This window comes from Andrographis paniculata, unplaced genomic scaffold (genome assembly GCF_009805555.1).
Source record: "Andrographis paniculata isolate CXL003 unplaced genomic scaffold, ASM980555v1 Contig10END, whole genome shotgun sequence".
Classification (NCBI taxonomy): Eukaryota; Viridiplantae; Streptophyta; class Magnoliopsida; order Lamiales; family Acanthaceae; genus Andrographis; species Andrographis paniculata.
This window is the reverse complement of record NW_026137380.1, coordinates 1,007,244-1,144,167: the sequence shown is the minus strand read 5'-3', so window position 1 is coordinate 1,144,167 and position 136,924 is coordinate 1,007,244. Positions and strand designations below refer to the sequence as shown.

Genomic DNA, 136,924 nt, shown 5'->3' with positions numbered 1-136,924 from the left:
ATTAAGATTAAATGATAAAAATTAGAATTGGAATTGTATAGAACTTTTAGTTGTTTATATATCAAGACAAAATATATTATTAAAAGATAAAAACAAGAATTAGTTTCAATACTGTTATTACTAATCCAAGATCAACAATGTTATATTCTCTCAAAATCAAATCAACATCGAACACAATTGTATATAGATGTAATGTATATAGAGATCGAACACAATTGTATATAGATGTAATGTATATAGAGATCTCATGCGTGAGACCGCATAGAAAATCTTGTTATAGTGGATCTAATCGAGTTAGGATGATTTGGATCTCACGTTTACTTTTACATATTGATCTTTAAATATTCATTATTATATCAAAATATAATACACATTAAGGAAAAAGGACAAAAACACTTCTATTAGTGTCGTATAATACTAATATAATGATATTTGTAAAAAAAAAAAATTATATAAATAAAAAAAATATTTTTAATATTAAGTACGAAAAAATATATTATTTTACACATTATGATTACATATTTATTCTGAATGATCAAAAACCATATTATTTTCATTCACACAACATCCTTTTCTTTAAAATAAGTTCTATAATATTTACAGCAATAGAATGTATTTTGAAATTGATATATTTTAGGAGAATATTTTGATGATCAATGGAGATTTGAGAACATATGTTCTTTTAAATTGAGAGATATATAATGGTGAAATGTTTATAAAATAAATATTTTGTTAAAAAAATGTTATATTCCTGATTTAGTAAAAATAAAAATTGTTGAACTAACATTATTTTAATGTGAATATTTCAATGACAGAAATAAATATTAAATATGATATGTGTTTCTAGTTTATCAAACTTCTCAACAATCATAACCACCATAGTAAATTTACGTAAAACCGTGTACAATGTAGTAATAACATTTCAAGATTCTCAAAATCTCATTGTATGATTCATCTTCTTTTTTTTTTTTTTTCAAAAATTCCGATATATAATCCGTTCTTGTTGTTCGATACATCGGAGGCAATGTTGGACGTCCTGAGACGACGAACAAAATAAAACCAATCACCGGCGTATTTTTTTGGACAATGTATAATCTCTAGATTTCGAACATTACCTCTTTTGGCTTTTGGGGTAGTCTGATTGTTGTCGCCTCGCTAGAGATTTTAAAACCAAAACTTTTATACGAGGAATGAAACCTGCATTATCAGGGGCAGACATCGAAAGGGTTCAATTTCAATTTTCAATTCTCGAAGATGAAATAAATCCATGTATTATGAATTCAGCTGACAGATAAATATAAAGTGTCGTAGCATAAGCTGCACCTTAGGACAAAAAGCTCGAATGTTCCTTTAACGGTCAAAACATCAGCAGAATTAAGCGCGCCGGTGCCCTAACAAAGGATAAGATCATCAATTATGTTAAACGAAGCGATGGATCGATCATTTTTACATGTAACTTAAGCATTTACCGGGGGTAACTAGATCGAGAAGTTTCTAAGGAATTACCGGGGTGAATACATTTCAGAAGTGAACGTTTTGAAGAATTTTTGTTAAGCTTTATTCACGCTGGCTGTGAATTACTAAGAATGTTCGAAGGCCTGAAAGCGACATAAGAAAGGGCATTTATGAATTAATAGATCAAGAGACTGTAAAATTAGTAAGTGAAAACATATGGGAGGGAAAAAACAGGACGGGACCGAATCTTTTTTAGTAATCACAGTGTTTTCATCTCCAGACCCGATGCGAAGAACAACCTTTTCTTGACGACCATCTTGATATGCATGCTGCAAATGACGAATCCATAAGCAAATGCAAAAGCAATCGTAATAACAATGCAAAATAGTCGAGAAAATAAGATGTACGTTCGATACAAATCTATTACACAACCTTATTCTCAAACCAATCGAACAAACTTGCAATGTATGTTCAAAGAAGTTTGTGTATCGTACCTTGTAAAAACAACCAGCCCCAAAAGGACAAGTCCTCTTCCCAAAATCAAAGTATTTGCAATCGATCGTGCTGAAAGAAAATGACAACCGTATGAATGAGCACAAAATGTTTGGGGATAGGGAGAAAGAGATTTCAAATGTACCTCAACTTCTTCTTGTAATTGTTAATGATTTCGTGTTTCTCCTCTTTTGAAGAAAACCAAGTTGCACTAGGAATGACAAAGTAAGATCGCCTTCGACATACAGGACAAGCTCGTAGTGCAGAATTGATATTGAGGCCGGATGCTGGAGAACTGCTGCGCCAATTCCTGATGCACGATATGCAGAATGGATGATCGCACTCTGAAAGAATGCCGAATTTCCTTCCGGCTCTTGTGGGCTTCGAGAGTACACGATCAAGGCACACACAGCATTCTATTTCCTGACTCGTTCTTAGTGCTTCCATATGCTTTCTCCTTCCCTCACACACATTTGAATGCTCTTCTCTTTCTCGAGGCTGCAGGCATTGTTTCCCACAGATTGGACATTCCTCGCCACGAGCATTAGGATGATTTTCTTCAGCCACTGAAAAACCAGACATTGACTGGTTAGCTAAATCAAGATTGTCGAAATATTTTACAGGGAAGATGTCTGGTAGCAAATGTAATGTACCTGCACCATGAGCTGAAGTTTCAGCAACATCGATGTGCTCATATCGACACCGACTACCATAAGCGCAAACTCCACTTTGATAGAAAGTGCAAATCTGCAAAATTTTATGAAATTATGATCAATGTCGACATCGATCGAACAATCGGTGAAACTGGTAGTTTGACAGATACATTGAACGGCGGGTCCTTCCAATCATGCGAGAATTCGCAATGCTCCCCTTTCAGACATGCCCCATGGGCGGAGAACTTGCAAAGAACCCTGATGCAGATAAATATGACAAAAAGAGATAAGGAAGCTATATGGTTGAAAGAAATTCAATCGAAATTCAACATCTATATACAACAGACTAATCACATCCTATCTTTGACGGCGGATTGAAAGAAGAATTTGAGACTGGAATTATAGCAATGTTGCCCTAACTCCTTAGCATTTGAAGTTTGATTAGCCATAGCCTTCTATTCTTGAATTTAGGAACAATTAACATCTCGGTGTTTTCCTTCCTAATGGAGATGGAGAGTGACATAGCGTTTACAGATCAAAATAATTTTGAAATATACACGAAAGAACAGCAAAACCCCTAATCAATTCCTTAGAATGTCGAACTCCAATTTCTTCTTCTCATACGTTATCTACCTTCCGAAATTCAGCTCGATCAAAACATCATATAGCAAGAACAATAATGCAGCATTGACGGATAATGTAAAAAATTCCCAATTGCAATCGTAGGGCACCGATTTCCAATAGCAACGCAACGTAGAATAATGGAGCGAAAACATGAAGAAACAACAAAATTTAAACGAGGCGTACCGTTTAGGCATGGTGTCAGTGGGAAATTAGAAGAAAAATCATCCAAGTTATGGCGAGCAGCGGGAAAAAGCTTCAGAACCACCAAGAAAATGCAGAATTGGGAGCGTATTTAGGCCTTTTGGAGGTTGGAAAATACAAAGAAATCGCTTGACGAGGGTCCTCCACTTTCAAGGAACACCTCTAATTCGCATTTCTACCATACACGTGATTTTACAGCTGTAATTAGACCGCTGTTAAATTTAGCCATCTACTATTTTAATCTTTACCTTTTAACATAGTTAAAAAAATTCACCACAAAAATAAATAAATAAATAATAATAATTTAAAAATGATGACGTGTCACATTTCTCGGCCATGATTGGACGATGATGATCAAGAAAGTGGATAAGGGAAAAAAAATTCATTACATACAAAACAATCTCATCCACCGATTCGATAATCGCCTTCCAAATCCATCTCCGCCATGGCCACCACCGTCTTCTCTCCCTCCGCCGCCCTCCCCCCCACCAAACCACCGCCGCAATCCAAATCACAGGTTACTACTGTCTCCATCCCCTTCGAAAAACCGCGCCTCAATTTAGCGGCTGCGGCGGCGGCGGCGGCGATTGCTGCGACTGTGCTGACGGCGGCGCCGCCGCCTTCGCTAGCGGAGTACAAAGTCTACTACGGCACCGCCGCGAGCGCGGCGAATTACGGCGGGTACGGCGGAAATTCCGACAAGAAAGCCTCGGCGGAGTACGTGTACGACGTGCCGGAGGGGTGGAAGGAGAAGCTCGTGACGAAGATTCAGAAGGGGACGAACGGTACGGACAGCGAGTTCTACAATCCTAAGAAAAAGTCGGAGAAGGAATACCTAACTTTCCTCGACGGATTCCCCCGATTGGCGCCGAAGGATGTGGTTCTGAACAATCTGGCGCTTTCCGACGTGGACCTGCAGGACCTGATCGCCGGCGCCGACAAGGTCACCGCTGAGGAGAAGCCGGACGAGAAAGGACAGGTGTACTACGTGTACGAAATCGAAGGCGGCGGCGGCCACAGCCTCATCTCCGTCACGTGCACCAAGAACAAACTCTACGCGCATTTTGTGAACGCGCCGACGCCGGAATGGAATCGGGATCAAGAAACCCTCAATCACTTGCATCAATCTTTCAAAACAATTAATTAAGCTGTTATTATATTCTTATAATTTTAAAAGTTGTTTTTTTAATCTAGTTTCTGTAATTAGTACAATGTGAAGCCGTCGTCGTAGGAGACGTGCCATCCTCTCCGGCACGGCGGCGCGTGAAGGTCGTACTCTGCGCAGCAGCTCCACCGTTTGCGCCAGTTGGGTCGACCGGTGTTGGGCCGGTTTTCTTTCTCGTTCCATTTGTAGACGATGACACCTGATTTATCGCTCCACTCTCCGTCAATCCCTTGGTGAGGAGGTGAAAAGGCAAATAAGCCCTTTTCGCCATTGATGTGGCCATGGAAGGAGCAAGCAGTAGGCGAATTGTCCCTGTCGTCGTAAAGGGTGTGGCATCTCAAGCACCTCTTCTGGGCACTGCAAACCTGCAATTTTTTATGGTTTTTGTATCTCGATTTTGAGGTTGGATATGGTTTGAGTGGGAATAGTGTGGAAGGATGACCAAGAACGTTCATTTCCAAATTAAAATGCCTCTCAAACGAACGACAAGATTTTCAAAATATATCCAATTCACCGCCCGAATAGGACAGTTGTGTGAATCGCTGGAACCTGTCTGAAGACGAAGACCGAAGGGTCCCACTTCACATTTTTTGACGAAGTTATGGGCTGTATTCCACTAGAAACATTTTTCACTTAAAAAGAATGGATTCTTATTTGTATTTCTTAAAATCAGGAGCCTCTTATTTCAAGAATTTAGTGGATTTAGTAACGTAAGAGGACTGTCGCTTTGTCCGTCTCTCTGTTTCTGCGATCTCTCATAAAAAATAATTGAAATTCCAATGAAGGGACTCCCACAAAAGCGACAGATGTTTGTAGAAAAAGCAGTAATTGAACATTGATTTGTCCACCCTGTCCATCTTGCTTTGCTTTCTCCCTCTCGTTTCCTCTTCTTTCTTTCTCACTCTATCAGTTACCCACCACGCTCCTACGCCTCTCACTCCTCCACTCTGCAGCATTCACATTTTTCTACCTCGATTTCTCAAAATCAAACGAGGGAACTTCTCCCGCTGTGCTGATCTGGCTTCGATTCTTGCCTGGCTGATTCTGTGAGTTTAATTTCTTTGATTTGAACCCCTTTTCCCTTCTCCTCTCTTGCTTATAAATCTTGTGATGTTTGATTTGGCGAAGGTTGCTCTTTTGTGTTTGTCTGTGAGTTACTTTGATGGAGAATGAATGTGGTTTGAAATTATTGTGTAAAGATTGCTGTATCGAAGTTTGCTCTTGTGCGAAAATTGGGTTCTGAAAGTTGTGCCTTTGTCAGCTTTTCTTTATTGGATTCTCCTTTTGCTTCTCAGTGCTGTGAATGTGAATATGAATTTCGCGTGATTAATCGTTTCGTTTTAATGATCTGGAAAGAAGATTTCTTGATTTAGATTTACATTCTTGTCGGAAGAGCAGAATTGAGATAAACCCTAACCCCCTTTACTGTTTTCCTTTCCATTTGCTCTCTGCATTTGGATCTAGCAGAATAACTGAAGAGTCCTTTACATACATTATATGCATATACAAGAACTCTGTAGTTGAAGGGCTGAAATTCAGACTTGATTGAAGATTGAAGATACATACATACATATATATATATATATATTCCGTCGTGGTGTTTAGCTAATGATGCTTCGGATATCGATATCAGTCCGAGTAATCCTGCTATGTTGTGGATTGTTCTTAACTGCATCAGGTGAATCTTCTAAGAACTTAATGTCCTTTCATTACACCAGCATTGTTTTGGCTAGATTGCGGGTAAATCGGGCTGTGTTTTTGTTGTTGTCTAGGCGCAAACGTCGGGGTAAACATAGGGACTGATGTGTCGAACCTACCTTCAACAGGCGACATAGTCGCGATCCTCAGAGCAAAGAAAATCGATCATGTTCGTCTCTTCGACGCCGATTCGCATATGCTGAATGCTCTTTCCAACACCGGCATCGAAGTCATGGTCAGCGTCACGAACCAGGAAGTTTTAGGAATCGGCGAATTCCCGTCGAGAGCAGCCGCTTGGATCAACAAGAACGTCGCGGCCTACGTGCCCTCGACCAACATCACAGCCATTGCTGTCGGCAGCGAAGTTCTGTCGTCGCTCCCGCACGCCGCGCCAATTCTGCTCCCGGCGATGAACAATCTGTACAAGGCCTTAGTTGCGGCGGACCTCAATTACCGGGTTAAAGTCTCGACCCCGCATTCGATGGACATCGTTCCCCGCCCGTTCCCTCCTTCCACTGCAGCATTCAACGCGACATTGAATTCGACCATCGTACAGATCCTCCAGTTCTTGAAGAACACGAAATCCTTCTACATGCTGAATGCGTATCCGTATTACGAATACGTTAAGGGGAAAGGGATCTTCCCGCTCGAGTACGCTCTGTTTAAACCGCTCCCTGCAGTGAAGCAGATTGTTGATCCAAATACGCTGTTTCACTACAACAGTATGTTCGATGCTTTAGTCGATGCTACATACTATTCGATGGCGGCGCTGAACTTCTCTGCGATCCCTATCGTCGTGACCGAAACTGGCTGGCCGTCGTTCGGTGGAACGAACGAGCCGGATGCGACTCCCGAAAATGCCGAGACGTACAACAACAATTTGATCCGGCGGGTGTCGAACGATTCTGGTCCTCCTAGTCAGCCCACAATCCCGATCGGTGCGTACATTTACGAGCTATTTAATGAGGACAAGCGGCCGGGTCCTGTTTCGGAGAAGAATTGGGGTATCGTTTCAACGAACGGGAGCTCGGTGTACGACATAAGCCTGAGTGACTCGGGTAACCTTGATTCGAATGGCTCGACGGTTTTCTGTGTAGCGCGATCGGGTACAGACGACGGTGCGCTACGGGATGGGCTGAACTGGGCTTGCGGACACGGCCAGGCTGACTGCACGGCGATTCAGCAAGGGCAGGCTTGCTACCTCCCGAATACGCTACAGAACCACGCGTCGTATGCCTACAATGATTATTATCAGAAGATGCACGGATCCGGTGGGACCTGTGATTTCGGTGGCTCGGCTACATTAACCCCTGTCGATCCGAGTAAGCTTTTTTTTTTTTTTTTTTTTTTGGTTAGAGCCGGGAGGACGCTTTTCTTCTTTACTTGTGTAATAATTGTGTGTTCTTGATGTCGAATGCAGGCTATGGATCGTGTCGATTTGCGGGAAGGTGAGATATTCAACACTCGCAACTCATATTACCTGATTTGATCTGAGGTTTCTAACACAGAGGCTTAATGTGATGTTGTGCAGTTCGAATTCGAGCACAGGGCATCTGTTTCCGACTCCGGCGCAGGGGCCGGTGGGGCCGTCGTCGGAGGGCTGGAGGAGGAGGGCAACGATGGTTGAGCTTGGTACAATTGCGGCAACTGCTGCTGTTGGTGTGTTGTTGGTGGATGTGAATATGGGAATCATGATCGGTTTGTAGTGGATTTTTGATTTGTGATTATGGGGCAATCCTATGTTGTTCACAACATTGAACAGTATTTTTGGGTTTTGATCGAATTCTTGGATATGCCTAGGCAAAGGTGGTCTGTTTTATACACCAATGTCTGTCAGTCTGATCAAATTAAACTTCACATCTTAATGAGATTGAAAATGAAAAGTATAGATGAAGAAGAAAAACCAAAAATTATATATATATATCTAGAGAGAGAGAGAGAGAGAGAGAGATGAAAAGCCCTCATCAGTTCATGAAACCGTTCCATTGTATCTATCTACATGTGCAGAGAATGCAGAGATGAAGATATTTAAATACCACTCAAACACAAACCGAAACACATGAAATCAAACTCAAACCACAGATCCAATTAAACAAATCGATATCCACGTACGATCGATCGGAGAAGATATACATATATATCTAGTGATGATGATGCTGAGCGTCGTCTTCCCCACCCTGGTCGACGTCGGAGTTATTGGTGGACTCATCGTCGTCTTCCTCATCCAATTCTTCTTCTTCTTCTTCGTCGTCGTCTTTGTTCCCGAAGGAGAGAACAGTCTGCTGCTGCTGCTGGTGCCGGAGAAGGCCGTCGTAGGGGCGCTGGGCATGGCCGTGTCCGAAGGCCCTGACGTGGTCCTTGAGGGAGCGCTTGTGCTTGAAGTCGGAGCCGCAGAGACAGTACCAGATCTTGCCACAGTTCTTCTCGTGGGTCCGCCAGTCACCCTTGACGGCGAAGGGCTTGGCGCATTTCCGGCAGGCGAAGGGCTTGGCGCCATGCTTGCGCTTGTAGTGAGTCTGGAGCGTACGGAAGTCCTTGAGCGGCTTCGCCCGGGGGTGCTCGATGTTGTGCTTGCACCCCGCCGCGCAGCAGTAGCACGGCAGCCGGAGCATCGCCGTCGGCTGCGTCCCCCGAAGGGATTCCGGCCCTTTCCGGTACTGCGACCCGTGCCCCCACATGTGCATCTGCCCACATATATATATATATGTATGTATATATATATTGCTCTTCGTACCATCAAATTCAATGCAATTCAAACACATTATATATGTGTGTGTGTGTATTCAAGAATCATGGAAGTATGAAGTTTGTGTAAACATTTTAGGAAAAGTTACTAGTTGAAGGGTCATTTGCAATCTTTTGTTTAGACACACTACACTAACAATAAAGTAAACCCTTTTATTTAGAATATAGCTTTGACAAATTCCACTAATAATGTAAGATTTATATACTAAATACATAGTACAATGCATTATCTGTTTCTCATATAAAACTAGAAAGAACTTAAATACAAAAATAAATTGTTGTTTATTACCAAATAAGGCGTGAAGAATAACTGTTAAGGGGTTTTGAAGCTTCAAATCAACACTATCCATAAAATTCTTCAACTGGGAATTTCCAATTGACTGTAAATATTTCATTATTTTCAAACATTCCCCTAAAGTTATAAGTATACCAAAATATACATATATAGATAAATAATTTGGATGATGAAGAAGTAAAGAAAGAAAGGTACAGTCAGAAGACTAACAGCAAGACATGGGGAAGCACACAATCAGTGAACTAATGATTCAGTGATTAGATTGCATTGCTGCACATGGAAACATTCAATGCTCACACAAACAGTCTCTACACAGACACATAAATGAATCAATGAAAATATACATGAACATATATATAATTATGTATGTATCTGTGTGTGTATGTAATGAAGAATCATGGAGGAGATGTGTCAGGGCGACATTATATATCAGCCAATTGAGGCAGTGCATCAGCACTGCAGTGAATCTTTACATTTTGCAGTTGAATGAATGAGAGATATATGAACAACCATCATCTGAACACACACCTTAGCTATACACCATACTCAACTTTGTCGCCTTCTAATTTAATTTAATTCAATTTACTAACCCTCTAAAAATTATACTACTGTTTTGCACACACTTCAAAGGTTTCTGCACAGACTTAATGTTCAAACACGAAACAGTAGTGTAAGAATTCTTACCCACCCTACCCATCCAAAAAAAAAAAAAAAAAAAAAAGAAGATTGTTGGATCATCAGATCAAGAAATACATACACAGAAACAACAACAAATTTGGGTTTTTTTAAAAAAAATAATAAAAATGTGTAATCAGAAAAGGTAGGATTTTTATTGGAGGTGCAGTTTAATTACTGAATGTAGGGGGAAAAAGGAAAGGGGCAAACTTTGATAATTTCAACCTGAATTCAGAGGAGTGAGGGTAAAATCATAGGAAGTGATTGACACTAAACATGGATGAAGTGACTGTTGGATCTGAGAGGTTTTAATTTTTTCCAGACAAAAGTTGACTATCTGAACATTATTTTATACTGTATTGCTCCAAAAACCTCATCATCATGACTCGACTTGACTTCTGTAATGAGCAAATACAGTATAACTTCAATCCCAGTGCGAATTATGTGTTTGCCTAATTTCGACAAAACAACACAAGAAATATCCACTCACACACACACACACACCAGATTCCCCTAAAGAGGACTGACAGACATCATCTTCAATTGTAAAACTCGGGAAAGGAGACAAACTGGAAAGCTAAAACTAATTAATTAATTAAGTGAAAAATTAGAAAGGGGGAATTAGGGCTAGGTAGGTAGGTAGCAAGATGCTGCTCATCTCCAAGAAAGAGAAAGACATACACACAGATATATATATTATATATATATGTATGTATGTATGTATGTATGAATGTAGGTAATTGGTACCTGGAGGTTGTTGTATCTGTTGAAAGTCTTGGAGCAAAGATGGCATGAAAATTGAGTAGGACCAATGAGGATTTGAGGGGGGGTAGGGATCCAATACTGACCCATGTTGAACCTGTTCAGGGGCAGACCAGAGAGGATGTCCACTCCATCTTTATCCATGGCGGGGGACCTCTCGTCTCCCCCAATTGAATAGGAGGAGGAGGAGGAAGGGGGGAGGTCAGAATTAGGGCTGGGGAGCCCTATTTGGAGCGCTACAGTGACATTGTCGTCGTCGTCGTCATTAATATTGCTATATTCATTAATATTCTGGTCAATATCCCTCCTCCTCCTCCTCCTCACCACCATCCCCTTGGAATTCTCGTCGTCGTCGTCGTCGTTGCAGTGGTAATTATTATCTGAAGTAATAGATTTGGGGGTGCATGAGGTGGGATCGGATTGGGTGAGGAGAGGAAGGGCTTGGTTGGGAGGAGGGTTTGGGGAATTAGAAGAAGGGAGAGGGATGAAGTTGAACCATCCTGGAGCTGCTGTTGAGCAGTAAGGGTTAGGGTTTTTCATGGCTGATTGATTTGAGTAGTTGCAGTGGCAGTTGCAGGTAGGTTTGTTGGTGACGATGGATGGATTTAAGAAAGAATCAGTTAGTTCATCACTCACACACACATATGCAGACAGTCACTGTGCCTTAGCTTAGCTTAGCTTAGCTTAGGTTGAGATTAGCTGACACAGAGAGGGAGAGTTGGTGGTGGTGATAACTGATGAGATAGCAGCATCTGGTGCCCCCTCTACCACCCTCCCTCTCTCTATATATAACAGCAATCAGGATAGAGAGAGAGAGAGAGAGAAGAGTTATAAAGAGTGAGAAACAAAAGAATTTTTTAGACAAATACTAGTAGTGTGTATTGTTTGGGGCTTGGATTTTGAATTATGATTTGAATAGTAAAAATTTTGAATTTGAATAGTTGTAAGACTTGCTATAAATAAATATTGATGTGATGTTTTGAATGTAAAATTGATTTTTAGTATAATATAAAAAATAAAAAATATGTATTTGATTTGATATTTTTTTGGGGAAAAAATGGGATGAATAGTGGAAATCTAATCCAATCTCCCAAACAAACACACTAGTATTTTTTATTTTGTTTTTCTAAAACAATGATTTTTTTTTTCTAACACAATTTATAATATATAGATTTTTTCATTTTAGTTTGTCTATTTTATATTATATAAATATCATTACATTTATATTAATAATCTATCAATATTACTAATACTATTTCAATTTATAATATATTACCCAAATGTCATTACCTTTATATTATACAATATTAATACTAATAAGTAGCGTAGTTTAGTTTTTTTTACCTTTATTTATACTATATCCCAATATAATCCTAATATTTCAAAAACTCAATGCAAAAAATAAATGGATAGATATATATAGGACATAGAGAGTATATATAATATTTATGAAAATCGATCACTAGTTGATGGATAAAATTAACATATATACTTCCTTAGCCCCAAATTAAAAGAGATTTTTGGGGTTTTACAGTAGATTAAAAAATAATATTTCTTTCGTCCTTTATCAAATGGGTCGTTTAAGGTTTTTATAATAAATTGGGAAATAATAGTATTTGATTGATTAGTGAAAATGTATAAGAGATTTTGACATTTTGTTATTTGAAAAGTAATTGTATGTGTAATAGTATATTGGATAAAAATTAAAGGTATAATACTGATTATTTTTTATAAATTCAGAAAAAGATATTTGAAGTGAAACAAAGAATAGTATATAATAAAAATAGATAACATTAACAAAGATAGATGTTCGTAACGAATGACTTGATGACTCGTGATATGAGTTCAGACCCAGACATCCACCGGTAAAACCCCAAACAACATGAATCAGTCAAACAAATCAATATAAAATTTTATTTTTTATATTATAAACATAATTATTTATATATAATATAAAAATATATATATATTTAAAATTAAAATACTAAACATACACACCCTATTTTTTTTTTTTTTAAAAAAAATATATAATAATAGTATCTCGGTATGCTATCATTTATTCATTTTGATAGATTGTTGACCATTGTAATTATTATTATTTTTTTATTTACATAATTTTATAAATTGTACTAAATTGTGTTACAAATTAAAAATAGTAGCAAATATATTGAAATAACAAAATATAAAATCTGAAATAAGGCTTTCATTTGTCATTTGTGTAGTTTTTATCCTAATTTGGGTACATAATAGATGATTTTCCTAATATGGCTTTTGAGGTTATATATATTTGCTTAATTTTTATTTTTTTTAATCGTGCAATTTTACAATTCTTTTATAAAAATATAGTACCTTTTTATATAAAACATTAAATTTTCAAAATTAATTTTGAAAAAAAAAATAAAAGGAACACACCAAAAGAAATGTTTGTGCGTACCTTTTAGGAGAAAACTGGAACATTGATTATTCAAAATAAACAAGAGTTAATTAAGAGGGTGTTTGGCAAATTTTTTTAAGAACTTTTAGCTTATTGAACTAGCTATTTATCAGTTAAAAAACTAATTTAGGTGTTTGGTATATTAGTTTTTTAAAGAGCTTTTTGGATTCAAAAAAACTAATTTCTGAAAAGCTCATCTACCCAACATTTTGAAAGAACTTTTTATTTTAATTTTGGTTATTCCTTATTTACCCTTAAAACTTAATTATTTATTTTATACATATAAATATATTTTTATTATATAGTAGTATTTATTAATTATTTTTAATATATTTAATTTATTAAATTATATTTTTATTTTTGTAAATTTAAAATAATTACTATTATTAATTATTACATGTAAATTATTTTATTTATAATATATATAAATTTTTAAAACTAAATCAAATAAAAAAAACAAAGCTATTAATTTATTTATATATTAAAACAATAATTAACATAATAAAAATATATATACAAAAGATTTATTATTTTATATTTTACATAATTTCAATATTAGTAAAAATAATTTTTTCGGATCTAAATAATAAAAATAAAAATAAATATTTTATAATATTTTTATAATTTTCAATAATTTATAATAAAAATTCTCATAAATTTCAAACCAAAATGAACAAAATTAAAAAATAGTATATCAATATCAATGTCCTTAATAGTTATTTTATTTTATGTATAAACACCTGATGTCAAACATATAATTTAACATTAATTGAATCAGCTAGTCAAACCAGCTAATTGAATCAGCTAACAGTTAAAAGCTATCACCTAATTATCAAACTCACCCTAAATACTGTGTCAATTAATCTTTGTGCTACACCAATGTTTAGAAGTATTATTATTATTATTATTATTATTATTACTCTCTCCGTCCCGGAACTAAATATCAATTTGCTTTTTGCACGTAGTTTTATAAATATTAGTATTATATTGGGATATACTATGAATAAAATAGAAATGACTAAAATAACCTTATTAGTATGTATGATATAAAGGTAATGATATTTGTGTAATATATTGTAAGTTGTAAGGGTATTTGTAATGTTAGGTAGATAGTATAGTTACTGAAAAAAAGGAAATGAATACTTTGTTATGAGAAGGACTGAAATGGAAAAATGGATACTTTGTTACGAGAAGGAGGGAGTATTATAATAAGAGCATTCTTCTAGATACTATATAATAGTTATGTTATGATTTAAAATATAAAAATTCAAAATAAACCAGAGTTAATTAAATACTGTGTCGATTGATCTTTGTGCTACACCAATGTTTAGAATTATTATTATTATTATTATTATTATTATTATTATTATTGATTTGATAAACAAGTACCTTTCGTTACTGATAACAATTATTTAAATTATTCAACATAATTGATTCGGAAAGACACTTCAACTACGAGTTAGGTTTTTAGTAGATTTGGTGCTTCTTCTTCTTCTTCTTCTTCTTTCTTTCTTTCTTTCTTTTTTTTTTTTTTTTTTTTTTTAAATTTAAATGTCGGGAGTTTATATTTTTTATATAAATATATTTATATATTTTAAAGTAAAAGAATATATAAATATATATATAAGCATTATAATTATATATAGTAGTTACATATGAATGTGTATTGTCATTTTCGATGTACTACATACTGCATGTGCTAGTGATCAATAATGGTGATTATCAATTGTTTGTCAAAATTTTTAAAAGATAGTTTTAAGGATCACCCCCCCCCCCCCCCCTCAATAAAAAATTTAAGAATTATTAATATTTTGAAATAATTTAAATGAAGATATATGAATACAATACAATGTGTATATATATATATATATAGTCACCATTTAATGACATAATAACTATTCCAAATGGACCTTTAAAGTTATGTATTCTTAATTATTAGTATATATTTTTTTTCAATTTATTAAGGATATATATATATATATATAATAATGGTAATTTTAACATTATGATACAACATCTGAAACCAAAATTTAAAGGACATATATTAATCTGTGATATGGATTATTTATGAAATAATATATTTTTTTATTGAAAACGTACAAACGAACAAGGCCGTATAGTTCTCGCATTTAATGCGACCAATTTGAACTATACGGGCTTAAATTTCTTTACGATACGTGTTTTGTTGGTACTCTCGATATGGGCTAAAAAGCTTCTTATCTTTTACAAAATTATTTTTATTTTTTTACAATAATTACATAAAGTAAGATATTTTAATCTTTTATAAATACTTTACGTTAAATATCAAAAATTTAAATGAGCATCAACAACAATGGTTATTCTTAAAAACATTAAAATTTAAATGGATGTCGTGTAAGAAATGTCGTGGTGTTTCAAACCAAAAATATTCAAATAATAAATAACTTTATTTTTTATTCTTTTTTATTTTTTATTTTTTGGTTTAAGTTAGTGTTTGAAATGTAATATTTTATGGAGAAACATACTATTATATATATTTTTATAGATAATATAATAAAAAAATTATGATAAGATATATATATATATATATAGTCCATGTCAAAGTCTCCAGCATTTGCTTTGGATATTGCGTCGAATGTTGAATGAACATTAATTATTATTAATTTTTCGAAAATAATTATAGTAATTTAGTACTCCATGAATTAACGATTAATATACAATGGTCAAATAAATCAATTCCCAATATAATTAATTAATTAATGCAGACGAGTTTTCTTTAAAATCATACAATATATATTATCTAGAAAAAGATGCTCAGACGGAGGGACTATCTTATAATTTATAGTCTTTTTTGCTATTTTTGTTTATTTCAAAACAATTCATAAAATTACGCATACTTTTTCATTTTTCACTATTTTTTACCAATTATCAATATAATATCAATTTTCCTTAAATGTTGTGTCCAACCTAATTAAAACTATATTTATGGGATGGAGGGAGTAGCATTTTTGTTTTCAATTAATTAATTAATCTTCTATTCTTTGGTCTCGATGAATATTCCATTATTAAATTTCAATGTATATATAATGAAAATATGGTGCCATCGAACTACATTTATTTAATTTTATTTCATTACCACAGGGATAGATAAAAAAAATAAATAAATAAATAGATAGATGGTACAAAAAGTGACATTGAAATGTGGGACAAAGACAAGAGGGCCCTTCCATTCAATGCAAACAGTCATCATCTACTTTGGTACTGTCACATTTATTATTACTCCACTATTTTACTTTTATTTATTTATTTATTTTTATATTTCATAATAATAATAAAATAATAATAATAATAATAATAATAATGGTCTTGGTCCAGCCCTAATTACATAATAATTAAAAATATATACTACTTAAATTTAAAATATTTTAGAATTGATATATGCAGTATTAAATTAATTACTTTTATATAGATTATACTTCTTTCATCCAAAAACTATAGTTTATTGGTAGTGGGTAAAAAGTACGAGTAAAAAAACTTTTTTGCCCTTTGTGAGTGAGTGTATTAGTGTAAAAAATAGTGGCAATTGTGTAATAATAATGAAAAGTAAGAATAATTTTATAGTGATATGGTTATTTATGAAAATGAGACTATTGTTTTAGGATGGACAAAAATGGTAAATAGGATTACTGTATTAATACGGAAGGAGTAATATTTTCCAAATAAAAATAGAAGTGCGTTTAAAATATGTAATGTGTTTATTTTGTATTTTTAATGTTAAATGTGTTAATATAAAAAATAATATTTTATATTAAATTGTATTAAAAATAAAAAAATATAAATACATTATATTTTAGTTTATACTTTATATAATAATATTAATAAAGAAACGTATCGAAAAAATTTGTGCTGGGATGTTGGGTGAAGACATGAGTTGCAAATATTTTAGATCATTTTTTATATAATAAAAATTCAGTGAAAATTCTAAATTTAAGTTAAATAAAAAATTTAATGCACAGTATTTATAGTATTTGACATAAAATAAATAATTTGATAATACTATATTTAATTGAAGAATATGTATTAAATATTTCTCTCCCGTACAACTAAATAAATATTCTTTTTATTATAATAAACGTAATTTATAAACAAATACTAAAATATTTATAACTTTTTTTTTTAAAAAAAAAAATCCATTTTCTTTATATTTACAAAGACAAAACTTTTAAAATTAAATTACATACTTTCACTATATATTTCATTGAAGTAGGAGTAAAATATTTTAAATATAACATGATGGTGTATATGTCTTTAATTTTGTTTCAAATATATACATGTTTGCTATAATTTAAACAATAATAATTAGGTGTAATTTTTTAAAAAAAGACCTTGAAAATTGCATTAAAAAAAAATAAAAAAGAAAATTTTAAAATTTTAAAATAAAAATGAACAAGCATAGTTATAGATTAACACCTCGACACTGTCCTCTATTTATTTGTTTTTAACTAATGCCGTACATTTTACCTACATAGGATTCTGCTAATACTAATTACTACATTACTTTTTTTAAAAAAAAAAAAAAAAATCATATGTAAAAGTATAACCACTTCGAAAAGTAATTAACTGCGAATTTTTACGTAATAAAAAATGAATTATATTTAATACATATTATTTATTTTATTTATATATTATATTTTTAATAATATTATTTCACTTAAAATATTAAATGAAAAAAAATTAATGTATACCAAATTTATTAAATTATTATTAGCTTGGAAGGAAAAGAGTGTAAGTGGTTTGACTGGTAGACATGAGTCGATGTTTTCAAGAGTGCACGAGTGTGTCTTTTCCTAAGAAAACTTGTTCAAATTAATTTAATTAAATAATTAATTAAGATGTCCAAATTCCAAGTCTCCACGTTTCTTCTTCTTCTCCAAACACACATTATCCTGCTTTGAGTTTGACCACTAAACAATAAACAATATTTTAAAATAATTTTAAAATAAATTCTTAATATATATATAATGAATGAATGAATGGAACAAAAATGAAGAACCTAATAGTTACTGTTGGTGCCTAAATATATGGTAAAAAGGAACACATCAAACAGTAAGTTCCTATCAATCAATCAATCAATCTTGTCGAATCTTTTTGACAAGATGTTTTCTATGCATTCTCAGAACAAACATTTATTATATTTTTTTAAAAACTATATTTCCAGTGAATTAGGGTTTTGGTAAAAAAAAAACCCTAAAATAAATGTTAGAAAAAAAAAATTGAAAAAAAAGGTAACAGAAGCTCCACTGAATTAAAACAGTATATGTGATGATGATAATTCATGGGAGTGAATTTAAGCAAATGCAATTGGTGCAAGAAAGAGGTGGGAATTGAAATTATTTATATATATATATATATAATAAATTGAGATAAAAAAAATATACGTGGTCAAATAAATAAAATAAAATAGGTAGTGAGGTGACGAATGGCAATGGGAAAAGTAAGAAGAGAAATGATTAGAAGTCACTGTAGATAGAGAAATATGATGTCATATTGGTATGTGTATATTATGTATGTCTGCTACTTTTATTTAATTTGCTGCTCTAAGTCTCTGCTGCATGACAGTGATTTCTGCATCATTCTCATCCATATTATATCTCTCTTTTTTTAATTTTACACCCACTACCCTACCCTACCCCACCCCACCCCACCCCAGCTACATAATCTCATCTCTGTGTTTGCTGTATATATATATATATAAAAGAAGTGGTTTTGAAGAAGAAGAAGATGATTGGCCATAAAACAGACACTACGTATTGACATGGCCAATTTGTAATTTGGATGAACTGTAATTTACATAATATATATAGTTTTTGAACATTTAAATATTAAACAGAAAAAAAATTGTTAAATTATGTTATAAATTTGATAAATCACACTATCCTGGTTATAGCTAATCAACATTGTGTTAAATTAATTTTATTTGTATATTATCATATGTTATGTTGTACGGACTATTATTATGTGCTATTGATTTATTATTATTCGCTTATTAGTGCTAATCAAATGTTGATTAATATCCGGTATATTTTATATTATTAATAAAAATACGATTGTAGATTCCTATATCATTAAAAATAAAATAAAATGAATAATGCATGAACAAATTGTTTACATTCAACACATGAAAGATGTGATCTTCATAAAAATTCTCGAAAAAACTATCTTGATGCGTCGATCACAACTTCCCAAAATTTTTTCAAAGTATAATTCCTTTTCGTAACTTCTTATCCAATCCGATCCAAAAATTTTCACTATCAACCGATTCGAAAACAAATTTCTTTCTACGTGACTTAATTAGAGTTGCATTTTACGCAACAATTTCGACTGTTCCTAAGCATGCTTTTTAAGACAAAGAAGAAGATCAAATCTTAAATATTTCAACAAAGTTGGGCAATATGCATGTTGTCCTAAGTCCTCAGGTTTATGAGCTATACCTTTCACAAACAGTCCATTTTTAGAATTAATCCAAAACAACAAATGGAACAATAAGATACTCAAAACAAAAATCATCATCATCATCATCTCTTTAAATTTTTTCGACCTAAAAAAAAAAAAAAGAAAAGTAAAGTGGGAAGATGCCAGAACCCAATAATAGTCACGAACACACAGTGAATTTTTCATGTACAATGAATTGTGCCACTGATCAGCAAATATTGCTATTTCTGTCCCCTTTCCAGAAATGTAATGGTCCAGCTTCCATTCATTTCTAATAATATCTATCTAATGCCATTAATATCTGCAAGAAAACATACATACATATATACATATATATATATATATAAGTTTTTGTTTCTTACACTAATTAAAAACTATGAACAAGCAACCAGACAACATTGATTAATCCCAAACTTCCCCTACACATTCTTGAAAATTAGGGCAAATTATAGGCAAGATTCAATTCCAAAGGTTAGTTTTTGATAGAGTGAGAAAGTAAAGAATATCCATCAATGGGGAATTGGGATAGATAGATAGATAGATAGATAGATAGATAGAGAGAGAGGGAGAGAGAGAGAGAGAGAGAGACTGACATCATGTAGGAAACATGTGAGGGGTGTAAGAGAGAAGACAGAGGTGTTTTATCTGGACAGAAGATTCCATTACATTACATGACATACAGGCTACTTTGAGGATCGATAATCTGATCTGATCTGATCGGAGAAAAAAATGGGGGGGCAGTAACTGCAGCTAGAGTCGACAAATTATACAAACAGAACCTCCACTCCACTCCCCTATTAGCTTTTCAATTCAAAGGGTTTTTCATCATTGTGTGTTTGTTTTGTGGGGCTGATTAACAGACCACTCACTAGCCAAGGTGTGGCGTCGAAAACGACGCCTCCCGAGGCCATGTCGTCGTGGTAAAGCGACAGCCACCACCACCGGCGAATGAACTCCATCGGAAACATTATGGGATCATCCATAATTATACGTAAATAAATATGTTTTGATTGATTGAACAATGTCTTAGGGTTTTCTATATAAAATATCATATCTAATAATTTGAAACAAATATAGGGTATGTGTTGCACAAGTGTTGCATATATAGCAAAATAAAATTATGTTGAGTAAAGGTAATTAATTTATTGATTAAGCTGAAAGGTAAAATCTGTGACAAATTATACCAGTACGTATATAGTTTTTAATTTGATGAGGTGAAAAAATGACAAAAAAAAATTAAATAAGTAAATAAATTAATTAATTAACAGCCAAAAAAAAGAGGCAAGGTGGTATTCCCGTGAGGTGTCAGATATTTCTGAAAATGAAACACCTGCTGCAGTCTGCATATGCTGTAGAATTTCTCACTCACTCTTAAATTTATTAATGATTATTAATTATTTATTTATTTATTTTGTTGTTTAGATTATAAATGGGCCATTTTCTTTACATTTGGGCCTATTTATCCTATTGGGTCGTGAGGTTAGTATGATACCATAAATTACATGATGGTACATTTTCCATCAATAGTGGAAGATCCTATTGGATTGTGAGGTTAGTTATTAGTTGGTACGTTTTTTTAGCAATATTTTTTTAAATTTTATTATTTGGACTCTGCGTTTTTTTAAAAAATATATATATTTTTTTTCACAAAATATCTAATCAAATATTATTTTCATACCAAATTCAAACCAATTATTTTTTTTTTAAACTCAAAGAAATACACCCCATATTTCTTATTACAATTATTTTATATTCTCCTCATAAAATGAGTGAGGTGACCTTCATAATCTTTCATTCAATTCAAATTTTGACGTTTTCAACTGGCACACATATTTTACCTAGTGTGACTTGTCTTGTCGAATCCAATCAAAGTATTAGTTTTGATCAGAGTCTATCCGATGCGCACTTTCGAATAGAATTGCGGATTCTTATGTTATAAAGTAAATAAAAATAATATTTGATGAATATAATTTATTTCAGTAGAATGTATAACTTTCAGGTAGTGTAGCACTTTTGGGTTTGTTCTTTTTAATTTTTTCTCCACATATTTTTTCAAAAATATTATTCTGTATTATACACAATTATTATTTTTGTATTTTATGCATTATTCCCTATACTTCACATAAAAAATATTTTTTGAACTCATTTTCACAAAATAAATATTAAAAATATTATTATAATTTATAATATATTATACAAATAATTTTATTTTTATATTATACACTATTAATATAGATATTTTATATTTTTTTATTTATATTAAATATTGATATATTAATATTAAAATATTAAAAGTAAATAAATACTCCTGTTTAACTTCAGAGGACCGAAGAAATATTTTGTTTTTTCTTTTTAGTTTAATTTTTTATTATTTATAAAACTTTTTAAATATATTTAACTCGAACATATTTATTTAATCGGTTGGCTGCTTGAATTAGAAATTGTTTTCTAATATCCTGTGTTCAATTTTTATTGTCTAAAGATATTTGCATAATTGTTTAAATAATTATTTTTTTTTATAAATAGATAAATTTACTTTTTATGATAAGATAAATACTCATCAGTTTCGTTGGAACGGTGACATTTGTTTTTTGACGTAAATTTTTGAATAATAGTATTATATTGGATTATAGTAAAAAAAGTAATAATTTATGTTAGGTAAATAGTACAATTACTAAATTAGAAAATTTAGAAAATAGTAATCTTTTAGGACAAACAAAAATAAAAAATAGTAACATTTTAATGAATTGAAGAGGGTATTAAAAATTGAAATGAAAAATAAAAAAATAAAATTTATATTTTAAAAAATAAATAAGATAATAGATGTGGATATCTCGGATAGAAAAATATAATACTCCCTCTGTCCCACATAATTTGTTCTTATTTTTTATTTTCGTTCGTCGCACATAATTTGTCTATTCTTTTTTTTAGAAATATAATTATATACTTTAATTTTATTTTAAATTTTATAATTTTTTTAATTTTAATTATAGTATATAATTATCTTAATTTTAATTTATAATTATTATACAATAATTATTTTTACTAATATACTTCTTATTAAATTCCGTACATGGACGGAGGAACTATTAATTTGTGAAGAAAATACTATTTAGTAAATAAAAGAAAAAAATAAAAAAGAAAAAGGGATATTGCAGACACAGACAGACGGCGAGGTGAGAGAAGGGTTGAGGAAGGCCCCATGGATCTCCTCCTCCTCTGCCCTACTGCTGCTGTTGCTGCAACAAGTTTGGAGTTCCCGATGCATGCGGCCTGCCTGTCCCAGCCTTCTTTATGCACTTACCAATGGTGACCCCTTTTTGAACTAATTCGTTGAATAAAGAATGAAAGAAAGGCTTGTCGGACAGAGAATGAATAGCGTGGAGTATAGTATAGACTGTAGATATATAAATACATATACTATTATATACACAAGGAACAAGAAGATAGGCCCCGCCTCTCCTGCTCTTCTCTCTCTCTCTAGTCTTGTTGCTTTCCTACTTTTCGTATCCATTTAACGGGTTCAATTTCACATCCCAATATTTGAATTCTCGTCTGTCGTGGCAAATGGGCGGGCTAGCTCCTGAACGGAGGGAAAGTAGCAGCCGGCAAGATTGTGAAATTGGATTTGGGGCGCACGTTCGTCCTCGTCCATTGGTGGTGGTGGTTGTTTAAAGAGGCCAAACAATTCGGATCTGTAGCAGCTACAGGAACAGCTGTCAGGCAGAGATTGAGCAGACACTGTTGCTGCTTTGCTTCTGCCTGGGAACTGTTGATTTTAATATTACTAACTAGTATTATTTATTAGTCTGGGGCTTATGATGCGAATGGATGAATGAATGAATATAGAATGGCATTTTTGTTGTGTTGTGCAGCAGTGCAGAGCAGAGCAGAGCAGAACAGCAGAGGCCTATCTAATAATAATATTGTGTGTGGGGCAATGAATCCAAATTTATGGAGAATTGGGCAAATACGTTGTCAGAAGCCTAAAATGTCTCGAGGGATAGAGACACACGTGAATACAAAAATGGCGTGGTGGGGGACGCCATTTGGGACAGGGATTTAGGGGTGGCGTGTATCTCAAGCCCGCCATCAACGCTCAACCCATCCACAGCACCAGACACGACGTTATTTACCAGACTGACTGAGAAGGAGAAGGATTTGAATCTCTGCTCGTTCATACTTGGGGTTTTCGCTGCAACGAAGGTATTTCGATGTTCTGCTTTAAGGCTCTTTTGTGATTTACCAGTCTCAGTTTGAAATTTGGCAATCTATCTTTTCCACAGCTAATTTCGAAAAAAGAAAAAATGAATGGGGGTGAGCAGCAAGGGGTGCATTACGTAGACAATGGCTACAGTTACCCAGTTTCTGAGGGTTTCATGGGCTTTTTTGGTGGTGTCTCGGCGGTCCCTCCGCCGTATGTGGACATGGGGCCGATGCTTGATCAGGTATATTCTCGTGTTCGTGGTCATTTTCTCTGATATCAGACAATCGGTGGCAAGTTGTTTGTTGGTGCTCTATGTATGTATAGGAACTGTACCCACACCTAATTGCAAGAATAGTGAAACCATGAGAGAATGTAGGTTAGAGTTCATCTAAACCTATTCCAGCAGCATCTGTTGAGCTTGGGTCATGGATGTCCATGTTGATGCATTTGTTTTGTTTCAGCTGCATATTGTCCACATTTGAAATTGATGTTATTAGTGCAAGTGAAGTTCTGAGTGATTTGGTCAGCAAATTGAGGATTAGCAGCAGATACTACACCTTAGAACAGTGGCGAAACCTTTAGAGTGTTGTTAATGTCGATAAGATTGTATACATATAATACATGACGGATCACTTATTGATTTTTTATTGGTCATTTGTGAATGCTTATTTTGAATAGCATAAATGCTATATAGTGGTTGCAAGAGGACTTTAGTAAATATCTGTTGATTTTTAGAAAGTTTCTGGACATATGGCACATTTAACTTTAGCTATCTAGAAAATAGTTTTTTCAAGCCAATGTTTCTTAATTCTTCAGCAGGTATAGTTATGAGATACAATGTTTTATTTTAATTTTTTGTTTCAATTCCTCAAAGCCTTTATTTGTGTGTGTCTTGTGGTGATATGAAGCCATCCAAATTTTATCTCATGAGTTTTTGCTACCTAGGAATCTGCTTATTGGTCAATGCATATGTCTTCGTACAAATATGCTTCTTCTGGTTTGGAGAGCAGTTCTTGTTATGGTTTCTATGAGGACAATGATCATGATTCAAGGATGGATTTGAACAGGGGAGCATGGGAATACCCTGAGATGACAGCAACAGAAGAACATAATGCTCCAGATGTAGAATCTCAGCAAAATATAGTCTCCACTGCAAACTCTATTCCAGAGGCAGAGGAGGAAGGTTAGTATTTCTTTATCGTTTGTTGAGTATTCATTCTGGAATGGAGTACATTAAATTTGTTTCGTCTTAGGTTCTATGGGTTCTTATTGTGTATTGCCGACAATCATGTCCATTTCTAATGCCAGAATTTTATTGTAACATACTAACAGGATTACCAAACGATCAAGATGCTGAAAATCATCAGGTATGTGTTAGTTACCATTGTTTTTATGTTATGCATCGATATTGCCACAAAGATAAAATGATGTGAAAATGAGCTCTGTATGAGTGGGAAATGACATTTAAATTTGAGTTGTCACTTGCATATGGGTAAGACTTGTAAAATATGAATCGGTGCAATTGTGATTGAATGTGAAAATTTAAGTTAAGCAATCTAAGGATGAAACTTAATATAAATCAGCAACGTCAAACTTCATGGTGTCATGTTAAATCAGAGATGCATTTTCTATTTGTCCAGTCACAAGTTTGTAGTCATTTGCATTGATAACTGGTTGGGTTATAGTTTGTATTCCATTTCCATATATAAGCATTCTTGTTTTGTAATTGTAGATAGCGTGGCATGATGATGTTGATCCCGACACTATGACTTATGAGGTATGGGAAAATCTCTACATAGTATCATTTACCATTTCATATTTGAGATCTTATTGTCTAAATGAAGAGCACTCAGTTCGAGCATACTTCAACATGTATTGCAAATTAAATCTCGTTATTCATTCTAAAGATTTTTCAATAACTATAGCTCCAAATCTTACTATTGTGGATCATAATAGAATGCAGAGGTGATGTACTCTAATTGACATATGGTTGCTACTTTTATTGTTATGTTTTCCTATATTATCAAAAGTGGTTTCTTATACATTGCCTACTTGTATAGGAACTGCTTGATTTAGGTGAGGCAGTGGGAACCGAGAGTCGAGGACTTTCACAGGAGCTCATTAATCTACTTCCGACATCAAAACACAAATCTGGTGGGATTTTCTCAAGGAGAAAATATGAAGACAGGTAACTTGCAGTTGCAGATCCTCAGTAGTCATCGGTTTAATCTACACAACAAGTCTTATAGCTTGATAATTTATAAGGGTCGTGGTTTTTTCTGGAAACAATTAAACAGATGCGTCATCTGCCAAATGCGATACAAAAGAGGGGACCGGCAGATCACTTTGCCGTGCAAGCATGCATACCATATTGACTGCGGCTCCAAGTGGTTGAGCATCAACAAGGCAATCCTGCACCTATCTTACAAATAATTCTACTATCACAATCCTCCACTTGCTTTGTGTATCTGACAGATGATTTTCTGCCTTTTCAGACATGTCCAGTTTGCAATGCCGAGGTTTTTGCGGATGAATCAACGCATTGATAATACGAACAAATTGAAGTCATGCTATGAAGGGGTTGCTTTATTTACATTCCTCTCTCCCTCTCCATCTCTCTACTGCTCTTCGTTTTGTGTTACTGTAAGATATCTATTAGGTATAATGTGTGACATCTAATTTTAGTGTTCTCTAAATTCTTGGAAACTTCCTTCAATTGAATCTGTTCATTCTCCATATTCTTGTTTGTTTAAATTCCCAGCCCTATTGTTCTCTTTTTAATCTAATCTGGATTGTATAAATTGTTGATTTTGTTTATTAGTCTCTTTAGTTTGTGAGATTATCTATTATAGTATAGGAACTAAACGAAAAGGATTTGAGGCATAGAATGCATATGAACAAAGGCTTAGGCATCTTAAGCTCTGTTTTAGGTGTTTAAAATAACACAAAACAAATTAATTTTATTTCATTCGTATAATATGAAAGTACAGGAACATGGGTCACATGGAAATACATTAGACTCAGAGATACAATGGCTGCAAAGGAAGGATGTTCCTCTGTAATTTCTTTCCTTCTGCCAGATGCTTCATTTGACTGCACTTCCATGGGCATGTTTGGCAAGAATGGACATTTTACAGGACTCGAATGTAAAAAAGAACTTTATTTTTGAATGGAGCTTCAACGGAAAGAACAACACAAGACAAGTAGTGCAATTTGAAGTAAGACTTAATGGTGGTGTTTAGTTTATGATGTATGGTGAGATTGTGATTAAGGAAGTTTAAAACTCTAATACTTAGTTGGAGGAGATGGTGGTGACTCGTATTTGTATGTTGGGGATTCGTACTTATAGGGTGGAGGAGACTCGTACTTGTATGGAGGAGACTCGTACTTGTAGGGTGGTGAATCATATTTGTATGGAGGAGACTCGTACTTGTAGGGTGGAGACTCGTACTTGTATGGAGGAGACTCGTACTTGTAGGGAGGTGAATCATATTTGTATGGAGGAGACTCGTACTTGTAGGGTGGAGACTCGTACTTGTAGGGTGGTGAATCATATTTGTATGGAGGAGACTCGTATTTGTATGGAGGAGACTCGTACTTGTAGGGTGGTGACTCGTATTTGTAGGGTGGTGATTCATATTTGTATGGAGGGGACTCGTACTTGTACGGGGGAGATTCATATTTGTATGGGGGAGACTCGTACTTGTACGGGGGAGATTCATATTTGTACGGGGGAGATTCGTACTTGTACGGGGGAGATTCATATTTGTATGGGGGAGACTCGTACTTGTATGGGGGAGATTCATATTTGTATGGGGGAGACTCGTATTTGTATGGTGGTGACTCATACTTGTAAGGAGGAGACTCGTACTTGTAGGGTGGTGACTCATATTTGTAGGGTGGTGATTCGTATTTGTATGGTGGAGACTCATATTTGTATGGCGGAGACTCGTATTTGTATGGTGGTGACTCGTACTTGTAAGGAGGAGGAGGTGGAGATACATATTTGTATGGAGGTGGGGGAGGTGACTCGTACTTGTATGGCGGAGGTGGAGGTGATTCATACTTGTATGGTGGGGGAGGTGGTGACTCATACTTGTATGGCGGAGGTGGAGGTGATTCGTACTTGTATGGCGGAGGAGGTGGTGACTCATACTTGTACGGGGGAGGTGGAGGTGATTCATATTTGTATGGTGGGGGAGGTGGTGACTCGTATTTGTACGGTGGAGGTGGAGGTGATTCATATTTGTATGGTGGGGGAGGTGGTGACTCGTACTTATATGGTGGAGGTGGAGGTGACTCATACTTGTACGGCGGAGGTGGAGGTGATTCATACTTGTATGGTGGGGGAGGTGGTGACTCGTACTTGTATGGCGGAGGTGGAGGTGATTCGTACTTATATGGTGGTGGAGGAGGTGACTCATACTTGTATGGCGGAGGTGGTGGTGATTCGTACTTGTAGGGAGGAGGTGGAGGGGATTCATATTTGTAGGGTGGAGGAGGTGGTGATTTGTACTTGTAGGGCGGTGGGGGAGGCGATTCGTATTTGTACGGTGGCGGAGGTGGTGACTCGTACTTGTAGGGCGGTGGCGGAGGTGATTCATACTTATAAGGTGGTGGTGGAGGTGATTCATACTTGTAAGGTGGTGGAGGTGGTGACTCGTATTTATAAGGTGGTGGCGGAGGTGATTCGTACTTATAAGGTGGCGGAGGTGATTCATATTTATACGGCGGCGATTTATACTCATAAGGCGGAGTCGCCTCGTACTTGTACGACGGCGACTTATACGGCGGCGACTCGCATGGTGGCGACTTGTAGTCGTACTCCGGCGGCGACTTGTACTCTGGCGGCGACTTGTACTCGGGCGGTGAGTAGTAAGACCACGGATTCCAAGGGAAGGCCACACTGACCCTGGCGGTGGCTAGAGTGCTGAATAAAGCTAAAAGAACCCACCGGAGGGGTTCCATGGCTGCCGGAAAAAGGTATTTATTGCTTTCTTCTCTAAGTTATTTTCTGTAGTGTGTTAATCTTATGCATCACTATGCCTTTATATATAGGGTAATAAAAGTTGAATAATTCTTTTGGTTTGGTAATTGCTTATGTGGGATAACTCGTTTATTCACAATAGAATCAGTCAGTTTATTAGCAAGTAGTGGTTAATTGTTCATCATCGTCACCCATTTTTCATCAAGAACTTTTCTTCAGTTAATTAATTAATTGGATTAGATTGAAGATGCACTGTTTCATAGCCTTCCTTAAAACGACATCAGAACTAACTGAAAACGACATCATCATATCCCAGGTTTTTTTAAAATGCATTAGGAATGCGTGTTGAGCAAAGATGAAGATGATGTTAATTTACAAAGTCTAATTTCAGCAGCTGTATCCACTTTAATTACAACTTGGGGTCTTTTTGTTTAGCTTTGTAAGAATTTATAAAAACCACTAGTGTGTTCGATCGATCAATTCATTAATTTTGATTAAATTAGGGTTGATTTTTGGAGCAATTTGGGGGATTTGGTTTGGATTTTGATTTTGTTGTTAATTAATTAATTAATTAATTAAATTAGGGTTTATATATATATATATATAATATAGTGTACGTACGTAGGAAATGTACTGTCCAATCACGTACACCAAGTCACCAAATATCGATCAACAATATAATAACCATATTATTTCAGTTGGATATGGTCGTGTTTGAAGCTGTAATAGGAGTTCCCATTGCTGTCTTTTTGTGGGACTTTTTTTTTTTTTTTTTATTTATTTATTTTCTTGTAGTAATATTTTATGTTGGAAAATAGCAAACCCACATTTGAAATTGTAAAACTTTTAGGCAATATAATATAATAATATGTATAGACATGACAAGTAGAGATGCCCTCAAATTGAAAGTTTGAACTGATAATACAATCCGTGTTAAATAAAATTATATTGTAAATTTTTATTTTTTATTTTTTTATATGAAAGGATGAGAGCAAATCTATATTACTAATTTGGATGCTGATTTATTTCAATTAAGACAATATAACCATGCATACAAATGTATTTATGTAGTCTAAATTATTTGAAATTTGATCAATAGTTGGAGTCATATTAAAATAAAGGTTAATCTTTTGATGGGATTTCGTACATATATAAAATATTTGTAGCTTAGATATTATTTTATTTATTTTGACCATTTATTGTAGAAATAAAATAAATTAAAGATATATAAAATCTTAATTTAATTGAATTAGGTGAAACTAAAAATATAATGAAAGGGTATGTATACTCAAAATATGCCAAGATCATTTGAAAAATATAATTTAGTGTCCAATTTTTAAAATTACATATGATGCCGCCGCGCTATATTAAAGTATACAGTATTAATAAAATATGTTTGTACCACTCGTAAAATCAAATAGTCTTTATTTATATATATATCAAGGGTGTGTTTGTTTGGAGATTTGGATTTTAAATTGAGATTTCAACAGTAAAAATTTTGAATTGAAACAGTTGTATGATGTAATATAAATAGCCGTTGATGTGATGTTTTGAATGTAAAATTGATTTTTAGAATAATATATAAAATAAAAAATAAGTATTTGATGTGATATTTTCGGGGAGAAAATTTTGGATAAATAGTGAATTTTTTGGCAAAATCCCACCAACAACCACAACCTAAGTATAAGGGAAATATTTTTATTATAAATAAGTTTTTGGTAAACTAAAGTGGCAAATTATATCAGCTAAAAAATATTTAATATTTTTTTTTATTTATTCTAATTTAAAATATTATATTACTATATTTTTCATTCAATTTTTTACTTATTTTTAAACGAACACAATATTTTTATAATATAAACTAATAAAATAAAGCTTGTAGTAAAATTTGATGTGTAATATTACATATAACTTTTTTTAATCAATTGGAATAATTGTACAGATCTAATTATGTACATTACCTATGCGTTCAATTTTATTTTATTTTTTATAATATTATATTTATACTTTATCTAGGGTTTGTTTTACTATAGTTTGAAATTAACTTTAAGTATTAATTTGAATTTTTGTTTTTCAAATATTATTTGATATACTATTTTATAAAAAAAATAATGTATTTCTTATTTTAAACTTTATAGGATACTAATATAAATTTCAATTTATATATATATATATATATAAAAGATGGGTGTGGGGTTCACCCAATCAAATTTTTTTTCAAATTTTTTGATTATTTTTTATTTTTTAATAAAATAAATATGTATTAAATTCCATTAAATATATATAATTAATAAAATTATAATTAATATATTTTTAAATATAATAAAATAATTGATTTAATTTTATAATTAAAGTAAATTATAATTTTGTTTATTTATACCCCTAATTAAGGTTATTGAAAATATAATAACTTTGAAATGAAATTTTATTTATTTTTATAATTAAAATAATTATAATAATAATCAATAAAATTAAAACTATCATTAATTATATTTTGTAATCTTAATATATATAAAAACGCAAACAAATTTCATAATTCTATAGTTTTTCTTTATTTTTTAATTCTTAAAAAAGATTAAAATTAAAATTAATTTAATATTTTCTTAATTTTTATTTATACCTGCAAATAATGGATAATGAAATTTTTAAAATTTTTTATTATAATTGATATTAAATAATTATATTAATTGATATAGTTATAATTGATATAATTTATGAAATTATAATTAATCATGATAATTTAAAAATATACTTTAATTATATATATGAAAAATAGATCTCATATCAATTTATTATCTTTTTCTTTTTTTCTTTTTTAAAAAATAAATTTATATTAAATATTCATAATATATACCATATAATACATAGCAAATTTATAATTATCACAATCAATATATATAATTTGATAATATAATATAATATATATATATAATACTTCTTTTATTTTAAAATTAAATAATTAATTTTATTTCATAGTATTTGAACTACTCATTTATTTTAATTTTATTTTATCTATTTATCTATATAAAAGAAAAAATCTAACTTATACCATTTTTTTTTTCTCATTATTAGTTTTTTAATAAAAAAAAATTATACTATTAAATTAAATATTTATTATTAATATACCATAACAATATACTTAATAATAATAATAATAATAATAATAATAATAATAATAATAATAATAATACTATTAATGATAATTATAATACTAATTAATAATTTAAAAAATGAATTACTATTATTTATAAAATATTGGAAATTTTTAATAAATTTAAAACTAATGTAATATTCTAATCAAAATATATAATTAATGTTAATTATATTCATAATAAATAATTTTTAAATTTTTAAATTTTAATTAATTTTATAACTAATTTTTATAAAATAATTTTAATCATACAGATTAATTATAATTATATTTGTAATTAACACATATCTTTTTAAATAATAAAATTTTATTAAATATACTTAAATTTATTATGAGTAAAATTAATTATGACGTTTATGATTGGAAGTTACCAAATATTAAAGACGTCAATTACGATTAATTAACGTCGACATTAATGACGAATTTGATGACAACCCTCATTTCAATGTCTATAAAGGATTATATCTTCACCCCATTTCAATCATACATCAACTTCTCATCCTTTCATCCTCTCAATTTTATTCATTTTTTGGGTAATATTTTTTCGGCGAGTTTCCGATTAATATTTAAATAACGTTTTTATTTTCCTTCGCCACCCAATATAGTTGTTTTTTTTCCCTGCATTTTAATAATCGGAGTTCCAAAATATTTTGACGCCACCTAATCTGAAGATGATGGTCGTATTAACATATAATTTACTTATAATATTTATTTTATTTTTATTTTGTACCGTGTATAAATAATTTCATATAATTTTGTGTTTACAAATATTTTTGTATTATTTTTTTTTGGTAACTCATATATATTAGTTTATATTTAATAATAAAATTAAAATTTAAAATTGATTTATTTTTATTTGCAATATTAATTATATTTTTATGTTATGCAGATTATCCCCACATGACAAGATCAATTTCTTATTTTTTATAAAGTATTTTTCCTGTGGTTTTTCCTCATTTTTTCACAATGTTTATCTCTTTTTAGCTATTAAGTACAATTTTTTTCTCCAAAATATTGAGATTGTATCTAATCTAAAAATGATACAATAGTTTAAAATATAATTTATTTATAATATTTTATTTTGTTATTGTTTTGTCCTTCGTATAAATAATTTAATAGTATAACTTTTTTTTTTTGTATACTATAGATATTTTTCTATTATTTGCTTTTTAAATAATTTCTATATTAATTTTTATTTAATAATAACATTATAATAAAATTGATTTATTTTTATTTATAATATATGTATTATATTATTCAAAATTTTTCATTTAAATTAAAAAATTTCATTTATTTTAAATAAAAATATAAATATTGATAATTTAATGGAGTTTTTATAATTTTATTCAAATATATTTGTGTATATATAAATTTTCAATAAATTAATACTATTTTATTTTATTTTTCTTTATTTTTGATATTTTTATTAAAATAAATTTATATTAAATATCCATAATTAATATATCATCACTAACATATTTAACAAACTATAATTAACGCAATCAATAAATATTTTATAAATATAAAAGTTGATCAAATTATTAAGAATATGATACTATGATTTATATGTAAAATACTTATCTATTTAATTTAAAATTAAATAATAAATTTGAATTTAATAAATAAATTTGCTATTATATATATATTAATTACATAACTATTGATTACATCAATTCTAATTTTTAATTTTTAAGAGAAAATAATAGATGTTTTCTTTTAATAAAAATTTAACGGAAATATAAAAATATTTGATGAACAAAAAAATATATATATAAAAATACCGTGCATCGCACGGTTTCCCATTAGTAATAGAAAAAACAATTTAAATATGGTTTGATTGTATTTATAACATATCATTAAATGATGTATTGATTTAATCGGGTGCTTATTTTTGCCACCTCTATATTTAATCTTATTAAATTAAATTTGATAGTTTATAATATATAATGATGATTTTTTCTTAAACTTGGATGATTATGAAATTAAAAAAAAATAAAAATACAACATAGAGTATTATTCTTTTATTTTTTATTTTTTATTTTTTATTTTTATATATGCAAGCAATATAATCCATAATAAATGAAGTCTAATGAAAAATTAGAAAATCTAAGCCCAAATTATTAGTTGGGATAGGCATATGAAAGTCAAACCCAAGGAAAGAAATACTAAAAAAGAAGTTTAAGAAAATATGATTTTAACCCACATACTTAAGACATATTTGTTCCAACCCAAATAATGATGATGGGTTACATGATTAATAGCATTCTTAATGAAGGCTTATGGTAAAAATTATATAAAAAATATTTATGATGGAAGTCACAAAAAAGTAATAGAGATTTAATCAGACATATAATTAAATCAAGAGAAAGACAATGCTTTTTATTTTAAAAAGAGATTGATTTGTAAGGGAGAAGAATAGATAAGATTGTAAAAAATATCATCTTACATATACTTATTCATTCTTTTTGTTGATAAAATATATCTTATATATTTGCAAAAATTATTATTTCTATCCACCGACCGTATTACTAAAACTTTCTTTAGATTGAAAATTAGAAACTAGTTATTTGTTTGATTGTTAGATTTGTTTTATACTCCCTCCGCTCTGGGTGAGATGATCCATTTGGTTAAGGATACAATATTTTAGGTAGTATAAATTACTAAGTTATTAATAATAAATTATGATATTATTTTTAAATTTTTTTATACGAGTAATTTTGTTAGTATTTTAAATATTTTTAACATTATATCTCAATAAAATATATGTAATATGAATATCATTTTGTTGGACTGTGGGCCCAAGTACCACATTAGAAGATTTAGAAAATTTCACAACTTATAAGTTTCACATGAGCTCAAACTTCTGGAAAAATATAGTCATTAATTATTTATCCGTAAACGGGAGTTTCCAATAATTATTAATTTTAATGTAGATTTTTGTTTTCCTGAATAATAATTAAAATGACATAGTATCAATGGATGCATCAATTCACAATTAGTTTTTTAATTTTACTCTAATGTAATACTAATTACTCTCTCCTTGGATCCGACACGAAAGATTAAAAAATATATATATTTTATTAAAAAGGTGATGAAAGTAAAATGATAGTTGAAAGTATATTTGAAAAAGTTAGTTTGAAACTAAAAAAATGATGAGAGAAAGTAATAACATAGCCGCATTTGTTTTAAATAAATGTTGAAGAAAGAAAAATAGTTAAAACGTTGATTTATTAACTTTGTGAAAAATATGTAATGAGATAAATTCAGACCACGATTTAAATTTAGCAATGTTGTATATTATTTTAATATACAACCTGGCTGTGCTGCTACACTAATTAATGTTTATATATATATATATATAGTTCTAGGGCATTGGCACACAGACATTTAGTTTTATTTATTCAAGTAATCATACATGATGCATATATATGTATATCATTGATCATCGATCTCTTACCCTAAAATTCATTTACTGTTACAGACATATATATGTATATGTTGGGAAGTTGCATGCATGCATGCATGTTGATCTGCAATGAGATAGAGAGAGAGATCCATAGTTGAATTATTATTATTATTATTATTATTATTATTGGGACATTTGATTAATTAATTAGCAAGTATAATATAGTAGTGATGATGGGGTGGGAGGGGAGCTATGCATGTAGAATGGGTGTGGTGTCTTTATAATTGGTGAATATATATATATATATATATAATTAATTATTGGTATTGTAGTAATAATAATAATACTGTGGGTGTAATGGATGAAAGGGAGGATTGAAGGGTGGTTTGGATTATGCATTAATTAATTAATTGTAATTAGTTAAAGTAGGCGGGGGCGTCTGCGGGGAGGCGGGGGAGGAGGTCGACGGCGCCTTGGGGGAGGAGGTGGTGGACGGTGTTTTCGACGAGGAGGTGGAGGTGGAGGTGGGCGGCGTTTTGGGTGAGGAGGTGGTGGCGGCGGAGGGTGTGTTAGTGGTGGAGGCGGAGGAGGATGAATTGGATATTTTGGTGGTGGCGGAGGAGGATGAATTGGGTATTTTGGTGGTGGCGGAGGAGGATAAATTGGGTATGTTGGTGGGGGTGGTGGTGGAGGGGAAGGAGGTGGTGGTGGTGGTGGGCTTGGAGGTGGAGGAGAGGGACTTGGGGGTGGTGGAGTTGGCGGGGGAGGAGGTGGTGGTGGCGGTGGAGGACTAGGAGGTGGTGGGGATGGTGGAGGAGGAGGTGGCGGTGGCGGTGGGGGACTAGGAGGGGGTGGGGATGGTGGAGGAGGCGGGGGTGGAGGACTTGGAGGAGGTGGAGATGGTGGAGGAGGAGGTGGCGGTGGTGGTGGAGGACTTGGAGGTGGTGGGGATGGTGGAGGCGGTGGAGGCGGTGGCGGTGGAGGACTAGGAGGTGGTGGGGATGGTGGAGGAGGTGGAGGCGGTGGCGGTGGAGGGCTTGGAGGAGGTGGAGATGGTGGAGGAGGCGGTGGCGGTGGAGGTGGAGGTGGAGGACTTGGAGGTGGTGGCGATGGTGGAGGAGGCGGTGGGGGTGGTGGTGGAGGACTTGGAGGTGGTGGCGATGGTGGTGGAGGTGGTGGTGGAGGGCTTGGAGGTGGTGGGGATGGGGGGGGAGGAGGTGGTGGCGGTGGTGGTGGACTTGGAGGTGGTGGCGGTGGTGGTGGACTTGGAGGTGGTGGGGATGGTGGAGGAGGAGGAGGTGGTGGCGGTGGTGGACTTGGAGGTGGTGGAGATGGTGGGGGAGGAGGAGGTGGGGGTGGCGGCGGTGGTGGTGGACTTGGAGGTGGTGGGGATGGTGGGGGAGGAGGCGGCGGTGGTGGTGGACTTGGAGGTGGTGGGGATGGTGGGGGAGGAGGCGGCGGTGGTGGAGGTCTTGGAGGCGGTGGAGATGGCGGGGGAGGTGAAGGAGGCGGCGGCGGTGGATGCTTTGGAGGCGGTGGAGATGGCCGGGGAGGAGAAGGAGGCGGCGGCGGTGGATGCTTTGGAGGCGGTGGAGATGGCGGAGGGGGAGAAGGAGGAGGTGGCGGCGGATACCTTGGAGGCGGTGGTCGTGGAGGCGGCGGCGGAGGAGAACAAGAGAGTCCAGGAAGTCCCGGTATGCGCACACAAAGTCTTTGAGCCTCCGCAGGTGCAAATGCAAACACCAACCCAATAATCAAAATCCACTCTTTTACTCCCATATTATTTATATTTATTTATTTATTATTTGTATCCAATATAATATTCATAGGAATATATAATATGTCTATGGAGTATACACTTCTTCTATGAGAGATTTATTCACTTCACTTCACTTCACCCACCCCTTACCTCAAATTTAACAATTTTGCCCATCTATTTATACACTTACTTACATAGGTTAGTTACCTACTTAAATATATTACCAATCTTATTTGTCAAAATCACATATTTATTTTATAAAAGTACAACTATACTACTACTCCTTATTCTCATTACAATTATTTAATTCATTGGTTGAAATTACATGCAAATTAATGGTTCTTGCATGACACTTAAAATTATCACAATACTTGTATTGGAGTAAATTATTTGAGAGATAGATGTACATCCAAGTTCATGGATAAAATAAAATATATAAGCAAGAATGTAACATGTTTATTAATTTAATATAAATATCATCTACTTTGAATGTATTTTATTTATATTCTTATATAATTAAACATGTTTATTTATTTCAACAATGACTTAAGAGAAATTAAAATTAACTCTACATATATCAAATGAAAGTGAAGTAAAGATTTGTTTTATGCCTTAAAAGATAATGAAATGAAAATTTCTTTATAAAGTAAAGATCTATTGAATAGCAAAAGTAGAAAAGTTTTATTGACATGATAAATAAGAGTTATAAATTATCCAAGCATGCAAATAAAGTCGTATTTAATTAGTTTGGCCATGCCTACATATTGTTATGTACTTTATTTATTTATTTATTGGAAGTATGCAAAGAGTCAGAATGCAAATATTTAATCAAGTAATTATGGCAGATAGTTTACTAATTAGGAAGCAAAGTCCAGTTGCATAGTTGATGATTTTTATTTTTATTTTTATTTATTTTAATTTTGATTTTGGTTTTAAATAGTAATTTTTAAATATACTATTATTTTTTGAGGAAAAAAAAAAATTTATCTTCATAAAAAGTCATGATGATTAAATCATAGAAAAAAAAACAAAAAGAGTGACCGTGAAAAGAACAATCAAAGTGTATGTTTGTTTGATGTTTGAGATTATAATCCAAAGTTTTCATTAAAATGAAATGCTGTTTGATTAATATTTAGCTACGTTATGATATAATATATTTTATTAAAATAAATTTAAAATGAGTATTTAAGTATTTTAAAAACTATATTGTGATTAAATATATTCGAAATGAATATAATTTTGTAAGAATACAATTATAAAATTGCTTTTTACTCCCTCACATAACCTCATATTATTTTAGGACTATAAATAAACTACTTATAGAAACAATTTTATATTTTAAAAATTTTGCAGAAATAATTCTCCGATATCATAGTTACATGCATGACACTCTCATAGTCCGCCGAAGTTGATGTGTTCACACGCATTGTAGCTATGCTATTAGTGTCACGTGATCATTTAAAGTACTAAAATGATAAAAGATATCAAAAAAAAATATTAAAAAAATAATTATTTATAAATATAATATATGCATGCACAATTAAAATAATTCAATTTCGTAAAATAAAAATAGAGTGTGCCCTATTAAAAGTTCACAATCCTTAATGCATATTATTATTATTTTTTAAATAAAGTATTTCTTCTTATAAAATACTTCTTGTTCTCGTAATAATAGTCTTATCTACATTGCACATCCAAAATAAGTAATATTAATATTATATCGATAGTAACTTAAAAAAATATATGAATAATTTATTTATTTTTTGTTTTAGCGAGTGTATTTGTGTAAAAAATTAATGATATTTACGTAATAATAATAAAAAATAAAAGTAATTTTATGGTGGTATAATTATTTATAAATGAGATTATTTTTTTAAAACAAATAAAAATGATAAAATTGAGACGAAAGAAAGAAATAAAAACAATAAACATAAGTATTTTAATCACAATTTCATAAAAAGATGTTCGATAATTAGTTGTTAGATGATTTATAGCTGATTAATTAGTTCACCACAAGAAAAAATCATTTTTGTAACAAAATTTTTTTGTCTCTAAATCTACTTTTTCCGTTACTAATGACATTAGAGACGAAATTAGGAACGGAATTGCGTTAGCTACGTGAACTTTAGGGACGGAATTCCGTTACAAATATATTATTTCTTTTGTAGTGGTTAGTTTGACTAGTTAGATATATTATTTATTTATTTATTTATATTAAAATATTCGGTAAAATAATCTTTTTTTGCATTAATTGTTTATATATAAAATAATAGTTAAACATATTTTTAAATTTTATTTTTAAACTATTATTTTGTATTCTTTAATTTATTGTTTATAGAATTTTTTTAAAAAAATTGTTACTATTTAGTGGAAATTATAAGTGTATTATTAATATATTTTGTATTGGCGGGGAGGAAACGAAGATACTCTTTTGAGTTTTTTTGTTTAGTGTCTTAGTTTGAGTTTGAATTTGAGTTTAAATTTTTAATTTTATTTTTTTTATTTATATGAGGTACGAAGAATTATACTAGTAATATAAAAAATAATATATATATATTGTTGTATATTGGCTTTTTGTAAAAAAATAATATATATGAATTAATTAGTTAAAATAACTTTTCTGATTGAAAAGATTTGGAGCATTGAGTGGAGAGGCATACATTTCTTTAGATCTTATTTTCATGCAAATTGTGTTTCTTGACAGTTAAAATAATTAAGAGATGAGTATGAAATTATATGTAATATTATGATATATAGGAATGAGTTCACCATATGAAAGAAATTAATCAAGTATGATGGAGGGCAGCTAGACACAATTATTAATTTATTTTTTATTTAGAGAGATGATCGAGTAGTACAAAGTACATATATGATGGTCGATCAACTATGTAAATATTACAGATAGAGGTACGTAGAGGAATGCATGCATGCATGCATCAGATAATACATACATATATTTATATGATCAATTAAGAAGGTGAGAGCACCATCGATTAAAACTTTATTAAATGAGATGAATTATTGGGAAATTACTTGATTTTGTGTGTGTGTGTGTGTTTTTTGTCAATATTATGATTATTATTATTATATGTGGGGTTTAATTAAGCATATAATTATATAGAGTAGCAGTATTGATTTAATGTTGGTGATGAAATGGGGATATTGGCATTAATTAATTGATTATTTATTCCGGGCGGGGTCGGCGTCTACGCGGGGGTGGGGGCGGAGGCCGGCGGCGTATCCAGTGAGGAGGTGGTGGGGGTGGGGGTCGACGTCGTCTAGGTCTAGGCGAGGGTGGGGGAGGAGGTGATGGCGGAGGGGGTCGAGGTCGTCTAGGTCTAGGTCTAGGTGAGGGTGGTGGCGGTGGAGGGGGTCGAGGTCGTCTAGGTCTAGGTGAGGGTGGTGGAGGAGGCGGTGGTGTTGGAGGGGGTGGTGGTGGTGGTGGTGGAGGGGAAGGAGGTGGCGGAGGTGGAGGGGGTGGAGGTGGGGGTGAAGGGGAAGGTGATGGTGGCGGTGGAGATGGCGGCGGAGGTGGAGGAGGCGGGGGTGGTGGTGGTGGAGGTGGAGGGGGTCTTGGTGGTGGTGGAGATGGCGGCGGAGGTGGAGGGGGTGGTGGTGGTGGTGGTGGAGGTGGGGGCCTTGGTGGGGGTGGAGATGGAGGTGGAGGGGAAGGTGATGGCGGTGGTGGAGATGGCGGTGGAGGCGGAGGCGGAGGGGAAGGTGGTGGTGGAGATGGTGGTGGAGGAGGAGGTGGTGGTGGTGGTGGAGATGGAGGAGGAGGGGAAGGAGGAGGAGGAGGTGGTGGTGGCGGCGGTGGAGATGGAGGAGGAGGGGATGGAGGTGGAGGGGGAGGTGGTGGCGGAGGTGGGGGCCTTGGTGGTGGTGGAGATGGAGGTGGAGGGGAAGGCGGTGGTGGAGATGGCGGTGGAGGAGGAGGTGGTGGTGGTGGTGGGGATGGAGGAGGAGGAGAAGGAGGAGGAGGCGGTGGCGGTGGAGATGGAGGAGGAGGGGAAGGAGGTGGTGGGGGTCTTGGTGGGGGAGGGGATGGTGGAGGTGGCGGCGGTGGCGGTGGAGATGGAGGTGGAGGGGATGGGGGTGGGGGTCTTGGTGGGGGAGGAGATGGTGGAGGTGGCGGTGGAGGGGATGGGGGTGGGGGTCTTGGTGGAGGTGGAGGTGGAGGTGGAGGTGGTCGTGGCGGTGGTGGAGATGGAGGTGGAGGGGACGGGGGTGGGGGTCTTGGCGGCGGAGATGGTGGAGGAGGCCGAGGTGGTGGTGGTGGTGGTCGATGCCGTGGGCGTGGAGGCGGAGGAGGAGGTTGGCAAAATATACGATGAGTTGGTGGTAAGTGACTCCCCGGCCTATATGGTCTGCAACGGCTAGAATTGGCGCTCACATTTGACGCCAAAATCAGTGTCAATAATACTACAAATGATAGTCCCTTATTCATATCCATATTTTTGACTCTACTATCATTTACCCTTACCCACATTATTCTTTCATATCTATTTATACCCAAAATTCATCTTTATTTTTCACTATTTATTAAACTCTTAGTACAAATCACAAGTTAGGCAATTGCTTAATTAAAACTGTACATCCATAATTTAATTTTCCCAACTAAAAATGACTGTGCATCCATCAATTAATACCCCAAATTCACCTCATTCTATCTTCCTGTGGTTGAAATATGAACTATGCTACAATTACATACATATTCAATTACTTAAATAATTTTTGTCGGTAACTTAAAGATAATAAAATATTGAATTATACATTAAACATAATTTTATTTTTATTTTTTTTTAATGAGGTGGGAACCCGCATACATTAAACATAATTTTGATTTGGTGACTTGTGATATAACATACATTAGATGTGTCCATTCGTGTTTTCAAATTGTGCTCATGTCGCGTTAAGTCATTCGTGTAACGAAAACCGTCAATCTAAACTCGACCCGAACCCAAAATTGACCCGAAATTCTAGATCCGAACACGATACAGGTTTTTTCGCATCGGGTTTAGCTCAACCTAATTTAGTTTTAGGTCACTCAAAATTCGAACAACACCGTTACAAAACAAATCCAAAAACTTAAAAAATTTAAATTTACCTAAAAAATCTATTTTGAATACAATGTTTTATAATATACTATATTTAATATAATACTTCATTCGTCCAATTTCTATTGTCCTAAAGTATATTTGCACGATTTATTAGGTGATTGTTTTTTTTTAATATGAATTGACAAAGTTGCCCTTAATTGTATGGTAGATATTAAAAGTAATAAATAAATTGAGGGTAAAAATATAAAATTTGCGTTTAAAAAATGAAATAGGACAATAATTGTTGGATCGTTCCAAATAGAAAAGTAGGATATTAGTTTATGGACGGAGGGAGAATAAACATTATCAATTAAAATAATAAAAAAATTAATTTCAGATTAATCCAAAACTTAAAAACCGACCTGATCTTTATATTTCATATTATCAGGTCAATCCCAAATTCGACTCGATTACGGCACAAATTTTTTTGTATTTCGGGTTCGGATCGATCCGACCTTTTGCAAACTCGAAACACTCAGATCCAAACCTAAAATATTTTAGATCAAACTTTGAAATTGAATTTTATTTTGACACCTCTGAGATAAATTATGGTAACTAGTTTTTGGCAGCTTCCGTTGCCCGACTAACTGGGTCAGCATTTTTTTATAAACAAGACAATATATCTGACAATGTTTAATAATAGAATATATTATAATGTCAACATACAATAAGTTTATTATACAATACAATATAAAAAATAACATAGACGGCACATGCTCCTATATTATACTCCCTTCGTCCCAAACAAGGTCCAATATTTATTTTTGGCACGAGTTTTTAGACGGATAATATTAAGTAAGATAATTTAGAAATTAGGTGATGTGATGGAGAGAGAAATATATATTTTATTTTTTTATTTGGATGGTGCGAGGGAATAAAGTATGGGGTAGAGATTAAATATAATTAATTATTTTATATTTTAAAAATATTGCATTTGAGAGGTACCAAAAAAGGAAATGTTGAGTACATGTATTGTATACAAAATACATCCCATTTAAAAAAATGTATTTGACTTACTTAAATAGCCAAACTGACGTGACCCATTAGCATGATAACCGTCACCCATTTTGGCTGAGAATGTGTTTATTTGACAATTTTATTTTAATTTATTATTATTATTATTATTTTGAATAGTAATTTTTATAAAATGTGTTATATATATAATTAAAACATATTTCCCCAATCAATAGCGCTTTGGTCAGTGATACGTGATTAGATAGTGCAAATTAATAAGTTATCAATAACAAGTTATTATATTATTTTTTTATTTTTTTTATGAGTAGATATTTTAAATATTTTAGAATTATATCTAAAAATATATATATACAATATAGATATCATTTTGTATAGATAATAAAATTCATGTATAATACAAGTAAGTAAAGAATATATTTATTTATTTATAATAAACTTAAAACTATTTTTTATAAAAATTGATAATATAAAAAATAATATTTTATGTTAAATTTTGATTTTTACGAAAGAATAAAATATATATATTGAAAATCGTATTAAAAAAAAAAAAACAAATAAACCCAAAATAAAAGTTAATTTTTAAAAGGTGAAATAAATAAATAAATAATAAAAGAGTCTAACCCTTGTAGAGACATCATTTGAGGGTTGAGTAATAGATTCGATCCTAGACATGTGTTGGGTAAAATTGTGTGAGTATATATTATGTTAGACAGATAATAAAATTCAATATGTCAATTATTACAAACAAAAATACTTCTTATAAATTTTTTTTTCTTCAACCCAAAATAATAAAACCCTACCATTATAAAAAAATAAAATAGGACAATCTCGGTCTTCATCATATTTTATGTTAACTTTTATAATACGTAATATGCATGTCAACTTATTTTATTAATTGTAGTTTATTGATGCAGTTGAATTTTGGTCGGTAATTATTCTTCCAAGTTTGCTCCATTAATTTATTGTGTCCGTAGATTTTAAATGAACTGCTTAATGGTTGACTAAATTTCAGAATTATTATTATTATTGCTACGATCTAATTGAGATTAAATAGATACACGTAATACTCTGTAAACTATTCCAGCTTGAAAGCTTACTTTACACAAACCCTATATGACAAGCTAGATCAAAAATACATTTCCAGGTTCAAATTTCACATTGGAAGATACGAAGAAAAATTCACATTCTTGTAAATTATTGACTTGATCTAGTTCCAACGGTGGTATGAATGAAGTGAACTGGGTAGCATTAGACATTGTTGGTGGCGGTGGACTCTCCCTCGTGACATGCGAAGGTGTCTTGTGTCAAAAGTCTCATTGCGATTGGGTCGGTCCCAACAGTTGTGGTTGGTCAGATAGCAAGTCTCTTTGTATTTAGGCTGTGAAAAGTGGCAGAGAAGACCATAAATTGGTCCTTGGTTTGAGGAAAATTTGTTGTGGTGCAAACCCAAGTCCCACATTATATACAAGTACCACGTAAACTCCACTAGTATGAAGCATTTTGAAAGAAGTCCAAAAACAAATCCGTACGGGCTTAGCCTAAAACGGACAATATCATACTAGTGTTGAGTTAGCCTAATCCCAACAAAAAACTTTGAAGCCGAACCCAAACCTAAACCCGAACCAAATATGCAATCGAAATTCATTCTCATAACATAACAAAACGCACCTAATAAATCTACAAAGATCGAACATTCACCGAAGGTAAAATTAGATTGAATATACAGCCAACTATGCACAAACTACCGGCATTGCCGAGCAGACTTGCCTATATCCTCACGCACGTGCAATTTGCTCCAAGATTTGCAATCGGGGTACTTACAACGGTGAAAAAGGGGCAATCCTCGAATCGGCTGATCCACCAAGAAAAAAGACAGAACATTACTTATCATGGACTAGTTAGTGTCTACCGGAAATTATATGAAGTGCAAGAGAAATATATTTTGAAATAGGAAAAGAAGACGAGCTTACCTTTTTAGTTCACAGCCGCGGAGCTTCTACCTCCATTTGGCATTTTCGCCATGAATCTGTCGTGGAAATATGCATACTGCTGCCTGCCATAGAAGTCGTCTGGCTGTGCCGAGTATCAAAGTACTTTCAAAGTTGGATTGTCCCGATGTAGCTAATGAAACTTCGAGTCCAATAGTAATTTCGAGATAACTATATCCTTGGTATAGGCTGTAATAATCCTTTCAAAATAATGTGATATCCAAATATTCTTCAACCAACTTATATTCTTGATATCACAACGAAGCAGTGAACTTACCACCAAAATTATTTTCCGCCACTGCGCTAATAATGGAAGGGACCAACGCGTTTCATATGATTAGTATTCCGTAGCGCTTTCAATCAACCGCCTTGCAGTACGCCATGAATCTCCCTTATCAATAGTCTTGAGTCATTGGAAACAAGTTTGCTTCCATATATTATCTCCCGAAATAATTCATGCTTACAGGCCGGCTTGAATGGCTCCAGTTCTTCGTATGGTTCAGTGATCGCTTCTAGATTGTGTATTCTTTTCGCTGGCTGGACATGCTTCCACCAGAAATCAGACAATGCTATATTCAAAAGATTCCAGTACTCGACATTGCGGTATATCCTAAACAAACTACTTCCATTAACAGTCCACACATACATATCCATCCAATCTAGATCGAGTATTTCCATCATACCTTGAGCTTGTGGAATATAGTACACTGGCACTCGTTTCCAAGGAGTGGCTACGCTCATATCACCTTTAAAAAATGGACATTTTATTTCAAGAATCCCATGGTTCTCCAAGGAATAAAAAGGGGGGTTGATAATTCCGTCAGGCGAAGCAGCTAACCAACTATCTTCATGGTTCTCCTTCCTATACACCTGAAATTCAGGAAACGATACTGTGTTTCCAGTTATCAACTTGTATCTTTCAAGAGCTTCCTCTTCTTTAATGTTGCTCCAACAAGTAGCAAGATTTCCGGAAAATGGTTCAATTTTCCCGAGCTTTTCTAACCACAGTCTACATCGGCCATAAGGCCAAAAACCAACTGCCAAACTAAATGTACTCGCTGTCAGTTTATGCTTTCTCAAGTGTTGCCAATTCTTGAACCAATGCTGAAGCCCTTTAGATTGAAGAATAGGATGACTTTCACCGGGTAATACTGCAGCAGGAAAACCTTTTGGAGTGCTCCCGTACCTCCTCTTTCCACTGTAGGGTGGAAAGTTTAATGCGCTCTTAAACTTGTTCCTATACTTGCTAAAATTTAGATATTCAGGAGATGAAATTAAATTATAGAAGCTCTTCACTGCCAAAAATAGATGGCAAAAGTATATTAGCATTGAATACGATAACAGCATCACAAAGTTCCTCAAAAATATAAAACATAAATAAATATATAAAAACCATTACTTTAAGGGAAGAGATACTAGGCAGAGACCACTTTGGGGCAAACTATAAGAAAAGGTTGAGTAGTTTTAAGAAAAGAGAAATGGATACAATATCCATAGACCATGCCAAAGATTATGACATTTCATCAAGGGAAACATGCAACAAACCATCCGAGTGTATATATGTTAACTTAAACAGTAAACATGTCAAAACTTTATCAGAAGTTGGTGACTTTTCAGTGGATGCTGAAAAGTAAAAATATTTATTTGTTTATAGGATTAGATGGTAGAACCTTGGGAGATATACCTTCCATGCACACATATGCTCCCAAAAGTAAAACAAATCAATAAAACCCATTTGAATCTTCTTGACACCATGTAGTACCAGTGCAGTAATACTTTATGTTCCTTAGTGCATCCTAATAATAGTTTTAAAAATTCTTCTCTATAGGAATGATGAATTTATAAGCACAATAACTCATTAGAAGATTACACAAGTAACAATGCTTAAAAAAAGAAAAAAAAAAAAAATCCCCGCATTAGTCACATAAAACACCAACCAACCTATGGAAGGAAGCTGACTCCCTGAGGTCCAACTCAAGGTTGCAGCTTATTGAGACATGAGACCATACGACACTAACAACTTGCATCCAAAAATAGGTAAGATTATGGATTGTCCCTTCCAACAGGAAATGCATAAAACCTAAGAACTTGTATGAGAATATAATGTTTATCAATCTGATCAATATCACCAACTCAGAAAATTATCCGCAATATCAAAAAACTTAGCTTGAGAGCAAATACCATTGATTTTGTTTGCTCTGGTATCCGCCGTGACAGATGGATCCTTCAAGGGTTGAGTAAAAGTAGGGCATTTTTTGGAAGTCTTGACAGGGAAAGTAAGCACAGATTCTGCTTTGATGGCCACATTTGCATTAACAGACTTGGACGTTATGTACAAAACTAAAGCATACGCTCTAGACACACCAAACATTGCCACTGGAACCTGAAACGCACCGAACAATTAGTACAAACAGAAAGGTGCAAGAATGAGCATCATGACTAGGCAGAGGCATCAACCAATCAAGCCATATTCTAAGTTTAGATCATGAATAAGGCAGATACATAAAAGTTATTGCTGGAATGACATAGTGGTACTATGTGAAATGTGTATTTCGGTGTGGTCTAGATTCGATTGTCACTATTCATTGTATTCTTTCTCTTCTATATATAGGTACATATACATATTTCATAGTGGTACACATCAAGCACCAATTTACATTGAAAATATTTCATCAAAAACACAGTTTTCATTCAAATATAGCACTAAACACTTATTTAACTCACATTAAAAAAATAATAAAAACAAAAAACTTTGATTTAAATCTTCAGTATTCTCGAACTACCACATCTCCCAAGTCCCAACCGACATCCAAACAAATTACACTCCCTATTTGAGAGAAAAACAATAAATTTTGCAGGTTCTGCAAATTATAGTGTGGATTAGATGAGAAAACCGCACTTGAACCTCCCATATAAAATGTACCAGACACTACTGCAATGCCAACATGTAAGTAATGAATTTTCCAAAAACACATTAAGCTGGAAAATGTAAGATATGCAAGCAAACAGTGGATAAACGAATAAACGTAAAACTCACAAAGCATATTCACCTTAACTTTCCGAGCTGCTGCAGGAGGAACAGATACATGGCTCCTCATAAACTAGGATAGATAACCATAAGTGACCATATATTCAGCCCATAAGAGAACGAAGAAGATTATAATCTGGCCGGTGCGGCGGCGGCGGCGCCGGCAGAAGAAGAATGGGAAGAAGGTTAGGTTGGATTTTTAATTAGGGTAATTTGTGGCATTTATCGTTTTATATATTTTACGGGGTAGAATTTATAATTTTCAAAAAATTGATGGACCGAATGCAATTAATTTCATCGCCGTCATCTACACAAACCCTAAATTCACCGAAAAAACTCTTCTCGGGGAGAAATTCACGATTTCGTCTGGGAAGATTGAGCAATCCTCAGGATGAGCGCGTACATGAGCCGTTTGTTTCCACGATCCAATTCAAGCTTCTTCCTTCGTAGCGGACTCGCTCTGGATGCGAAAGTCGTGCGGCTAAGGGAAGAGATGTACCTCATAGACGCCGGCGTGGGTAAGCCGCGGATAGCCACTCAGGAAGAGATCATCAAACCCCCAAACCACGACGGACCGGCTCGCTTCTCGAACCGAGTCGGCTTCCTCAACCCGTCGAACCAAGATTCATCGGTGAAGAACCAGCTCCTGCAGCGATTCTTCGTTGATCTGGTGACCGGAGATGCGCGGGCCAAACAGCAGGCGGCGGCGCGGTTCGATGACTTGGTGGGGCTAAGCGACACCGTTAGCGGTGGGGAGCAGCCTCTCCTCCTCCCTCGGAGGTTCAGGAAGCAGCGAGCGTGGACTGAACTTCTGAAGAAGTGGAGGTCCAATTCGAAGGTGAAAGGTTTCGTGGCGCAGAGTACAAGAGGAGGCTATTCGATCGCCATTGCCGGTTACCTCGCGTTTGTCCCGACTCGTAACGCTATGAATAACAGGCTCAGCGGCGATCGCTATATCATCCAGAGCATCAGCCCTAAGAATTTAGTGGTTGCCCCAGTTCGATGATCACATTTTTGGTCGATTTTGGGGTCCCGTTTTGCCTTTATATCTCTTACTCTATAATTCCTATTTATTTCAGCTTAAGTTGGAAGGTCTTGAATTTTTCATCATAATGCATAAACATATTTGTTATTAATCGAGTTTATTCAACAAGAAACGAAAGGAATATGTGTGTATGTATACATACGTTTATATTGTTGCAGGTAGAGATGATGCAATGACAAATTTTGAAATAAAGGGGTGTCCTTTATACTGTCTGGTAAGTTTTATAGGTGAAATATGTAAACACTAACCAGGTTCTTATTGATAATTTATTCCATGCCTCAGTGGATTTACTTGATGGCCATTTGAGTTGTGAAATCTTTGTATTGCACAAATTAGTGTTGCCTCATTGTTCTGATATATTGAGAAGAAAATGTTTGGAGTATGCAACAGGCTGTTTTCTTGGACAAGTTTTTGAGGGGATAGAATGTGGTGATGATAATCTTATAGAAAGATGGACCTTAGGGCTTTACAATTCTATACCATAGGAATATTGCTGGGGGCCCTTATATTCGGTTTCAGAAGCAAGAGAATCTTTATCGTGCTTAGGAGTCTTTTCTTGTATATAGTTACTACATGTGCACAACTCTTATTTTACATCCTCTTGATGTGTTTAATGAAAGCTATATATTTGTTTCTCAAGAAAAGAGAAAGGTTCTGTGATTTCACTGGAGAAGAAATACAAATCAACTTTAGAAGATGGCTTCTTGAATCTCTGTGATTTGTTGTTTGATCACATGGGGATTAAGCATGCCACTCCTATTTGGTCACAAGGGTAATATTTGTTCTTATTATTATGGCCTCCTATTTGGTATACGATAATTTGCTCTTATTCCTTAGTCATTGCCGCAGTTTATTAGCATAATGTGTGGTATTCTTCTTCTTGTTTTTAGGTTTGGGGTATTGAGACTGTAGTAAGATAGTTTGCTCTAGTCATTGCCGACGTTTATGATAGCATACTGTAAAGCCCTGGTTTGTATGGATGCCGGTGTTCTACCATATTTTTTCAATCTATGGCCAATAATCTGTTTGAGACTTTTCTTGGGTGATCAGGGTTGAAGATGCAAATTTGAATTAAACTTTTGATAATGTGGAAATGGATGGTTGATTGGGCCTTATTATCCTTGAAAGTGTTCAAATTGTTGTTAAGAATGAGATGAGATTACTTCTTGTTAAGGTGTATAGAATTTAAGTGAAGTGTCCAAATACAATAGCTTGCAAACTAAACCAGGATTTGAATTGTGGTCATTAGTCACCATATTGCACCAATTTGGCCACTTCATTCGGCTTTGTATAATCATATTCTATTGTTCTTCAAATCTTTTGTTGGTTGATTAGGATACAATTGTAATTGAAGAATGGTCTATACAAACGTCGGATTTCTCCCCCCAATAGCCATTATTTGCAGCTACTTATAGTGATCACTTATCAAGAATCTTGAAAACAGTGGTCATCATGATCATCCCTATGGCTTAACATAATGGAAAATGAATATATTTAATCCCATTGTATTTTTGCAACTACATGAAACTCCATCATCAAACCCTGAACTCCCATGAAAACCTCTTCACTACAACTAACAAGCTAAAAAAACCATTCACCCAACAATAAGCCAATGAAGAAAAACATCAAATCAACAACAATCTACTCAAAGATTCCAAATCATTACATCCTTAAAAAAGAACAAAGTATACACACACACACAACCCTCAAGCAAAATTCCTTATTACTACATATCCCAAATCCAAACAATCTAACTATCCTCGAACAAAACATTCATTCTATAACATCACCCCACAACATTCACATATCCCCACCATTTCCGAGCATACAACTCATAATTCTACGGCAAGCATGCCTGACTCGAGGATAAATCCTCACGGTATGGGCCGTCGAGTCCTTCCACACGCCCTCCATAACCTCCACGAACAGAGTCAAGCTTCTGATCGGAGGGATGTACAGAGTCAACGGCACCGCCGAGAACGCCACCGCCAAGAACACGTGCAGCATCGCCACTAGATTAATTCGACAAATCCGAGGAGACGTGTATAATTTCTAGGGCTGTCGGCCGCCTTCGAAATTAGCCTGCCGATGATCGGAAAATGGGACCCGATGATGAACAAACAATCAAGATTTCAGACAAAAAGGGGATTTGATAGGGAGATGACAATCAAGAACCACTCGATCGATCCGAACCTTCTTTCATATATATCGCCAAGAAAACAATAGGGTTTGAGGCAGAATCAATAATTAGGGATTTTGAGGGAGGAGAAATAGACAAGTCGAAGTAGAATCAAGAAGACACATTTCACAGATGTAAGCCCCTGCAAACGAACTAACTCCCCAAATCATTCAAATGAAAAGTCAACACTATACCAGAAGGTTCTTGATTTTTTGTGGCCAAGAATTTCCCATCTTTTCTTTAAAAAAAAATAATAAAAAATGGATAAGCCTAATATTACAATAGGCCTGAGATGTAAGAACCCAAAGAAATTAATATGATCGAGTTTTAATTTTATTGAGCCGGGCCCAGTAAGCCCAATTGAAGCAAGGGCACGGGGATGGTATGGTTCGCTTCCACGGTTCAAAATGTCCGATCGTTTTCATTTTGGCCTTCCACCATTTCCGAATCTTCAAGGAGAATTACGGTGCAGCAGGTCGGGGAGTGAAGGAAGCCGCGAACGGGTGGGCGAAGGTTGAATCGGAGTGAATAGGGTGAGGAAATTCAAGGGATGGCAATGGCAGGGCGCATGAGATCTGGAATCCCTCTCCTTCGCCGCGTGCTGACCGAGGAGGCGGAAGGATCCGTTAACCTCAGAGCCGCGCTTTTCCCTTCTTTTGGGAAGTCTGAGGTATGATCTAGAATAGGATTTAATGGATTTGTGAGATGTTGATCGCTTTTCGCTGCGGACCTTCGTATTTTGCCCTATTTCAATTTACCTCTTTTTTTTTTTTTTTTTTTTCGTTTGATCATTTGGTGAAATTATTCAGTTTCAGTGTATCTGCCGAGCATCAACGCCTTCATTTATGTGCCTTTTAAAAAAAAAGATTGTAGAGGTGAATTGCATAGTGTAAGATGATTAGGATATGCAGGCTGTTGATTACAATTTTTATGGCTATTTGTCGCAGTTTACGAGGAGCTATGCTTCTGGTCCTCCTGCAGCGGCTAAGAAAATTAAGGTGAATATCCTTTTTGATTTTATATTTTTCACTTAACTTATCGTAGGCGTTTATTCCACTAACCTTAGATAGTAACAATAGTTCTTAGATTTTCCAGCTTCATTATGTTTATGGAAAATATATCGCTTATATGTAGCTGTGGCTTATATGTGGTGGATTTTTTGTTTGGGTTAATTGTAGAGCTGATGCAGCTATTGTCATCTAATGCACATTGTATGTTTGCTTAATCTGCATCTTTACTCAGTACCACTTGGTTGTTCGCCAATGGTTCTGTCTGATTCATGATATAGCATAATAGTATGGCTTGATATATTCACGATTGGCTGTTTTTCTTAATTATGATGCTGGCAATTGGCCTAGTTTTGCACCTTACTTTCCTGTTTGATTTAATTGTGTTCTGCATTTTAGGTCCCAGTGACTATGTTTGGTGTGTCCGGAAACTATGCTTCAGCTTTGTACATAGCAGCTGTCAAAGCGAATGTATTGGACAAAGTTGAATCTGAGCTTACTGCCCTTGTTGAGGCTTCAAAGCAAAGCCCTACTTTTACTCAATTCATGAAGGATCTCTCTGTAAGGGCGGAGACCAGAGTGAAAGCCATCAATGATATTTCTGCTCAAGCTAAGTTTTCGGAAATTACGAAGAATTTTTTGAGTAAGTGATGCTGACTCAATTGTTGAACGCTTGCTTTCTAATACATGTTAATGTTCTAGGAATTTCTTATTAGGATGCCAGATGTTTATTTTTGGTTGTGCTTTCTTAGAAATACATTTGAAAATAAATTTTACACAGATGTATGCCAATATGTTCAAACCATGTAAAATTGCCACTAGCACACTAGGAGTCCCTATTCTGAAAGGTGTTTTATGTCTTGCGAAGGAATTAAATTATAGAGAGGAAGTGCATATACAAGTTATTCCAGTGAGATATTGCTAATATTCTTGTTTATTTATTATTTTCATTTTTATTGGTCTACATCAATCATATTGTAGCATCCATCTGATTTCACCTTGCTAATTTATCCTAAATAAATATTACACAGTTTTACGCTATTATTTAGGCTGATCAATGTATCCATCTGATGTTGTTTTCGATTTGAGTTCACAAATGAGCCAATATCATCCGTTCAGTCAAGCTAGATGCATTCCCGTAATATATTCTATTTTCTTGTACCAGCTGTTGCAGCTGAAGGGGGGAGGCTGCGTGTTCTAGAACGAATATTGCAGAGATTCTCAGAGCTGACCATGGCACATAGAGGGGAAGTACAGGCTATTGTGACCACTGTTATTGTGAGTTCACATACTCACCTCCATTATTATTACGACGTAGAAATTTTTGTGTAGATCAGAGCAATATTGTCTTGTTCATTTTTGCTCCATACTGTGTATGATTTGGTTTGATGTTCTCCACAAATCTTGCTGCAAGAACTAGCAATCATAGATTCCTTATCCAGATATAATACAGTCTAAATTACAGTTCCCTCGATTCTTTTAGTTAATTTGTTATTTTGCATTTTTACTTGCTGGTGAAACACATGCTGTTAAATTCGAGATTTAATTGCATTTAATACCCATCCACTGCAGCATTTGTTATTTCATTTTCTCATATTCTCTCCCTCTTCTGCCTGCAGCCATTACCTCCAGCAGAGGAGAAAGAACTGAAAGAAACATTGCAGGACATACTCGGGCAAGGGAAGAAGGTTAAACTTGAGCAAAAGGTACTCAACTTTACTTGTGCTCTTCCACGACATAAATATAAAACGACTGTAATATGGTTATGATGTTCCTGCAGATTGATCCCAGCATTCTTGGCGGGCTTGTGGTGGAATTTCAACAGAAAGTCTTCGACATGTCCATAAGGACTCGGGCCCGCCAGATGGAGCGATTCCTCCGCAAGTCTATTGACTCAGATGTTCAATAAATGCTGACAACATATGCATTTCCCAATCTCTTCGGACAGAAAACCTTTGAAGGGAAACATGTTACTCTTCATTTTCAAGTGTGCCCTGGCGCCGTTTTTTGTTGAATAAACAAACATCCCCTGATGCAGACAAATAAAACCATCCCTCTTCATGAGTTTTTCATGTAAGTTTTAAGACATGTTCTTCTGAGTTTATTATATATCTTGATTAATGTTTGACTAGATATTTCCTACCTGTTTGTGTGCAATATTATTTAAGCTAAATTTATGGACCACTCTGTGTCAAATTCTGAAACTAACTGCCATAACTTGCACATAGAATTTCTGCACAATTTTAAATGTCTTGTTATTAAAGCAATAGATGAAGATGAGAGAGAGAGATAGAAGTAGAGGTAGAGATAGAGAGAGAGAGAGATGATCCCACCAGCAATTTAACTTTTCTTTCCTTCACTTAACCCTCAAGTTTGGTTCCATGTCTTGTTCATCACATTACCAAATCTTTGAATTGTTTCTTTATTACACCTTACACTACACTACCATTCATTCTTTCCTTCCTTGCTGAATTATTGTCACAATGATAATAATCATTTGATTTGGTGATTTTTGGGCTTTGCTTTCTTTCATTTAATTATGCATCTTTCTTATTTATTGAAATCTATGCCCCCCTCTTTTTGGGTATTTGTTACTTGTCTTTGGAAAAGTAGAGCATGTCTATTACCATGTGTATGTGTGATATTTTGTTAATTATTTCATTTTGAAAAGAAACCCCCACAAATATATAATATGATTGTATTGACTTTCAAATGTTGCAATTTGAGTGCACCCTCTGACTTTATATATATAATGTCTTGTTTTTTTGGAGTTGGAAATGATTTTCTTGGAACACTTGTCTCTCTTCTATTAATAACATGATTCCACAATGTCCGTACTATGATCTTTTTAAATTTATTATTGTTTATGATTTTCCTTAAAAATATGTTTGTATCAAATATTTAATTTTTTTCTTTTTTTCTTTTTTAAGACATTGTGTTTAAACTTTATTTTTTACATAAAATACTAAATCAATATTCGATTTATTCACATCAAACGAACAATTCCAATTATATACTAAAGTTTTCTAATGTAACTTTCCATTCTTTGATACTCCCCTCTTTAATTTATTAGTTCCCAAAATTCGAATTGGATTGAAGTGAAGATAATATACTATAATCAACAATCATAAGCATTATTAAATCGTATAATATCTATATATAAATTAAATCATATGTATGTATGTGTGTCGATCAATTTTACAGCATCATCAGCTCTGAATCCTTTTTCTTTGTGCGGAATCGAAAATTCATTGTGGATTGAGTATGAGAAATTTAAATGATGCCAACTTTACAATATAATCATGATGGATATACAGAGTACACCAGATAATTAATTCTTGATCTTCAATCCTGCTTTTCTACACCTTTTATTCATTCTCAAAAAATAATTAAATTCTTTAACATATATCCACACAGCACTTGACATGTACACATACTGACTGTAAAATGGGATTGATTTATTACATGTGCCACATTTGATTTGGGCTTCCCTGTCGTAGTACTCAACAACTGTATATATATATATATATATGTTTATCTTTTTCTTTTAATAATATATATATATATGGATACGCCTGTCTCTATTTCTATATGTGATATGAATTGTGTATGTATACGTGTTCAGTTGTGTGTAATTGGAATATATATATATATATATGAGAGAGAGAGAGAGAGAGAGAGAGAGAGAGAGAGAGAGAGAGAGAATTGAGTACCTTGAGAGTTTTCTCATGAATTGTTTGGCTTTTTATCGTTCTATTAGCTTATAAGCGACATGTCCCATTCACTACAATATTATCAATTAAGTCATGCAAATATATATATATATATATCATCGTATATGTAGAGGAGGAGGAGGAGCACGCCTGAGAAATTTATGGCGGACTATTAGGTGATGAAAGGAACGAACTCTCACTCTTACTCTCTCTCTCTCTCTCTCTGTGTATTGGGAGTTAAGATATATCTATATATGTGTATGTATATGTATATGTATATGCCATGTCATCAAGTCTGCAAATGAAGCAATATGTTGATGATGATCACTGTGTATATTTTATACATACATACATATATCTATGAAGTAATTCTTACTCTAAACCATTAATCGTCCCTCTTGTAATATACATTGGTGTATTTCTGTTAATGCAATTCTGTGAACACACAGCTATATATATATATATATATATGTATGTACATATATAGTTGAAATATGGCATCAAGAAATTTAACGAGGACAGAAAAATAAAATAAAATTGATATATATATATGACATATGTATATATATATTATCTATCCTGCTGCAGCTCAAAGCATATACTAGAATATGTATATATATATATATATATATATGTTTTGATGAACATCATGATTATAACTTCAAACATAAAATGATTGCAGACAAAGAAAGTGCAGCCTGGAGAAAAATAAATATATATTATCTTATGTTATGCAATGTAATGTAATGGTCAATGTGCTTATCATTTTATTATTATTATTATTATTATTATTGTGTGTATATATAGAGATATATATGTGTCCTCGTGTGTATTTATTTATAATTATGTCTTGGTGATGAAGGTATGAATTAAAGAAGTGAATATCAACAGTCCAAACCCTAATCAGATATGTGACAGGTGAATATATGTGGGTTAATACTATTACAGAAGTCTTGTACGTGATTAATACTATTTGTATGTAACGACGAAGAGTAATGTGAATGTTGTTTTATTTATAATTAATTAATAGAGGGACAGACAGATGATCAATAATTATATCAAGTAAGATTAAAAGAAAAGGAATTGTCTATTTTCTGTTACTGCAGCAGCAGCCTATATTAATACTTATAAAACACGTGTGTGAGTGTATGGCCTCTCTGTGTATGTGTGTGTGAGAGAGAAGAAGAAGAAGAAGAAGAAGAAGATGAAAGAAAGCTTGATAGTGTGGTAATGGTGATGTGTTTAGTGGGACATTGTTTGAACTACTACAAATATAATTATTAATACATAACTTTTATATATATATATATTATTGCAGCATTCAGCAAATAAAAATCATTAGTAAGTTGTTGTTGCTGCTCTCCCTCTAAGTCTTCATTTTTAGCTACAAAGAAAGAATGAAACAAAGAAAGACATTCTCTCTCTCTCTCTCTCTCTTTCTCTCTCTCTCTCTCTCTCTACATATATATACACACATATACATATATAATGTGTGTTTGTGTGGGTGTGGAGGGGTTGAGTGGAAAACGGATTGGAGGGGGACCTAATTGCAAGAAAAGGACATCTGGTCTTCTTGTCTTTGACTCTCTCTCTCTCTAACATTGATCTATCTCTCTTTTGATGAAATTTTCTTCACTCACAAGGTAATCATCATTTTATGTATGAGAAATATATATGTATTCTTTTGCTTCCACTTCACATAATCCCCTTCCTCTCTCTCTCTCTCTTTCTCTCTCTCTAATCATTAATGTCCATCTTCTTCTATATATGTATCATCATCTCCATTTTCATCACAGTCCCCATCAATGCCAGTTGGAGCTGCTGCCCCTCCCCCAAAAACCTTTAACTAATACTACAATCTATCCCTCCTCCATCATCATCTCCATAACAAATAACAACCACAATCCATCAGATCAGATCAGATCAATTTAGTGTCATCATGAGGAAGCCTTCAACAGCAGCAGCAGATCCTCATGGACATGGAGGTGCATCAACAATGGCGGAGAAGGGCAATGTGAAGACAACGAAGCTCCGCAAGGGGCTGTGGTCGCCGGAGGAAGACGAGAAACTGATGAATTACATGATGATCAACGGACAAGGTTGCTGGAGTGACATTGCCCGGAACGCCGGCCTCCTCCGCTGCGGCAAGAGCTGCCGCCTCCGGTGGATCAACTACCTCCGCCCCGACCTCAAGCGCGGCGCCTTCACCCCCCACGAAGAACACCTCATCCTCCATCTCCATTCCATTCTCGGAAACAGGTAAAAAATTTGAAAATAGTAAAAAATTGAATAAAATAAATTATTTGACGAGATGTTTTGATCAAAAAGCATACTTTAAAATCGATAGAATGTAGGTAAATTTTTTTGAAAAGATAAGGAACATATCCTAAAAAATTATGTTTAGTTTTCACTATTTTATGACAAAGTTTTATTGTATTTGTACATGTATACAATTTAGTATAGGGTAGGGGTGGTGTCAAAAGTTATAGTAAAATTTTTATTAATCTCTTAACTAACCTATATAAAATTTTCTAGTGGAATTTATTCTATATAGCCTTAATAGTACATTACATTATGCTACTAGTCATGTAAATTATTAAATACCATTAAATATTTCCTTCAAAAACACTCAACTAATTGAATATATATATATATATATATATTTAGTAACTAGCCACCAACAATAGTTTGATTTAATTTGACTTGATGCATACATATATATTGTACCTATATGCATGCAATAATTTTGTAGCTGAAAAATGGATTCTTTGGTTATAATTCAATTACTTAATTCTTTCAATCTTTTGTATATATATGATAATTGTTACTATGATTTTATCATCAGGTGGTCTCAGATTGCTGCAAGACTTCCAGGTAGGACTGACAATGAAATAAAGAATTTCTGGAACTCCACTATAAAGAAGAGGCTGAAGAACAGCACGAGCATGAACACAAACACGAACACGACTGCTTCGTCAGCGTCGCAGTCCCCGGACAACAGTGAATCCTCAGACATCAACAACCCTACCAACACCACCATCACCACCAACAACATTAATGCTGCAGTCTTCCTGCAAGAATTCGACGTAGCTCGGGTATCGATAGATTCCTCCTCTTCTTCTAATTGTTCATCAATGCATCAGGCTCCAAACATGCCCTTCCCCACCCAATTCACAAACCCTAATTTTGATTACAACAATTCCATTGCCTACAATCATAACATTTTCGACACGATGGAGCCCCCACCTTCTTCTTCTTCTTCGGGTACACTGTTCAATCAATTAGGGTTTGGGATTGGGGAATATGGGGTGATGGAGCCAACCCTTGTGGGATTGGAGAATGAGAATTTTGTCCATGGATTGGAGGGGAGTGGGGTTGGGATTGGGGATGGATTAGGGTTAGGGTATGAGGTTGAAGACAATCTGATCACCAATTATAATAACTATAATAATCTTTTGGACAAGAAATTCATCAATGGTGGTAGTGATGTGAATTGCAACAATAATAGCAACCAATATTTTTTGAATAACAATGTGAAAGTAGAGGGATTAGGTTTTGGGATTGGGATTGGGAATAATAATAATGAATGGGAAGGATCAGAAGAAAGCTTCAAGATTGGGGAATTAAATTGGGAGGGTTTGTTGGCTAATGTCTCTTCTATACCTTTTCTTGATTAGTTTCCAAACCCCTTCAATAATCATCTCTTTCTCTCTCTCTCTCTCTCTCCCTCTCTCTCTCTCTAAAATTGTTACTTGGCCATTTGTTTCAAAGCTAAAAACCCCTGAAATTTCAATTTCTTGTACTATGGCAACCATTCATTTCATTTTCTCCTTAGCTTAATTCCTCTCCATGAAATAAGTATCGGTGGACATTGGTGATCGATTGATCGATGTAATTAGCTATAGATGAGAGACCTTTAATTTTGGCTATGTACATTTCATGTGTACAAAATGTATTGTACTTCAAGAGGTTAAATGGCCAATATGCAAGATGTGAATAGTGATAAATGTAATGGTAGATGGGGAAAAATAAGATATATATATATATGTAGTTACATGTATCTTTTGTATACTAAAGAAAATAATTCATTGTAACTTAGTGATCAATTTGTGCTTTTTGCATCCTTCTTGGTTACTTGAAAATTCTTGGGTGTCTTTTGTAAAGACGTGATTAATTATGTGTGATGAAGAAAATTGATAATTATAATTGTTGCAAGTATCCCATACGTTAGCATGGCCGAGACAATCGCTCTATCACCAAATATGCCGGAATATTGAAGATAATTTGGACTGATTTGAAATGAAAATTGATGATGCTTACATTTATACACGATTATTTGAATCGCTTCATTTTCACACAAACTCTTCCTCGATCAACAACATATGTTCTCTCTCTATATATGTAAATATATATATATATATAGTTAAGGTATATACACAAAATTGAGGTAGATTCGTTGGAGGTTATATTTTATCAGTACAATTAGTTTTTATATGATTTTTTCTTTAGTTTAATCCATTGAATTCATATATGAGATACATCATTTTGATAATATGTAGTGAATTATTTTTATTTATAAAGTTTAAAAATTAAAAAATCATTAGTCCCTATTCACACATATATTGATTGGAATTATATAATATGCTTGAATACTTATATATGAAATGCTAATCTATGGTAGGCTCATAGTATGTTGTTATAATACCAAGATGCTATTACTAAATTAACACTACAAAAAAATAATCTATTTGTAACGGAATTTCGTCCCTAAAGTTCACGTAGCTAACGTAATTTCATTTCTAATTCCGTCTCTAATGTCATTAGTAACGAAAAAAATAGATTTAGATAAAAAAAATGTTTTGTTACAAAAATGATTTTTTCTTGTAGTGTAATCGGAATATTCCTTTATTCTTATTATGATTATAATTATACTATATATTGACTTATAATATACAAAAAAAAAAATGATCGATGACTTTTAAGTAGTATATATGGTGTTGATTCTATTGAAGTCTCCTACATTCTTCACTCGAAAAAAATTTGTTTTTGAAAAAAAGATGATTCCATGGGCGATGGATATTGACAGTTGCAATTGCTCTTCTAGTATAAAATACCTTAGGTATGTTTACACTATATATGGAATTATCTAAGATTACCTATCGATCATTTATTAATTCGTAAATTTAAAAAATAAATAAATAAATAACCCCAATAATTTGATGTAGAACACATTTTAAGTGTATTAATTACTCATAAACCATACATATTATGTAGACACGTAACAAATACTCCCTCCGTCCCATATACCGTGTTTGCTACGCTGTAGACACAGTATTTTAGGAGGGATGCAATTAATAGATAATTAAGAACGTATTAGTGAAAATAATTATCCTATAATATAAATAATTATAAATTAAGATTAAGATAACTAATTAGTTTAATTAAAATTTTAAAAAAATATTAAAAAGTTTAAAATGAGATTAAAGTGTATAATCAATTTTAAAAAAAAAAAAAAGTGACATGAAATGTAAAACAGACATAAACGGCAACATGGACATGATACGTGGGACGAGAGTATATGTTGTGTATTTTAATTAATAAAGTGGGATCCAACAAAATTAGTGAGGACCAAAATAGAGATAATTAATATTAGCCCTCAAGGCCATAACAACAAAGCTCAAAATTCCATGTGCACATTATCAATTCACAATAATAATAATAATAATAATAATAATAATATAGTCATCATGTATATATCTTTTTATCCACAATTATATATATGTATATATATATATATATATAGTGATAACTTGATGAGAACTCACAGTGTCTATTTTTCATGTATGTATTGAGTAAATTCTAGCATAATATACACTACAAAAAAAAATAGTATATTTGTAACGGAATTCTGTCCTTAAAGTTCACGTAGCTAACATAATTTCATCTCTAATTCCGTGTCTAATATCATTAGTAATGAAAAAAGTATATTTAATAACGAAAAATCTTCGTTACAAAATTGATATTTTCTTATAGTGGATAGAATAATTATACTATGGTGGAATTTAAGATTTGCTTCTTCTGTGAAAATTTTTTAATATATTTTTTTTAAAAGAATTAATATTCTATAGATAGTCAATATTTTTATGAAATTTTTTATATCTAAAGTAATTTTTCATTCAAATAAAAAACACAAAACAAACACATGCAGTTAATTATATAATGATGTGTCTTGACACAAAAGCAAAAGCTAAAGCTGCCCCGCCTCTTTAATTTGTTCATTCTTGTAAGGTAATTTTAATTTTTCCTCTGCACATAAAGTAAATAAACGTACCAACAGGCCTCCAAATTTTCATCATTGTTACATTGCTTATATTATTATTATTATTATTATTATTATTATTATTATTATTATTATTGAATTGCATAAATATAGCAAGTAGCCACATTTATTAAATCGCTACAAAATGGCCTGCAACTTGCCTTGCTATTGATATAATTATCATCATTGCATAAAAATGAAGAATATATATATATATATATAAATATTTTAAAGTATATCATTACTTGGTTCTTAATATTTTGTTGTAACTTGTAAGTTCGAGTTTATGTTAACTATATAATGCTCTCAATTTTTTCCATCTTAACTTCTTTCTTCTTCTTCTTTCAAACTATTTAAGTGAAATTATTTATAATTATCTATTCATGTCTTTTTTTTTTATTATTTATTAATAAATATAATTAACAATTAGAAAAAATAGAAACAATACGAAAATTCAATTCGAACTCAGAATCTAGCCCTTAAAAAATGTTTCACATCGTCTACAATGGTTTTAACTAGTCTAATAGCTTAGTTCTTACTTGTTGTATTGTGAAGTTTCAAGTCGGAGTGTGGGTATTGTATATTTAGTCTTTCGACCTATATCACTGTAATGCTAATGAAAATATTTGATTTGATCGTTTTTAAACGTAGATCATTTTAATTCAATAAGGTCACCAAATTATCATTTTTTTTATATGTTTTTTTTTGTGTGTTTTTCATTTTATTTTTTTTAATTTTCTCAATTTTGGTAACAAGAATATGCAAAATTGAAATTAAATGATACTCACAATATTCTATTTTGCTTCTCCAAAGAGTATGTGTGTGTGTATATATATATATATATATATACACACGAAATGAAGGAATAATTATAATGAAAATGCCCTAAATGTCACATTTTTACCTTAAACGAATAGTAAAAATGAATATACAAATATGTAATATTTAAAAGTTCTTGATTAATTTAATGTGATTAAAAAAAAACATGCTTAACTTGACATGATTTTGCTGGGCTTTAAAAGAAGCACCAATTCGGTGTAAAGCAAACCAAAAGAATTATTACATTCACCATAAATCTATATATAATCTTAACTTCAGAAATTTAAGGATCATAATGAACAAACAACCAAACCAATCCACGCCGTCGATTCAGCGGGTCCCCCTAACACTATCACGAACTCCCGGGAGCCGAGGACCAGCGTCTTCTCCCCTTAAAATACCGACGACTGCACGTCGGAGCTCTCATCAATGGCGGATTACAGAACCGACCCCGAAGAAGAACCGCTGTTCTTATCCTACCCCTACGCCCTCTACTTCATCCAGAGCCCCGCCTCCTCCGCCGCCAACCATCCCCCCTCCCCTCCCCTCGCATTTGCACTCTCCGGCGGCGGCGCCGGCGGCTATTCCCCCTCCCGCGGCTCCGACGACTCCTTCCTGAAGAAGCTCTACGACGATGGAGATGCCAAGGTCCGCCGTGGGGATGGTCATGGAGACTTCGAAGAGGGCCTTAACGACGGGGATGTGCGTGTAGATGATACTCACCGGAGCTTCGAATACTCCGGCGATGAAGACGACGGCGGCGGGGGCGGCCGGAGAAAAAGGGGGTGGATTCAGTATTTCTCGTTCGGGTACTCAGATTCGGGTTGGTGGATCCTACTGCAGCTGAGCTGGAGGTTCTTGTTCAGCTTTCTCGTCGCCGTTCTGGTTTTCTACGCCGCCGTGAAGCCGCCGCCCCCCGCCGTCTCCGTTAAGGTCGGCGACGCTTTTCTCATGACGCTTATTACTTATTTATGCATTAGTAATAATAATAACTGTTTGTTTCTTTTGAGGTTTTTTATGGATTTGAAAATTTGTATTTTTTTAATAATAATTTAATATTTCACTTTGTAAAAGAAAAAATATTTTTCTATTTAAAAAGATGACGTTGGGATTATAAATAATATATTGTTTTATTTAATATAAATAATTCTTAGATATGAAATTTTATATACAATATTTTTTATAAATAATTTGTTGTAATATTCTTAATTAAATTGGGTTTATTAGTACTTGCTATAAAGCCCAAAGTGAGAGGTTTATATCAGGCCCACTACATTAGTTTCGTATTTTTTCAACAAAGACTGGGCCTCATGCATATCCTATGGTTATATTAATATAAACAATAATTCAAATTTAAAATTGTATAATCCTAATTATATATCTAAATATTCCATCTATGTACTAATTATATATTTCTTCTATCTCACAAATAATTATAAATTTTAAAAATAGAATTAATTGTATAATTATTTTAAAAAAGAAGAAATATATATATATATGTGAACGAATTACATGGGAGATGAAAGTATTATTTTGTCACGTGCTTGAATTATAAACAACGAGGCTGTCCATTTCCGCTCAGCCATGACGACGATGACGTATGAATGACCTGTAATTCCCAAATCGCAGGTCGCCAGAATACGGCAGTTCCGGGTGGCGGAGGGGGTGGACGGCCGCGGCGTCGCCACCAGCATCCTCACGTGCAACTCCACCGTCGCCGTCGTGATAGACAACACCAAATCGAAGCTCTTCGATCTCCACATCCACACCCACCCACCCCTCTCCCTCCAAATCCTCTTCGCCAATCTCCCTCTCGCCGCCTCCCATCCCCCGCCGCCGCCGCCGCCTCCCGCCGCCGCCAACGACGTTACACGCTTAATATTAACCGCCGGAACAAAGAACCTCGCCGTGTACGGCGCCGGCAGAGAGATGCAGGAGCTTCTGAATTCCGGCAAGGGCTTGCCCCTGCAAATCAGACTGAGCTTCACGTCCAGCTTCCATGTCGTCCGCGGGATGATCGACCTGAAATTCCGACACGACGCAAGCTGTCTCGTCGTCGTCTTCGCAGACAAGTACGATCGGAGACGAAGGACACACCGTTTTAACAGCACGTGCGTCGTCGCTCGTCGGCCATTGTAACCACCTTCGCCGTTTAAATTACGAACCGTACGGCGAACCGGGTTTTTTTGGCTGTATGTTTATTATGACAAAGAGGTAGTACAAACGACGTCGTAATACGGATTCTGTACGGACTGTTATTTTCCTCCCCTCCCTTGTGATAAAATTCAGCTGAGTAGCTGAGTAATGATTATGAGATTATTATATGTGTATAGATATTTGGTTAATATTTTGAATTTATATGTGGGATAACCTTATATATATATATATGTTTTTGTTATTTTAAATTTTATAAACTAAAAAATCAATATGTTTATATATATTTTAAGAATGCATTTGGTATAACAAATAAAATTGCAAATAAATACTAATACTCTACTTCTTTCGTCTGTCAATTATATATATATATATATATGTAAATTACAAATGATATGGAGTAATAAAGAATAAAAATTGCACAAAAAACATAATCTTAAGAATTGAAATTAGATTATTTGTTTGGTTAAACAGATAATGTAATTCATTTAAGATCACTATTTGAGTTGTTCTTTTGCTCATAGATCACTGTTTCTATTGTAGCGTTTTTTACTCCCAAAGATATCAAAAGCATCATATTTACATTTAAGAAAATATACTTATATCTTCCTTGTCGCATCGTTGATGAACACCGTATAGTACTGTGAGCCTCCAATGGTCGATACAAGAGCTGATCCCTACAAGTCCGTATGAACTAACTCCAACTTTTCATTTTCCAAGTCGCATAACACATATATTGTTCGTTAAAATACCAATTACTTCATCTGTTCCAATTTAAACTATTATTTTTACTATTTTCGATTGTCTCACTTCAAAGTATTTTTTTCTTATTTTACAAAAAAAGTAATCATACACTAATATCAAAATATTCTTTAACTTTTACTTAAATTACAAAGTCAAAGAACAAAAATATCAAAAAAATCTTATACATATTCACTAACTAATAAAATATTATTATTTCTCAATTTTCTAAGAACTCGCAGTCGCTACCCGAAAGTGCGCATTGGAGAAACCCCGACCGAACCTAATACCCTGCAAATTAAGCTCGACAAACAAGTCACACTAGACGAACTATGTGTGGCAAGTGACCTGAGACGTCGACCTCACAATCACACATTCAACCCCCACACCACCGGGTCATCCCTTGCTACTAACATCTGCCACTTTTATCTCATAGTATGGTGTCGTACAACGAGTGACTTAGTGATGTGCCCACTCACTATTGGTTTGTTGGCTCTTTTGAAGTTATTTTATTTAAATTTTGATTTATATACTCTCTTCATCCCCAAGCATCATGCAATATTTATTTTTTTGGGTATGTCTCAAACATCTTACAATATTTTCAAAATAAATATTAATTGATTATACTTAATTTCTACTTCACATTTTATCCTCTCAAATCATCCAAATAAAAAAAATAAAATATATATTTATCTCTTCATCACGTCACCTAATTTCTAAATTATCCTACTTAATATTACCCCACCTAAAAACTAGTGCCCAAAACAAATGTTGCACCTTATTTGGGACGGAGGGAATACTAATATTGCAATATTTGTATTTTATAGCAGTATTTCATTATTATTCCAATCAAACTAAAATTCAAATAATAAAATTAATTATGTGGTGTGGGGATGGATGGGTAACTGTGAAGTAATGAGTTCAAATTTTATCTGTCACACATGGTTCGTCTAGTATGATTTGTTTTATCATGCCTAGTTTACAAACTATTAAATTCGTCCGAGAGTCTACTCAGAGCACAACTGATGGGTAACGGTGGCGGATTCCAACGTTATAAATAAATAAAATAAAATCAAATTTGTGTTTGAAATCCAAGAAAATATATACTTCCTCCGTTAAGTATAATTTACTTTTGGCACGAAATTTAAGAAATAATAGTATTTTAATTATAGTGGATAGGTAAAAGTAGTGTAATGATATTTTTGCCCTTACTTTTTGGTATAAAAGTAATGATATGATGTAAAGTAAATGTATTTATGAAAAAAAAAGTGAGGTATTTAATGAAATGATTACTTTGTAATTCGACGTCCCAAAATAGAAATATGTATACTTTGTAGCTGGACCGATGGAGTATAATTTAATTTATATTGTTTTCAATAAAAATATATTTCATCGGTTTTATATAAAGTGTCTATTTTATGGTAGATACAAAAAAAAATAAAAAATAAAAAAATATTAGTAATAATAATTATGATATAATATAAATAATTATTAATTAAAATTAAAATAACTAAATAATTTAATTAAAATTTAAAAAATTATAACTATAAAATTTAAAATTTGATTAAAGTTTATCACCATCCCATATATATATATATATATATATTAGTGAACACTAAAGAGTTTATTTTTTACCATTACAAACCAAAATCAACATTATTCATTCCACACAACTTTCAAGATATTATTTTCTTCTACAAAGTATCAAATCAAAATATTATTTAAACAAAAATTTAAATTAATATTTATTTTAAATCAATTAAACAAAAATATTTATTTATGAGAACAAAAAAGTCCTATTATATTTATAAAAAATATAATATAAATTAAAAGTCATATTTAATCATCAAACTCCAATCAAAACCAAACAAACCATATAACCTAAGATTCACTCATTTTTATTTTAGTACTCCCTCCATCCCACAGTAACATGTCCATGTTGCCGTTTCTGTCCGTTTCATATACCATGTCACTTTCTCTTTTTGAAAAATAATTATACACTTTAATCGTGTCATTTCATTATATGTGAGAACAGCAACAATAATAATGTGTTCAAAAATGAAATTAATAATTTGAAATTGGCTTGTGGACGCCACACGCACCTCCATTAAATATACAAGTGCGATTTTATTTATTATATTTAATTTAACAATACACAATGAAACAATTTAAATATATATATATACTTGGAAGTGCATGTTTCTATTTTTAAATATATTTTCACACTATTGATTTTATATTTTATTTTTTTGTTAATTCGTTAAATTTTTGTGCAATTTATATATAATAGAATAATCTATCCATTTATAATTTTGAATTCGATTTTTTTCAATTTCAAATTAAAATTAATATTATTCATTATGTATAGTTTTTAATAAAAATAAATTATTTTCTCTTAAAACGTCACAAAATATTATTTAAATAAAAATTTAAATCACCATTCAATTTCAAATCGATTTCAAATCACGGCTAAACAAAAGGTGTGTTTGTTTTGTGAAATTATTAAAAAAAAAATTATATAAAGTTATAGGAAATTGTGTAGATAATATAAAAATAATAAATATATAGTGTATTATTTTTTTTTGAAAAAAGTGTAAAAACAAAAAGAGAGAAAGAACAAATTAAACTCTTTATTATTCTTACTTTACTAAAAATAATAATTTGTCATTATTTTTTTACTAATTAATCCATTATTCATATTTTTAAGAACTATTTAATAATTTTTTTATAATATCACATTCTCTCTATTTTTAGATACTCTAGTTTAACATTAAAATATTAATATTATTATTTAATGTCCGTATTCATATAAAATCACATAAATTTTACTGGCGAATGAAATAATATGTATTTATATTACTAACAAATTATTTATATACATAACATAAGAAAAATATCTCAAATTAAAAATATAAAAAAATACAATTTTTTTTATTATTATAGATATATATATATATATATTTAAACCTAATCTAAAACATATATGGAGAAAGTACAATTGACAGCTGGGCTCTATTATAAAACAATTGAAATTAAATAAATTTCCATCCACTTTCTAAACTAGTTAGGTAAGAATATTTTAAGGGTATTGTTTCAGCTATATATTTTTAATTTATTTTCTATTAATTAAAAAAAAATAGCTTTTTTTTTTTTTTTTTTTTTTTTATGGAAATATGAAGATTGCATTGTATATATATGAAGAAAATACACAGACTTACACATGCACACAAACAAACAAACAAGAAATGGTGATTGTGGCCATTAGAGTTCCATTAGTAGCATTAATAACTATATAAATATAGTAATTCCATCCTATATATAAAACTTCCTTCTTTCTTTTCAGAATTTTTAAATAATGTAATTTAAATAATTTTTGAAAATACATTGTATTCTCATATTCTTTTGTTTGAGTCAGAGTGTTTGGATTTTTACTTTTAATATTTTTGAAATGGAGACGGTGGAACTCTAATTCCAAACTCAGCTTAAGTTCTAATACCATGTCGGATGTATAATGATCCTCTCACCTAAAAATTTGAATTTTTAGAACAAAAAAAAAATGCAACAATTCAATTTTTCATTGAATTCTATACGATAGTTTCATTCAACACTTATATACAATAATTACTTTTGCTTTGTAATTTTAGCCTAGGATAATAACAATAATTATTGCAAATAATAATAGCAATAATTATAGCTCAAAAGTAAAGAAAATACTCACATATTGTTGTGTAAGTTTATCTATCAAAAATTCTTATAAATTAAGTGGTACGATTTTAAAAAATAAAATAAAATCATTACAACTAGGAATAAGACACAAGTGATTGCACGATCATGCACATATAAATATTGGCCTCGGCTTCTTTTTTTCAATTTTATTTATTATATACTTCTTCTTGTCAATAGAAACATATCCAATTTTAATTTTTAAAAAAGAAACTGTTATATTTTGAAATTAATAAATTAAAATTAACAATTTATGATTCATATATATTCTATTTTTACATCGGATGTGTTGTCAACTCTGTAACAATTTTAGTATATATATATATACCATGTCTAGACAAATAAATAAATAAATAAATTTTGAGACAAATAATTTTACATTAATTTGGAATTTACCGTTGGTGCATTACACTAGGTTGCCACTACGAGCTCTGTAGAATAAAGTAATAACGTACACCAATATATATATATATATAAACTAACTGTGGATGGCACGAGCATATATAATTATTACGAAATTAGATAAAGTTTCCAGCAATAACTTATATTACTTATAATTAAGATAGCATTTAATATATTTAATTTGTTATATTTACACATATACATACATTACCAGGTGTTAATAATTTTTTCTAATAAAATTAGGGTTTTGTTTAATTTGTTTAGTGTGTGAATTTGATATATATATCTTTTTATATAAGATATAGAAAATTGTTTAAATAATATTTTATATTAAATATAAATTTCTATGAGATTATAAAATATACTCCATTCGTCCCAGATATCATGTCCACGTTGCCATTTCTGTCCGTCTCACATACCATGTCACTTTCCTTTTTTAGAAAATGATTACATACTTTAATCTCATTTTAATTTTTTTTTAATTTTAATTAAATTAATTAGTTATCTTAATCTTAATTTATAATTATTTATATTATATGATAATTATTTTCACTAATACATTCTTAATTATCTACTAATTACACCCCTCCTAAAATATCGTATTTACAGTGTAGCAGACACGGTATCTGGGACGGAGAGTGTAATATATTATATTCGGAAGAACAAACCTTAGATTTGTTTACTTTAGGGGTTAGTGTTTGTAATATTCAATATATAGAATGGTTTAGTATAATGATATTTTAATAAAATAAAATGTATATATATATATACAAATAAAAATATATATATATATTTTATGTATATAAAATAATAATTTAGTGGGAGAAGATACCTTTATATTTTCACTCACATTTGTAGCTAAAGTGTGTGATAATTGACTCTAGTTATCAAGTGGAACAATATTATTAATAACAATAATAATTAACTAAAGAAAATGATTATATTGGCTACTTTCCATGTTATATATTTATATTTATTTATTTATTTTAATGTTGAATTAAAATAAAAAGATTATATTCCTAAAAAGAGAAAGAAAGATACATCAACCTAACTAATCCCCTAAGCATTACAAACAAATGGACAATTAATTCATATTGAATTCTATTTCTACAACTCTTTCACTTTTATTTTTAAATTCTAATTTACCTAAAACTTTTGAAAATTGCCCAAAAATTTTATTATTAGGGCCTCAATTGCCAGTCAAATCTATTAATTGCAAGTATAACTATTGAAATCTCGACAAAAAATTATACTCGGGGAGTTTTTTTTTTTTTTTGGATAATCTAAAATGAAAATCCCTTAAACTTACTTGTTAAAAATTAAACTAATTTCGATTATATTAGTATTTTATTATTTTTTCATGATTAAATCAAACATATATTCTTCTTATAAATTCAAAATTTGTTCATAAAATATTGTTTTGATAATTTATATGAATCTAGTAGGATTATACTCCCTCTGTCCAAATAATAACTATACATTTACTTTTGGCGAGAAATTTAATAAATAATAGTATTTTAATTATAGTGGGTAGGTAAAAGTAATGTAAAGACATTTTTGCCCTTACTTTTTGATATAAAAGTAATGATATGATGTAAAATAAGGGTATTTATGAATAAAAAAATAGGGTAGTTAATGAAATGATTACTTTGTAATTGGACGTCACAAAATAAAAATACGTATATTTTGTAGCTGGACGGATGGAGTAATTAATTGTAGCTCATTATTTTCATTATTATGTGTAAAGACCTGTTATATATCGATCATGTGCGCTAAAAACCCGAAAATAGATTTTTATACTAAATCATCAAGATAATTAAGGTCGATTATTTACAAGACTAAATTCAAGCAGACGACGAAAATTAATCTATAGATTAAACAAACACAATAATTGGATGATGATGAGATTAAATTTAATCAATCATAATGTTGGATTTAAATTATGATTAGCAGTGAAAATTAGGTAATTACGTTGGCGTACGTACGTGTGGACTGGTGGAATCATACGTGCCCCATATATCTTTGCAAAAAGTTGTCCAATTAAAATTAGGTCGTAACAAAATTATTAACGCCCACAAATATTACAGTTCATCTGTCATTTAATTATGTGTTCATTTAATCGGATTTTAAGAAAAATAAATAAAAATATATATATATTTTTTTATGATAAAAGATATAAAGCACATTAATATCCATTGTTCCTAGAAAATTGTACAAAATTATTATTGAACTCAGGTCACAAACCTCTTTAAGGGAGATTTTTTTTTTTTTTTTGGAAAAACATATAATTAAATATATTTTATATTTATAAAATATCACATCAAATAAATAATTTTTTCTATTTTTAAAATTTTTCAAAATTATAAAACTTTTATATAAATGAAGCTAAATTTTGCAATAACTTGTAGGGATGTCAACGAGGTGGGGTCGGGACGGGTTATGCAGGCCCCGAGATCTGCCCCACTAAAAAATATTAGGCTTCGAGACCCGCCCCGCCCCGCCCCGCCCCGCTAGAAAATATTAGGCTCTGAGACCCGCCCCGCTTCCACCCGGCCCCAGGACGTGCCCCGCCCCGAACCCGGCAAACCCGTTTTTTTTAAATATATAATAATAAATTTTTTTTTATAACAATCGAATACTAAAACAAATAGCATTAAAAGCACAAAAAAAAATCTAAAAACAATCTATTGATCCATAAAAATAAGATAAATAAATAAATAATATATTTTTATTATATAAATGTACATATATATTAGTTATAATAATTTTAAAAAATATCCGGGTTCGGATCCGAGTTGGGACGAATTTTTAGTAAAACTCGTAACCCGCCCCGAAAAATATTATTTAGACCCAAACCCACCTCATTAAGAGTGAGTCCGGGGCTAACCCGCCCATTTGACATCCCTAATAACTTGTGGAAAAGTGTTCAACCAATTATTCATTTCATTTAGATCAATTATCATCAACCCTTTTTCTTTAAATTTCTCACCAATTATTAATTAGATAAATATATTACATAACATTGAAATTATTTACTGGATTTCATCAAATTCAATTAATTAAATTATATATATATGGCATTTTTAATTAGCATGAATTGGTGAGTGGAGAAAATGGGTATTATATAAAGGGGTGTGGTGAGTGATGGTTTAGGGCAGCACACAAAATTAAAGATCACTTCCATACTAACATTTTTGGAGCTTTTATTTCACTCTTCAATTCACTTTCAAATATCAAAAAAAACACACACACAAATCAGGTTAGTTTGTGTATAAATTTGTTTATTTTAATTTAATTTTTTTGTTACATGCATGTTGTTACAATGATAGATAGTAAGTTTAATATTAATATATTAATTGCAATTTATTTTTCTCACTATATAAATTGGATGATAAATTCTTGCATGTTTTAAAAAGTATTCTATTTCAAGGGCTCTTTCTATTTTAAAATCTTTTATTATGTTTTCTTGAAGTATTGTTTTATCTTATAAACATTGAATTCAAGTATTATTTAAATATTCTTTTTATTTTTTTTATTTGAAATTTAGCATAAATATGTGTATATATATCATTACATGTGGCCACACATTATTAGAAAAGCAAAAGATAAGATCAATGCTTATTCACTAATGTTTATTATAATGTTTAAAATTGCAATTTATGATACAATTTCTGTTAATTTATTTTTTTTTTTATAAAAAATATTTTCGCCACCTAAGGTTTAGAGAAAAAAAAAATTCATATTCAATGACTATTTTTATTAAAATAAATGTTAAATAATTTGAAACACTAAAGAGATCCCCAAAACACTAGTAAGTATATATATTTAAAATTATTTTAATAATATATCATAAATAAATACTTTCTTCGTCCACTATAATTATGTTAGATTTTTCTTTTTTTCCGATTGGTGTTAAACTTATGTACAATTAATATATTGAAAATCACATCATATTTGTATCAATTTTTTAATAAATTGTTTATAATATCCTAATTTTAATTTGTACTTTATATTTATATTTAAATTAAAATATTATTATTTTTTAATTTGTGCAAATAAAATAACATAAGCATTAGGGAGTATATGAATTGAATAAATTTGATTGAACCTTAATAGACAGAAGCTGCCAACTTTATGGCGCCATTTGTTTGGAAGGCATCCATTAATAAATTAATAACCATTTCACTTCTGTTCAGCTCCAGGTTTAACTGAGGAAATATATATATATATATATATATAGAGAGAGAGAGAGAGAGAGAGGATCTTCTCTCTGACTGACAGACAGACAAATGTAGTCGGAAAAATTAAATTAAATTATTTAATATGAAATGAGCATTCTTTTCTTGTAATTAATATAAGGTATACTTATTCTCTCCCAATACAATAGTCATGTTTATTATTTTTATTCATTTCAAAATAATAGTTTTTTATAAATAACTATATCACTATAAAATTTATCTTATTTTTTTATTATTATTATACAATTGCTACTACTTTTTACACTAATATACTCACAAGGCAAAAATATTTTTTATCTGTATTTTTTACCTATTGCTAATGTAATATCAATATTATTTAAATACTGTGTCAAACCCAATTCAAACTATAATTTTGGGACGAAAGAAGTATATGATTATAAACATATATATATATATATATATATATATATATAGCCATGAATGAGATACCGATGAAATTAGGACAGGTCGGCTGTATTTAGTATGAGCATTCCGTCTTTTTATGCCTTCCTCAAAATAGTTTATGTTTCACTCTCTCCGTAGTAATTCACTTTCTTCTAGTTGTCAAAAGAGTCATGGCTCTTTGTCAAATTTTAGTAAACTTCCGTTTATAAATGAATAAATTATAAGTATCTCTAGAATTAGTTTTGAGTTTCACATATATATATATATATATATTACTCCCTCCGTTTTGAAAATTTAGAAAGAATATAATTAGTAAAAATAATTTTAAATAAATAATTAGTTTAATTAAAATTAAAAAAATAAAAATTTTATAAATAAAAAATATTAATTAGTCTTGATCGCCGTTCTAACCAACCGTTGATAGAAATACAAAAGTAATGTTTTAAAAAGTGTTAACTGGGGAGGGAAGAAAGAGGTTTACAAGTACAAAGTAGTAGCACTGACCTCAACTCACCTCAGGTCATGCGATGTTCCACGAACCTTCTTCTTCGTACACAACAAAAACTATCTTATTTTATTTGATTTCATTTTCATTACCATCGAAAGCCTCGTCTTGTCCCTGTAAGTTTTTTTTATTTTTTTAACTAATTCATTCAGGGGAGGCATCAGCTGCACCTGAGGAAGGCTTTCCTTTCCTTACATTTCATTTCATTATTACAATCGACCCATGTAATGGAGCTTCATTCTACATTCTCGATCGTGACAATTACTTTCATTTCTACGTTCCAAATTAATTCTTCCCTCCACACTTATTTATAATTCACTTCAGTTTGCCGACACAACAATCACATGAACATGGCTGCTGACGATCATTCGTCTAATCCTCCCAAAAAGTGGATCGATCTTCCCATTTTCATCTTCTTCCACGACCCCACGAGCGTCTTCAAAAGAGACAAACTTGGCCGGGAAATACTCGGCATTGCTCTCCCGGCCGCCATGGCCTTGGCCGCCGATCCCATCGCTTCTTTGATCGACACCGCCTTCATCGGCCAATTAGGTATACATATACATTCGTATACATATATATATATATAGTTAGTTCATTGCTCTGTTTTGATCCATCGGATTTGGATTTGTGTTTCGAACAGGATCTGTCCAAATCGCAGCCGTCGGAGTTGCCATTGCCATATTCAACCAAGCCTCGAAAGTTACCATCTTCCCTCTTGTAAGCATCACCACGTCCTTCGTCGCCGAGGAAGACACTGTCAAGCGAATCAACGATCGCAAACTGCAGAACGACGTCGAAATGGGATCCGCCGTCGACGATAAAAGCTTCGATCATGATGCTGGCGACGAAGAAAAAGATCAACAAATCGGTAAAAAAATTGCCTACATTCTTGATCGACCATGATCATCGATCCATCCATCCATCCGTTGCTTCGCTTACTTACTTACCGTCGTTTATTACCTCAAACCTCAGTTGCATCTGAAAACACTCAATGTAAGAATCCCGCCGATGATGATGGTAATGGTGTCGATAAAGATGCTCCGGCGACTGTTAGTAAGGAGACAGAGAAAACCGAGCGCCGGAATATTCCTTCGGCGTCGACTGCTCTGGCTCTCGGAGGTGTTCTCGGACTGCTTCAGACCATTCTTCTTATCTTTTTAGCTAAGCCATTTTTAGGCTTCATGGGCGTCAAAGAAGTGAGCATCCGAAACTTTTCGATCAATTTTTCAAACGTTAAAACGTCCCTTTGTAATAACCCAACATCGAATTATACATAGGGATCTCCGATGCTTCCTCCGGCGCAAAAGTACCTAACGATAAGGGCGCTCGGAGCGCCGGCCGTTCTTCTCTCGTTAGCGATGCAAGGAGTGTTTCGAGGATTTAAGGACACTAAAACTCCTCTCCTCGCCACCGGTAAGAAGAGAACATCGATCACAAATTTCGATCTGTTTTTCTCGTCCTTTGCTTAGCGTTCATCGAATGTAACAGTTGTTGGAGACGTAATGAACATAATCTTGGATCCGATCTTCATCTTCGCCTGCCGGCTGGGGGTTACCGGCGCGGCAATGGCTCACGTCCTGTCGCAGTAAGTCTGCGACGAACATTCGTGCATACATTTCATTCCACATCGATTTTCTTGATCCATTTCTGTATTTTTTCAGGTACTTGATCTCACTCATTCTTCTGGTGAAGCTAATGAAGCAAGTCAATCTCATGCCGCCGAGCGCGAAAGATCTGCAGTTCAGCCGTTTCCTCAAGAACGGTAACTTCTTCTTCCTCGCAGCAACCGCGCTTTTGCTCATGCTCACGTCGCGAATATTACCGCTGCAGGTTTCCTTCTTCTTGCAAGAGTCATTGCTGCAACCATTTGTGTGACTCTAGCAGCATCAATGGCTGCGAGGCTCGGCGCGACTCCGATGGCCGCGTTCCAGATATGCCTCCAGGTCTGGCTCACGTCGTCCCTTCTCGCCGATGGCCTAGCCGTCGCTGGTCAGGTAAGAAAAAAGATCGGTGGTACCAGAAATGTCTGTAAGATCGCGGCATTGTTCGATGATCATCTGTAATGAAACTGTTTAGGCCATTCTTGCGTGTGCATTCGCCGAAAAGGACTTCAAGAAAGCTACGGCTGCAGCCGTCCGCGTGCTGCAGATGTCGTTCGTGCTCGGGCTCGGGCTGGCTCTACTCGTCGGACTTGGTCTGAATTTCGGATCCGGGATTTTCACCAAGGATAAAAATGTTATCCGTATGATCGCCATTGGCATCCCGGTACTTATTTGCCTTTGACTCCCTTAAAAACAATCCGTTTTCGTGCGCTATCCGAAAGTAAATCGAGTGTGTTGTTTTTATCAGTTTGTTGCAGCGACACAGCCGATAAACTCGTTGGCGTTCGTCTTCGACGGCGTTAACTTTGGAGCATCCGACTTCGCCTACTCGGCTTACTCCATGGTAATCCTAACAACACAATGTCTCGACTCGGATGATTATTAATCGCTCGATCGATCGACACGCTTAACGTCTGTTCGTCGCAGGTTCTAGTGTCGATCGTGAGCATAGGTTGCTTGTTCATCATGGCGAAAACCAACGGATTCGTCGGTATATGGCTCGCGCTAACCGTCTACATGTTCTTGAGAACATTTGCCGGCTTCTGGAGGTAAATGGGCTCGCGATAACCTGAGAATAAGTTCGTCGTAATTTGATATCTATTAACACGTAGAGTAAATATTATCGACGTTGCGCAGGATGGGGATGGGTACCGGACCGTGGCAGTTTTTGAAGCGCCGATCATTGCCGCCGGCGGTCATATGAGAGTAGAAGCTACAGACCATGTATTAAAAATAAATCCATGTTCAGAGAGCTTGTGTTTTGTTTTTTTCTTAGTCTATTTTTATAGCTCATATTATCTCCTTACTTCCCTGTGTTCTTTCAACTGTAACGTTTATTTTTCTTGTACCATAATGTGATTCCCAGTCTGTAGTAATAGCAGCCATAAAATGTCACAAAAAATTATGTCTTCATTTTATGGGTTTTCAAAACTTAAAATAACAATAATAATAATAATAGTAATAATAATAATAATAATAATAATAATAATAAAAGGGGGACAGAGACTAATGATGCAAGCAAGAATGGAGATCAAAAAACAAATGGAAGGGACAATCCAAATTTTCATTTCATGGCCTGTGTGCATTCATGTAAAGTCATGTCATATCTATGACCACTCAAGTCAAGTGCCCATCACAATCTCATCTTCTTAACCTAACCTAACCTAACCTAAGTATACAAATAAAAATCTCTTTAGATATCATCCCATGAATGAACGAACAACCCCATCACAATTAGGTTTGAAAACGGGTCGAATCCGCCCTTTTAATTCAGGTTTCGGATCCGGTCCATCGGAACCTAAAAAATATGGATCAGATCCGGAGCAGTCTGGGTCCAATATCCTTGAACCAAATTTAAGATAATTTTTAAAAAATAAAAATAAAAATAAAAACTGTTGGCCTTGCAGAGCCATGTCGTGTTTATTTTGGATGAAATAGGAATGTTAAATTCATAAAATAGGACATAAATATTTAATTATATAATAGAATATATAATTATATAATAATAATACATAATGTATATATATATATATTACTGGATCCGGGTCGGAACCATAGATACCAAATCCGGTACCCTATATAATAGGGATCTGGTTCCAAAATCGGATCCAGGTTTTAATTGAGCTTATATCGGATCAAGTCGGGAACGACCAAATTGACAGCCCTAACCACAATCACAATCATCATAACAATTTGCTTATTCCAACTACCAAAGAAAAAAAAGTGACATCATCTCTTCGTATCAAGAAAACCCACAACAAATGCAAATTAGAGATTGAAGCCAAATAGCCACCGCAACAGAAATGACATTGATGAAAGGAAACAGGAGGATGTAAATAAAAATAATCATAATCTTTAGAATTAGGAATAGTACAGAGAGGTTGGTTTTCAGTACACAGCCCAAATGTAGTAGATATGAAGATTCATGCTTTAACAATCAATAAATAATTGGGATTGCATTAGGAAAATTGAATTCACTTGTTACCCATAAAACAACTTCCAAACTCTAGCATTGCTTGCTATGTTTCTGAGTTTGCACCTCTTCCAACAGCAAAAAAGTGAGCTCAAAGATTTTTTATATGCTTCCTAAAAATAAAATGCTTAGGTTCTTCAGCAGAAATGAGTTCATATATTACCGGTTAGCTAGACTACGAGTTGATCAAGTTGCATCTGCTCGAGCCAAGCACCTAAAACCGAGTGATCTACAGAGTCAATTTGAGTATTTGATCTTAAACACTCACCGGATGGGGTTGCACTCGCACCCGAAGAGGGGGCTGCCGTCTTGTCCATCATCTCAGGTGGTGATTCTTTTACGAGAGACTGCACCCATGATAAGTCCGGCTCTTCTTCATCGTTCTTGTTTTTGAACGAGCAAGATCTCTTCATTCGACCCTGACTGTCCCCAGCAACAGACCAATCAACTTTTCCATTAGGGGACTCCCACTTGGGCCAAGCAGCAGCAGCAGCAGCAGCAGCAGTGGGTGATCCAACCATGGGAGCACGGTTGGATCCAAGATCTCGGGAACTGAGGCTGCGCATATGCTGCTGCTGCCTCTCACGCTGAGCGAAAGCTGGAATATGAGCGCTCATTGGAGAGGCCGGATCCATGCTTCTTGGAGACATCCGTGGAGAAGAGACACCAAAAGAAGCCTGCAACATAGGGTGCTCGACATGTCTAGGAGAAAAAACATTAGTGTTAACAGGTGGCAAAATGCTTGGCTGCTGTTGAAACTGATTCCGAACAGCGGCTTTATGTGAAGGAGAAAAAACACCAAAAGCTGCTGCCTGGTCAGACAACCTTGGCGACAATGCCATCTCAGCGGAAAAAAGCTCATCCAGATTGGACGGAGTTAGTGTTGCCTTGGGGCGGATGGAACCATTCAATACAGAAGAATTCGGGCGTGGCTGCAAAAAACATGCTGATTCACTCAGAAGCAGTTGCTGGGTGTCGTAGTCCCCTCGCATTGTATTCAGATCATCAGGTGGGATATCACGGGCACTAATGGAAGACCTCAAGCGACTAGACTGGAAGTTGCTGCCGGGAAGATGAAGTGTGGGAACATTTGGCTGAGGCCATGCCGCAGAGGGGTGAGTCATTCCATTTGCCGTAGGAGACATGGCTTGATTAAATGCAGGAGAGATCACAGATTGTGATGTGGGAGAGCCTGGCAGAAGACTTAAGGCTGCAGCCATGTCCATGAAATTAGGGGCCGAGGCTGCTGATCTAGGAGAAGGAACACCAGAACCAGTGGAGACATACAATGGACGAAGCTCTTCCTGTGTGTGAGCAAAGAAACAAACTTGCCTGGCACAGCTTGTACCATCTTTGCACAGCCGAGTTCGATACTGAGCAGGGTGCAGCCAGCACTCAAACACACCATGAGCATACTCACACATATCCCCACGTCTGCAAGCACCCTTTCTAAAGTCAGGACAGGGGACACAGCTGTAATGATACTTCCGTGGGTCTCTTCTGCGCGCATTTTCTCCAGGGTGAACAAAGGGACACTCAGTCCAGTCATGAGAGTATGCCCTCGAACAAGGCCTAACTTTGAATGAAAACATACGAAACTCATCAGTCGAGTAGATACTGTTTCTAATATCCGGTAAAGATGGATCCACCGGATACTGTTTCTTCTCCGAGCCAAAATTAACAGAAGTATCACCAAACTTAGGGGCAGTAGGAGAAGATAGACGCTCGGTTGGAGAACATGGGGATCTACTCTCTGGAGGTGACGAAGATAATACAGGTGAGGATGCATTGGATCTAGACAAAGACACCTGTAGATCGGAAATACTGTTTGTAAGCAAGTCCTCAAGAGCAGCTTTAGCACCAGGGAGCTTTGGATGAACTGTAATCAAATCAACGGGACGCTTCCCACTGGCATCCTCAATGTTTGGATCAGCACCGGCAGATAACAGCAACTTCACAATGTCCACTGCATTAATAGGACCTCCAAATGCAGCACAGTGGAGAGCAGTCCATTTGTCTCGTCCGCATGATCTATTTAAATCAACTTCTGGTAAAGCAACAATTAGCTTCAACACATCCATGCTGCCGTATGTCGCAGCTATCATCAGTGGTGTTCTCTCATCCTGGGTGATCTGTCTAGAACCTTTCTTGTGGACATACCAAAGTCCTGCAACATCAACTGCAGACAAATCAAGCTCAATGGATCTCCTGAAAGCTTCAGCATCATTGTTGGCAGCAAACTCAAGCAAAGTGGAAAGATTGTCCTCAATCTCGGTGGAAAATTTGTTTAAGTCCTTCATGCTGTTGGTTTCCTTAATTGCAGCCCCTTGGGTAGTAGAAGAATTGGATTTCGATTGCTCAGGTCCACTGCACATACTCTAATCAACTGCAAGTCAAACAAATAAATTCATTTATATCAAGAAAACACCAGATTCTACAAGCCATGTTAATTATAAAGAACGCTTGAAATGAAAATTTACAAAAGCCACTGCAAGACATAACATCTTTGCCCAACAGAACAAATCCATCAAGACACCTACAGAAAATACTATAGAAAACCACACAAGCAAGAACCTTACCCATTAGTCAATCAGGAAAGAAATTACAACATACAATCGAACACCAACGAAAATACTGCCACAAATTGATCATCAAAATATAAATGAAGCCAAATTTATAGAAAGATTCATCCAGTGAGAGACACGCTTCACAGACTCGAATTACACAAATAATAATGAGAAAAGAACAAACTTTCCACGATATGACATCCAAAGTAACCGACTTGCTTGAAATCCGACACAGAATCCAAACTATATGCTTCTTTTTGAAGTAAAACAAAGAAAGATTAAGCCTGGTCCATGTTTCGCCGCTAAACACCAGATCCTGAGAACAATACTATAGACAAGTCAAATATGGAATCTAACTTTGCCATCCATTTCAAGGAATCGAATCATTTTCGTATGCTCGCAGATTATACCTCATCAGAAACGAACCTTTTTTTCTAAGTGTAAAGGGTATATATTCACCAGATACACACAACTGCAGATATATTCACCATAAATCAAAATATTTGAAGCCATCCACATCGATGTCGTGAAGAAACGAGAGGAATGGAGAGTGCGTTATTTAACCAAAAAAAAAAAAACTGGATCACACTACCCACGATTAAAACCGAAAATCCATATCCAAACAAGGGTTAAAAGAAGTATAAATCAAATCAACAAAAACTACACATAACTACAGCAAAAAGCAAAACCAGATCAGTTCAAAGTGAAGTCAACGACAATCCAATCCAGTAGCCTAAAATTGAAAAAGAAAAGCAGCACAAGATGAACTCACCAGCGTTCCCAACAGTAGAATCTTCTACCAAAGATCGGGAATGAATCATATTACTCCGTCGTTAATGGATCTACCGACTGCAGCCAAAACAAACAACGCAAAAACTACAAAACTCCGCAGCGGACAAGGCGATCTTCATCGTACAGATTCACAAGCTACAAAGAGAGCAAGAAAAGGCACGCATACATACAACATATGATAGTGGAAGGTGAGAAGGAAAAATCGATGGAAAGCGAACTCAGATAAGCTTGTTCCTTTCTGCGGTGTAGTGAGAGAAAAAAGTGTTTTGTCTGTTTCCTCTAGAGAGAGAGAGAGAGCGCTGGGAAGGAAGAATGAAAGGAGCGGTTTTGAAATTGAAATGTAAATGAAATTCAAATGCAAATGCAAATTTAAATGTCAACTGAAATGTGATTGAAATTCACGCGAAATGAATTCGGAATGAGAGAATCTGTACGGTAAATTGAGAAATTGGGAAAAGCAAAAACTATCCAGGCCAAGTATAATGGGCCTATTAATTGGGCCTGTAGTTTAATGGGCCAGTCCATAAATTGACCCAATTCGTAATATGAAAAGGATTGGGGTTTGAATACTGGATGTGATATTTGCTAGAACCTAATTTCTACTGGATTCTGGAAAGTAGATGTAATGGAATCGGTTCTGCGATCCATGAATTTAATATTTGATTGGATTGTTGCAGGGGTTATATATTCATTTCCAATTTATGATGCGATAATGCTTGAACATTTGGCGTGATCTGAGATCTGTCCCGGTCTATATCTTTCGGCGCTGCTGGCGGGATTGATCGGATATTTTGGTTTTGATCCAATACTGATTGATTAATTGAGCGGAATTGTTTCGATATGGAGTCATCGTCAGGAGCAACGCCGGAGTTTGATTATTTATTCAAGCTTTTGTTGATAGGCGATTCTGGGGTTGGGAAAAGTACCTTGTTGCTCAGCTTCACTTCGGACACCTTTGAAGATCTCTCTCCAACAATTGGTGAGTTTTTGTATCAGTCGATAGATGCTTTCACTATGTGTTGGTAATGGCTTTGAATTATCTGGTTTGTGAAATTGGAAACTAGAACTTTGTGTTAATGGCATAGGTTAAGTGATTTAGGTTGAAATTTTTTTTCTGTTGTTGGGGAGATTTAACTATGGGGACAAAATAATAGGATTCTTCAAAATAATAATTCAATAATGAGGTCAATGCGTTTGATTTCATTCTTTTTCTTTATTATGATTGTGTATTTGTGTATTGTGTGTATAATGGAGTGAGTAGAACTCAGGTTGAATTAGATTTGGTTGGACATGATTGTGATGATGCATAATGGTAACTTTCTTTGTAAAGATTTTGTATCTATTAAATTAAGCAGTGTATTTGAAGGAGAATGTTTCGATTATAGTTCTTTTACATTATTTTTTTATTATTGGGGACCTGATCTTTTTAATCAGGTAGTCTTGTTTTCTAAGTTCTGTGGTAATTGTCGACTGGATGGTTCTGATAGTTACACATAACTTAAGTTTTTATCCTCCGGCAGGAGTGGATTTCAAGGTAAAGCATGTTACTGTTGGGGGTAAAAAGTTAAAGCTTGCAATTTGGGATACTGGTAAGTACCTTAACATACTGTTCCTGCAAAGCTGGGAATCATTATCGAATAATAAGATAGCTACTCTTATCTTGAGTTTCGTCATTTACTTGTTTAATAATGGGATTACAACTTTGGTGCCATCACAAAAGCAAGACGATACTTTGATATTTTTCTGAGGATCTTACGTCATCTAAAATTGGTAAATGTACCATGTCCATGTCCATGTCTTAGAAATTACGAAAGGAAGTTTCGTAGATGAATTTACCTTTATTTGAGGATTTGTATACAAGGATATGCATTATCGGATTTCTCACTTTGCAGCTGGACAGGAAAGATTTAGGACTTTGACTAGTTCATATTACAGGGGAGCACAAGGAATCATAATGGGTATGTTTTCACCTATTGAATGCTTTGTATTGCTGTAGCTTCCATAACTACTCTGTCGTAATAATTGAGGTAGAATATTGTCTTCCATTGTAGGTATTTAATTTTAACTTCCGCACTAGCACCCTTGGTGCAGATCACGAAATAAAATAATAATAGCAAACGTCTTTGCTTTGATACAGTTTATGATGTCACACGGCGAGATACATTCACAAATCTATCTGATATTTGGGCTAAAGAAATTGACCTCTACTCAACAAATCAAGATTGCATTAAGATGCTAGTTGGGAACAAAGTCGACAAGGTATTCTATGTAGTAGTCATATCTTAAGTCGACTAGATTTTCCTATTAAAGCAGTATCTTGATACATTCCAGGATTATTAGGTCTTTGTTGTGCATTGTGTTTGATCACATTTCAGTTTCTACGAATTAGGTTTTTGTCCAGCACTTTCACTTACCTTATGTATGCTTATACAGACCAATGAATTGATTAGTGAATAAGCTCGAAACTTTTGCATCTGCAGGAAAGTGAAAGGGTTGTCAGCAAAAAAGAGGGAATCGACTTTGCAAGGGAATACGGGTGCTTATTTATCGAATGTAGTGCCAAAACCAGAGTAAATGTGGAGCAATGCTTCGAGGAACTCATCTTAAAGGTACAGGTGTCACTGTATGTCCAGATACGCAATATCTTGACAGCAAACATTCATGTGTCGAACTTTTGATTGATGAACACAGATATTGGAGACACCAAGTCTGTTGGCTGAAGGTTCGTCCGGTGTAAAAAGAAACATTTTCAAACAGAAACCTCCGGAATCTGATGCATCCTCTAGCAGTTGTTGTTGAGCCCTCCCACGGCTGCTCCGAGAAGTAAAGCAACTCACCTTATCTCAATTGGTTCATTTCATATCATTCATCGTCCTGTCACTGTGGTTTTATCCTTAATTTGTCATTCTGTAACTGTTTTCTGTGAATTCTGAAAACCAGTGTCTGTAATACATATGTATATATATACAAGACAAGCATATAATACATGTGTTTGGTCAAATACTTCAAGAATGTATAACATTATCATACCAATTCTCATGTTTCAGTGATGGAAATGAACACGAAATTCTGTCATTGGGTGGCTACAGAAGTTTATTTGTAATAATAATAATTATTATACACAATGGCAACCACATTTTGCCCAATTCTCACATCATCTTCATAAGATCAAGACACTTTCAGATTTGCTTGTTCTTGAAGTTGCTCCTGTAAAAAATAACAATGAACAGCATTAGGTACCCCAACTTTCTAAGAAATCATTCGAAAAACTGAAGGCAGCAGGGTTCAAGAAAGGTCGGTATGCACCAACCTCCGTCACAAAGAAAGCATGGAAACCGTAAGGAACTCTTTTCGGTAGTTCAATCACAGCGACGGGGTCAAGTGACATTGTTTTTGCATCGATTACATTCACTTCTGACTTCCTATGCATTCTCACATGAACAAGGAAAATATGCATCAGGTTTCACCAGATTCAAATTAAGAAATGATATATATACAATGATATATATACATATACTTATATGATGCAAATTATACCAAATATAGAAAGCGCGTACCCGGTGCTTTCATTATGAACAAAGAAGATCAAGTAGCCATCATCTTCCTCAGATGAAGTACCAGGTTGTCGGGGTACGAAAACTGCCTCTGATCCATATTTTCCAGGTCCAAGATCAAAAATGCCACAAACATTGCCTCCAACTTCAAGCTGTCCTTTTCCGGTCTCTGGTTCGGCATGTAGATCAAATTTGACAATTCCAGATACCATGGCAACACGGTCCAGTATTGTCCCATATACGTAACGCTGTTTCCTGAATTCACAAAAACATTCTGACAGATGTAAACATATGACCTAAACAAAAATCAGTCTATTGAGTACTAATTGTTTTTGCAATGTGAACAATTGACAGCCATGAAATTAATATTCTCTTTCTGAAATTACTTGGTAGTACAGTGACAAAATGTTGACAACGTTAATAAAACATTACCTGCCAGTATAGCTTTCATTCACCCTGGGAAAATCAACAGCTGGTGCAGACAATTTTTTCTGCGCGGCCAAACCATTTTTCAGGTTGAATCGCATCTCATACCTGCCAGAGCCCCCAACAGTTAGTTGCTTAATGGAAACATGTGCTACGATGATTATTCAGTAAATATAATCTTACAGTTCATTAGTAAAACTCTCAAGATCATCTTTCACGGGACCATTAATTACGTCAAGATCAAGCTTTTGAAGTCGACAAGTGATCAGAACAACTTCATCTCCTTCCTCCCATGCATTTGCTAGAAGACAATTGAGATACATATATTTTAGAACAGGAAATGTCAGCACTCACAATGCTCAAGTGGCAAGGCAAACTTGGTAATAGCATACTTTCTTTAAGTCGAACAATGAAATAGATACATCACAACACTATTGTAGTGACTTCTAGGTAGGCAGGCATTTATTGAATAATACAATTTACAGTGTGGATAATTGTAATGAAGTTGACACATCACACCCTGTTTTGTTTCTGATTATTTCATATTTTGTCCTACAAACTCTTGTGGTTATGACCACACATCTTGTATTGTTTTCAAAGTTCGCTCAATTAAATTAGTCTAAATTTTTTTGCTTTATTGACATGGAAATTATAGGCATTCACCAATCTAAGAAGTCTTTGTTTGTATCTCATGATGCTAAGAATCAAACTGACCAAAGATCAGTAGATATAAGTAACAAATACTCTAAATAATGACATCAAACACTCTCCTGTCAACCCTTGAGGAAATGAGATTAAGATACTTACCGTTATGGAATATAAAGCAGTTCGGAAGCTCAAACCACCTGATTAAGAGCTCATTCTTTGCATATCGAGGTAGAACTCCAAAACGAGCTTTCTTTGTTGTATCAAAACTGAAAACAAACTTCTTTTCCTTTACCATCTCCTGAAAACACAGAACTTATGACTTTGAGGCCTTATTAGTTATTATCATGAACAACTCTTAGGTATTGAATTCCTTCTCCTTTGCCAGGTGGCCAGGTGTCATAATATGGCAACTAAGGACTCAACTCTTAAGAATGAAAATTGGATAAGCTAAATGATGATGTCAAATTCAATATGATTAGTGTGTACATGTGTGTGTGTGTGTGTTGACAAGGAAAGAGGACTAGTTCTTCACAATATGAGTTAGTCATATGAAATATTTGCTCTAAAACAAAGTGAGAATCGCGGAAATTTATCGCTAAGGTAACATTCAAGAGGGTTAATTTTGTTGCATGATCAACACACCTTAGGCCTGAAGTATAATGGCAGATCCATGAAAATGGCATAATTTTCAGTGATGGCAAAATCATGCATCATGATTGGTTCTGGAACAGTTATTGGCACAGGATCACTCATCACACCATCCTTTGATATGACTCTATATGTGATATAAGGTGGTGTGTGTGAATAGCCAAAGGTAAACATTTCCCCTGCACAAGATCACAAATACTTTGTTAGCTCAATTTTGCTTGATGTGTTATGCGCAAACCAAAGATGTACCCAGTACAATTTCTTATCACTGCAAATTGAATGAAAATCTTTTTTACAAACTATATTATGACAGATAAATTGAAATTCAAAGAATGAAAAATATTTTGTGACAAGTTTTGAATAGGATGATCTTAAATAGAAGCAAAACAGTTATTAATGTTTTCACATGTCATTTTAGATTTTAGGATAGGTATAGTATAATGTGTGCATAAAATAAATTGCAAGTTTGAAATGTTTTAGGGTGAGGGATATTATAAAAAATGGACTGGCATTCTTAAATTGAGAAAATTGGTGTAAGACAAATATAACTTACCAGTTACTGGGTCAACTTTAGGATGAGCAGTAAAAGAATGTTGTAGCCTTCGATCATAGTCGAGCATGCCTATAGTTTGTAAATCTCCATCTTCCAAAACTTTGATAGCATCTGTATAGTAGATTGAAACTCTTAAATCATGAAAAGGAATGTACATAGCAGATAGGAGCTAATTATGCTTCAAGGTAATATGAGAATTGTTCGGTGGACTAACTCAATTCTCATTTCTCAGAACCAAAAACCATAAGTAAATAAAGAAGAGCACAAACATTGCAGACTTGCAGTAGTATAAAACTTGAGGATGGTAGATAATAAGCATACATGGTTTATCCGCCTCACTCAATGCTAAAAGCTTCCTGTCGTGGTACACTAGGGCAGTATTAGCTGCAATAAGAGCCCAAGAATTTTAAACCTAGAACAGGTTATCAAATATTGAAAAATAAAAAATAATTGAGGCACTAATATCAACAAGATGTTCTAGAATATAATTGAGGCACTGTGGCAACCTACCAGTACCAAACCCATGGGAAACATCCAGTACATTGAGTTTAATTCTAAGCTGTTGCATGTAAACTGAAACAAGTCCAAAAAATCCCTTCAAGTCACCAATCTGCAAAACACATTAACATTTAGACACAACACACTAGAGAATTGGAAGGATGCTGGGAAAATAACCACAAAACTAGTTTGCATGTGTGAAATCAGAAGACACCAGATGGAGAATGACAAGAGGCAAGTGATTCTGGAACAGTAAGCATAAGAGATGAGCTTCAGGTCATGTTAATCTGAATTCTATTCGACTTCATCGAACAATTGGAATCTCTTGAAGAATTTTGCACTTCCGTATAACTGCGTACAGTTCTTTAGGGAACTCATAAAACTAATATATCCACATGCTGTGCAAGTATTCAAATATGACAGATTCAACAGGGATGGAATATTCTAGAAGAGATAAAGAAACTCCTCGCAATACCCATAACATTTCCATGCATACCTTCATATATTTTGCTCCACCATAAAACTCCTCCTGTTTAAGGCGTGATGTCTTCACAAAACGGGAGACATAAGTTGCTTTGCCATCTTTAATGCGGATACCATGAATCATTCTGTAAAGATAAGCACATTGAAGGAATTTTGAAACAAATGTAGTTGCTTGGAATGATAACTAAGTAGAAAAGATAATGGTAGGATGAAGGCACGGAAGTTGGGCTTTCACCTAGTAAGTTAAAATCATAATATTTCTCAAAATTAAGAACATGTTTCTCAATGTAAATAAAATCCTACTGGATGAAACCATGTACACTAGAACTAATATCATATATAAATTAAATGCACTTCAATATTCATAAGGTTAACAGAAGTATAATGTAATGATGAATTAATTACTTAGACATCTCATCAATAATTGTAAGTGAAAATGTAAACACATTGCAACACCCACCAAAGAAAAGAAAATATTTATATGTTCAGAAAATCCATTGTTGTCAAAGTCAAAAGCCCCCGCTGACTTGCCTAAAAGATAAGGGAGGTAAATTTCAACTGATTAGCAAATACACTAACTCAACCCAGTCTTAAAAGACCTACGACCTCAGACTTCTAATAAAGTCAAACAAGTAAAAACTGGATCACTTGGAAGGAAGAATGTGGCTGTGGAAAATCGTAGACGATATTCCAATAAAGGCAAACACAACACTATATATCAAATATAATTGAATCGAGTGTATAAAAGACCCACCCGTCTCCATCAAACCTGCAGAAAGAAGAGACAAGACCACAGTTAGTCATTCTAACACCATCAAAATTCTCGGTTCACAAATCAAATACAATTATGAATGGTAGCAAAGCAATGAGACAAAAGAGGGCAAAGACTGAGGATTGTGTAGATTAATTAGGGAACATCTGCCACGATAGAAACAGCATAGTTGAGAAATGAGAAGGCACTACCAATGGTATCCAGCAACAGGAGCAAACTTTGGATTGGGACCAACTCTTACAAACTCACCATTGAGGCACTCCTGCAGGACAAATTCACATTAGTTTTTTTTTTTTTCAGTTAAATATGCATCACTGCTGGTGCTCAGGTACAAATTGGAAAGCACGTTCATGGGAGTTTTTTATATAATAAATAATGAAAGAAAGAAAACACCTTTCTACCAGATACATTTTGCATGGCACATCGTAAAACCTGATGTCGAAAAGAGGCAGACAATAAGAGTAACATTCAATTGTAAAGGAACAAGACTCCTTGTAGTTTATTTAGACTTTCTAGGTAATGTCTCCCTTGATGGTCATTTGCTTCTTCAGCATATACTTCCCAATCGTATTGTCTCCTAAAAATTTTGGAGAAACAAAACCTGAAGACCACAAACCGATGTCCCTTTTCCTTCTACTCCCCAATGTAGAAGAAATCCTTTCCATTTAGTTTTTGCTAAGCTTCCGAGCAAACAAATACCACCTTATTTAAAGTCAAAACTCTTGAAAACTGCATATTTCATTAAAGAATTAAGAAAACTTAAACCAATACTCATTGACACAATTTTTAGTCGCTTCACAATACCAAATATATGTTTGGTGGCCAAGACTACCTATTCAAGAATGACCAAATTATATCAATTCCTTCCGTTCTCCAACTAGTTTCGGTCTCGAGCATTTAATAACAAAAACATATACATGAATACAATCCATTTTCTACAATATTCGTCATCTCGTCGATTTCCAATATTTCCAAACCATAAACAAAAAGTATCTTCATATAACAAAACACCAGCACAGAACTGAGAAACCACAAATTCACCGTCCAGGAAAAAAAACAAAATTTACAAATAATTACCCACAACAAGCACTTGTAATCAATCAATCAAGCAACAAACACACAAATCACCAAAATCGAACTGTACTCAGTCTCACCGGAAGATCCCCTCGGACCGGAAGGTCGGCAAGAGGAGGAGTCTCGTCGACGGGGGCGAAGTTCCCAGTGAGATAGTGGAGCGGCTGCTTGGAGTCATGCATCAGCTTCACAAACGCCCATTCCAGCCAATCAATCGCCGCCGAACTCAGCCCCTTGTTGGGCTTCGGGTTCACCACCACGACGCCGTCGTCGGTCCTCCGCTCCTCGTCTCCCGTCTGCCCCATCCCTACAGTACACTCTCGAAATTCGAAGAATCTTCTGGGCGTGTGGATCGGAGCTCGACAACACAATAAATGGATAAGCAGTGGGATCGAAGGATGGTGTGCCAACCGTCACATGCATAGATCTTTAAAAACAATGGCAAAAAATTTTAATTAAAAATATACTAGGATATTAAAATACATATATATTTTCCTAAATATTGCCGGCTAAAAATTAATTAAAAATTTTTATTGGACTGAAATTCTTTAAATAAATAAACATATATTGTGATACGTCAGTGTAGTCGATTAATCATAGAAATGCATGGTGTGACAGGCACGTGAGTGGCACGCGATTTGTTAAGTATGCGTCGCATTCCCTCCCTCGGGACGACACGGCAATGTTTATATTTAGTAATTATAATTTTATATTTTTTTGTAGTTTTTCATGACAGATAATTTGACAGAATATTCTTCTAAACAGTTGCCCCAAACAAAACAACGATCTTAATAAGTCTTGATTAAATAAACAAATAAGAATTTATCCGATAGTATAAATTTTATTAATTTTTAGTATAATATAAAAAATAAAAAATAGGTGTTTGATTTGATATTTTAAAAAAAAAAATTGGATGAATAATAGAATTTTGTCAAAATCCTACAAACAAACATACCTTAAATGTATTCTTCTTTTTTTTTCGATCAAATGAACATTTGATTGTACATTTTGACGATAGAAAAGTATATGAACAATCAAATATGGCAAAATGAATATTTTTCAAACCAAGAGTATTCGACTAAAAATTAGTCGAATGTTTTTCGAAGTCGACTTATAGCAATCACCGATCTTTAGAACATCCCCACTTGCATAAAAAATTGAAACACAAACAAAAGTAAGTAGGAAACTCCGATGAGTAGCAAGGGAGCGAAGAAAAAATAATAGTTCAAAATGAATTAATGTATTTTTACATGAAGCGAAAAAATGTATGTATATATATAAATAAAACTACACATACAACAGCTCAGCCTCAGCCTCAGCCTCAGCCTCTGACTCGGCCTCTGGTGCTGTGTATGGAGGAGGCAACAATTTCTTGGCTACGGCAAAAGCATCTGAAAATCCAATCGGAGCTGAAATGATAGGTGCATCCAAGACCGAATCAGGTATGGCCATCAGGGTTTCATCAAAGAAGGATTGCACTGTCTGTGAGTAGAGTGGATCGACATTAGCTTGTGTACATTTATTTAATCATAAACCGAAAAGGGGAGGACGAGATAGATGCAAAAACACGAGGCTGTAAGAACTGAAAATCGACTAATGTTACAGCACATCACGATGAAAAATAAAAGCAAACAACTCCTGGTACGAGCATTCTAGAACTCAGATGCGCGGACCCTTACTATATGAGCCATTTTCATTTCTAAAAGCTAAAAAGGACATCATCAAATTTTTATTTCCTTATTTCTTTACAACCGATGCAGGCTGTAAGAAGACACTGACTTACCTCACAGTTCAGGAAAGCAGCATCAGCTTTCCGCTTCCATGCACGATTTCCAGGCTCCGAATGGAAAAGGTTAAGTAAAGGCTGCATGTACATCCAAAAGTCGAAATTTAGAACATGACAAAAAATCATTATATACAAGGAAAAGAATGCTTACTTTTAAAATCAACAAAGCATTAGAAAGCAATTAACAGCTATTTCACTCCTAAAATTGCAATCATTAAAATAAAATTAAAAAGATACAAACAAATTAGATTTTTTCTTTTACCTTTATGAGCTCGCGAAGATTGGGTCTAGGCCCATATAAACCCATGACAGAATCGGCGTACACCTGGTACTTTTCAAGGACCTATACACGAAAAAGAACATAGATGGAGTTTAGCAAATAGGAATTTATACATAATCCATGTAAAAGTTAAATGGCAAAGCAACCTGTCGCCGAGTTACACTGTTTGGAGCTGTGCCGTATATTGCACTATCCACATGCCCCAAAAGATTCCATGGACTTGAAAGAAAGAGAAAAGAAAAATAAACTCACTGCGTACTTTAGATTAGTATCAACTGAAAAAAGAGAAAGGAACTTATGGAGGGCGTGCATAATTCATACTTATTATAAGCCCCACGTCCAATCATAACTCCATGAGCTCCTTCTGTCAGAGCTTCATTTACCTAGAAGTTGCAGGGCCAATAAAAATCAACAACTGGTGTATGGACACTGTATAAGCTTGATAGTAGCACAAAGGTTTCAGTTTCCATATTAGTTGATAAAACGATATTTTTATGTTAAACTAGAAACTGCTCTCCAGATACAGTAATGGGCTGCTAATATTAATCACTACTCTGTTGAGATTGTATTTCTCTTTAACAGATATTCATTCCTTGTTTCTCCAACTCCCAAATAAATTGGGAACAGGAAATTGGGAATGATGTTAGCCCCGCATCATAATGGGGCTAAAACTTTGGTGTGGAAAAGAAAATTATAAATGGTGCTACATTTATCTTTCAGAGCCAAGTACTGCTTACAGAAATGAAAGTCTGGTTTTAGACTTATCATTACCTCATCAATGGTATTTATACCTCCATTAATGGTGAACTGCAGATCAGGAAAATCGCGAACAAGAGCATAGTAGAACTCATATCTGCATAATCCATCTAAAATAAGCAACAATACCAAAACATGGATAACTGATGTGCAGAACTTAAGCGGACCAAACGGATAATAAATTGCAATATGGTTAATCATACTTTAAGGGTGGAATTGATCTATTTTCTTTAGGGGTGAGTCCCTTGAGCAAGGCCTTTCTAGAGTGTATTATGAAATGCTTTGTTGGTGATTGAGATGAGACCTTATATATAAAATCACCTGCACAGAAATAAAAATTATAAATGGAAAACAATTGTAAACAGACGCCCACATCAATTTAGCGTCCATGATAACCGGTCTAGGCACCAACAATGTCATTCCAAGTTACAGAAAAATAAACAAGAGAGGAGATGCTGGCAGGAAGCAAACAGCACAAGAAACTTCGATCATAAAAATTCACAAATGCTTTGCAAACGTAATCACACAAATAGGAAGAAAGCATACAAATTGGAAAACAAATCAATATTACAATAACGAAAAAAAAAAAAAAAAGTGAAACCTGAATGTAACAATTTCTTCAAAAATACATTTAATTTATAAATACAATCAATGACTTCTTATTCTGAGCATCAAGCATCACATATTAACCTATAGGAGGAAAGTTTACAAGTGGTTAATAGTTATACGACCCATATAAATAACAAATAATAGAAACTTGTTCAGAGGGTGAAAACAAAGTAAGCGACTATGGGTATTCTTATTTGCAATAATCCATTAACTCGACGAGCATAAGAATAAGGTGGAATATCAAGGTGGAGTAATGCAAGAGATGAAAACACAAGAGCTGGTGTGTTTACTTGTGAGGTTTGGTTTTGGGTTTTGATTTTGAATAGTAAAATTTTGAATAGAAATAGTTGTTTGATGTGACATAAATATGTGTTGATGTGATGTTTTGAATGGAAAATTAAATTTTAGTGTAATAAAATAAATAAGAATTGAGTGTTTGATTTGATATTTTTGGAGGAAAAATAAAGTTGGAATAGTAAAATCAGACCTAAAATCTTACAAGTAAAGAGACCCCGGATGGCCAAGCAATAGCACTTCACCAAAGAAAATACTATGCTAAACTGTTGTAAAGAAATTGAGAACTTACATAGCTCATTATATGTATCATGATTATCAACTCCGATTCGGCATTTAACACTAACAGGAACATCTGTATTTGCAGATATTACTGACATAGCATCAGCAACAAACTTCCCTTGTACAAAAGAAATATGACTAAATCAGAGATCAATTTGGAGAAAGGGTAACAAATTAGTAAAGCAACTTTACAAACCTTTGGATCAAGCATGAGGCGGGCCCCAAAGCATCCATCTCCAGCAACTTTAGGGCTTGGACATCCACAACTGACACAAAATTACCTTATATGAGTAATTTGAATAAGAAAAAGTCAAGAAACGAGAAAAATAAAAATAATAATGAGAGAGAGAGAGAGTTTAAGTTAGAGAACTTGAAATTGATCTCATCATAGCCATAGGGCTTCGCAAGTTGAGTTGCTTTAGCTATGTTTTCCAAGTCATTTCCCCCTATTTGAAGCACTATAGGATGTTGCTCAGGATCGAATGCCAAAAATCTATCCTGGTAATGGGAAGAAATAAAAAATAAAAATAAAAAAATTGAATAAAATCAAATCAGATTCCAGACAGCTGAAACTAGGTACACCACTTCTCATATTAAAAATTAAAATTGATAATTCTGGAAGAATTATACTTCTTCAAATGAATGCAAGATAATAACAAGCACGGAAAAATAAAATATATTAAAACATCAAACAAAAAAATGTGATACTTATTGTGGCATCAGCCATAGAAGAAAACAAGAGAATAAATAATTAAGGGGAAAAGAAAACACCGACAAAAATATGCACATGTATGGATATATAACATATTTGCACTTTATCTCATATTTTGCATGTTCAATGCAACGGGTCATTGTAGAAATTAAACAAGATTTTCTGCAGAAACATTGAGAGGGTAGAAAAGGAAACAACTTGAAGTGTAAGGGAAAAGGTTCACAGAGATTGATCAAATCAGGTATTCCTTCTACACCCGTGCCTTATTGCAATATTTATTCAGTAACGGGTTCATTGGTCATTTATTCTTATTGCATTCATGAACTCTACAACCAGTAAACAAGAAGTGAGAACATTATAAACTCAGGACACTCATATTTATTATAATTACGCCATTTTATCACAGTACTGACATTGGGAACAAAGCAGATCTTAAGAAATTCATTACCAAATTTCCCTTTTGATAGACTATTGTTTCTGCAGCAATCATTTCTGTGTACAGCCAAGCGTGTTTTGATATGAGGCGAGCCAGAGTTCTAAAGTGGTTGTCGGTGTATTCCATCATTGGAGCAATACTGGATATCAACAGAGCAGTTATATAGATACAATAACAGATAATCATCAATCAACATCCTTTATAGAACAAAGCTCACTTCAAAAAGAATTACCTGAACCAAGGGGGTGGGTAACGGGAACCAACCATTGTAGTCTCTTTACGAACCTGGCACTTCCAATGGTAATGATGCGATCTCCTCAATTTGGTTGGATTTTTATAAATTAAGTTTGACAACAATCTGCTGGGGTTTTTCAGGGTAACAGAATGAATAGGAGTTAAAGAAGCAAATAATGTATGTCCAACAAGCTTCATCATCACTCTAAATCGATCATTCCCAGCACTTTATGTACCTATGGATATAAACTGAAATCACACATGGATGGGAATCTTGCCAGAGTAGGAAAATTCAAATGACGTACAAATTAGTTGATAAGCCACCAAATTCTATACAACTCTACGAGTCATCTTATCAAGTATCAAAATGGATCGCGTTATCAAAAAAAAGTATCAAAATGGATCATATTAAAGCCATGGATTATATATTAATTATCTCATTGACAGGGAGCAAATAACATAAAAGCATAAATGATTGAGCACATGCAATGCCTATTCTTTTCAAAAATAAAGTTGTAGAAGTCCAGACTGTCTAGTATATGCAAAAATCCTTCAATCCCATTCTAGCTGATTGAGAATTCCTATAAGTGTACTTACAAAATTCATAAAGTCAAGTACCTTTTATCTCATACACTGCTCAATCAATTCCTGGCGAGCTTCCGACACTGATTTATTCATTTTCCATATACATTAAATGTGAGAACTTTTACTTACTATTTACTTGTTTTCAAATCACTTTCGACCCTATTCATCAACAATACATTTTCAAAAAAAAAAAAAAAAAAAAAAACATCATATCAAATAACTATTTTTCATTAAAGTATTACATCAAAACCCTATTTCCTATACAAAACTCCAACACTTGCTTACATTATATCAAATATCTACTCTTTTATCCTAATTTATGATTATTTACAAAATTCACCAAAACTACAAAATACTAACAAAACATGCATAAACACAATGGAACAATGAACAATGAACACAAGTGAGGATTTATCTTCATGAATCCGCTTCATTTGTCCCAACTCCCAAGTGAGGATTTATCTTCCAATCCCTCCCCATTAACAATCAACTCAGTCAACCAGTATCTACAAGGCTCTAACTAGTTTTAGCCGTAAAAAGCGTATCTGTTCTCATTTAACAATTACAATTGCAAATGCCACCAAAAAAAAAGAAAAAAGAGCAAGACCAAGACACGAAGACAATCACCCTAAAAAGTATAATAGAAATTGAATTACCCAAGTGAGAAATTTGGTTTGCGGGAACCGCCCAACGAGCAAATCGGCAAGATTTCGTTGACCTTTTCAACTGGGCTTCGCAACAATGAAGGAAGTGTTGAAGGGCGAAAAGCACTGAATACTGCGTGGCTATTCGGGTCGGGTCGGGTATCTAGGCCATGGTAGAGTCGACCCGGACCTGGAACCGGAACCGACCCGATTAATATTTTAGTTATACATATTTTTTTTAAAAAAAAAAATCTAACAAAATAAATTATGATAAAAATATTTTTTAAATTTTATTTATTTTTTAATAAATACATGGAATTTAATATATATCAATTTGAATCTAATTAAACATTAAATTTTAACAATTGTGAAAAAAAATTTGTGGATTCTTAGGATCCAGACCATAGGATCTTATTGAATATTAATAGGATTGGATCTAGGTATGGTCTAATCCGGATATATAACCAAATCTAATTGGAATCCCAAATCGAAATATATATTCGGGTTTCCAATCCTACTGGACCTAAGTCATTGCTATTCTAGTGGCTATAACAATAATAGTAATAATATATATATATATATATATATATATATATAGCATAAAGAAGAGTTTTGAGAAAGCAAAAAAAAAAAAAAAGTTTCAAATAATAAAAATTTGAAATTTAATTTAATAGATTTTGTAAAAGTATATACTCCTCTTAGTCTCAATTCGACATATTTTGTTATTTTTATCCATTTTAAGATAATAATTTTATTAATAAATAGTATAACATTATATTGATAGACAAGTAAAAATATTTTAAAAAATATATAAATTAGTTAAAAATTTAAGATTTTTATTTTTAATAGATTAATTATATAAGTAGAGTCACTTTTAAAATAAATATAATATTAAATAATTATAAATTAAAATTTATGTAAAATTATTTAATATAAATAAAAAAAAAACAAACATAAATTTAATTAATGAAAGAAGCAGTCCTTTTCAAGTCAATTAGTTTGTTTACCACAGCTGTGCCTGCTAAGCCCAGCCCATTCGTTTAGAAGCCCATAGCCGAAAAATATTTATATATGAAAATACAATTGTTGTTAGAAAAATAAAGTAGTAATAACTTTCAAGTGTTTATTTCTTTTTTCAAAAAAATTCCAAAAATAAAATACAACTGTCCGGAGTTATTTTTCAAATTTTACTATATTTAGATTCTACTCTTTTAAAAAAAAAAAAAATTAAATAAATAAATAAAAATATTCCATCAAATATTATTTAAATACCAAATGATCAAACAAATAACATGTAAGTATTTCATACATTAAACAGCATTCCTAATTTTTAACTACAAAATTGTATGAATGGAACAGCGAAATACTATCATATCCAAAAAAAAAAAAAAAAAACACTAGAAAAATTCTTGAAAAACACACAATTATAAAACAATAAAATTGAAACAGTAATATAGCTTTATCGTCAAAATTCATAGATAATTAGAAACTACATGCTAATTTCTGGCACACAGCAATGCTAGAATTAATAGTAGAGTATTTGAAGTGAGAGCAAGCAAACCAATTAGCTCCTGTGTCTGTCGACAAAATCGTCGAATAGCCGCGCATTTAATTTATCCTTCCTGGGTTTTTTTTGTTACTCCTTCCACATATCAGCAAACTCGTCGACTTCCAGGGGATTTTCCAGCTCGTGCATCTTCCGCCTGGTCTTGGCTTTAACTTTCTTAACATATTTCCCAGCCTGCTTCCTCTTCTCGAGGGATCGAATCTGGTGCAGACAACAATCAGTTATAGTAGTAATCCGACTGCTTCGTATAATTGTTCAGTGATCCATGGGAACGCCAAAAAACACAAAAACATTCGAAAGAAATACTAATAATATGCAATGGGGTGGCGATATATTCCATACTTATGTTCCGGAAATGAATCAGAAATGAAATTAGAATGTATAAAAGATAACCTGGTTCGGCGAGACATAAAATGGATTTTCATATAGTGTTGGACCACCAAAACTGCCACCAAAGACTTTAATTGGGTTCAAACAGAACCTTGGGCCAACCTATTCAACGAGAACCATGTAATGTCATAAGACTTAATGTTACTATGTTTCCGGTGTGGACAATTACAAAGGTAGCGCTTGTTTACAAACCTCAACCAATGTCATCTTGTCCAAGTCTCCACAGTCCAATTTTTGTGCTCCAGTGTGGGGGCATGATATCTGCTCCAAAATCAGGCAACCAAAAAAATGAATTTTTTGTGGGGTTTAATAAAAAGATAATAATAACAGTTAAAGGGTAAAGACAGATCCAAATCTATTCACAAAACACAATCTTCAAAATACAACCCAATTTATATTATAGACTAACCTGGTAATTACGGAACCATATGTGGTCATCGACAATGGAGAAGACAAAAACATGGTCATGGTAAGGCTTTGATTTCCTGTGATCCTTTGGTGTGCCAAATATCTGAAAAAACAAGGGGAAAATGTTGAGAATCATAAAATCAATATACTGCAAGTTTGAGGTGGCCATAGAATACTAATCTGGTAATAGTAAGCAAAAGAAAGCTACCCTTTCCATAGACAGAAACGTGTTTAGATGTTTTGGAAGTGTTTTGGAATTTTGAGTTGGTTTGTGGAAGTAAAAGTGGATAGAAAATTAGTTTATAATATGATATAAATATGTGTTGGGTATGATGCAACATTTTAAATGAAAAATAAATTTTAAATATGATACATTTTAGAGAGAAATTTTGATAAATAGTGGGAAAATAATTTTGAAAACATAAGTAAACAAAGCATAAGTGGTTGGACAGGAGAGTTCAAATTAACATTATCAACAATCATTTGACTACTGCAATGACCTAAGATTCTCTGATGTACAATTTCACAGAATAACTAAGGTGCAAAATCAGTTATTATCACTTATCAGTTACTACATGGATAAAGGAACGAATATGACTTCAAGTAGCTGAAATTGGACCTGAGAAATCATCTCCTTCAAAAGCTGCCAGTGAGGGTTCTTATCAAAATTGGATGAAAAAGTCAAGATTGGACGTGAGCCCTTGAGATGATTTCCAGTAAGTTTCAGTTCCTCCATCGTATGCACTTCAAACACACAAGCACATTTTACATGAGTAGAAATCCTCCTCAGAGAAACACATCAACACATAGTTATGGATCTTTGAATCCAAGATGCTATTAATTAACCAACTAAGAAATCATCTGTACCCGCATTGACCAAGAACTTGACAGATGGACCATTGGGGCACTTTGCCATCCATAAGTAAAGGTCCTTCCCTTTCCTGCACTGAGATAACAATACATATAAATTATGAGACATGATCCATTGCAATTGTGATTCTTCATTTGAGAATTAGCCATGAATAAGAAACTCTCTCTGGAAAAAGAATTTTATACCTCAAAGAACAAACAAGAAGAGCAGCTCTTAAGCTCAACAAGCTCATTCAGTGTAGCGCCTTTACTCTCCTTAGATTCAATTTTGTTATCTTTCTTACAGTGAGGCAGAAGATCAACCAAGTTCAGCATCAAATGGCGATACCTAAAATTATATTCCCATATTACACAATAACAATACATAGAAACCAAACGTAAAATTAATCCTTATCAGCATAACTAGATCAGCAGACGAACACAATTTTTACAGCAACTTTTGAAAACGATTGAATAAAATCCAACCTGAAACTGATGCGGCGCGTGCAAGTGACCAGCACTTTCTCCTTATTCCGGAAACCAGCGTGAGGACTATCGATTTTCTTTTCATCCTCAACTTTGGTTTTATATCCGAGAAGAGTTCTTTTCGGCCTTTCAGGCGCACTTTCGTCTTTAACAGTGACTGCAGCCTCAGTAGGCTCGCTGTGCTTTCGCTTCTTTCCCATTAAAGACACGATGAATCTCTATGAACACAAATTTCAACAAATATAAAAACTCACATCTGCGCTGTGTTTATACAAATATTTGAGCTTCGAAATTTACCTGATGAAGAGAGAAACAAAAGCACAGTGGAGACTAGGCAAAAACCTAGTGTTGTAAGTTTTGACAATTTTGCCTCTGCTTCGTCTCTTTCCTCTTTCCGCTTTATTCCTCCGCCGACAGCTGCCCAAACAAGTTAGAACCGCTCGTTCTGAAATCGTTCGAAGAGGAGTCCCTCTGCGGCCGAGCGTCTCAGCGGAGTGAAGAAGAAGAAGAAAAGGGAGGGGAAAGACGATGGAGGGAGTGCGGCCGCGGCTTAGTAGGGTTTTTTTTTTATATATATATAATAATAATATTTTATAATTAAAATTAGTAATAGCTTTAATCATTTTTTTTTATTATTCATTTGTTTATTAAAATTTTAAAAATATTATTAATTATATATTTATTTTTTATTATCTTTTTTAAGTAAATATTCATTTTCTAATTTTCTTACAAATTCATTTTTATTGAAAGGATTACAATCAAATAAATTCAAATATGTATTTTCTTAATGAAAATATAATACATATACATACATATATTCACTCTTTAAAAAAATGGATTTATACTTTTTTACACGAAATTTTAATATAATGTGTCTTTTTTATTGTCATTTTTATCTTTTATAATATTATCTTTATTTCATATATAATGTAATATTTGATTTTCGATATGAAATTTTAAATGAATATATTAAATATTTTTTCCGTCTTATAATAAATTATTTTTTTTTTTATTTTAGTCTGTCTTATAAAAGAGTATTCATTTTTTAGTAATTCTATTATAAATTACAAATATATTTACAGCTTACAATATATTACACAAATTACATTTATATCACATAATAATAAAGTTATTTTACTCATTTCTATATTATCTCTATTATACATAATACTGGTATTTTTAAAATTATATGAAAAAACAAATGAATACGAAGTTATAGGATGAAGGATAAGACAATTAAAATAAACATATAAGAGTTTATTAGCTTAACATTTTTTTTTAACAATTTTTATAAATATTATTAAAAAATACAATTTAGACATACATTAACACAATATATTATATAATTATTTTATTCACAAATTTCAATAATTCAACATTTCAATATTATTTTTTATATTATCTTAACATAATTCACATTATTTATGGTATCTAACACAAAAACACTATCAACTAAAAAAACACAAATTGCAACCCTTAGATTGTGTTTGTTTTTAGGTTTTAGGTTTTTTGTTTGAATTTTTTAATAGTAAAAAGTTAAATTTGAATAGCATGAAGGTTGATGTGATGTTTTTAAAATAAAATAAATTTGTAAGATGATAAAAAAAAAATTATTTGATGTGATATTTTTTGAAAAAAAAAATAATTTGAATATAAAAAACTGTGGTAAAATTACAAAAGAACGCAACTTAAATGTCTCAAAATTATCTATTGAGAGGGAAATTTCATTTGCCTTTTTGGTTAGTTATATTCATCTTGTCATTTGTGTGTTTGTTTGAAGATTTTTTCCTAAATTTACTATTAATCAAATTTTCTGTAGAAAGATATAAAATCAAATATCTATTTTTTTTTAAATACTATACTAAAAATAAATTTTACATTTAAATATCACACAAACTCTTATTTATATCACACTAACATATATTAATATCACATCATATTATTTTCAAATACAAAATTTGTACTATTTAAATTAAACTCAAAATCTAAATCCTCAGACAAACACACCCTGTTTTGTTTATGAAGTGTGTCTTTAGGTAGATTAATCCACCAATTAAGCAAATATATCAAAGAACAAAAATTAGAAATTTTTTTCTCCAATAAGATTATGAATATATATTATTTTTTATATTTTCGACACATTCTCTATATTTTAGATAACAAAAAAATCAAATCAAAACACTAAATACATAATAAATTAACAAAAGTGTAATATTTTGTTCTATCAAATATTATTTTCTTATAAATAATATTTTTTCTATCAATAAAGAGAGGAATATTTTGTTGTGAACAAATAAAAAACAAGTATATATATATATTTGTTATGAATACAATTGTAATATCTATTATTAATTTTAATGTATATTAAATATAATATTTTATAAAAATATAAATATCATGTTGCGAAAAAAATAAATAAACAAATAAACCCTTAAATAGACACATTAAACACGGCTACCCAACTACCGAACACGGGCGTGTTCTGTACCATACTCAGTTCAGGAGCAGTTTCTTCGTTTTAGTGATGATGGCCATGTGACTTGTCAGACATGTGGCGGGCCACGCGCGGAACTCATCAATACTTCGTCATATCAATCCAACAGTCAGTTTTTCCTCTAAATAAAAACATTTCAACACTTATATGGTCCGTCTTCGTTGGTTTTGACGAACAGAGGAATAAAACAGGGAGCCAACATAATCCTAAAATCCTCCTCCTTTTACCGTTTGGAGGTGGTTGAAAGAACCACCGATCCCTTTTTATCTTCCTTCCCGATTCAATCAAACAAAAAATCTCGTATCCAGTTTCATCTTCGGACCCCCATTCTGTTTCTGAATCCTTCGGCCCGTTCATCGATTCGTTTCTTGATCATCTAAATCCAATAACCCACAAATTTCGCGAGAAATTGGTCCGAATTGTTTGTAGATTCTCCGATCCCATGTGCAGGAATTGAGGGTTACAATAAACCTTAATCGGGCTCGGAGAGAAGATGGGTGCCATGTCGAAGAGAGTGATGCCGATTTGCGACAGCCTGTGCGTCTGTTGCCCGGCAATGCGGCCGAGATCGCGGCACCCTGTGAAGCGATACAAGAAGCTCTTGGCTGATATATATCCAAGAAATATGGTTTGTTTTGTTCTTGACGCTATTGTAATCTATTTTGTTGTTCTGTTTCTTGTTTGAAGATGGTGAATTCTACGGTCTATCTTATTGTTTCCTCACTTTTTATAGGATGATTCGTCGATATTGAAAATCTTGCCTTTCTATGACAATAGGAGCTCTAGATTTGCTTCACACAAACTCTTATTAATTATAAACGTGAAATTGGGTGTAATTATTACTGTGGATGCTGTATTTATCTGTAAAGTTTCCTCTTTTCTGTGCTTATTGGCCTTTTTCTATTTCGACAGGATGAAGAGCCCAATGATCGAAAAATCAGTAAACTGTGTGAATATGCTTCAAAGAATCCTCTTCGAGTCCCCAAGGTTAGGTTGCTTTTATAAATCTATGTGAATGTGACTAGTAGTCTTTTGAGAAGTTACATACCTCTTTTCGTCTTTAATACAGTAATTTAGAAGTGAACATATTTTATGTAGGGGTTTGTTTAAAAATCTTCATTCCATGTGAATCTCATGGAAACTTAATCTCATAGAATATACCCATTGGCACCTGTTAGATGAACTGGTTACCAAAAGCTTGAGAAACATTGTCAAATCCCCTGTCACATTAGAGATTGAGTAGCAATGAACTCCTTGTATAGTTGTCATCGTGGAACCCTTGGTTTGGGTGGGACTATCTCCTTTGTTTGTCATTAGATGTATTTGTCTCAGGCTTCTTTCTTGGAAAAAAAAAAGTCCAGTATGGTCACAACTTCGGTGGTATTATTCATAGAACTTCCCTAGGTTTGTTCTTTCTTGGTAGTTGTTGCAATCGAACTTTTGAGACACCCAGCCGCTCATCTTGGTTGGTTACCCACCAGTTGTATCCCTTGCAATGATCAGCTTGCCAACATCCTCAAAATGTCCCTTAGATATTCTCGTATTAAGTTGATATGTAAAAATGAGTGTTTAGCTGTATGTATGGCTAATATTGTATATGATTAGAATGTGTCGGAGTTGGTATAGCGCATCACCCAGGTGCATACACACACACATATATATGTACATTCTATTACCATTAATTGGTAAAATATTCTCTTAATCACATCCTTGGGTTCCTTTGATAACTTGTGTAGTATACTAATATTCACAGCTCATGTATTATTAACCAGATTACAAGCTTACTCGAGGAAAAGTGCTATCGGGAATTGAGACATGAACACTTCAAGCGTATAAAAGTTATCATGTGTATCTACCGAAAATTGATTTTATCTTGTCAACAACAAATGTGAGTTTGATGCTTGTACCTTCTCTTGATTTGTATGGATATTCGAAAATTCTCTTGTTCAGTTGTAGAATGAGGTTTAAATTGATATTGCTTTCTTAATATGAAGAGCTCATCATTTATGTACTCTGCAGAATGAAGTTTTTAATGTATGTATACAACTATTGCCTCTTTCATCAAGGATGAAAAGACCTTTTGAATTTATAAGAAATGGGCTTGTTTGAAATGTTGTCTAAGTTACTATGATACTGGTAATTATCATGCTGCAGGCCATTGTTTGCTGGTAGTTTTCTCAATGTCATACACATTTTGTTGGATCAAGCAAGGCATGATGAAATTCGAATAATTGGTTGCCAGGCACTTTTTGACTTTATAAACAGCCAGGTTCTATTCATTGTTTGTCATTTCAAGTGTATAGTTAAATATATGCTGGGTGCTCACTGGAACGCACATTTTGTTTTTTTTTGTTTTTCAGAAGGATGGAACCTATATGTTTAACTTTGAAGGTTTGATTCCAAAGCTTTGTAATATGGCTCAAGAGATGGGAAACGGTGAAAATATCCGGCGTTTACACTGTTCTAGTCTTCAAGCGCTTTCTTCTACAGTAAGCCATCTCCCTTGTGTGTCTTTATTTCGGTAAAGTTTTGGCCAAGCACAGACATCTATGTTATTGTTAGCCCTTGTTATATGATTTATCAGCATTTCATATATATATTTACGATGTAATCTTACCTGTCCTTTTGTACTGTGGCTTGTTGAACTTTGAGGACCTGTATTGTTTCAAAGTTGTTATCCGGATTTCCAAGAGTTATGAGCATTTTCACTTAAAGCATGCCTTGTTTTTAATTGCTTGAATCTTTTGATATGCAGATTTGGTTCATGGGTGAATTCTGTCACATCTCAACTGATTTTGGCAATGTAAGATTTTTTAAGAGTATTTTCAAACATGTTAACTTTTGTTATAATTGATATTGACAAGCATATAGTGAATTATTCACTACTTCTGCTTAATAATTGTTTCTTATTTATCAAAAGATCAGGTTGTCTCTGCTGTCCTTGAAAATTATCAAGATCCTGACGATAACAGAGTCTGTCAAACTCAGTCTGGTCAGGATACCCAGAACTCAGCCGATCATCAACACAAGCAAGTTCCTTCATCATCAGATGCCATGAAAAGGACCATTTCTTGGAGGAAGATTGTCAATGATAAAGATTATTTAACCACGTAATTCCTTTCAGCATTTATAGCTACTTTTATGTTTACGATAGATGCTTTACACCTTGTATTCACTATGATCATCATTTGGTTAAACAGAGAAGATACTGGAAACCCGAAATTCTGGTCCACGGTTTGCTTGCATAACATGGCAAAGTTGGCCAGAGAGGCTACAACTGTACGGCGAGTTCTTGAGGCTCTATTTTGTTACTTTGATCGAGGCAACCTATGGTCTCTTGAGTCTGGACTTGCACTTCCTGTACTGCTCGACATGCAATCAATAGTAGAAAATTCTGGTCTTTAGCTTTGAACTATGTACTTGTACTTGGGAATTGTTTGGCTCTACTAGTCTTCTTTTATCAGTTGCACTGAGTTTACTGCTCCGGTTATATGATCTTGCAGGGCACAATCCTCATTGCTTACTATCCACCGTGATCAAGCATCTTGATCATAAGAATGTTCTGAGGAACCCAAGAATGCAAGTGGACATTGTTCAAGTTGCTACCTCTCTGGCTAAAGTGACCAAGGCCCAGCCATCTGTGATGATTGTTGGTGCATTCAGTGATATGCTGAGGCATTTGAGGAAAAGCATACACTGCTCTCTTGGTGTCTCGGAACTTGGTGAGGAAATAATTCAATGGAAGAAGAAGTTGCATACTGCCATAGATGAGTGCCTTGTTCAACTGTCTTATAAGGTTAGTCGTCTTTCTGAACTATTTCTAAAAGATATATTAACAAAATACAGTTCGGATGTGAGGAAAATTGAGAGATTGAATAGTAAGAAATTGGAAAGAAAACGCCAAGTGAAAAAACTGCTTTCTGTGCGTGTGTATGCGTGTGTTTGAATTTTATATTTTTGAGGTGAAATAGTTGCTGAATATAATGTTTTTAGAGGAAAATTGCAATATTAAATAGTAAAAAAATTGGGAACAAAACCATAAAGTAAATGAACCCCAAGATTATAAGCTTTTTCTTGGATCAAGTTTTGTTGTAGTAAAATCGATGTTGTGAATGCAAGAGCATATTATTTACCCAAATTAAGCAGTCTCACGAGGACAGTTAAAATTATATTGTATAGTTAAAATTAAAGTTAAGTGGACCTAAAGGATTAGTTACCCTTTGAGGCAGATTGGAGATGCCGGGCCAGTGCTGGATGTCATGGCTGTAATGTTGGAAAACATTTCGAATGCAACTGTGGCAAGAAATTCAATCGCAGCCGTCTATCGTGCTGCTCAGATCGTTGCCCTCTTGCCAAATAAATTGTATCAAAACAAGGTAAGGTATTACTCTTGGAAATTCGGTTTCATCTTATAATGGTTGTGCTTCATTCTAATATCCTGTATAATTATTTTATGGCCGTAGGCTTTCCCCGAAGCATTATTTCATCAGATTCTTTTAACCATGGTCTCTCCATACCATGAAACAAGGGTGGGAGCCCATCGTATATTTTCCGTTGTTCTTGTTCCATCATCTGTTTGCCGGCAAACTGATTTCACCAGCCAGTGTTCGGCTAACCGCGCTGCTGACATGGAAATGGCACTTTCTAGATCGGTTTCTGCCTTCTCTTCTTCAGCAGCTCTATTTGATAGATTGATGAACGAACAGTATTCTTCACAAACATCTGCTGAACAAGCTGACGGATCTTTAATAGATATCGAATCAAAGTCCAAGGAACAATCCTTACTGACACGACTGAAATCAAGCTACAGTAGAAAGTATACTACTAAAAGACATTCTCTTCCTCCTGTTTTGGGTAATATGGAGAATGAGGTGGTACTTTATATTTTGATCGACTTCAATGGTTTAACTACTTTATGGTTATGTTTGTAAGAGTTGATTTTTTTTTCTGCAGAAGGGAGTATCACTTAAACTGAAAAACCGGCAAGTCAGCCTCTTGCTCTCTTCAATCTGGGTGCAGGCAACCTCCAAGTTGAATACACCTGCAAATTATGAGGCAATTGCACATACGTACAGCTTGATAATGCTATTTTCACGAAACAAGGTGATACGCATGGTATTTGATAAACTCATTTCCTCTGGTGTGTTTTTGTTTCAAAGATTATGGCGGAGTACCACTATTGATAAAAACTTTTCACTCAAAAGCATCAAATCAAATACTTTATTTTTTTATTAGATACTATAAATTAATTTTGCATTCAAAATATCTCGTCAGTATCTATTTATATGACACCAAACAACTATTCCAATTCAAAATTTTATTATTTAAATCCAAACCCCCAAACAAACACATGTTCGACTCTAGGCCTCTCTCTCTCTCTCTCTACGATTTATGTATATTTCAGGTTGTATTTCTTACACAGTCATATGCATTGAATTAAGGGATTCCCTTCTTTTCTCTCCTCTCTATCTCTCTCTTTCCTGATAAAATTTCTTTTGTTATCAGAAGTCTAGGCATGATACTCTTATTCAAGGTTTTCAGCTAGCGGTTTCGCTAAGGAGTAAATCTCTTCAAAGAGGTCAGTTCCATTGAGTGAAGTTCATATTCACTATATCGTCTTCATTAATAATTCAATATCAGTGCATTCATAATGTTTTGATTGATTGAGAATCACTTATTGACTACATTAAATCCCAGTATTTGTTGTCTAATCATTGAAAATTTATATATTTACATGTTTACATTACTGGTAGGGCCCCTCTAATGTATGCGTCTCTTTCTACGGCTTCTTTTCACTTTCTAATACAATGTAATATATATCTGTGTTAATGTCACTTTATAAATGGCTTGCTTATTTTTGCAGGCGAGCTTAAACCATGTCGTCAGAGAGCGCTTTTTACTTTGGCTACATCAATGATCATTTTCTTATCAAAAGTTTACAATTTTCTTCCTCTTCTCTACTCTGCCAAGGCTGCATTAAGGGATGAGATTGTAGGTTCAATAACCTGTCAACTGTTTTTACCTAGAATTTCGATATACATTTTAATCTTTGATGTGTTTCTACTGCTGTTATGTTTTATTGATCACTCTCAACAGGCGGATCCTTTTCTCCGGTTGGTGGATGACTGCAGGTTGCAAGCTTTACATAATGAAATTGTAGCAGATGACGTGGTAAAAGTTTTCAGTTCAAAAGAAGACGATGAAGATGCGCTGAGGTCACTTTCATTGATAAACATTAGCGGTGACCAATCTCCAGAAGCTTTTGCTTCGATGATTTTGGAAAATTTGGGAAAACTCTCTGATGTAATTTTCTTCTCTGGTTGTGTTCTGCCGAATTCTTGTCTGCTCGTCACATGGCGCTGTATCTAAAATTTCACAATTTATATATGCAGGCTGAAATGTCCAATATCAAGGAACAATTGCTTAAAGATTTTACTCCTGACAATGTATGCCCATTGGGAGTGCAGCTAGTCGTGAATTCACCATGCAGAATCTACCAACACGGTTCTAAAGAAATTTCTGAAGAGGTAACATCTAATGTGTATTTTGACACATTCCGTTTGCTTTCATCTCAAATTTATATATCTGTCGTCTCATTGTTTTTTGCAGGCCGATCATGCAATGTTTTCAATAAGCGACGACTGCCCCACTGATTCTTTTGGCAGTCAAACAGATTCAAGCTCACAGTTAACTATGGAGAATCCCAGTTTATTGAGTGTCGACCAATTCATGGATATGGTATGTTTCTGTGCAATTTCCTTTGCCTTTTTTTTGTTACTCGTGTGAGTGTTGATATAATCTGAATGAATTAATTGGAAAATGTAAAATGATGGCAATCTATGTTGTAGGTTTCTGTAACAACAAAAGAGGTTGGACAAGACTCGACTATAACCCCATCGGACTTGCCATTCAAGGATATGGCAAGTCAATGTGAAGCTCTTCAGGTCGGCAAGCAGCACGTCATGTCAAGCGTCACGGTTTCCCCAGCAAGCTCCTGCCATGACGACAGCAACAAGCCATCCGATTCATGTCATCAGTCGGGATCTGTTACTGTAAGTTATTTCTAAAACCGAAAGCATTAATTTTCAAGCAAAAAACTTGATGCTGTTTTTTTTTTTAAAAAAAAAAGGATATCACACAATCGAGCTATATGTTCTTGTGGTTTTAAGAGATTATATTGTACACATTCATTTACAGGCACAATCGGTCACAGCTGATCCCGTGCAATGTGGAGACGAGCTCCAGCATTATCCCAACACATTCCATCTCCCGGCTTCTAGTCCTTACGACAACTTCTTGAAGGCTGCTAATGGTTAATGCTGAGTTCTCTGATGTTGTCTTAAAATCTTCCTCGAGTAATTATTTGTTGATTGTTTTGTTAAAAGGGGATTCTTTGTCACACTTGGGCTCCATGGAGCACATGTATAGCTTTGATGATGATTGTAATAAACTTGTTCTTATTTGGTTCTGATGACAACATGTATACGGAATAAAAGAGAAAAATATTGGGGTTCTTTTTAATCATCTGGCCCAGAATATATATATATATATAGATGTATGTTTATATTTAAAAATTTTAATATTGGTTATGGTGAAGTGGCTGTGCAGGAAGAAAGGAAAATTTAGAAAGACATACACCATGGATTCAGCACAAGTTTACAGGTGAGTAAAAACTAAAGTTACTTTTCATAGACATCATCAAGATCATCACCATCATCTTTATATATATACATATAGAGAGAGATAGGGAGATGAGTAAGAAACAGATCACCATGGTTGACTGGCAGCCATTGAAACCCAAACACAGTAGGCACACACAATCTTCTGAGACATGTAAACATACACTGCAAATGATAGGCTCATAAGTGTCAAGTCTTTCCAGTCCCCTTTGTGTTTTGGGCTCAGATTATCTCTCACTCCCTTCCCAAGTCTCCCTATTAGCTGCTGCACCAATATCCCCTTGTCCTCTTTGCCTAGGTTGTCTTTGAACTGGTTGTTGTTTTGGCAACAAACTATGCAGCAGGGCATTCTTGAATTGCTGCTGCCCCTGAGAATCCCAACTGGAAAGGGAATAACACTGTGGTTGATTGATAAGGCAGCCATGGAAGAAGACCAAGAACAGAAGAAGAAAGATTTATATGAGAAGGGGTCTTTTTGCCTTTGATTACTTTTAAGAAAAAAGTGATGGATGATGACAATAAAGGGTTTCGTCTGATTGGTAGAAAGGATAAGGCAAATGGGGTATCTAGGAAAAGAAATAAAGTAGTCATTTTTGCAAGAGAAAAGGACAATTAACTGTTGTCATCTTCTTCTATTTGGTCCACAAAGGTTGCAAGAATTCAGAGGATTTAAAGTTTACACTTAGTCATGGTTTTCATGGTTTTAGTTTTCTCACTAAAAGAATTACTCATCATTGTCGAAGTCTGAGTCGTCGCTATCGGCTTCACCATCACTGCCAAAGTTATCGGCAGAGCCACTGTCGGAGTCATCACTGATAACATAGCTTGTTTGCCTCCTGTTAACTCTCGTCGGGCGAGCTTTAGGAGCAACAATCTCAGCTTCTGCTGAAGTTTCTTCATCTTTGTCGTCTTCAACAATGCTCGACGATGATGTCCTTCCGAGAATGGAACTGCTTTTCTTGTTGAATGGAGAATCCCTCATTTTCCTTACTTTCTTTTCAGGAGAATTTTCTGCAGGCTGAAGAACTTCAGTGATCAGCTTTTGGCCTAAAAGCTGAGACGACTGCTTCGCTGAGGGTCCTCTTTTCTTCGCCCCTGCCGGAGGTTTCGCTGCTGCCTTCCCATTCACCACCTTTTTCCTGCCCCCCTTCTTCGCCTCTGGTTCAGACTCATCGTCAATGATCTCGATATCATCATCATCATCAGTTATCTCTGAAACACTTGCCAATGGCTTCTTCTGTGCTGCAGTCCTTCTGCTCGGTTCTTTGGTCTTTGCTGGTGGCACCATGGACACTTCAGTTTCCATTTCTGCGAGAATGATAATAAACAATCCATCATATATATATATATATATTTAGAAGATTCCTCCACCATTTAGCAGCTTACCTTGAGTATGATCCGGGGAAGAGTCGAAATTGTAAGCAGCAATTCGATCTCGCAGCTCAGCCACAGCGTCATCATCCTCACTTTCATTTTCTGATGCAACCTTCTTTGCCGGCGCCTTCTTCTTAGCAGCAGCTGCTGCCTTCCCTCTTGGTTTCTTGACTTCACCATTGTTGTTATCTGCAAGGGACAGGTTTTATGTATTTTTTTATCCATGAAATTTGCATAGCTTGCTGACTATATATGTATATATATGTGTGTGTATAATATGCACACCTGCTTCGACATTGTTTGTTGCTTTTTTGGTGTTCTTTCGTGCATTCTTGATGACTGGTTTCACTATCTTCATTTTCCCAAGAGCTTCTTTTTCTTTCTTCTCCCTCTTTCTATCACTGTCGTCGATTTCCTGCATCGAGTTTTTAGAACATTGTTAATAAACTCAGCCATCAAACCATGACAGGAGTAATGTGAATTAACTTAATAGAATCCTCACATCAAGTTTTGATTCAAGAGCATCAAGATCTTTCGCCCACAAGGATTTCACCGTTGCTCTTTTCAATTCTTCGAGCTCTTTCATCGCCTTGTCCCTCTCGTTCTGCAGCTCCTTCATCTTCTCAACAGTTAAAGTACCGATTGCCAGTGACATCAAGTAGTCATAATCACCTGCAGATGTTTCTTGGGCAGTTGGACTTTCGGCATTCTCTTCAGTCTCTTCAGCATCATCGGTTGCACCGGCAACGGCTACTTCTGCTGCATTTTTCTTTTTCGGGAAGGGGGTGAAGCCCTTCTCCTTCAACTCAAGGAACAGATCAGCCCTTCTTCTGTTGCTAACAACAATGGTGCCTTCCACAACACCTTTAATGAATCTACACTTATTGTCACATTTCAACAGTTCATAATCAAGTTTGTCCATCAAAGCTTTCTGCAGGAACAAACAATTGATTAATCACAAATGCAGATATATACATGGTCCCTTATCTCTGAATTTTCACCATAAATTTAAAAACTTGCCTTTCTCTTCTCATAATATTCAAGCCTTATGTAGAAGAATTCCTCAAGAACTGCACCAAGAATTACACAATGAAGTTAGTTCTATTTTCATAAAAACAATCAAAATCATTTTGTTTGTTTTATCTGTTCTAGATTTTGCTGCAGCAGTTGCTTACTCTGTTCCGGGGTGTCGTATTTCTTGATGACACCTTTCGCATCGAATAGATGCATGTTGCTTGTGCTAATCGAAGATGTTAGCTTAAATTTCTTGAGCAACCCCTCTTGCTTGGCTGCCAAAAGTCCCTCGGGAGACATATAAACAACAAAATTCACTGAATTCGGTGTGCTGTAATCACTGCAAGCCTGCAAAAAGCACAACTCCGCATATAAAACTCCTTTCCTACCATCATTAACCTCATTGTTACATGATAAACATAACTAAGAACAATACCTCAATGAAAGGGTCCTTGCTCTTTTCATTCTCAGCAGAAGCTGACTCCAAAAACTCCTTATAATCTTGTGTCCACTTCCGAACTGGAAGCTCTGTTACCCTCAGCGTCGTCTCATCAACTTCCTCTATAATTCCAGTGACAGTGTAGCTATTACCACCTTCTTTTGTAGCAGTTTTCTCAATCAAACCTCTGAATCCTCTGTACCAGGGATGCATGGCTTCCATGGGTTCGCCGTCCAGCAAATGCCTCACATTAGCAATGATGTCTCTGGGGTTATAATTCGGAATGTATGTACTCCACCCAGTGCCTATCCCTTCACTTCCATTTACCAGAACCATTGGTATGGTTGGCATATACCTACATATTATTATATACAGTGTCACAACTCCTTCAACCAACACCAGTTTTAAGAACACCCTGTAAAACTCACCATGTAGGTTCAATTGATTGCCCGTCCTCATTTAAGTAGTTAAGGAGCATGTCATCGGCCTTGGGGAACAAAAACCGAGTGATTGGAGAAAGCTGTGTGAAGATATACCTAGCACTGGCATGATCTTTGCCTCCCTGAGAAAACAATATGTCATCGATTCGAATAAGACTACAAAGTTAAACAACTTGTGAGTGAGAGAGAGAGAGACATATCATATAGTTTGTTGTAGTACCTGGACTCGTGTCCCGAACTGACCATTTGGCATGAGGAGATTTATGTTGTTACTGCCTGTATAATCTTGTGCCATGCCAATAATTGTACTGGCAAGACTCTGCTCTCCATGATGATATGCCGAGTGTTCGGACACATAACCAGAGAACTGGGCGACTTTTGCTTCCTTGATAAAGTTCCTCTTGAAAGAACAGTAGAGTATCTTTCTCTGCCCAGGTTTTAGGCCATCCACCATGGATGGAATTGATCTCTGAAGATCTGCCATTGAGAACAGAATGAGCTCCTTATGCACAAAGTCCCGATACTTGATGTGTTGCTCTTCCTGATCAAGGTACGTGCCGGGCTGCAAAACAAGAAAATGATAGCTTCTAAGTATTGGACAACCATAGAGAAAAGCTTGAAGAATTATATATACATATATATGTGTGTATATCTACAAATTAGTATATACCTCAAATTGCCTGAGCCAATTCTTTCTTGCTTCAATCTTCTTTTTACTGAAAGCAAGTTCGATTGCATCGCCATCCTCCTCATTCTCCCAGACAAAATCCTTCTTGTGCTTTCCAAGAGCTTGAAAATACTCCTTCCCTTCTTGATCTGTGCTGGTTCCCAACCCCTGAAAGTGTACACAAACAGAATGAATACATTAGGAACTGCAGATGATAAAGGAACAGAAAGTAACACTGAATAATCAAAAACTGATCCATTCTTTCTATTGAGCATAAGCCAAAACACCTTATAGTACTTAATGGTCCAGTTTCTTGCTTGTGGCCCCAAACTTTGTTTCCAACTTTCATACTCGGGCATTGTATAGAAAGATAGCTTCCCCTCTGTTTTATGAGTGGCCTGAAGAAGAAAACACCATTAAAGAGTTATAGATCATCAAAGGATCACCAACTGAACTCAAGATTAAAGCTATTGTCTGCTTGTTGTTGCAAACCTTTACAATAGGAGTAATGAACTCCAACAGGAAGGTAGGAATTTTGAGCAGCGACGGCCAAAATGAATGGATAAAATTAATCAGGAGCCCTTTGATGTGAGAACCATCATGATCCTACACCAAGCCAAAGATTATACTTTAGTTTAAAAGGCTGTAAAATCGAAAAAGATGAAGAAAACCATTACTAACTGAACCACAAATATGGCAACCTGATCAGTCATTATCATCAAGTGACCATATCTCAGTGACTTAACATTGTCATATTGTTTTCCATGCTGCAGACCAAGAATCTGCTTGATGTGCTGAATTTCAGCATTTTGCATTAGCTGATTATGACTTGCTTCCCTTACATTGAGCAATTTTCCCCTCAGAGGGAACACGCCGTAGTGATCACGCCCGACAACAGAGAGTCCAGCAATCTGAACAATATTTGAGACATTAAACTTCTTGCTAAACATACAAAACCATTTCTCAGTCTTGTCTTAAGCTTATAACTTACTGCAAGTGCTTTGGCTGAATCTCCTTCTGTCAAAATCAGGGTGCATTTATCAGAATTCCTACTCCCCGCCTCATTTGCATCGGCTAACTTGGCTAATCCGTAGATCCTCCTGTCCTTAGATCCATCTGTTTTCTTGAGGTCTTTCTTCTGCTTAAACTCTGCCCACTCCTCAATGTTTTTCATGATGTCTGATTTGGCCACTGCAGAGGATAAACAATAGAGTTCAAGAAACCAGTCTTGGAATAAAGCTTGTAATGAACTTTTAGGCGAAAACACGATACAGTACCTTTGTCTAGAAACTTTGTTGAGAAATCCCATGAAGATCCAAAGCTTGCGGCACGAAGCGTCAGAGTCTCCTTGGTTTGAGAATCGAAGGCAGGGTTGTCAATAAGGGCATTGACAAACACCCATAAATGGTTCTTGACAGTGTGAGGCTTAAGGTCAAATTTCTTGTTCTTTTTGTTCTTGTTCTTGATCACTGTTATAAGATGGCTTGTTATCTTGTTAGTGACATAATCGACATGAGTCCCGCCCTTGATCGTCGCGATTCCATTAACAAAGCTGACCTGATTATTAAACCAAACCAACATCAATCCACATTAACTTGTTTACATTTCTTGAACAAAATCTGTCTTCTTCCTCTTCTCATAAATTAAATCACAAACATTAATCATTCATTACCTGCTGAAACTGCCCTTCACTCCTGCTGATGCAAATTTGCCATCTGTCATGAACTTCCTCTTCAAACCTGCAAGATATATACATATATTATTGTATTATTAGATTGATTATTAGCTACACTGCAATAAATGGAAGATGGAAACCATGGAAACAAGAAACAGACCTTGGAAGTGGATCTGAACCAGAATCTGATACAGATTTCAGGTAAAGATCACAGTAACTGGAGAATGACTTGAAATGAAATGTCTGCCCATTCAATTCCACCTTCACTGTCTTCCCAAGACATCCAGCAACATCGATTACACGCTTCTTCATCAAAGCAACCACATCCTCTTCCAAATATGTCATCCCAAATTTTCCCAGATCTGGCTTGAATGTGATCTTTGTCCAATTCTCACCAGATCTGCACTTCGTTATTACAGGTTCGGATTTCGTTGCCATATTCTTAGAGAATACCTAAAAGGAATCAACAATATTTCAACAAGAAGCATCCTCAAAACCAGAAATCGCATCAAGATTCAAAGGAACTGATTGAAATTTCAACAAGAAATTCATACCTGCTTGTATCGTTTCTGCCTCTTCCCATCCGCAGTCTCGATCACAAACTCAGTCGAGAAAATGTTTGTAAGTTTGGCCCCGTAACCGTTCCTCCCGCCGGTAGTCTTCTTCTCGTTGTCGTCGTAATTGCTGCTGGTCAACAAATGCCCAAAAATCAGTTCCGGAACGTAAACCCCTTCCTCCTGGTGGATCTCGACCGGAACTCCATCCCCGTTGTTGTAGATGCTGATGCAGTTCGATTCGACGTCAATAGTCACCTTCACTGAGTCCATCCTGGGGTCTCTCTGCTTGTTATCGGCGGCGTTGACGAGAATTTCGTCGAAGATCTTGTACAGTCCGGGGACGTAGGTGATGGATTTCTGGATCATCTGGTCGTTCTCGTACACCCATAGGTTTTGGGTGTGCTTTTCAATGGAGCCGATGTAGGTGTCGGGGCGGAGGAGGATGTGCTCGAGCTGCGTTTTCTTCTGGTATGTCTGTTCGATGGTTTTCTTGCCGCCGCCGCCTCCGGCGGCGATCTCAGGCTGTAGGATATTGGCGTTGTTGCTGGTGGTTAGGGGGGCTGCTGGTGCTGCTTTCTTAGCGCCGGCCATGGCTTCAGAAACTCAATAGAGAAAAGAGAATAAGAGAGACACGGAGAGAGTGTCTGTCTGAAATGAAAACGAGCAGCGCTGCCAAGAAGAAGGGTACCTTTATCAATGGCGGTCTAACGGCTATTGTTTCAAGTTTTGAATTTTGAATTTGAAAAAACGGGTTATTCAAACCGGGTTGTCTTTCAGTCCGTGTCCGACCCGTTTTATGTGGGCTTGTGCAAACTTTAATGAGCTGTGGTTTTATTCGATCGGCCCATTTTTTTAAGTGCCTAATACTAAAATTTGCAATTATTTCTAAAAAAAATCGATCAAAATAATAGATATAATTTTGTTACCATTATAAGGTTAAAATTGAAATTTCTATAGAATTAATAATATAATTGTTGGATTAAAATGGAAATAAATGCGTAGAATTGATATTCGTCGGCTTTAAACTATTCTTATTCCGATTCAATGAATTTCAATATCATATTGCAATTTATTTATAACACAGTTGTATAATTTTTACTTATAATATTTGGAAAACTTTGTTTATATTTACATTTTTTAAACATTATTTTTTAATATATTTTTTTCTTTAATAACTTGGGAACCCAAAACATACTTCTAATATCTACGCAATTAAATTAATATATATTTATTAAATATATTTTTATTTAAAATTAAAATATATTAATTGTTATAAAAATATAAAAAAAAAATAAAAAAAATGTATCAATTATTACTGAACATATAAAATTAAAATTAAAAAAAATATTAATTAAAATGGGAGGAGTATTTTTTTTCCACTGAATATCCTTCTAATACTAAACATTTACATTATGCATAAAAAATTTCAAAATTTCATCTGCTTATAGTTTAAACAAACATTTTCATTTGCCTTAAGTACCATTTAAAAAAAAAAAAAAAAAACATCTCGGGATTGTTAACTTTGTATTTGTTTATATTATTCTTATAAATAATCTTTATGATAAATTGTTTTCAGCTTAAAAAATACTAGTCTCTCTGTCGCAAACAAGGTGCAATATTTGTTTTGAAGACGGATTGTTAGGTAGGTAGTATTAAATAAGATAATTTAGAAATTAGGTAATGTGACGGAGAGATAAATGTATATTTTATTTTTTTTATTTGAGTGATAAAATGTGATAAAGTGTGGAATAGAAATTAAGTATAATTAATTATTTTTTATTTTGAAAATATTGCATGAATGTTTAGAATATACCAAAAGGAAATGTTGTATGATTTTTGAGACGGAGGGAGTACTAAGCATCTCATACATATTTATGCACATCATACCAAATGGTGAATATCTCAAAGGTGTGCTTGTTTTGTGAAAAACATTTTGAATAAATATTTTTATGCCAGCTATAGAAAATTGAGCAGAAATATAAAAATAATAAAGATGTGTTAATATAAATAATTATAAATTAAGATTAAAATAATTAATTAGTTTAAATTAAATTTTAAAAAAATAAAATTAAAAAGTTTAAAATAAGATTAAAGTGTGTAATTATTAAGAAAAAAAAGTAGTGACATAGTACGTGGTACAAGATAGAAATGGCAAACGTGGACATAGTAGGTTAGTAGGTGAGACGAAGGGAGTAATATTTTTGAAAAAAATATGTAGAGAAAAAATGAAAAAGAAAATTTCCAAAACTTTGAAAAACTCACCATACCAAACTTCTCATGACACATGTGATCGATCATAAGCACATAAACAAGTATAAATGAACAAGAAAATGTCCATACCTCTCCTTACTTCTCCAACTGTCCGAAGTATCTCCCGGAGATTGTCGCAAGAATATTCAGAACAATACCTTCGTCATCAACCTCAGTTTTCGCAGCCCGTAAAACAGCACACTTCCGGAGCAACGACCTTAGCGCCGCGCCGGTATCGGCGTCAACGGGACAATCAACAGCTGCACAAAGAGCAAACAACCACAGCCCATCATCAATCGCCACCCCGCCCATTTTCTCCACCGAGCTTATTCGCCTCCTCAGCATTGCTGCTCGCGCCGCCGGTTCCATTCCCAAAATCTTCGAAACCATTGGAACATCGACGCGACCATTGGGATTAATTTCTTCTATAGGCTCTTGTATCCCCAACTCATCCGTATAAGCTGTGCTGTCAGTTGTCTCAGAGTTTGCACTTTCAACAATCTTAACCAAAAATTCGTGCGCCTGCAATGAACTGGATTGGATCAAACTGTTTGCGCTGAATTTCTCTCTTAGCTCAGAGAAATCTGCAAGGAAAGTATCCTCCCATTCTTTGAGTGGCTGTAGATTTTTGGGGCATTTCGCGATGTCGGGGATTTGAGGCATGTAAACACTCTGCTCCTTGATCTTGTCGATTTTGGCGACTTTTACGTTTGGGATCCTTGCTGCCTCCCACCTCACTCGCCGGAGATATTCTAGGCCGTCTAATGGAGGCCCTGAATCGAAGTCGGGCTCGCCTTTAACCACAAATGCTGGCTTCTGAATGCTACTGTAATCTTCTTCTTCTTCTTCATCTTCTTCATCACTGTATTCGTCTTCGATTTCCGAATTTTCAGGCTGATTTGCGGATTTCAGGAATTGGGGACGAGGATCAAACTCGATGCTCGGAGGATCATGCTTCTGATGTTTTTTTCCAATCAATTCCTCGTATTGCTGCATCACTGATGGAGAGAAACCTGAAAAAATCTCGATCCATTTCTTCTTTTGGTAGTCCAATTGTTCATACCTCAGAGCGTTCATCTCCTTCCTCGTGTACTGCAATTCCTTCTCTTTCTTTTCAATCGGAAAACATTTCGAAGGCTCCTTGTTATCTCTACCCTTGCCTCCCCTTCGTCTTGGCCGCTTCTCCTTCTTACCCTCCTTTTCATGGCGCTTCCCATCCATCTCAGAACTATCATCGGAAGCGGCTATCGTTGCAGTACCATTAGTCGCTTCAACCCTAACCGCGCATTTCTCCGAACACTTTGCAGGCGTTTCCTCTTCCACCTTACCAGAAGCTTCTTCGACTAATTCAGAGACGCACAGCGCCGATTTTCCGGCCAAGTCAGTTCCGCAAGTAGCAGATTCTCCGACGACACCGAGTTCCGCGCCTGCTCTTACAGAAACGACGGCGTCGTGCTCGCCGTTGGTAGCAGAAGCATCCGTCTTTTCTCCCGGTGCGAAGCCGCCCCTTCCTTCGGAAGATTGAAATTCCATTTCGGAAGACAGCTTCGCACTATCCCCAAGGCCTCCGCGCTCGATTTCCGGCGGCGCTGCCATCATCGGCGGAACCAAGCAATCGAAAACGTTGATTGGGAATATATATACATTACACTTGTTGGGCCCATATCGGCCCAAACAACAAAGTGTCCACATTCTAATTCAAAGTACAAGGCTATTTGTAATATTAATACATTTACTAAAACAAAATTAATATTTACGGAGACGTAACAAAATAAAAATATATATTTTGTTAAAAAAAAGTGAACTTATAACCGTTACAATATTTTATTAATATTATGACATTCATATTTACTAAACTAAGAAGGCCTTTCGAAACATTTTCAATTAACTTATCATTGTAAGCCAATTCAATACAAAGGAATGTGAAGTACATTCTTATTCATTTCTGTGCTCTACAGGGCATACACACTTTAACAATTTTGCTCTCACTTATTTCAACAATAACAATAACACTAGATCAATGTCTTGCATCCAGCTCGGCTTTCGCGACATCTCTACTGAAACCGAGTCCCCTTGCTTCATGAAATTGAATACCTTCATTGGTGTTCCTCTAAAATGCCGACGAGGCATTTTTCCAGCAAGAATTCTGCATTAACCCAAGCGTGGTACTTATCTGAACCATGTATCAGGATCACAAATCTCAGCAGGTTCAGATGTCGAATGAAAAATTAAGTAGCCAGATATAAATGGCGCGATATTAGAATTATAATGAGGATACTGAATAAAGATGTACAATCTTTTCCGACTGCCTTCATCAGCATATCCACACCTAGCAGAAAATTTCAGTGTATGAGTGAACATACAATCACTAAAGAAAATATGCATTGTAAACTATGTGGAGGATCGCGAGAGTTACGAATATTTAGGATATAATGCCCCGAGTGAAGACAAATATTCCATCAAATTAATGGCAGAAGAATCAACCACAAAAAGGGAGAAACATGTCTGTGTATGTATTTTTATGTTTAAATAGTGGTTTGATGTGATGTTTCGCGAGAAAAAACAGGGAGCTGCAGACGACAATATGCACAAGCAAAATACATGTATGTTAGAAAGAAACATGGATAAGAATAACATTAGGGGAGTTGACATGAGAAGCAAAACCAATCAATTAAATGACATTCTTTTTCGTTTCAAAATTTAATCTAAGGTGAACTTGAAATAAAAGCCACACAAGTAATGAGCGTTATTCCTTTGATGAAATTAGCACAGGGACTGAATGCAAATTGATGATGGGTCGAACTCAACCGCCAACATAGTTATGGTGAAATAGTGCATTTTCTAGAAGATAAGAAAACAACATATTAAGCATATATCATCATCTATGATTGATGAAGCTTTTGCATTAAAAGTCCAAATGAAACAAAGGCATCTTTTCACCTAAGAGTGAGGAAAATCTTTCAGGGATAAGCCGTGAGCGAAAGAAAAAAAAAAACAGTGAAAAGTAAATTCAATTGGATATCTACCTCCAGGATGGAACTTCATATAAGGTGCAATATTGTAGACGCGCCCTTTGAGAACCGTCCACATGGAGCCCTCAGACTGGTGTTGTTTAACTTCATCCAAAGATATTAACCGTCTATTCGACTGCCCCTTCAATCCTGAAACAATCAAACTATGGTCATTGTTCAACCGATTATCTCATCTAATTTTGCAACCCATCATATAAAGTTAGCAAGTGAAGTACTACTATTCTACAAATAAGTGGGCATTGAAACAACAACCTCTTATGTTGCTATAGAACTTTCTCCTTATCTAAATGATGAAACTCATGGCCATACGTTCATTAAGCATGGAAGTGGACTAGCGCACAACACCGCATCTGGTTTTAATGAGCTATACATTTCTATAAAAACACCTTTGAAACACCCCTTTAAAACCCCTTGTGTGGCTAAAATAATATAACATAAATTGCAAGAAGAAATTAAGGGGATTCAGAAACATATAATATGCTCAGTTGTAAACGAATATCAAACATTGCAGAAAACAACACAAGAGTAATAGTTGGAAGGCTCGGAATGAAACAAATCGTGCAAATAACATTACGTAATATCATGCAGTAAAATAATTTTTTCACGAGCACTGGCTCTACCACATGTTATCAGTCAATTGGGGGAAAATTCGTCTATTTACCAAGGGATACAAAGTTAAATCATACACAAGACAATAGCATCCAAGACAGGCAAAAATAGGAAAGCAGAATAACATATGGGAAAACATTGGCAAGCCAATTCAGATGATAAAGCATTTCATCTAAAAAGATTCACGCGTAATGAATAAGTAGTTTGGCGGATGAAACACACGCCCAGAAACCACACAAAAGTATTCTCACAACATCGAGTACCTGCCAGGTCAGTGTGAGTTCTTGTAAGCTTAAGCCAGTCCATCTGACTGTAACCCTTCTCAAAAGGAACCTTAGCTCTTGGCACTGGTTTCTTCGTAGAAACTTTGGGTTCTGGAGAAGCCTTATTTGCACTTCCTGTACCCTCAGGGCTGCCTTGTTTGGCTCGTTGATCTACCCCTTTACGCGATGATGCATCAATCACATTAAATGTCAATGAACCAACAGTTTCCTGCTTATACGATGAAGTGCTGGCGTTCAATACATTTGTAGAATTCCGGTTACTAGCACCATCTGCAGTATCCGCATTTCCATCTTCTATACGAATCTCCCAGATGTCATCAGCAATCTTCTGAGCTCCAACGCCATCTCCAGGTGTCCCAACCTTACAATCAGATTGTAATTTAAAAATTAGGTAATTAGAATTTAATCTAATCTGAATACAGGAAATAATCCAATAAGCAATTCACAGTTTGGAATCTAAAAATAATTGAAAAAGAAAAACAGCTAATATACATACATACATGCATAACAATGACTTACTTGACAAAAAGTAAAATCATCATCCCCCTCCATTGTAGGCCAAAACGCAGACTCCAAGTAAAACACCTAAATGCTGCGTCAGACGAAAATTCCATCATTGATGAATTCGATGCACTAGCAGCACATTTTCTAAACCCCCTTTCCAGGATCACCAAAAATCACTACGTGCATCAATCAACATAAATTTTGAAGAAACCAAACTATAACTTTTCCAATACAAGCAAAAAAGCGCAATTCCATTAACAGCTATGTATGTAGCCACTCCAATTATCGTATTCTTCCAATTCACTGAAATCTGAATTCCCCCATCGTTCCAAATCATAATTAAAATAAAAATAAAAATACACAAAGGTTAACACCCAATCAAGAACCCACAATAATACGTACACACAGGTAGAAATTCAAGCGTACATAATCGCAGAAGATCGTCCAGGACACAGACTGGTCTCCGATTGCGCGTCGAACAGAGCCCTAATTTTTAGATACTTTGTAACTTGAACGCAGTAAGAAGGTATGGGCCTTTGATTGCCAGCTCACAGAAATGGGCTAGGTTTCTTGAGAGGCCCATATTTAAACATTGGGCCTCTCCCGAATTATTAGAAATTCGACACAATTCGAAACTAGTACGGCCCAATACCCAAACTTTTTTAACTTTGTTTTTTAAAGATATATTTAATATAGTATGATTTTTTTAGTATGTATTGAATATGAATTTTTTCTTTAAAAGAAATATTATTGGTGAATATTAAAAATTTCCAAAAATATGTATTCCCTGGCTCCATCCCATAACAGTTGTTAAAGGAGTATTTTCTTATTTTAAGTAAATTTGTCCATCATAAACCTATTTAAAAAGTATAAATTAATTTAATTAAATTTTTATTTTATAAAAATACTATTTATATCAAATTTTTAATAAAAAAACCTAATTTATAGTCAACACCAAATCAAATTGTCGGGCTTAAATTGCATACTAATTGATTAGATTTATTCAGAGCGCACCCAAATAATATATTGTATGAAAAAAATATAGAAATAAAACACCCACAAATTTCGAGGCATTCTAAAAAACAATGCATGAAATAAAATATTTACATAGTGTCTTTCTTTTCTCAAAACAAACACATATATTTTCTAAAGAAAATACAATTTATTGTACATATTCATTATTTTATATTATTTATACAATCTTTTATATTTTATATAAAAAAATATACTACTCCCTCCGTCTTATAATAAAGTATTCATTTTTTCATTTTAGTCCGTCAAAGTATCAATTTCTTTTTTTCAGTAACTGTACTTTCTGCCTAACATTACAAATACCGTTACAACTTATAATATATTACACAAATGCCATTATATTTATATCACACGTACTAATAAGGTTATTTTAGTAATTTCTACTTTATTCCTACTATATCCTAATATAATACTAATATTTCAAAAATTACGTGTAAAAAACAAATGAATACTTAATTTCGGGACGAAGGGAGTATATTTTAAAATATGTCACAAAACAAAAACACTTATAAGTTTTGTTGTAATTTAAAATTGATTTAAAATAAAAATAAAAATTTTTATTTTTATTTAAATAATATTTTAATCATAATATTTTATAAAAAATAATATATTTTATTAGAAAGTGTATGAAACTAATAATATTAATTTAAATTTAAAAATACATATACTGGAATATTTTCATCATGACTATAATATATATATAATTAATTTTATTTTTTACGTCCAATTTTAATCATTCATATAGTTTTGTGATATACGAAGCATGATTCTGAATCGGCACCGCTTACCACTTAACAATGAAGCATTAAATAAATCCTATATTTAAAAAATAAAAAATAAATAAATAAATCCTATAATTAAAAAATAAATAATAAATAAATAAATCCTATATTTATGTACGTAATAAATCTTATATATACGAAATGCAATATTATAAATTATCGGAATAAATAATGTCACATCTGAATTAAAACCATTTCCAACTTTGTTTAGGAGCGTCACGTGCCTAATGCAATCCAGCAAAACAGAAATCATTATCAGCGAGTCCATGGTCCGGAATGCTCAATAAATCCACACCACACGGTTCAGGGCATGGAGTAAAGCTCCAGGACCTTCCCAAACCACTCGGCACTCACGTGATAATCCATCCCGAAGATCTGATTTTTTTTCCTCCGATTCTTTCAAATCTCGCAACGCAATCTTCCGCCGCCCGATTCGGAAGCGCCTCCGCCCCGCCTGCCGGCCGGCGATTCGAAATCACGTGCGTTGCACGTGCGCTGAGGTGGCAGCCACTTCCGACGACACGTTTGGGAGTCCACTAAACTACAAAAGACAGCCCTTTCAAGCTTTTTGTTGTCGCCTTTTATCGTCTCTTCTCTCTCATTCCTCTCTCACTCCTCCTTTGCCATAGAAAATTGATTAATCGACCTTACAATAACCTATTGTTCCTTTCCTTCTCCCAGATCGGAGTTGTTTTGTAATTTTTTTGCCGATTTTGTGGTCTCTCGGAAGGGGCATTGGAAATCGAACGATCGTCTTCTCCGGTGAGTATAATCTCCTGCATTGTTATGCTTTCTATGCATGAAGTCGATTTTTCGTTTAATTTTTCTGCAATTAGATCTCCAAGATCGTGGTTTTGATTTTGCCAAGGGTTAATTGATAGAACAGAGATGGCTAAGGCAGGAACATTGGATCTGGCGTCTGGCGTCGGGGGTAAGATCGAGAAGCAACAAGTTCTCTCCGCCGTCGACAAGTAAATCCCTAAAAAAATATATATACACACAAACACACACAGTGAGATTAATCATTTCGAGTTTGAAAAGTACACTACAGAATCTCCACACCTTCCATATTCAGCTTTGATCTACAGTGACCTCTTTGTAGCATACTTTTGGATGTGATTTGAAAGCAAGCTTAAATCTTGTTACTCTTATATATATATATATCTGTATATATTTTGATGTTTTGAGTGCCTTCAATGGATTTTATTGTTGTTTGGTGGAATAGTATCTGGCAATAAATCAGTGCTTAATAAACAGCTGTAAATGTTCACTATGTTCTTTATGTTCTTTTTTTTTTTTTGGATTTCTACAAAATACTATTCTTCTTTCTCTTCCTGTTATTTATTTCATATCTGAGTTTAGAAGGTTTTAATGTTGTTAGTCTTTGATTCTACATTGTTAAGGTGCATCAATCATCAGTTTATTTGCAAAGTTTTGAACTAATTTCCATTTGTTTTGCACACAATTGGATTTGTGTGATGATCTTTTGATTATTGTCATTGTGTTGGTATGAAACAGGTATGAGAAGTATCATGGTTTCTATGGAGGTCATGAGGAAGACAGAAAAGTTAACTACACTGATATGGTGAGCTTTCTTATTAGTAATTCCAATCTTCGTCGATATTAACAGCAATGGTGGTTGCTATTTTTGTCGTCGAAGTTTTAGCCGTGCGCTTTTTTGATCGACAAACTTAACAATTATGTGCTAAAGCTTATTGCTTTGTGTTCCTTATTAGGTAAACAAGTACTATGATCTTGTCACAAGCTTCTACGAATATGGATGGGGAGAATCGTTCCATTTTGCGCCGAGGTGAATCGCTTTTTCCATTTTGCTTTATCACTTTCAATTGAACATCGATTCTGTGGACCATCTTATGTGTTGTTAGTTCATATATTGTATTTGTATTATGTTAAATTAATATCGTGTATTATCTGTCATTACATTATGTGCTCTATGTCTACGGTGTTGTCAGCATGGTACTGAAAGTTGTGATTCAGCATTAGAATCGTAATTGACTTCTAAATACGATTGTTGACGCGATTTGATAGGTGGAAAGGGGAGTCTCTCCAAGAGAGTATTAAGCGGCACGAACACTTCCTCGCCTTGCAGCTCGGGCTGAAACCGGGACAGAAGGTGTTTTGATGGCCGTTTGTTTTAGCTACCTCAAGACTTCTATTTATATGCTTCAAATCGGACTGACGTTTTTGTGTTGTTTTTTTTCTATAGGTCTTGGACGTCGGATGTGGTATTGGCGGGCCGTTAAGAGAAATTGCTCGGTTTAGGTAATGCAGGAAGTTTGCTCATTCATTTGTTCGATTGTCTTGTCCTTATTTGTCTTCCTTCTTTGACCTGTTTTCGCATATTTCTATTTTGAATCGCATACTGCGATTTCTGTTGAAAATCATGCTCAATATTAGTAATATCATATCAGCGCCTCGCGGTAGATATTAAGATTAATTTGGCAATTGCGATTCTTCTTCGGACTTTTAGTGTTTGTTGTCGTCTTGCAGCCGCACATCGGTGACGGGCCTCAACAACAATGAATACCAGATATCGAGGGGGAAGGTTTGTGCTTGTTTCGATTAGTTTTTTTAATTAAATCATATGAAACAAACTTTTCTTCGACCCTGTGTATATTTTCTAAGTATAATGCAGTCTTTTTTTCGACTCTGCAGGTGCTAAATCGTCACGCTGGAGTGGACCGAACTTGCGATTTCGTTAAAGTAAGTCAAATTGAATATCGAATCGTTGTTCCCGGCAGAATTTTCATACTATTTCCATCCTAATATTTTCTTTGCAACAATGGAGGCCGATTTCATGAAGATGCCGTTCCCGGACAATACATTCGATGCTGTATATGCAATCGAAGCCACCTGCCACGCTCCCGATGCGGTATGCTAATTCAAACTTCTTTCGCAACATCGACTCTATAAGCTTTTCTTTGTACTAACCTTTCGTGCTTTCCGCGATCCATGTTTTCGTCAAGGTCGGCTGCTATAAGGAGATTTACCGAGTGCTGAAACCCGGCCAATGCTTCGCTGTATACGAGTGGTGCATGACGGACGCCTACGACCCTAACAACGAAGAACACAAACGGATCAAAGTAACCAAATGTTCTAAAAAAATTTTCATTTGCATTTGCATTTGCATCTGCGTCTCATTACGATATCTACACCCGTGCAGGCTGAAATCGAGCTCGGCAATGGCCTCCCCGACATTCGACTGACTCGCCAGTGCCTAGACGCCGTTAAGAAAGCTGGCTTCGAAGTGAGTTTCCGAATGCTTTACCACTGTATTCTTATTCAGCTGATCATCGCAATGTAATAAACGAATTAAATGAGAATTTCATCTTCGCTAAGGTTGTTTGGGAGAAGGATCTTGCCGTGGACTCTACCGTCCCGTGGTACGCGCCGATGGATACGAGCCAATTCTCTCTCAGCAGCTTCCGCCTTACAGCAGTCGGTCGATTCTTCACCCGAAACATGGTAAGAATTTTACATCCGAATTCTCGTAACCATTTTACCACTCGCAGTCTTATTACAAGAATCGATCGATCAATCATTGCAGGTTATTGCATTAGAGAAACTCGGTATTGCTCCGAAGGGAAGCCAAAGGGTTCAATCGTTCTTGGAGAAAGCTGCCGAAGGACTCGTCGCTGGTGGAAAGTAAGAATCTTTTTTTCCCGTAATTTTTGTCGTCTCGTAGAAGCATCGATGTTTTGACATAATTATCGATCGATCTGGAACTTTCAGGAAAGAGATTTTCACGTCGATGTACTTCTTCCTTGCGCGGAAGCCTCGAACGGAGGAGAACTCGTAGTCGGCGTGCATCTATCGAATGTGTTATTACCCAAATTCCTCGGCTATTATGCGTGATTATTATGATCGTGTGCCGGGCCGTCGTTCTTTCGGTTTTTGTTTGAGTTTGAATCGAATGTTTTATGGTGTATTGGTAATGAAACTGGACATCATTATCATCCTATCATCGAAACATTTCTTTTCTGGTGTTTTTAAGGTTCCATTGACGAGAGCTGTGATTTCGTATCAGTTAATGATTCTCTCTGCCTCTGCTTGTCTACAATGCGACACTGTGTAGAATGTAAATGAAATCGGTGGTAGTGGTGGTGGTGGAGGATGGGGCGGCGCCGTCGTCTTTGCCGGTGGGGGGTGGGTGGTAGTAGGTCCGGCCGGTCTGGGGGCACCGGGAATGGAACCTGTAGGCAATTCTGACAGCGGAATCTAGAAGCTTCCCCGGCATCTTTCACCCGGCAGTCGAAACTTGTCGGGAAAAAGATGCGGCGGCGGGGAACGGAGGAATTCTCTGTCGGAAAAGCAGCATCGGCGGCGGTGATTTGTCCGCCGTTAAATAGGAAGGTAAGGGCTGAGTTTTTTTCGGCGGGAATTGCGGTTTGTCCGCTTGATTCTTTTCGGTCATTTTTTTTTTTTAGAATAATAATAATAATAATAAATTATTTATATATTATATTAAACGAAAAACGATTTTTGCTGATTTTAAAAGAAAAAGTTAATGAAACCATACCTTAAATAAACAATTTTTTTTTTTTTTTTTTTATATGACCTGGGAATTAGCAACTGCTATCCAAATATGCGCACTGAGGTGTTTGTTTGGGGATTGAATTTACATTGTTCATCCAATTTTTTTTTCCAAAAATATTAAATCAAACACTTATTTTTTTTTTTATATTATACTAAAAATTAATTTTATATTCAAAATATCACATCAACACCTATCATACAACTATTCAAATTCAAAATTTTTACTATTTAAATCCCAACTTAAAATCCAAAACCCCAAAAAAACACACCTTGGGTAAATTCTCAATTGAAATTAGTATTATGCAGCCCTGACAGAACAAATTTGTTTTTTTAGTTATTAAAGTTTGCTCTTTAGTATTTAAAGTTTTTTTTTTTCTAAGTTTTATGATTTACTAGAAACTCGAAAGTCTCTATTAGCACCATAATCAATCCATTTAAGTAAATTTAAAAGTTTGTTATTCTTTTTTTCTAGTATTGTGTATATAATATATATTTTTAATATTACTCTAAATATCTATTTTTTAATATGAAATAATTTATTTAAAAACATAAAAATCCAATATATTTCATATTAGACACACTGTTACAACTACTTTCTTTATTACCTTTATAATTGTCTTTTCCAATTTTATTATAATAAAATTCATTACTTTAATCAAGTACCGATTATTTTCAACAAAAATAAATAAATTAAATATATCTAAATTTTTTTAAAATTTTAAAATATTAAATTATAAATTTAACATAAATTATATATATTTAAAATTCATTAATCAATTCTCATACTTTATCTATTATATTTTGAAATTATTTGTTATTTGCCACTTTTCATTGATCTCATATATTTATTTGGACACGATTTGATAATAAAAATAATAATTTTTAAGTTATATGGTTAATATATTTATTTTATACGTTTATAGTATACTAAAAATTTTTATATTATTTTTAATTAATATATATGTTGATTTATTCTAAATATATTTAATTATTAAAATTTATATATATTATTATTTAAAAGTTAAATATAAATATTATTGGACAATAAGAATAGGTATTAATAAAAAAATTATTTATATTGTTTATATATATTATTACATAATAACAATGTATAAAAAGAATAAATTATTATGAATTTATAAAATAGTACTGTAAAAATAATAGATTGTAAGTCATTTACCATAATGAATTATAAATAAAATGATTTAAATATTGAAACGAATATGATATGAATTAGCAAATAAATATGACGCATATAAAATAGATAATAATTATAAAGATGCTCTTAGTTATTAAAAAATGTATAAATATTATAAAAATATTTGTTTTTTTAATTTTCAAATACTCTATAATAAAAGTAACAGTATATTTTAATTAAAAATATGAATAATAAAAATTAAAAGCTGAGATCGTGGTTTTGTTTTTAAAATTATAATTCATTATATAAACTATAATAACATATTTTAATTATAATTAAAATACATTTTTATCTATACAAAATAGTTAGTTGGCACAGCATTCGTACCCGAAAAATAATACTCCCCCGTCTCTTAACAATCTATCCATTTTTTCATTTTTGTCCGTTCCAACACTACAAGAAATTATCAATTTTTGTAACAAGGTTTTTTCGTTCCTAAATTCACTTTTTCCGTTACTAATGATATTAGAGACAGAATTAGAGATAGAATTACGTTAGCTACGTGAACTTTAGGAATGGAATTCCGTTACAAATATACTATTTTCTTGTAGTGCAAAGTATCCGTTTCTTTTTTTAGTAATTGTACTATGTACCTCACATTACAAATACCCTTCTAATTTACAATATATTACACAAATGTCATTACCTTTATATCATACAATACTAATAGGGTTAATTTAGTCTTTTTACCTTTATTTGTACTTTATTGCAATATAATATTAATATTTCTAAAAGTCCGTGCAAAAAGCAAATGCAAATGGATAGATAGATTGGGACGGAGGGAGTAATAAAAAAATTAATAATTAATTATATTGGTTGCCACGTGTCACCATGGTAAGCTACTGTCGTGGCAATCTTGCTTTCGTCACATGTAATTTCTTAAAAACAAAATTCATCTATACATATACACACTTTATTTTCCACTTACAAATAAATTAAACAGACAGAATTAGCAACGTTAGAAACCTTCCAGAAAAAGAAATATATATATATATATATTTATAAAATTATATATATATAAAAAAAAAAATTATGAAAGGTTTACAATTAGAGGGCTCGTTTAATTTGTTTCGGTGGATTTGAATTTGATTTTTTATTTTTTTTTTCGAATAGAATAGTATTTGAATATTATATACTCTCTCTCACAGTATAATAGTCTTGTTTACTATTTTTGTCCGTCTCAAAACAATAGTCTTGTTTCCATAAATAATCGTATTACCATAAAATTATCCCTATTTTTTCATTTTTATTACACAATTGTCACTATTTTTTATATTAATACACTCACAGAGACAAAAAAGTCTTTTATCTATACTTTTTACCAACTATCAATATAATATTAATATTTCTTAAATCTCGTGCTCAACCCAATTAAGACGGGAGGAAGAGAATATATTTTTTCAAATAATATATTATTTATTAAAAATATTTATTATTATTATTTTATTTGTAATCCAAACCAAACGTTCCCATACAATATACTACATGAGTAATAAAACAACAATTAGAAAGATCAAATAATAAATTTACAATTTTCTTAATCAGTAGTGCTGATTGTGGCCGTTCATTTTTTTTGTTTTATATAAAATATTATTTAATATTTTTATATGTAACACAACTAGAGAGTGTGTTTGTTTTGAAAAAAAAAATAAAACTAGATACGTTCTTAACAAAAAATAATAATATATTTTTTATTAATTATTTTTATATTATTTACACCATTTTCTATATCTTATAAAAAAAAAAATATCATTTCAAAATGTTTCATAAAACAAACACACCCAAAAGATTTCTGCGGAGCTATTGGTGGTGCTTTACAATCCTTTAATGATTTGTGAAAAAAAATAATAATAAGAAAAATTGAAATAAATGAGTATGTTTATTTTTTAATTATTTTGAACTTATACGATTTTGTGATTAAAAAGTAGAAAAATATGAATTTGAGAAAATTTGAAGAACTCTACATGAAAGTAAAAGTCTTTGGTTAATAAGTAATACTTCTTCCGTCTCAAAACTATAGTTTTAGTTGTGTTGGACACGAAATTTAAAGAATATTGATATTATATTGATAGTTGATAAAAAAGTATATGTAAAAGACATTTTTGTCTTTGTAAGTGTATTAGTGTAAAAGATAGTGACAATTGTGTAATAATAATGAAAGAGTATGAGTAGTTATACAGTGATACGATTATTTATGAAAATAAGAATATTGTTTTGGGACGGATAAAAATAGTAAACAAAACTATTGTATTGAGACGAATGGAGTAAATGATTCAGATTTAAATTTGATTTAAACCAAATAAACGATGAAAATTTTGATATTTTCACTAAATTTGTTCAAAATATACAAATATGAAATAAATATATTGATAAATACATCTCTATGGTGTTTTTAAGTGCTATTTCTGAAAATTTTTATGTCAAATCTACTACTAAGAATAGTAGAGATAATATAATTTCTTTTTTTTAATGATGTGAGAACCTGCAGCTGCTATCGAAAGTGCGCACTGGATAAATTCCCGGGAGATAATATAATTCTTGAAACAATTAAAAATGGATTAAAGAGTAAAATATGATGTTTAGGTTAATTGAAAAGATAAACAAATACTTGATAAAGTTTTGTTAGTTAGAGGTAGGTCACAAATTTTAAAAACTATATAAATCACAAGAATAATGACAAATGGAAAGATAAGTCTAAGTTTAAAATATTATTAGAGAATAATAATATTTTATTAATAAATGAAAATGTGTAAAATATTTTTGATAATTTTGTACTTTTTTTATACATTTATTGATATATTTATAATTTAGGTAAAAATAAAAATATTCTAATATTAATATATAATTACCTTGACAGTAATAAATAAATATTTTTGAATAAAATATAAATAATATTTTCGATTAAAAGGAAAAAGTATAAAAATAGAATAAACAAAAAATAATAAAAATCTCATAAGTATCATACCAAGATACTTGTGAGAAATTTTGAAAAAAAAAATACTATATATATTTTTTTATAAAATAAATTATATATTTTTTAAATATTACATTAAGAGTTAATTTTGTATTTAACAGATCACATCAAGTTAAGACCTATTTATATCATATAATATAATTATTCAAATTCAAAATTTTATTATTAGAAAACCCAAAATCTAAAGCCAAACAAACACACCCTGTATATATACAAAAAATTATATATATATATATATATATAATAATGCTACTTTCACGTCGTAGTCATTTGCTTTGTTAAAAGCATTAATATTTTTTTACCATACTTTTATTTCATTACTAATCCATGATAATTTTTAATAACAGATACTATTTTATTTTTTATTTTATTTTTTATTTAAAGAACTTATATATATATATATATAAGATCCCAATACTCTAATCGTCATTAACTAACTCACAAAATTTAAATTATCCAATCCTAATAGAGAATTATTGCACCAAATTCACTTTCCACTTCACTTTGTATGGTTCATGTCAGAGGGGACACAATAAATTAAATAAAATCAATTATACAAATTAAATATCAATTAAGCAATTAGGTACTTGTACCTAGACTAGATATTTCCTTTTTATTTATTTATTTTATCATCCACTGCACCAACCATTTCCTCCATTTGATTAATACTCCACTATATATATATATATGTTTTGTTAGGCAAAATTGTCCGTAATTTCCTTGTGGTTTCGAAACTCAGCGTAAATTCCCTCTCTACTTTAAAAATTACATGGTACCCCCTTATACTCTAAAGAATATTGCATGAAACTACTCTGTGGTTTCGAAACTCAACATAAATCTCCATTTTACTTTAAAAAATTGCATGATGCTCACTTATACTTTAAAAAATATTGCATAAAACTCCCTTGCCGTGTTCTTATGACATGAGGAAAGTTTCAAGGTGGTGGAGTTTCATAAGGGGGTACCATGCAATTTTTAAAGTAAACGGGAATTTACGCTGAGTTTCGAAACCACAAGGGAGTTATGGACAATTTTGCCGTGTTTTTAATACCTCCTTCGTTTCCTTTAATGATTTTGGTTTTTCTATTTTTATCTTTAAAAAATACAAAAATACTATCTCCGTCTCGTTGGAAGGGTGGCGTTTGTTATTTGCACGTAGATTTTTTAATATTAGTATTATTTTGGATTGTAGTAGAAAGGACAAAAATACTCCTATTAGTATGGTGTAATATAAAAGTAACGATATTTGTGTAACATATTGTAAGTTGAAAAGATATTTATATTTATTATATTAAGTAGGTAGTACAATTACTAAATTAGGAAATGATAACCTTATTTTGGGACGGACGAAAATGAAAAATGTTAACCTTTCAATTGAAAGAATGAAGTATTATTGTTACTTTTTTATCAAATCTGAACTTCATTATAAATTA

The 136,924-nt window shown here is 33.8% G+C and overlaps 23 protein-coding genes and 1 long non-coding RNA gene across 41 annotated transcripts; 12 read left to right on the top strand and 12 right to left on the bottom strand.

Annotated features, from left to right (window-relative positions):
- Positions 1-956: 956 nt before the first annotated feature.
- LOC127260518 (E3 ubiquitin-protein ligase makorin-like) lies at positions 957-3,829 on the bottom strand. Of its 2 annotated transcripts, none has more exons than XM_051288300.1 (10): positions 3,408-3,829; positions 2,771-2,858; positions 2,601-2,694; positions 2,093-2,513; positions 1,950-2,019; positions 1,698-1,784; positions 1,507-1,598; positions 1,324-1,391; positions 1,116-1,197; positions 957-1,036 (listed from the first exon to the last, which is right to left on the bottom strand). In XM_051288300.1, the coding sequence occupies exons 1-7, from the start codon at positions 3,416-3,418 to the stop codon at positions 1,581-1,583; spliced, it is 789 nt and encodes a 262-aa protein (XP_051144257.1). In that variant the 5' UTR covers positions 3,419-3,829; the 3' UTR covers positions 957-1,036; positions 1,116-1,197; positions 1,324-1,391; positions 1,507-1,580. The 2 variants fall into 2 exon arrangements, with proteins under 2 accessions (XP_051144257.1, XP_051144338.1); XM_051288381.1 differs by having other exon boundaries at positions 1,755-1,784.
- Positions 3,829-4,614, top strand: LOC127260631 (thylakoid lumenal 19 kDa protein, chloroplastic). Its single transcript, XM_051288497.1, has one exon. It carries the CDS (start codon positions 3,871-3,873, stop codon positions 4,570-4,572), a length of 702 nt encoding a protein of 233 aa, XP_051144454.1. The 5' UTR covers positions 3,829-3,870; the 3' UTR covers positions 4,573-4,614.
- A 568-nt stretch (positions 4,615-5,182) lies between these two features.
- On the top strand, positions 5,183-8,163 carry LOC127260325 (glucan endo-1,3-beta-glucosidase 4-like). 2 transcript variants are annotated; one of them, XM_051288055.1, is made up of 5 exons: positions 5,183-5,636; positions 6,058-6,268; positions 6,363-7,610; positions 7,709-7,736; positions 7,820-8,163. In XM_051288055.1, the coding sequence occupies exons 2-5, from the start codon at positions 6,199-6,201 to the stop codon at positions 7,992-7,994; spliced, it is 1,521 nt and encodes a 506-aa protein (XP_051144012.1). In that variant the 5' UTR covers positions 5,183-5,636; positions 6,058-6,198; the 3' UTR covers positions 7,995-8,163. The 2 variants fall into 2 exon arrangements, with proteins under 2 accessions (XP_051144012.1, XP_051144064.1); XM_051288107.1 differs by having other exon boundaries at positions 6,055-6,268.
- A 190-nt stretch (positions 8,164-8,353) lies between these two features.
- Positions 8,354-11,544, bottom strand: LOC127260429 (zinc finger protein WIP6-like). The gene is made up of 2 exons (XM_051288197.1): positions 10,751-11,544; positions 8,354-8,972 (listed from the first exon to the last, which is right to left on the bottom strand). The coding sequence occupies exons 1-2, from the start codon at positions 11,303-11,305 to the stop codon at positions 8,430-8,432; spliced, it is 1,098 nt and encodes a 365-aa protein (XP_051144154.1). The 5' UTR covers positions 11,306-11,544; the 3' UTR covers positions 8,354-8,429.
- An 11,312-nt stretch (positions 11,545-22,856) lies between these two features.
- On the top strand, positions 22,857-26,653 carry LOC127255103 (E3 ubiquitin-protein ligase BIG BROTHER). The gene is made up of 8 exons (XM_051280520.1): positions 22,857-23,876; positions 23,957-24,118; positions 24,823-25,060; positions 25,210-25,244; positions 25,610-25,654; positions 25,938-26,065; positions 26,175-26,283; positions 26,373-26,653. The coding sequence occupies exons 2-8, from the start codon at positions 23,978-23,980 to the stop codon at positions 26,421-26,423; spliced, it is 747 nt and encodes a 248-aa protein (XP_051136477.1). The 5' UTR covers positions 22,857-23,876; positions 23,957-23,977; the 3' UTR covers positions 26,424-26,653.
- Positions 26,654-26,817: 164 nt separating this feature from the next.
- LOC127253296 (extensin-2-like) lies at positions 26,818-28,922 on the bottom strand. 2 transcript variants are annotated; one of them, XM_051277936.1, is made up of 2 exons: positions 27,454-28,922; positions 26,818-27,411 (listed from the first exon to the last, which is right to left on the bottom strand). In XM_051277936.1, the coding sequence occupies exons 1-2, from the start codon at positions 28,843-28,845 to the stop codon at positions 27,163-27,165; spliced, it is 1,641 nt and encodes a 546-aa protein (XP_051133893.1). In that variant the 5' UTR covers positions 28,846-28,922; the 3' UTR covers positions 26,818-27,162. The 2 variants fall into 2 exon arrangements, with proteins under 2 accessions (XP_051133893.1, XP_051133813.1); XM_051277856.1 differs by having other exon boundaries at positions 26,818-28,922.
- A 6,466-nt stretch (positions 28,923-35,388) lies between these two features.
- Positions 35,389-41,642, bottom strand: LOC127253793 (uncharacterized). The gene is made up of 2 exons (XM_051278596.1): positions 40,891-41,642; positions 35,389-36,892 (listed from the first exon to the last, which is right to left on the bottom strand). Exons 1-2 carry the CDS (start codon positions 41,631-41,633, stop codon positions 35,842-35,844), a joined length of 1,794 nt encoding a protein of 597 aa, XP_051134553.1. The 5' UTR covers positions 41,634-41,642; the 3' UTR covers positions 35,389-35,841.
- LOC127253879 (uncharacterized) lies at positions 36,700-37,074 on the top strand. Of its 2 annotated transcripts, none has more exons than XR_007839366.1 (3): positions 36,700-36,743; positions 36,852-36,920; positions 36,975-37,074. It is a non-coding gene; the product is annotated as an uncharacterized LOC127253879 (long non-coding RNA). The 2 variants fall into 2 exon arrangements; XR_007839363.1 differs by lacking the exon at positions 36,700-36,743 and adding an exon at positions 36,750-36,803.
- Positions 41,643-44,367: 2,725 nt separating the features above from the next.
- LOC127247774 (uncharacterized) lies at positions 44,368-48,440 on the bottom strand. Of its 2 annotated transcripts, none has more exons than XM_051269827.1 (4): positions 48,293-48,440; positions 47,424-47,625; positions 45,225-46,537; positions 44,368-45,106 (listed from the first exon to the last, which is right to left on the bottom strand). In XM_051269827.1, the coding sequence occupies exons 1-3, from the start codon at positions 48,338-48,340 to the stop codon at positions 45,603-45,605; spliced, it is 1,185 nt and encodes a 394-aa protein (XP_051125784.1). In that variant the 5' UTR covers positions 48,341-48,440; the 3' UTR covers positions 44,368-45,106; positions 45,225-45,602. The 2 variants fall into 2 exon arrangements, with proteins under 2 accessions (XP_051125784.1, XP_051125860.1); XM_051269903.1 differs by having other exon boundaries at positions 45,225-46,488.
- A 233-nt stretch (positions 48,441-48,673) lies between these two features.
- LOC127246700 (ribosomal protein S1, mitochondrial-like) lies at positions 48,674-49,276 on the top strand. Its single transcript, XM_051268220.1, has one exon. It carries the CDS (start codon positions 48,674-48,676, stop codon positions 49,274-49,276), a length of 603 nt encoding a protein of 200 aa, XP_051124177.1.
- Positions 49,277-51,915: 2,639 nt separating this feature from the next.
- On the top strand, positions 51,916-54,685 carry LOC127247987 (ATP synthase subunit O, mitochondrial). The gene is made up of 6 exons (XM_051270143.1): positions 51,916-52,164; positions 52,442-52,492; positions 52,901-53,144; positions 53,667-53,779; positions 54,121-54,207; positions 54,282-54,685. Exons 1-6 carry the CDS (start codon positions 52,045-52,047, stop codon positions 54,408-54,410), a joined length of 744 nt encoding a protein of 247 aa, XP_051126100.1. The 5' UTR covers positions 51,916-52,044; the 3' UTR covers positions 54,411-54,685.
- Positions 54,686-57,766: 3,081 nt separating this feature from the next.
- On the top strand, positions 57,767-60,307 carry LOC127247904 (transcription factor MYB83-like). Its single transcript, XM_051270026.1, has 2 exons — positions 57,767-58,473; positions 59,060-60,307. The coding sequence occupies exons 1-2, from the start codon at positions 58,154-58,156 to the stop codon at positions 59,889-59,891; spliced, it is 1,152 nt and encodes a 383-aa protein (XP_051125983.1). The 5' UTR covers positions 57,767-58,153; the 3' UTR covers positions 59,892-60,307.
- A 3,424-nt stretch (positions 60,308-63,731) lies between these two features.
- Positions 63,732-65,712, top strand: LOC127245284 (uncharacterized). The gene is made up of 2 exons (XM_051266075.1): positions 63,732-64,285; positions 64,982-65,712. The coding sequence occupies exons 1-2, from the start codon at positions 63,782-63,784 to the stop codon at positions 65,489-65,491; spliced, it is 1,014 nt and encodes a 337-aa protein (XP_051122032.1). The 5' UTR covers positions 63,732-63,781; the 3' UTR covers positions 65,492-65,712.
- A 7,799-nt stretch (positions 65,713-73,511) lies between these two features.
- Positions 73,512-78,537, top strand: LOC127265779 (protein DETOXIFICATION 43). 3 transcript variants are annotated; one of them, XM_051295926.1, is made up of 13 exons: positions 73,512-73,631; positions 75,673-75,744; positions 75,845-76,072; positions 76,164-76,391; positions 76,496-76,719; positions 76,801-76,936; positions 77,012-77,108; positions 77,185-77,285; positions 77,354-77,517; positions 77,600-77,788; positions 77,873-77,968; positions 78,052-78,173; positions 78,262-78,537. In XM_051295926.1, exons 3-13 carry the CDS (start codon positions 75,865-75,867, stop codon positions 78,326-78,328), a joined length of 1,632 nt encoding a protein of 543 aa, XP_051151883.1. In that variant the 5' UTR covers positions 73,512-73,631; positions 75,673-75,744; positions 75,845-75,864; the 3' UTR covers positions 78,329-78,537. The 3 variants fall into 3 exon arrangements, with proteins under 3 accessions (XP_051151883.1, XP_051151835.1, XP_051151765.1); XM_051295878.1 differs by lacking the exon at positions 75,673-75,744; XM_051295808.1 differs by having other exon boundaries at positions 75,673-76,072.
- Positions 78,538-79,560: 1,023 nt separating this feature from the next.
- Positions 79,561-83,276, bottom strand: LOC127265605 (zinc finger CCCH domain-containing protein 30-like). 3 transcript variants are annotated; one of them, XM_051295687.1, is made up of 3 exons: positions 82,937-83,276; positions 80,423-81,983; positions 79,561-80,299 (listed from the first exon to the last, which is right to left on the bottom strand). In XM_051295687.1, exons 2-3 carry the CDS (start codon positions 81,970-81,972, stop codon positions 79,768-79,770), a joined length of 2,082 nt encoding a protein of 693 aa, XP_051151644.1. In that variant the 5' UTR covers positions 81,973-81,983; positions 82,937-83,276; the 3' UTR covers positions 79,561-79,767. The 3 variants fall into 3 exon arrangements, with proteins under 3 accessions (XP_051151644.1, XP_051151480.1, XP_051151563.1); XM_051295523.1 differs by having other exon boundaries at positions 79,561-81,983; positions 82,937-83,274; XM_051295606.1 differs by lacking the exon at positions 82,937-83,276 and adding an exon at positions 82,177-82,505 and having other exon boundaries at positions 79,561-81,983.
- Positions 83,277-83,615: 339 nt separating this feature from the next.
- LOC127261799 (ras-related protein RABC1) lies at positions 83,616-86,031 on the top strand. 2 transcript variants are annotated; one of them, XM_051290239.1, is made up of 6 exons: positions 83,625-83,935; positions 84,477-84,545; positions 84,849-84,914; positions 85,094-85,215; positions 85,437-85,565; positions 85,648-86,031. In XM_051290239.1, the coding sequence occupies exons 1-6, from the start codon at positions 83,797-83,799 to the stop codon at positions 85,753-85,755; spliced, it is 633 nt and encodes a 210-aa protein (XP_051146196.1). In that variant the 5' UTR covers positions 83,625-83,796; the 3' UTR covers positions 85,756-86,031. The 2 variants fall into 2 exon arrangements, with proteins under 2 accessions (XP_051146272.1, XP_051146196.1); XM_051290315.1 differs by lacking the exon at positions 84,477-84,545 and having other exon boundaries at positions 83,616-83,935.
- Positions 85,948-92,033, bottom strand: LOC127261731 (carotenoid 9,10(9',10')-cleavage dioxygenase). Its single transcript, XM_051290120.1, has 14 exons — positions 91,693-92,033; positions 90,730-90,800; positions 90,521-90,535; positions 89,780-89,891; positions 89,296-89,395; positions 89,107-89,169; positions 88,786-88,896; positions 88,227-88,411; positions 87,744-87,882; positions 87,120-87,237; positions 86,943-87,044; positions 86,514-86,765; positions 86,267-86,378; positions 85,948-86,163 (listed from the first exon to the last, which is right to left on the bottom strand). Exons 1-14 carry the CDS (start codon positions 91,915-91,917, stop codon positions 86,125-86,127), a joined length of 1,644 nt encoding a protein of 547 aa, XP_051146077.1. The 5' UTR covers positions 91,918-92,033; the 3' UTR covers positions 85,948-86,124.
- Positions 92,034-92,664: 631 nt separating this feature from the next.
- On the bottom strand, positions 92,665-98,414 carry LOC127246031 (uncharacterized). Of its 4 annotated transcripts, none has more exons than XM_051267237.1 (13): positions 98,243-98,414; positions 97,000-97,128; positions 96,780-96,906; positions 95,990-96,117; positions 95,816-95,885; positions 95,630-95,732; positions 94,638-94,755; positions 94,450-94,531; positions 94,000-94,061; positions 93,825-93,897; positions 93,661-93,741; positions 93,396-93,476; positions 92,665-93,094 (listed from the first exon to the last, which is right to left on the bottom strand). In XM_051267237.1, exons 2-13 carry the CDS (start codon positions 97,032-97,034, stop codon positions 92,900-92,902), a joined length of 1,155 nt encoding a protein of 384 aa, XP_051123194.1. In that variant the 5' UTR covers positions 97,035-97,128; positions 98,243-98,414; the 3' UTR covers positions 92,665-92,899. The 4 variants fall into 4 exon arrangements, with proteins under 4 accessions (XP_051123194.1, XP_051123185.1, XP_051123177.1 ...); XM_051267228.1 differs by having other exon boundaries at positions 92,666-93,094; positions 97,000-97,125; XM_051267220.1 differs by having other exon boundaries at positions 92,667-93,094; positions 97,000-97,250; positions 98,243-98,398.
- A 1,240-nt stretch (positions 98,415-99,654) lies between these two features.
- Positions 99,655-102,478, bottom strand: LOC127246372 (ribosome biogenesis protein BRX1 homolog 1-like). The gene is made up of 9 exons (XM_051267697.1): positions 102,228-102,478; positions 101,931-102,148; positions 101,652-101,793; positions 101,463-101,541; positions 101,215-101,339; positions 100,597-100,698; positions 100,380-100,448; positions 100,191-100,289; positions 99,655-99,998 (listed from the first exon to the last, which is right to left on the bottom strand). Exons 2-9 carry the CDS (start codon positions 102,128-102,130, stop codon positions 99,867-99,869), a joined length of 948 nt encoding a protein of 315 aa, XP_051123654.1. The 5' UTR covers positions 102,131-102,148; positions 102,228-102,478; the 3' UTR covers positions 99,655-99,866.
- Positions 102,479-104,549: 2,071 nt separating this feature from the next.
- Positions 104,550-111,945, top strand: LOC127247465 (protein SEMI-ROLLED LEAF 2-like). The gene is made up of 19 exons (XM_051269341.1): positions 104,550-105,052; positions 105,337-105,411; positions 106,197-106,312; positions 106,579-106,693; positions 106,785-106,913; positions 107,180-107,227; positions 107,350-107,534; positions 107,625-107,821; positions 107,928-108,220; positions 108,654-108,800; positions 108,888-109,295; positions 109,378-109,527; positions 109,930-110,002; positions 110,288-110,415; positions 110,521-110,727; positions 110,817-110,951; positions 111,034-111,162; positions 111,273-111,476; positions 111,622-111,945. The coding sequence occupies exons 1-19, from the start codon at positions 104,918-104,920 to the stop codon at positions 111,739-111,741; spliced, it is 2,994 nt and encodes a 997-aa protein (XP_051125298.1). The 5' UTR covers positions 104,550-104,917; the 3' UTR covers positions 111,742-111,945.
- Positions 111,946-112,670: 725 nt separating this feature from the next.
- LOC127247615 (DNA topoisomerase 2) lies at positions 112,671-120,728 on the bottom strand. Its single transcript, XM_051269589.1, is given in 18 exon segments — positions 112,671-113,411; positions 113,490-113,892; positions 113,980-114,408; positions 114,498-114,547; positions 114,653-114,839; positions 114,928-115,285; positions 115,359-115,492; positions 115,591-115,932; positions 116,041-116,205; positions 116,325-116,435; positions 116,530-116,643; positions 116,739-116,948; positions 117,029-117,228; positions 117,315-117,594; positions 117,710-117,776; positions 117,873-118,165; positions 118,267-118,938; positions 120,610-120,728. Coding segments are annotated over 17 exon segments (4,521 nt in total). The 5' UTR covers positions 118,861-118,938; positions 120,610-120,728; the 3' UTR covers positions 112,671-112,827.
- On the bottom strand, positions 120,616-122,154 carry LOC127247541 (uncharacterized). Its single transcript, XM_051269465.1, has one exon. It carries the CDS (start codon positions 122,116-122,118, stop codon positions 120,616-120,618), a length of 1,503 nt encoding a protein of 500 aa, XP_051125422.1. The 5' UTR covers positions 122,119-122,154.
- A 242-nt stretch (positions 122,155-122,396) lies between these two features.
- On the bottom strand, positions 122,397-125,476 carry LOC127246482 (cytochrome b5 domain-containing protein RLF). Of its 2 annotated transcripts, none has more exons than XM_051267902.1 (6): positions 125,375-125,476; positions 124,964-125,036; positions 124,424-124,805; positions 123,546-123,680; positions 122,798-122,848; positions 122,397-122,692 (listed from the first exon to the last, which is right to left on the bottom strand). In XM_051267902.1, the coding sequence occupies exons 2-6, from the start codon at positions 124,994-124,996 to the stop codon at positions 122,616-122,618; spliced, it is 678 nt and encodes a 225-aa protein (XP_051123859.1). In that variant the 5' UTR covers positions 124,997-125,036; positions 125,375-125,476; the 3' UTR covers positions 122,397-122,615. The 2 variants fall into 2 exon arrangements, with proteins under 2 accessions (XP_051123859.1, XP_051123867.1); XM_051267910.1 differs by having other exon boundaries at positions 125,351-125,443.
- Positions 125,477-127,158: 1,682 nt separating this feature from the next.
- On the top strand, positions 127,159-130,792 carry LOC127246285 (cycloartenol-C-24-methyltransferase). Of its 4 annotated transcripts, none has more exons than XM_051267581.1 (15): positions 127,159-127,348; positions 127,444-127,524; positions 127,649-127,733; positions 128,281-128,347; positions 128,499-128,572; positions 128,812-128,896; positions 128,990-129,045; positions 129,274-129,328; positions 129,439-129,486; positions 129,572-129,655; positions 129,750-129,866; positions 129,947-130,030; positions 130,123-130,248; positions 130,331-130,428; positions 130,516-130,792. In XM_051267581.1, the coding sequence occupies exons 3-15, from the start codon at positions 127,651-127,653 to the stop codon at positions 130,580-130,582; spliced, it is 1,044 nt and encodes a 347-aa protein (XP_051123538.1). In that variant the 5' UTR covers positions 127,159-127,348; positions 127,444-127,524; positions 127,649-127,650; the 3' UTR covers positions 130,583-130,792. The 4 variants fall into 4 exon arrangements, with proteins under 4 accessions (XP_051123538.1, XP_051123512.1, XP_051123520.1 ...); XM_051267555.1 differs by having other exon boundaries at positions 127,644-127,733; XM_051267563.1 differs by having other exon boundaries at positions 127,159-127,524.
- The last annotated feature ends 6,132 nt before the right edge of the window (positions 130,793-136,924 follow it).

What these genes read in the sequence shown, in the direction of transcription:
- LOC127247465 (XM_051269341.1), top strand. Translation starts at nt 104,918, where the DNA reads ATGGGTGCCATGTCGAAGAGAGTGATGCCGATTTGCGACAGCCTGTGC. An exon ending in ATCCTCTTCGAGTCCCCAAG is followed by an intron (nt 105,412 to 106,196) that starts GTTAGGTTGCTT and finishes ATTATTAACCAG; the next exon opens with ATTACAAGCTTACTCGAGGA. An exon ending in ATAAATTGTATCAAAACAAG is followed by an intron (nt 108,801 to 108,887) that starts GTAAGGTATTAC and finishes TTATGGCCGTAG; the next exon opens with GCTTTCCCCGAAGCATTATT.
- LOC127265779 (XM_051295878.1), top strand. Translation starts at nt 75,865, where the DNA reads ATGAACATGGCTGCTGACGATCATTCGTCTAATCCTCCCAAAAAGTGG. An exon ending in AGAAAAAGATCAACAAATCG is followed by an intron (nt 76,392 to 76,495) that starts GTAAAAAAATTG and finishes CTCAAACCTCAG; the next exon opens with TTGCATCTGAAAACACTCAA. An exon ending in TGATCGCCATTGGCATCCCG is followed by an intron (nt 77,789 to 77,872) that starts GTACTTATTTGC and finishes TGTTTTTATCAG; the next exon opens with TTTGTTGCAGCGACACAGCC.
- LOC127260325 (XM_051288055.1), top strand. Translation starts at nt 6,199, where the DNA reads ATGATGCTTCGGATATCGATATCAGTCCGAGTAATCCTGCTATGTTGT. An exon ending in ATTGTTCTTAACTGCATCAG is followed by an intron (nt 6,269 to 6,362) that starts GTGAATCTTCTA and finishes GTTGTTGTCTAG; the next exon opens with GCGCAAACGTCGGGGTAAAC. An exon ending in TCGTGTCGATTTGCGGGAAG is followed by an intron (nt 7,737 to 7,819) that starts GTGAGATATTCA and finishes GATGTTGTGCAG; the next exon opens with TTCGAATTCGAGCACAGGGC.
- LOC127260518 (XM_051288300.1), bottom strand. An exon ending in GGAAGGACCCGCCGTTCAAT is followed by an intron (nt 2,695 to 2,770) that starts GTATCTGTCAAA and finishes AAAATTTTGCAG; the next exon opens with ATTTGCACTTTCTATCAAAG. An exon ending in AACTTCAGCTCATGGTGCAG is followed by an intron (nt 2,514 to 2,600) that starts GTACATTACATT and finishes CTGGTTTTTCAG; the next exon opens with TGGCTGAAGAAAATCATCCT.
- LOC127253296 (XM_051277856.1), bottom strand. Translation starts at nt 28,845, where the DNA reads ATGGAACCCCTCCGGTGGGTTCTTTTAGCTTTATTCAGCACTCTAGCC.
- LOC127246700 (XM_051268220.1), top strand. Translation starts at nt 48,674, where the DNA reads ATGAGCCGTTTGTTTCCACGATCCAATTCAAGCTTCTTCCTTCGTAGC.
- LOC127260429 (XM_051288197.1), bottom strand. Translation starts at nt 11,305, where the DNA reads ATGAAAAACCCTAACCCTTACTGCTCAACAGCAGCTCCAGGATGGTTC. An exon ending in ACAGATACAACAACCTCCAG is followed by an intron (nt 8,973 to 10,750) that starts GTACCAATTACC and finishes ATATGTGGGCAG; the next exon opens with ATGCACATGTGGGGGCACGG.
- LOC127247987 (XM_051270143.1), top strand. Translation starts at nt 52,045, where the DNA reads ATGGCAATGGCAGGGCGCATGAGATCTGGAATCCCTCTCCTTCGCCGC. An exon ending in CTTCTTTTGGGAAGTCTGAG is followed by an intron (nt 52,165 to 52,441) that starts GTATGATCTAGA and finishes TATTTGTCGCAG; the next exon opens with TTTACGAGGAGCTATGCTTC. An exon ending in AATTACGAAGAATTTTTTGA is followed by an intron (nt 53,145 to 53,666) that starts GTAAGTGATGCT and finishes TTCTTGTACCAG; the next exon opens with CTGTTGCAGCTGAAGGGGGG.
- LOC127265605 (XM_051295523.1), bottom strand. Translation starts at nt 81,972, where the DNA reads ATGTGCAGTGGACCTGAGCAATCGAAATCCAATTCTTCTACTACCCAA.
- LOC127245284 (XM_051266075.1), top strand. Translation starts at nt 63,782, where the DNA reads ATGGCGGATTACAGAACCGACCCCGAAGAAGAACCGCTGTTCTTATCC. An exon ending in CCCCCGCCGTCTCCGTTAAG is followed by an intron (nt 64,286 to 64,981) that starts GTCGGCGACGCT and finishes CCCAAATCGCAG; the next exon opens with GTCGCCAGAATACGGCAGTT.
- LOC127246482 (XM_051267902.1), bottom strand. Translation starts at nt 124,996, where the DNA reads ATGGAGGGGGATGATGATTTTACTTTTTGTCAA. An exon ending in ATGATTTTACTTTTTGTCAA is followed by an intron (nt 124,806 to 124,963) that starts GTAAGTCATTGT and finishes TCTGATTGTAAG; the next exon opens with GTTGGGACACCTGGAGATGG. An exon ending in AACTCACACTGACCTGGCAG is followed by an intron (nt 123,681 to 124,423) that starts GTACTCGATGTT and finishes TGATTGTTTCAG; the next exon opens with GATTGAAGGGGCAGTCGAAT.
- LOC127261731 (XM_051290120.1), bottom strand. Translation starts at nt 91,917, where the DNA reads ATGGGGCAGACGGGAGACGAGGAGCGGAGGACCGACGACGGCGTCGTG. An exon ending in TTCCCATGGGTTTGGTACTG is followed by an intron (nt 89,170 to 89,295) that starts GTAGGTTGCCAC and finishes CTCTTATTGCAG; the next exon opens with CTAATACTGCCCTAGTGTAC. An exon ending in CTGCTTTATATTCCATAACG is followed by an intron (nt 87,238 to 87,743) that starts GTAAGTATCTTA and finishes ATTGTCTTCTAG; the next exon opens with CAAATGCATGGGAGGAAGGA.
- LOC127260631 (XM_051288497.1), top strand. Translation starts at nt 3,871, where the DNA reads ATGGCCACCACCGTCTTCTCTCCCTCCGCCGCCCTCCCCCCCACCAAA.
- LOC127255103 (XM_051280520.1), top strand. Translation starts at nt 23,978, where the DNA reads ATGAATGGGGGTGAGCAGCAAGGGGTGCATTACGTAGACAATGGCTAC. An exon ending in TCCAGAGGCAGAGGAGGAAG is followed by an intron (nt 25,061 to 25,209) that starts GTTAGTATTTCT and finishes ACATACTAACAG; the next exon opens with GATTACCAAACGATCAAGAT. An exon ending in CCGACACTATGACTTATGAG is followed by an intron (nt 25,655 to 25,937) that starts GTATGGGAAAAT and finishes CTACTTGTATAG; the next exon opens with GAACTGCTTGATTTAGGTGA.
- LOC127246372 (XM_051267697.1), bottom strand. Translation starts at nt 102,130, where the DNA reads ATGGGAAAGAAGCGAAAGCACAGCGAGCCTACTGAGGCTGCAGTCACT. An exon ending in CTTCTTGTTTGTTCTTTGAG is followed by an intron (nt 101,542 to 101,651) that starts GTATAAAATTCT and finishes TTGTTATCTCAG; the next exon opens with TGCAGGAAAGGGAAGGACCT. An exon ending in TATGGTTCCGTAATTACCAG is followed by an intron (nt 100,449 to 100,596) that starts GTTAGTCTATAA and finishes ATTTTGGAGCAG; the next exon opens with ATATCATGCCCCCACACTGG.
- LOC127247541 (XM_051269465.1), bottom strand. Translation starts at nt 122,118, where the DNA reads ATGATGGCAGCGCCGCCGGAAATCGAGCGCGGAGGCCTTGGGGATAGT.
- LOC127253793 (XM_051278596.1), bottom strand. Translation starts at nt 41,633, where the DNA reads ATGGATATGAATAAGGGACTATCATTTGTAGTATTATTGACACTGATT. An exon ending in CCACCACCACCTTCCCCTCC is followed by an intron (nt 36,893 to 40,890) that starts GCCTCCGCCTCC and finishes ACCGCCTCCAAG; the next exon opens with ACCTCCACCACCGCCGCCTC.
- LOC127247904 (XM_051270026.1), top strand. Translation starts at nt 58,154, where the DNA reads ATGAGGAAGCCTTCAACAGCAGCAGCAGATCCTCATGGACATGGAGGT. An exon ending in CATTCCATTCTCGGAAACAG is followed by an intron (nt 58,474 to 59,059) that starts GTAAAAAATTTG and finishes TTTTATCATCAG; the next exon opens with GTGGTCTCAGATTGCTGCAA.
- LOC127246031 (XM_051267220.1), bottom strand. Translation starts at nt 97,202, where the DNA reads ATGATGAAGCTTGTTGGACATACATTATTTGCTTCTTTAACTCCTATT. An exon ending in TATGATGAGATCAATTTCAA is followed by an intron (nt 95,886 to 95,989) that starts GTTCTCTAACTT and finishes ATTTTGTGTCAG; the next exon opens with TTGTGGATGTCCAAGCCCTA. An exon ending in AGATCAATTCCACCCTTAAA is followed by an intron (nt 94,532 to 94,637) that starts GTATGATTAACC and finishes TGGATTATGCAG; the next exon opens with ATATGAGTTCTACTATGCTC.
- LOC127246285 (XM_051267581.1), top strand. Translation starts at nt 127,651, where the DNA reads ATGGCTAAGGCAGGAACATTGGATCTGGCGTCTGGCGTCGGGGGTAAG. An exon ending in AAGTTAACTACACTGATATG is followed by an intron (nt 128,348 to 128,498) that starts GTGAGCTTTCTT and finishes GTTCCTTATTAG; the next exon opens with GTAAACAAGTACTATGATCT. An exon ending in GGCTGAAACCGGGACAGAAG is followed by an intron (nt 128,897 to 128,989) that starts GTGTTTTGATGG and finishes TTTTTTCTATAG; the next exon opens with GTCTTGGACGTCGGATGTGG.
- LOC127247774 (XM_051269827.1), bottom strand. Translation starts at nt 48,340, where the DNA reads ATGAGGAGCCATGTATCTGTTCCTCCTGCAGCAGCTCGGAAAGTTAAG. An exon ending in CAGCAGCTCGGAAAGTTAAG is followed by an intron (nt 47,626 to 48,292) that starts GTGAATATGCTT and finishes GGTGCGTTTCAG; the next exon opens with GTTCCAGTGGCAATGTTTGG. An exon ending in CAGAGCAAACAAAATCAATG is followed by an intron (nt 46,538 to 47,423) that starts GTATTTGCTCTC and finishes TATTTTTGGCAG; the next exon opens with TGAAGAGCTTCTATAATTTA.
- LOC127261799 (XM_051290239.1), top strand. Translation starts at nt 83,797, where the DNA reads ATGGAGTCATCGTCAGGAGCAACGCCGGAGTTTGATTATTTATTCAAG. An exon ending in GCTTGCAATTTGGGATACTG is followed by an intron (nt 84,546 to 84,848) that starts GTAAGTACCTTA and finishes CTCACTTTGCAG; the next exon opens with CTGGACAGGAAAGATTTAGG. An exon ending in AGCACAAGGAATCATAATGG is followed by an intron (nt 84,915 to 85,093) that starts GTATGTTTTCAC and finishes GCTTTGATACAG; the next exon opens with TTTATGATGTCACACGGCGA.